Source organism: Megascapheus bottae, chromosome 1, assembly GCF_031878675.1.
Source record: "Megascapheus bottae isolate mThoBot1 chromosome 1, mThoBot2.hap1, whole genome shotgun sequence".
NCBI lineage: Eukaryota > Metazoa > Chordata > Mammalia > Rodentia > Geomyidae > Megascapheus > Megascapheus bottae.
Genome location: NC_143509.1, coordinates 21,967,160 through 22,111,338, shown reverse-complemented (window position 1 = coordinate 22,111,338; position 144,179 = coordinate 21,967,160). Strand labels below are relative to the sequence as shown.

General features: G+C 40.3%; 1 protein-coding gene across 2 annotated transcripts; it reads left to right on the top strand.

The window, feature by feature from the left end:
* The first annotated feature begins 50,928 nt into the window (after nucleotides 1-50,928).
* Golim4 (golgi integral membrane protein 4) lies at nucleotides 50,929-127,516 on the top strand. 2 transcript variants are annotated; one of them, XM_090338601.1, is made up of 16 exons: nucleotides 50,929-51,622; nucleotides 94,767-94,841; nucleotides 96,094-96,143; nucleotides 98,040-98,093; nucleotides 99,484-99,634; nucleotides 103,298-103,380; nucleotides 103,724-103,807; nucleotides 108,769-108,936; nucleotides 112,843-113,148; nucleotides 113,802-114,058; nucleotides 114,869-114,948; nucleotides 116,608-116,717; nucleotides 118,867-119,034; nucleotides 120,173-120,241; nucleotides 125,309-125,389; nucleotides 125,902-127,516. In XM_090338601.1, exons 1-16 carry the CDS (start codon nucleotides 51,436-51,438, stop codon nucleotides 126,049-126,051), a joined length of 2,073 nt encoding a protein of 690 aa, XP_090194727.1. In that variant the 5' UTR covers nucleotides 50,929-51,435; the 3' UTR covers nucleotides 126,052-127,516. The 2 variants fall into 2 exon arrangements, with proteins under 2 accessions (XP_090194727.1, XP_090194728.1); XM_090338602.1 differs by lacking the exon at nucleotides 103,724-103,807.
* Nucleotides 127,517-144,179: the final 16,663 nt, after the last annotated feature.

The following is a 144,179-nucleotide window of genomic DNA, read 5'->3' as shown; positions in this document are numbered from 1 at the left end:
GGGAGAAAATGAGGGATGGGGCAACAGTGTATAAAAACAAATGTGTTCATTACCTTATGTAGGTAAACTGTAACCCCTGCTGCTCATCACCTTTTCAATAAATACATAAATAAAAACCACTGAATTTTGTGAGGAAAAAATGTTGTCATAGGGTATTTTTTATTTTAAGTCCTTTAAAATACTACCAGCAAATAGTATACACAAAAGAACTCATTTTCCCATTACTCAGGATAAAAATGAACAAGGAGAAGAATCAGAAGAGATCAGTAGAGTTGTGAAATCTTTGAGTATTTAATAAAAAAGACTTCCAGGAAGAGTCGGCTACCATGAAATACTTCCATATTTTGTCATTTACTTAGCCTTTCGCACCATATAAACTGAGAACTATGCCTAGAGGAGCACAAAATCTGCTTCCTAATTAACTATGTTTACTTGAATGTTATTAACCTTAGTTAAAAATGAATAAGCTTCATGATTTGACACAAGCCATATGATCGAATTAAAAAAAATAAATAGTGGAGGGTATGGGTACAAGGGAAACACAACAGGAATATGAGAAGGCTGAGGATTTGGCACAAGTGGTAGAGCGCCTGCCTCATAAGCAGAAGGCCCTGGGTTCAAACTCTAGTACGGCCAAAAATTTTAAAAAAGGAGAAACTTCACATGAATGTGGGCATATCAAGCCAAAATAAATAGAGACCCAGGATTAGTTATAACAGGAATCAACAAATTAAGGCTCTTGGGCCAAATCACCATGTGTCTCATGATTCTGTAAAGTTCATGGCTGCCATCTGTGTTCGTTTGTTGTTCTATTATCCATGCCTGGACTTCGGTGTGGAAGGGAAGTCGCTGCCACCGAGGCTGTGCCATCTGTAAAGCTGCAACTATCCACTCATCTTTGCCTCTCAATGGTATTACCCTTGCCTACCAGTGTCCTGGCTTCGATCTCTGGTACTGACAAAACAAATACAAAAGAGAATATGATGCCCCAAAGTTGTTAACTTCTAAGCTATATTAAAGCAACGGAGGGGGCCGGGAGTTTGGCCTAGTCGTTAAAGTGCTTGCCTAGCATGCACGAAGACCTGGGGTTCGAGTCCTTGGTACCACATATATAGAAAAAGTCGGAAGTGGTGCTGAGGCTCAAGTGGTAGAGTTCTAGCCTTGAGAAAGTCCAAGGACAGTGCTCAGGCCCTGAGCTCAAGCCCAGGACTGGCCAAAAAAAATAAATAAAATGAAAATAAAAAAATAAAGTAACAGAGGTTTGCTAAAAATAAATAAATACATAGATATCCTGATTCAGGAGAAACATTTTTGAAAGCCATCAATATTGGTTTAAATGTTTATAAATATTGATATATTTTTCATTTAACATGTATGGTCATATTTCCATATTAATGGGGCTGACAGAGGTAGGTTAGGCTCTAAGTTTAAGTTTTCCTGTGCTCATTTCTTATATAAAATTACTGTAGGTGCAATACCATCTTAAAGTATTAGGAGAAAAAGGAATTGCCTCAGCAGAACAGGAGAAAAGAAAATCTCATGACCCTGAAGCTTTCCCCTTGCAAGATTTTTTTAAACACAGTCCTTTGCTTTTAAAGTTGCATGGCATTAATCATTAATTTAAGCATACTTCCTCCTGCTTAGTCTTCATTAAAGATGCTCAGCAACTGTCTCATCTGTACGCTGTGCGGCAAGCAGGAAGAATGTCGATACAGTTCCTTTCTAAACCTTCCTGGCTCCTGGAGCTTTCGAGAAGTCCCAGAGGAAAGTGCAAGCTGCCAATGCTTTGCATGGAACCCAGGAGACCCCACTAGGGCTGGTACCAGTCCTGCCTTTGATCTCAGAATCCACCTGATGACTGGCTGGGAAAGGCAATGGGAAGAGAGAGGAGGCTGGTACCCAGGACAGAGTGCCTCACGCTCTGTGAGAAGCTGGTGGATATGCCTGGCCTGCCTTTCCATCTTTCAGTCCTGCCACATTCTCCTTATTTCCCCAGTTTCTACTTTCTGTTCGATGCACGAACTTGAACTACTTGATTCAGACGTGGCCTGTGTTAGGTCTTGCATCCTCCCCACCTTTCTCTTCCTCATACGAAATGGGTCTTTGTGGGGCTCTCCTTGGTGACAGTGAATCACAGAGGAAAGTCTGGTAAACCTTTTGCCAGTCCTGGGGATTGAACTTGGGGCCCATGTCCCTCCAGTTAGGTTTCAGGCCCTGGATCACACTTGTTCCTCCATCAACATCCAATCATGAATCTCTTCCCTCTGCCTCCTAAGTGTGTGGGGTTATAGATGTGTGACGGTGCTTTCCCTCACCTGGCTCTCCAGCTCTGCTTATCATTTCCTTCTCTGAATCATCCATGCGATCGACTCATTGTTTGAAAGCTCAGTGAAGCCAGTTATGACACTCTTTCTGTGTCACTAAGAGCCATAAAACATTTTTCTTGTGTTACATTGTTTCATTTCTTCCCCACAATACTCTAAAAACTGTGGTGATCTGTCCCCAGCTTCGCCTTCTCCATGCTCACACCCCCACCAGCAAAACACAAAGCCTTTTTATTGACGTTATTTCTATTGGAGAATGGATAGTAATCTTGGTATAGCAAAGAGTACAAAAATATTTTAAAAGGAAAATGACAATAGTTCAAAAAATGTGTTTATGCTCACACTTGGTTGAAGCAGATTTGAAAGAAGACATGGGACTATCGCCATCAAAAAGAGACTTTAAGTGACTTAGCCAAAGGAGCACAATCAACAAGTGCTGAAGCTGGCTTGTAAAGCATGATGATGCCAAGCCTCTGAGAGGAGAAGGCCTCAGTGTCTGTGAAATTCAACCGAACCACTGCTTCTCAGTCTTCTTACCATGAAGTCCTCTACACAGCATGTCTATATTTCATTTATATCATTGATTCACTAAAAGGCAATCTGAAGAGAAAACAGCCCAATGCCAAGATGCTACAATCCTTTATATTATTTTTATTTATGTCTTTATTGTAGCAAGGAATTGAACCCAGGTCATCAGTCATGCTAGGCAACCACTCTACCACTAAGCCACATTCCCAGTCTAGAAATCTTTTTAAACTCACTGTCTTTGTAATAAACCAGCACCTTTGTCTATACTACATTCACTTTGTCGAGTTACTATGGCCTTCGCTTTGCTCAAACTTTTCCTTAAGGATAAAATAAGTCTTGACCAGATGCTAATGTACATCCCGACTCTTACTTATGCCTACGTTTTCCCTTGATAAAGCAACGAAAATGGCCTGTCTGAAAAGCGTGCAGCCTTTCTAGAAAGCCGTTCACAGCCTGATTCTCAGGCAAAGCACATGGTGACATCTCCATGAGCGAAAGCCGGGACACAGCGCTACTTCCTGTGCACATCCGTTTACTGCAGGCCTATCTATACTTCTCTTGCTTCTCTAGGGCATACATCTTAAAGGACATGCACACTTCCTGTGTAATGAATGCATAAGTCAAAAAGTAAAGGCAGTGAAAACTCAGCTCCAAGCCCGCGTTATGACTATAGACTGCACATTGACAAGGGCAAAACGCCCACCTGAATTACATGGAAAACGCAGAGGCCAGGGCTCTTGGTCCTCGATCTGCATTTAGCTTCAGACACCACCCCCAAGGGACTAGGGTTGCTCCCTGAAAGGCTTACAAGATCCCAAGAGGACCAAAGGCCCAAAGTGCAAGGAACTGTGATCTCCCCTGAAATGATTCTTTCCTTTCCACTTTTTATGTTTATGGTTCTGCAGAGTTTGAACTCAGGTTCCTGCGTTAGTCAGGAGTTATACCGTGTATACACACTCCCACCTCTTCCATCTTATTTTTCAGATAGGAGTCTAACTTTTTTGGGGGGAGCGGGGTAGGGGAGGTCTAGTGTCAAAACATCCTCCCATCCATGGCCTCCTACAACAGTTAGGACTACAGCCACAGCACCAGGCCCTGCTTTGGGATTGGAATGAGGTGTGTCTCATTAATGTTTAGGTCAGGTTGACCTTGAACTGAGACCCTTCTGATCTCTGACTTCGGAGTAGTGAATTACAGGTCTGCACTCTTCAGTTTTCTAGATGAAATGTACAACAAAATGATGTGTACTGAAATTATAGAGAATCTTGAGGCTGGTGCCAGGGCACACCTTGTAATCTTGGTTTTGAGGAGACTGAGATTGAGAGGCTCAAGCCAGCAAGGGCAGGAAAATCTGTGACGCCATTCTCGCTGAGTGAAGCAGACATGGTGGCATACCTTTAGGGTCCCAACCAGAAGGAGAAACCTAAAGTAGTCAGTGCATATCTCAGGCGCACAGTCTGAGCTGAAGCCAGATTCTGTCCTCAAAATGACCAGTGGAAAACAAGGCTGGAAGCGTGGTTCAGCAGTATTGCACCAGCCCACAAGCATGAGGCCCTGAGCTCAAGCCACCGGAAGGTCACATATATGTGTGTATGTATGTATATATATATATATATATATATATATTTCCATAATTATTGAGTGCATCTGGTTGAAATGCTTATTCTGGTCTCCTAGAGGGTAGTGAATTTGGTTAAGAAAAAAAGAGAAAAAGAAAAGAAAAAATATAAACATTTAAAGTATTGACACCTGGGAATGCAAGACTAAAAGAAGAAACCTTTCCTAAAAAGAAAAGAGAAAAACATATTACTATGAAATATAAGTTATATAGTTCATAAGCAAATACTGATAAATCATTAACTAAAAGTCCATGTCTGATGTTTTCTTTAGTTTTTACTTGATATCATTTCCTTATTCAGGAACTACATCCTGGACTCATTATGTTCACTGTTCCCCCTCTTCTCCCCCCCTCCAGCCCTGCTTCTCTCTTGACTCTTTTTTGCATTTTCAGACTTTTCCAAGGAGAAAAGGACTGGGAGAAAATTTTAACAAAGAGTCAGCTTTTCTCTTGAGGATCTTTTTAAGAGATGCCCTTTATTTTAGAGGCATGCTGTAGAGAAAGCCATAGGTAAGCAGAGACTTCTCACTCTCCTTAAGCATGTTCTTGAAAACAGCTCATGGCAAGAAAAGAGTGCATGGAAATCTATCCTCAGACATGATTCTAAGGCAAGAATGGAATCCTTTGTCTTAGTCCTTTCTTTACAGTCGGGGTCACCACACTGGTCCCCAGATTGTTAATTGTACAAGACACTTGGCTAAGTTGGTACTAAATGCAGCCAAAATTTTGCCTCCACTGATTTCCTCCTCCTCTACGAAGTGCTTCAGTGTAATTTGCAGGGAGATGAAATGTGGGATAATGAGTGCAAGTCATTATTCTACAGTTATTTCTTCATTTATAATTCTTCTCCAATACCCAGTTTATATCATCGTCTTAATTACCTAAACCACTGCTGCTATAGCACAGCAATAACATCTTTACTGCATAGTTCAGAGTTCGAGCATAACATATAAAAACCTTGTACTTTCATCTTTTCTCTTTCCTTTTGCTTTTAGATTTTAAAAAATTGTCTTTGTATATCTAACTTCACATAGGAGAGCAAAAACCTCCATGCTTTTGCTGTCTGGTCTCCACTTACATATTTGGCTTTATCTACCTGTGTTATTCAAAATGAACCTGCCATTGAGCTGGGTAGAATGCTTAGAGACTGACTTGTGCCACTGGAAGAGGACCAAAAGAAGGCCAGAGAGATCTGGATAATCTGAGGCCAAAAGAAACTGATATTGAGTTCCTCAGTGAAATTGGGGAAAGTATGCAGACAACTCTGACTAAGAGAAGCAGAATGTCTGAGGCCACAGAAACATGGGAGGGAAAGAGAAACTGTGCTTGAAAATAAGAGCTGGGCTCATGGATTCAACTAAAATAACAATCCTAAATAATATTCCTAAAATAACACCCTGTACTTATTCCTGTACCTGACATACCACCCGTTCTCACTAGATACTTACTGAAAGAGTAAATCAAGCTCCCGATAATTATTTCAAATCATCTCGTATTTCTGAAATCATTTCAGCCGGTTTCTTTTAGAATTGTCTCTGAATACTCACACGTAACCACCAGGGGGACGAGCTCCTTCTAGTTCTTTTCTTCCTGGCTACAGATTTTTCTCTGCAGTTAGTTGGAGTTCATTGGCAGAAGTTGTCCGGGAAATTTCTCTAGACTCTTTCTGTCTCTTTTATATGTAAAACTATGGGGTTGTGAGGGTTTTTTTTATTTCCCCTTAATCTCTCCCAGGGTCTCTGTGTAACTGGTAATGAAAACAACTCGAGGCATCTTTTCATCGCTTATTTCCTTATCACAGGAGCAAACAGAAAAAAAAATGTGAAAGCAAGTACAGTAAGCATGTAGCTCCTAAAAAAATCTTCTTTGCACATAGCTGTGGGATTTCCATCCTTTGTACACATATTTCTCAGATGTGTCTCAGCTTCATGCTCTCTTTCTCAGAATGGTCTCTATCGAACATATTAAGATTTAACTTAATGTATTTTTCACTTTTCTGTTTAGAATTGCCCAAGTTTTAGACAGGAGGATAGGAGAGTAACAAACTATAACTTCTAACCCACTAGAAACATTTCCTGATAAACTGGGCTTTTTTGAAATGTAATATTCAAAATTGGGGCATTACCAGGCACTGGTGCTTCCTGCTTTTCCATAATCCTAGCTACTCAGTAGGCTAAGATCTGAGAATGGTGGTTCAAATCCAGCCCAGGTAAGAACATTTATGAGACTCTTATCTCCAATTAACTACAAAAAAAGACAGAAACAGCTGTGGCTCAAATAGTAGAATGCTAACCTTGAGCACAAAAGCTGAGGGGCAGTGGACGGGCTCTGAGTTCAAGACCTAGGACCAGCAAGGAAGGAAGGGAGGAAGGAAGGAGTTTGAAGGCTTGTCACTCTCCTGGCCTGACATACAGATGCTCTCCCTGAGCCTAGCCATTCTCTGGGAACTGCTGTGGTTTAGTCTACTCCCCTCTACAAACTGGTCACCCCACAATACACTGTCACCATGGATTCCATTCCTGACTTATGTCTCTCAGCCTGAAAGCATCTACACAGAGGATTGTGGCGGGGAGGGGGGGGGAGGATCTGCTATTCTCCTGTGATCTGAGTGCTGTCTGTTGGGGAGCTCAGTAGGTCCAAAACTTGGTTCTTCTACTCCCCTCCTCCATCCTTTCTCTGGACAATGACACTGCCACCTACATAGAACCAAAACCTGGAACTTTTCACGCATCATCTTCCTGTCCCCATACCCAATCCACCATTATCCAACCTTCCAGTGGCAACGTACTGGTGTTGGCTGGAACCATCATCTCTTCTCATTGCAGTGTCAAGAGGCTTTTACTCATCTCTGCCTCACCAACTTGCCATTTTCCTGCCTGGCCAAGGGTTATTCTTTCCAAAACACAAAAGTGGTTGGACCACCGACAGCTCTGTTTAAAGTCTGTTCAAGCTCTAGAAGAGAATCCATGCTCCTGCAGCTCCTGGCCCTCCTCTCCTGACACCAACTCCATGGCTCTGAACCTGAATGCTGCCCTTCTAGCTCTCAAAAAGGTTTTCTGTGGCTGGATCTGGGTGGCCATGCGTCCAATTTCAGCATTTGAGAAGTGGAGGCAAAAAGGTGATGAATGAAAAGACAAGCTGTGGTTACAGTCAGTCCCAGGCCAGCCTGTGTCACCTATCCTGTGTCAAATAAACAAAATAAAACAAAAACAAAAACTTCTTAATCTCAGCAAGAATTCCTACTTTTTCATGTTCATATGCTTTTATGAACATTTATGTTACAGTCGTCCTCTAAATAGATTTTTTTTGTCTTCTTTCTCCTCTGAGTATCTCTCCTTTCTCTCCTTTCTTCTCCTACATACACCTAGAAAACATTTGATCATTCTTCAAGAGTCAGATTAAGGCCCACACTCAGCCCACTTGGGTCATTTCAGAGATCAATGTATTATGATGTCATTAGAATTTAGAGCCAATGCTCTGAGTTTTGGCTAGCAGGGACCGTAGTTGGTGTCTTCCTTATACATAAACACTCTCAGTGCCTCAAATGTCTTCAACCAGGAGAGAATGAAGAGCCATGGTATGAACAATCACAATTTACTGATTGCTTAACAAGACAAGTTCCACTCTAAAACCTTACAAACATCTCACTTAACTCTCTCACTAGCCAAATGAAGTAACTCAGGTGGATTTCCTAATCCTCTACTTGTATATTTCAAAAGTGAAGGAGTCACAGGGGCAGAATCAACAGATGGGTTCAAGAAGCTGAGGTTCTGTGCCTGCCTTGCCTGGCCACAATGCCAGTCTCTGAACTTCTGGTCGTTGTTGCTTCCCTAAAGACTCAATTTGTGGAACTACTACTCGATTTGAATCGCAAACTATTTTTTTAAAGGAGAAAAACTATAGATTGTAAAAGGACCATGAATTTGAATCTGATTTCGGGGTGGTGGGAGGAAGGGAAGAAAAATGTAAGAATGGGTGAGAAGCACGCCTGCTCTGTGAGCACTTAGGAAGGGGAGGTATTCCCCCAAGAGAAATCCAGTCCAGTTCTTTCTTCCCTTCCTCCCATTGCTTACCTCATTGCTCTCTGCAGAATTTGGACTGGTTATCTAGCAGCATGTAATGGGAATGAACACAGCCTGTACCTTCACCTTCTCCCTTGGAATCTCAGTATCATGGCGCTGTGTGTGCCCCACTCATGCCTGAATTCCCCAAGCTCACCCCCAAGGAGAAGCCTTGGGGCCTTTCTGCTGCCTGTCCCATGGAAGCCTTTGGTTCTGAGACTGGAGATGGGGGCAGCTGTGATGACAGCTATCACCGAGAGCCAGGAAAATAGATCCTTGAGCTTTCTGAGAGGTTGAAAGCCTTTCTTCTTCTCTTCCCATCCCTTCAGCATTTCACCAGACTAAATAAACATCTCCAGGAAACAAACTCATGCCTTGATCACTCTAAAATCTGTCTTTCCAACTGACCAACTGGGCCAGATGCGCCTGCAGCCCCCAGGCCTGACTCAAGAGGAGACTGTTCCAGGTGAAAACACAAGAGGCTACAAAGACAAAACCAAATTCCTGAATTTTTCACATTTGGATCTCCATTCCTTGGTCCCCCAAGTCGGTGGGAAAAACTTTCTTCCTGTCTTCTTCAAGTTACCACAATGAACACCTGTTCTCCTGTGCTTGCTTAGCCCTGCCAGAGTGTTTTCTTTGGAGAATTAGACACATTAACGTTTTTTTCTTAAACTTTTTATTAAAGTCACAGTGGTGGACCAGAGTGTGGCCTAGTGATAGAGTGCTTGCCTAGTATGCACGAAGTCATGGGCTTGATTCTTCAGTACCACATATATAGAAAACACTGGAAATGGTGCTGTGGCTCAAGTGGTACAGGACCAACCTTGAAAAAAACCCAAGAACCAGGCCCTAAGTTCAACCCTCAAGAATGGCAAAACAAAAAGAGAAGACACAGTGATACTCATTAGACACTATGTTGAAAATTATGCAATTTATGTATGGAGAGGGGGGAGTGAGAGAGGGGGTAACTGCTCAGAAAGAAATGTACTCATTACCTGACTCGTGTATCTGTGACACCTCTGCACATCACTCTTATAATAACAATGAAAATAATGTTTAAGAACTATAGAATGAGAAATTTGAAAGAAAATAAAACCATTTAAGCCAATAACATAACTAATAAAAATGTGCTCCAGAGAAAATCAATCTAATATGAATCCTTCTCTACAAATGACTGCTCATCTGTCTTTCTCCTCTTAGACGATAAATGAGATTGACTAAGCACCAACAAATATTTTGGTTTTTCCTTGCCTTTCCTCTCTCTCTACTTTCTTTGGGGGAAAAAAATAAGTCCACACTGGGTTAATTTAGTTATTGCCTTCTGTACTCAGTGTGGATCTAACATTATCAATCCATCTGTCATCTATCATCGGTTTATCAACCTATATCTGTCATCTACTATCTCTCACTTTCCCCCACACTCTCTCTTCATATACACTGAGGTGAGCAGAGGCAGAGAAAGCATGTATTTGTCATCCTCTTCCTTCCCTGCTGTAGTGGGGAGGAAGAATGGCAGAACACAGGGTCGGCTTCACAGAGCCTCGGAGGGACACTGTAGCGTAGTCCTGAGTCGGTCCCTGGGTCGGCCCTGTGCTCCTGTGGTAGGCAATGCTGACCCGTCCTCTCCCTCTTTAACTCAGACTCCTGGACCTCCACAGAAAAGACACCCCACTTCCAAACAGCAGCGGGTACACACAGACACCCCTTCAAGTCCAGGCTCACTGTTACAGCTTTGTGCCCCAAGGGTTTCCATATCTAAGCCCCCACCTTATGCGTTTGTGCCCAGCTTGCAACGTCCTCTCCTGTCCTGTCCTCTCCTCAGTCAAGGCCACAGGCCTTTCCCTCCCTCCCCACCCTCAACAGCTTCTCTGTCCACCAGGGCCTAGCTGGCTTTTGTTAGCATTCTTGGCTCTTCATTACCTGGGCTGTTTGCAGCAGGAATGGGCAGTTCTGATTCCCGTCTCCACAGAACTTTCCTTCCTGGATCCCATGAAATCACTGTCCTTGGCTCTTCTTCCTTCTTCTTGGGGCACTCCATCTCCTTATGGCCATTTCTTTAGCTCTTATGTGTTGGTATCCCTCAAGACTCCCATCCTGCTTCTGTTCTGCCTCTCCCCACATTGTCAGGTGGAAGCACTTTCCTCTGCGGCCCAGCCACAGCCTGGCCGGCCACCATACACGACTCTCCTTAATGCTCACCCTGCATTTCCATGCCAGATACCACTGTGGATCCAGGAAAAGACTTCAAAATGTGCCCGGTTCAAGTGAACCCCTGATCGGCCTTTGCTTCTTTCTTTTTTTTTTCATATATTTTTATTGTAATTAATAGAAGGGTTATATTATATTCACCAGATAGAAGATACATTACTTCACAAATATTGATACCCTTTCTCACGTCATGGTCCCCATTTCCCACCACCCTCCCCACGCTAATCTTGATTTCCTCCCTTCCCTATCCAATTTCAAATAACCAATTAAGCATATATAAAATATATCAGATAACAAGGTGAAATATTGTAACAATATGAGATAACCAAGGAACAGAAAAAGAGATGAGAGATAACAAAGTACATTAAGGACAACAATCACTCATTATATGATTTTTGTTTCTATATTCTGGAGGTCCTTACATTTAGTGTCATACTATATGGCCTTATGTATCTAGATTTTGTTTTATTGTAAATCTCTGCTAGGATTGCCCAAGGTTTCTACTGATTATGTCAAATGAGGGAAACCATTGAGCCTATGTTCCTTTGAGTCTGGCTTACTTCACTTAATATGATTTTTTCTAAGTCTTTCCATTTCCTTACAAATGGGGCGATGTCATTCTTTCGGACAGCAGCATAGAATTCCATTGTGTACAAATACCACATCTTGTTGATCCACTCATCAACTGAGAGGCATCTGGGTTGGTTCCATATCTTTGCTATGGTAAATAGTGCTGCAATAAACATCATTGTGCTAGTGGATTTAGTATGCCCTAGTTTCTGGATGATTGCCAAGTAGTGGAATTGCTGGGTCATAGGGGAGCTCTATGTTTAGTCTTTTGAGGAACTGCCATACAGCAGTATGGCTGATCAGCCTTTTCCACCCCAGTGCGCAGCTGCTTGCTAGAGGCAAGCATTCCAGCACTAGGCCACTCTCCCAGCCCAGGGCTATGAGTCTTATCTGTTCTTAAATCCCTTCCCAGTACTGTCCACTTCATGCTATCACTGCAAAGTGATTTACAGCTCTCCAACTGCACTGCCTTCAAAGAAACAACAAAATGTAGAAGGAAAGGGAAAGCCACAAAGGCTCCTGAATCAGAAGCAATGACAGGTTATTCCCCCAACATTTTCAATCTCAAGCATTTCGTTTGGTGCCTGTCCTATTAGATTTCTCAATAAATAAACAGAATAAGCAAAGAGATTCAATCAAGTTGAAAAGGAGAAACAGGAAAAGAAAAAAGAGCAAGGCACAGGGTAGCTCATCCTTGGATCCCAGCTGTGTGGAAGGAATAGGTAAGAAGATTATAGCCTAAGGCCTGCCCTCACTCAAGCAGTACAACTCCTTGCTTAACAAGCACAAGGTCCCAAGTTCAAAACCCAGTATTACCAAAGAAAAGTGGAAGGAAAGAAGGAAGGAAGGAAGGAAGGAAGGAAGGAAGGAAGGAAGGAAGGAAGGAAGGAAGGAAGGAAGGGAGGGAGGGAGAGAAGGAGGGAGGGAGGGAAGGAGGGAGGGAGGGAAGAAAGGAAGGAAGGAAGGAAGGAAGGAAGGAAGGAAGGAAGAAAGGAAGGAAGGAAAGAAGGAAGGAGAGAAGGAGGGAGGGAGGGAAAGAGGGAGGGAGGGAGGAAGGGAGGAAAGGAAGGAAAGGGAATGGAAGGGAAGGGAAGGGAAAGAAGGGAAGAAGAGAGGAAGGAAGGCTGGGAGGGAGGAAAAGAAAAAGAATGGAAGTCACTAATGGTATTAGTTTACAATGAGCTCCAAATAATATTCTGCTCTTGATTATCCCTTTCTTGCAAGCATGAAGCCCCTAAAGCTTACTATATAATTTTTTAATCAAGCAACTTAATAAAAGAATTTTTATTTGAGAGCTGGAAAGAATAGAGTGCTGCCCTAAAGCACCTAGGAATATTGTTGGAGTGCAAACATCTAAGCATCTGCAGACAGCTTGGGATTATTTTTGAAGGAAAAGAGAAATGTTCGGAATCGAACAGAAATATTAAATTGTGTTTCATTAATATTTAATGTTAGATATATCTTCTTGCAAGCAGAGGAGAGTATTATTAAAGTTTTCCTACATTCTAATTGACAATTCTAAGTAAGTATCCTAGACTTCCAGCCTATCCAAAAAAATCAGGACCTGGAGTAGAAACTCCTGCAAAAAAAATTGAAGAAGGGCAACAAAGGAGAAGAGAAATAACATAGTACATTAAGAACTTCAATCACACAAGATAAAGTTCTTGTTTCCATATCCTGGAGATCCTTTCATTTAGCCTCACCACATATGGCCTTATGTATCTAGGTTTTGCATTATTGTAATCCTCTACTGGGAGAGTCCTAGGTGTGTAATAATTATTACAAATGAGGGAAAAAATTGAGCCTATGTTCTTTTGGGTCTGGCTTGCTTTATTTAATATGATTTTTTTTCCAAGTCTTTCCATTTCCTTACAAGTGGGGCGATGTCATTTTTCTGATGACAGCATGGAATTCTATTGTGTAAAAACCACGTCTTGTTGATCCAATCATCTACTGAGGGACATTTGGGTTGGTTCCATATCTTCACTATGATAAATATTGCTGCATTAATCTCATAGTGTTACAGTATCTGACTTTGTATATACGTTTATTTGAAATAGGAAAGGGAAGTGGGGAAAACAAGATGATTGGGAAGGGGTGGAGGGAGGGAAATGGGAGAAAAAACATGAGAAGGGGTATCAATGTGTGAGAAGTAATGCACCTATTGCCTGGTGAATATAACTGTAACCCCTCTATACATTACAATATCAAAAAAGAAATTATGAGACAATGGGTGACCCAACTCAGCAGTGAAATCCACTAAACACTATTTGGAAATGAACTATACAATTCTGGGTTGATGGAGGTTGGGAGAAGGAAAACTGAGAGAGAATGAGGGAGGATCTAACACTATTGAAAAGGAAATGTACTCTTTACCTGACTCATATAATTGTAACTCCTCTGTATATCTCCTTACAATAAAATTTAAAAATTAAAAGAAAAAAAGAAATGAAGAAGGTCTGGGAGTTTGGCCTACTGGTAGAGTGCTTGCCTAGCATACAGGAAGACCCAGGTTTGATTCCTTGGTAGGATATACATAGAAAAAGCTGGAAGTGGTGCTGTGGTTCAAGTGGTGGAGCTCTAGCATTGAGAAAGCCCAAGGAGAGTGTTCAGGCCCTGAGTTCAAGCCCCAGGACTGGCAAAAAATTAAAAAAAACAATGAAGAAAAGTGAGAGCACATCCTTCCTTCATTCTGGGTCTGTGTGATCTTTTTCTTTGCTGTCATGTGTTTCACCATTTGCTCAGATGACCTATGGAAGAGAGGTTCCTGGACTATGTTCTGATCAGGAAAAGGTTAAACATGGAAGATGGATTTGAGTTCAAAGTCTCCAGGGAATCTCTCTAGAGTTTAAAAGAGATTTAAAAAAATACTGTCCTAAAATGCCCCCCATCAACAAGCTAGAAAGATGAACCCAGCACAATTCCACACAGGTGAGTGAGAAGCACTGGATGAGAAGAATGGCCTCTCTCTATTTCTTATTCTGTCTCTCTGCCTCTGCCTCTTTCTGTGTCTCTCTGTCTCTGTGTGTGTGTGTGTGTGTGTGTGTGTGTGTGTGTGTATGTGTCTGTCTGTCTGTCTGTCTGTCTGTCTGTCTGTCTGTCTGACTTTCTTCTTTATATAATTTTGGAGTCCCTGGTCTGTTGTTAGGAGGGAAAACACTATATATTTCTTAAATCATTAAATATCTTGCAAGAAATGTATACTTTTACTCCCTAGGTCCTGTGACTTGCACTCAGAGCCTGGGTGCTGTCCCTGAGCTTCTTTTGACCAAGACTAGTGCTCTACCACTTGAGCCACAACTCTACTTTCAGCTTTTTCTAAATAGTTTACTGGGGATAAGAGTTACATAGACTTCCTGCCCACACTGCCTTTGAATCTCCATCCTCACTTCTGAGTCTCTTGAGTAGCTAGGATAAGAGTTGTGAGCGCCCAGCAGAAAGGTACAGTCGTAAGAGATTTGACATGAAGTCATGGATAGCTCAAAGACGCAGGCATGGAGAGGCTGTGGATTTGGGGCTTGACCCTTTCAGGAAAGGAGAACATATTTGTGGAAAGATGGAAATTTAGAAAGGGGAGGGAAGAGAGAGAATGAAGACCAGCAGACCCACAGAGGAAGCCAAGAGAAATGAGGAGCAGTGACCGAAGACTTCACCTGTAGCTCACAGCCGCCAGCTGCCTGGGTTTGCCAGGTGCTCTCCAGCCTGAGCAGGAAAAGACATCTTCTGTACTCCAATAAATCTGAGCAATTGCATCAGAGCTTTCCAGCTGTGTTAGCCACTGGCGGAATCTAAGGAGCCCTTTAACATGAATAATTCCTGGGCTCTATGCCAGATTTACCCCTCGTTGCAGTTCTGTTGAAAATCACTTCTGGAAGACAAAATCCTATCCATAAATGAATGCTCTGGAGATTAAAGACACACACATTTCTTAACATTTTTAAGTGTCCAAATGGAAACATAAGCAATCTACTAACGTGCTCAAATAGTGAAAATGCACTTCTTATTTTATGTACGGTGTCCCACTGATGAATTATGACACATTTTCCTCTGGATGTAATTGACAGAACTAGTGAACAATAATGAAAGACAAAAATGATATAGATTAAGAAAAATATTTGAAGTAAAATAATATACTTATTCAATCTTAATGACTAGCCTTGGGTGATGGTGGGTCATGCTTATAATCCTGGCTTTTGAGGAATCTGAGATCTGAGGATCTCAGTTCAAAGCCAGCCTGGGAAGGAGAGTATTGAGATATTTTGCCTCCAACAATAACAAAAAGGATGGAAACAGAGCTGTGGCTCAAGTGGTAGAGTGCTAGCCTTGAACAAAAAGTTCAGGACAATGATCAGGCCCTGATCATTGGACTGACACGAGAAAGTAATTAATTAATTAATTAATTAACAATACCTTCAGAATTACATTTGATGAAGATTAAGCATTCTCCTTCTCTTCATCTTGGGTCCATCACCAGAGATTCTGAGTCTAGAAGATTCAAAAGAACCTCTAGATTTGTGCTTTCTCGAGTTTAAGACAAGTTTATAATCATACAATAGGTAACAAGCCAGGACGAATTGACATAGAAGTTAATACCATACACAGAAAATGCATCCCATCTTTTTTTTTAATTGAAAGAGTAAATCCTAGGGCCCAAACAAGTTTGTCAGGCTTCTTAGCCAGTGCTGCAGGCTATGTTCAGGTTTCTCTGGATCCCAGCCCAGGGAGCTGGCCTGTGCCTTACCCTTCAATTGCAGTAAGATGTGTTTGGAAAGTAATGTCTGATTGACTGTGCATGCAAAGACAAAGCCACACAGAAGTTGCCATGGCAGCTTTTTGTCTGGAAAACTTTGGTTGCTTGAGTTTTCAGAACTCTTTGGAGTAGTATAAGTTCTATTGGACCTCTGAACCCTAGTGAAATGATAAATGAGAACTCAGTGGGAAAATGAATGTATTGTTTTGAAAGCTAATTTCTTTAAACCCCACAGTTTCGTTGGTTTCATTCTACTACCTATAAACTTCTAACCAAAACAAAACATGAAACATGATCTACTGAATTCATTGATAGGTACCAGGGCTTGAACTCAGTCTCACGGTCTCATTCCACTTATCCTCACAGTGGGTACTCTACTACTTGAGCCATGCCTCTAGTCTAGAATTTTGCTGGGCAATAGATGTAGTCTCGAAGACTTTCCTGATGAACTGGGAGACTTCAGGGCTCAGTTTCTTGAGTAGCTAGAATTATAAGCATGAGCTATCAGTGCCTAGCACAATTAACATCTTATGATGCTACAAGATCGTTTTTACATTTTGACTTGTATGCATTCACTGATCACATTGCCTGGTTTTAGGATTTCTTTTTCTTTTTATGGTTAACCTAACATTTTCCCCTTAATTAGACTTCAAAAGAAAAACAAATCCTACACATTGGATATGTTTCCGGAGTCGATTCTTCACAGTTAGAAAAGTTCAATTATTTCTTATTGAATTATACATTCTTGTGTTAGAATGAACATCTTGAAATATACAACCACAAACAACATCAAATAACATGGAAATATTTAATCAGTGTGGACTTCCATGGACAGAAAGCTATCTAAATAGTACTTTTACCTTCAATTTTTTCTAAGTCATATAAAAAAGGGAAACTAAAAGTAGCATACTATTGCAATATGTCTTAATAATGTGCAGGAATAATCAATATGTTGTAAAGAAGATTTAAAACTGAAAAATAATTACAAGTTATTTCTGTGGAAGCTTAGAAGAGTATAAAATGAGCTGTTCCAATAAATAATTCTCATTCATAGAGTATACAGCCTAAATATTTTCAGAGTTAACATTTTCCTATACACTGGATTGAATTTGAAAATATAATTTGGTATTTCTCTGTTAAGTCAGAAGTTATTTAAAAATACTTTTTAAGGGTTTCACAATAAGAAAATGTAACTATTTTTTTTACTGATAATACCCAGACATCCTTATTAAGGAAAAGCCCAGGTGGACAGAGAGACCAATTGCCCCCATTTTGTGGAAACTAGCATATAACATTTTGGAAGATAAATTTTTCTTATGTGTATGATCGAATCATGTGAGTAATCCAAGTTACTCAAGCGACAAGAACTTGAGAGCAGAACTTCAAAGCCAGCCTGGGCATAAAAGTCTACAAGTCCCCTTCATGTCCACATACCCAGCAAAAAGCCACACTGGAGGCTTGGATCCCATGGTAGAAAGCTAGCCCTGGGGTGTAATTAAGCCCTGAATTTAAATCCCAGTATATCAATGAGAGATAACTCTTTTAGTGGTCATAACCTCCACATGCTATAGCTAATCAATGTGTAATTATATGTGTGATTTCTTGCTCTCTGATAACAATCACTACAAAGGTGGGTTTTGTCATGACAAACAAATTCCTCTCTCCAATCTCCAGAGGACAGTAAGAGCCAATCACATTCAAACACAAGGAAGCAAGTCTGAGATCATTTATATCTTCCTTTAAGTCAGCTCTCAATCTGTCTAAGCAAAGGAACCTTTCCATTCAACTTATAATTATTCTAAATTAATTTTCTACATAAACTAGAGACAAACACTGGACGTGGTTTTGACACCTTGCAAAGTCTTTATGGTTCTTGAAAGTAAAATCAGTTTTGCAGCAACACAAAATGAAGACGCTTCTTTATGTAGTAAGGAATGCTGATAAAGAAAAACGATTTTATAAATGGGCCTCACCCATGCAATTGATTGCATACACAAACAACAGTAAACAGCAGCAATAGCACTGGAAACAGACCAAATGGGAACATACTCAAAGCTGCCACATTCTCAACCTTTTTTAGTCATAAGGGAATTTCCTTTGTGATAAAGATAATTGGGTGGGAAACTAACAGGAATGCGGGGAATCATAACTTTCAGCCCATTCAATGCATCCCCAAACCGTAGCTTCTGAGCTGTGAGGCAGAGGTGAAAACATAGGAACACCCACAGAATGCCAGACATCCACGGGCAGACAGGCCTGGCTGTGTTATTTCTCAGTGAGCCCAGTGAGATCCACCATCTCCATTGTCTCCATAAACTTCAGACTCCTACCGTGATCCTCTAAAAGCTGTGTTAGCGTATGTCCTTATTAAATTATAGAAATGCAGCCCAGGGGCAATGGATGACTTCTGTTACCAGAGCTACTCAGGAAACAGATCTCAGGATCCGGGCCGAAGCCAGTCTAGGCAGGAAGGACTGATTGACTCTTATCTCCAATTAACCACATAAGAGCCAGAAATGGAGCTGTGGCTCTTGAATAGCAAGAAAAGAAAAATCTCAGGGTAGCTCTGAGTAGCTCTGAGTCAAGCTTCAGGACACACACACACACACACACACACACACACACACGTTTAAATTTTTTTTAAATCACCATAAAAGATGAAGGCAATGTAAGATATGTTTAAAATTTACTCTGCATAGATTAAGAGATTTTTTTGGACCAGGACAATTAAACAGCTTGCTTAAGATTATATATCCAATTAATGACACCTCTGAGAAAAGAGTCTAGTCTCTAGCTCCCCAATTTTGATGTCATTTCTCTGCCAAAATGATTTCTATTCCTGAACATCACTGTTTAATATCCTACCAAAAATGGTATATATTCAAGTTATGAGTTGAGGGAACCCCTGATCTTTGGGGTGTAAGTAAACAGATGGCATAATAATTAGATAAATTGAAGGCAGTACACTCAACAATATTTTTAACTAAAATTAGGATGTTTATAAGCTATCCTCAGAATTTCCCCTGGAGAGTCCACCTTCTCTATGAAGTGGGCAAACTGTAAATTGAGGGCCACACCCAAAAAAACTGACTGCAGATACACTTGTCTTCCTCAGCTGACCCTTTCTGAAATTATCTTTCCATTTCCTTTTATTTTTCTATTTGGCTCCCTACCTCTCTGCTAATGTAGAGATAGCCCTTAGAAGTCCCTCTGTTGCAATGCCCACCTTCCTGAGATCCATCATTTTTCCTGAATTATTATCAATATATGCTTCCTAAATTTCCAGAATTTCCTTCTGGTGATAGTTCCATCTGCTCCCGAAGAATCTCTGTTTGAACATCCTGAGCCCGTACATCCAATTCAACCTGCCCAATAATGACTTTTTCTCCACTTAAACAAATACTCCTCTCTTGGATTGCATGTTTTTGATGCTTTCCCACATTTTTATTAGTACATGTAACTTGAAAAATGTGATGGATTTCATTATTATAAATTCATAGGTGCCAATAATGCAGCTTTGTTCTATTTGCCCCAGCTCTTTCTCCATCTGACCCCCTTTTTACATGTTTCTTGAATTTTTATGGGTTTTAGTATGACTTCATATGTGCATGAATGAATTCAATATTACTGTTCCCATTTCTCTTTCATTTTTCTTTTCCAACTTCCTGTTGATCCTACCCCCTCCAAAATAGTGTACCACTTAGGTTCTTGCCAATTTATTTTTCTTTAGCTCCCTTTCTCTCATATGCAAGAAAGCACAGGTATTTGTGTTTGTGAGTCTGGCCATATTACCTCATATTATTATGATCTGTAGTTCCATCTAGGTTTTTGCTACTTGTATGATTTTGTTCTGCTCTATGGCTGAATTCATATTCTTCTAATAAATTCAAATCTAATTTTTCTTGTCCAACTGGATCCTTTATGTCTGTGTTCTTACATATGTCTCCTCCCAGACTTGTAAAGTATTCATGCAACTTACTCCATACCTTCCTTTTTTCTTCTCTTTCTTCCATACTCTCTAATTCAGGTGGTTACATAAAGCCCTGGAAGTCTCTGTCTGTTGGCCTCCATCCTCCACCTTTCCCCACAGTGAACAGATTCACGCAAATTGCTTCAGAATGCATACCCTGTTTCTCACCAGAAACCCTGCCAATCACCTTACCCCTTACTTAATCTTTTATGTTATGATAAACCTTGGTTTTGCTTCCAACTACCTTATGATCATATCATTGAAGTTGTGTTAAGGGTGTTTCTCCTCAATTTTATCCTCCCAATGAATCGATAAAAGCACACACACACACACACACACACACACACACACACACACACACACACACACACATACACACGAGTGGCTTTACAGTTTTCTGTGTTTGGAAATAGATTTTAAAGATAACCCTGAATTATAATTTACCCTGGCTTAAGAATTCAAGGGTAGAGTTTAACTCATTGCTATGTCTTATTATGTTGACTTTACAAGACCTGAGACTACACAGTATGCCGATAAAATGTGAGAACCGTTTAATATTTCTAAGTTGGCATTATCCAACTACAACCCTAAAAGGCCTCTCTATAAGTAAAATAAAGCATTCCAGATACAATAATACATTGGGATTGTGGAGATAAAAATACGAGGTCGACTTTGAAAGAGGTCTGTAGTCAAGGCTAATGCTATACTACCTCAGCCGTAGTTTCACTGTTTGCTTTTTTTTTAACTATTTAATTGCAGATAAGTGTCTCATGGATTTTCCTGCCTGTGCTGACTTCAAACCCTGATCCCATTTTTGTAAAAAAGACAAAGACCAGCACAAGCATAGAAAGATGTTAAGTTGGGAGCTGGTGATTCATGCCCATAATCTTAGCTTCTGAGAAGGCTGAGGATTTCAGCTCAAAGCCAAGTCTATAAAGGAAGGTCCATAATACTCTTATTTCTAATTAAAAACCCTAAATCTAGAAGTGGAGCAAATGAGCTCAGAGATAGCAACTCAGTATTAAGTTCAAACCGTAGGACCTGCATGAAAAAAAGAAAGAATAGAAAGAAAGAAAGCAAAAGAAAAATGAAGATATTAAGCAATACTATTCATCAGAGTAACATACATCAAAATGACAATGAACAATCACCTCACACCTGTTTAAATGAATATCTTAAAAATGACAACACGTAAGGATTAGTGAGGGAATATAGAAAAAAAGAATCTTTACACACTGCCATTGAGACTGTATATTAGCACCACTGTTATGAAAATCAGCTGGGCTATTTCTCAAAAATAAAAATAGAATTATCATATGATCCAGAGGTTCCTCTGCTGGGCACATATCCAAGGAAGTGAACTCAATAACTTCTGGAGATCATCTTCACTTCCATGTTTATTCCCAGTGGCCAAATTATGGATATAACCCAAGTGTTGATTGAGGAATAAGTGGTCCAGAGAACCAGTGGGTTGGAGGAGGAGGAACAGAGAGAGTGGAAGGGAAACATGATCAAAGTACATTATACACACAGTTGAAAATACCATATTGAAGTTCCTTACTTTGCAAAAGTAATATGCGCTAATTTAAACGAACGACCATTTCTGAGTCAGGGGGAGGAGACAGCCTCAAAAAGAGGACATAATTCTATTTGCAACCTATGGATCTGGAGGTTAATATGTTCCTTAAAGTAAGCCATACACAGAAATAAAACATATCACATGGCATCCTTTACAGCAGGAATCCAAAAATAAGTGAAGTAGATAGAAGCAGAGAGTCGAATGGAAGTTGCCAGAAGTGGGAAGCAGAAGGAAGTGGGAAGACCTGAGTCAAAAGGCCACAAAACAGCAGTTACACAAAACGAGTAGGTACAGAGATCTAATGGGCAGCTGGCGGGGAGAGGTCTGGATACTTTGCATTGAAAGCTTAATGAGAGAGTGGATTACAGGTGTTTGTAACCACTCTTACACATATGCAAGTAAAGGTGACGGTGGGAGATGATGGATAGGCTCACTAACTTACTGCCGCATCTACTGCATTTATACAGATTGATAATGCATCCAATGCATATGATACAATGTTATACAACATATACACATATGTGTCTGTGGGTGTATGAATATGTGCATGTGTGTATGTGTGTTTATGTCTACACGGGAGTACATACATATGTGTGGGTACACCTGCACATACACACACACAGGGCATGGAAAATGTGTTGGTGTCTACCTAGGGCCTGGTGCAGCCATGCCACAAATTCACAAATTGCAGAATTTAAGGACACAATTTTAACAAAGTACCTGGGTCCTATCTTTTCATGCCTTTTCTCAGGTTTATACACTTCGCAATTCCAAAAAGTTAGGGGCTATGATAAAACTGAAAATGTCTTTATTCTTCTCTCCTAATCGCTCATGTAAGCCACCATCAGAGGATGAGTGAAGTCAACTCCAGAAAATTCACGGCTAAGGAGTTAGGCATGCTGGCATACCTTGCTGAACCATGAGAAGCTCATCAAGCAATTATTCTAATAACAAGACTTCCAAAATAACTAAAGAACAGCTAGTCCTCTGTCACAGTGAGATTGCTGAGACACTAAATATGAACCAGAGTGTAAGAATAGAAAAGAAAGGTAAACAAAGCAGGTTTGTCAAAGCCCTAAGCTTTCCAAACTAAAGCTTCTAGTTAATTAAACATGACAGAAAGAAAGGTAATAATGATGACATTGTCACCACAAGTATTTGTTTTAAATTTATACTTCCGACTCCCAAAATCACTGGAAAAACTAAATCTGCTAGCTTTCCTAGAGTGATCACAGCTAAAAGCATTTTCAATTTTTAAGTTCTTGCTTCCTATTATTTCAATACACTTTAGAATTTTTTTCTCCACAGTGTGTGTATGTGTTGATGTCTGTCCAGCTTCTTAGCAAACATGGCATGGTGGTTTTAATTGAGCATGTCTGAATAGGAGAAGGATACCAAGATTGTAAAGCAAATACCACATCATCATTGCCTAAGGCTTGATAGCTGTTTTTCTGGCTGATTTAAGATCTCCATATTGCTTTAAAAAAAAACTTTATTCATTAAAGAACCAAAGTTGTCATTAAAATACACTTTATCAAGAAGACTTAATATAGTTTTTCCAATGTAATGAATTGGTGGGATCGTTTAAGACAGTTATATATTAATGGCTTGTTTAGTTGTACTGTGTTTATTCTGTGATTGCATAATCACTCACTTAGCCTATTATCCCAGGTCCAAAACTCCTGGGACATTCTCCAGCACATTCCTCTCCCAATCAAGATAGTTTGTTACTAAGCATTACATAACCTAGAAGTCTAAGTGATTATCCAAACATGGTTGTCCCTCCATAGATCTAAAATGTAAAAGTCTTGAATTTTCAAAAAAGATAAATTCCCTACCAAGACAATAAGCCAGGACTAGTCATAACACAAATACAGCTAAGAATAATAAACACTGACAAATAAATGTATGTTGAACACTACTGGAGATACTGCTACACAAAAATCTTTTCCATTATTTTTTTCCAAACAGGATCTCACATTGTTTTTTATGATGAATCGAAAAATGACACATCTTCTGAAAACTCTTTGGTGACTGAGAATAACTAGGTGTTGTAGGAAATAAATAGGCAGAAAGTCTTGGTGAGGCTATCAGGAAAGCTTGTTTGCCTGAAGTTTAGAAGAGAGAGCAGGAAACAAAAAAGAATTGAGAGAAAGGAAAGATCCGTACTTGAAGCTCAGAAGTGATGATGGTTATTAAGAAGCAGCCATTCTGCAGCATTGAGGTAAAACTCCCTGCCCAGGGGATGAATCTGTGTGCTTGCTAATTCCTTCTGAGAAGCTGGACACCAGTTTAGGGCTGTCACGTCCCAGATGTCTTGTTATCTAAAGAGAAAGAATCTCTTTGCAGGCTAGAAAGAATAGTCAGAATTCATGATAGGTGCCTCAAAGAAACCAACTTACACAAAACCTGCTGCATGTGTCGAGTACGTGGGGATCACAAATTCCTGGAGACATGGCGAGGTGCAGTCTCTACAGTCAAGTGATATTGTAGCTTCCCCAACACTGTGCAGGTTCTCAAAGTCCCAACAATCCTGAAATCTCCCTCTCCAATGCTCACAACCTAAATGAGGAGCCAAGTGCATGAACAGGAATATACTTTGGCTTAATAAGGGCTAGGAGGCCTTATTTAGGAGGTGAACTATCACCCCAATATATCTCGTAATGTTCAAAGGAGCATTTTTTTCTATAAAACTTTTTATTTTCCAGAAATTTGCATCAGAACACAGCTATCAGAAAAAGATGGAAGCCAGATGCCATTGCCTCATGCCTATATTCCTAGCTGTTCAGAAGGCTGAGACCTGAGGATCATGGTTTGAAGCAGAAAAGTCCCCATGAGACTCTTTTTTTAAAGTATTTTTATTGTAATTAATGGAAGGGTTACATAATATTCACCAGATAGAAGGTGCATTACTTCACAAATATTGATACCTTTCTCATGTCATGGTCCCCATTTCTCTCCCCCACATCCCCCAGCTCATGTTGATTTCCCCCTTCCCTATCCTATTTCAAATAACCAATTAAGCATATATAAAATATATCAGATAACAAGGTGAAATATTGTAACAATATGAGATAACCAAGGAACAGAAAAAGAGATGAGAGATAACACAGTGCATTAAGGACAACAAACACTCATCATATGGCTTTTGTTTCTATATCCTGGAGGTCCTTACATTTAGCATCGTACTATATGGCCTTATGTATCTAGATTTTGTTTTATTGTAAATCTCTGTTAGGAGATCCCAAGGTTTCTACTGATTATATCAAATGAGGGAAACCATTGAGCCTATGTTCCTTTGAGTTTGGCTTACTTCACTTAATATGATTTTTTTCTAAGTCTTTCCAATTCCTTACAAATGGGGCAATGTCGTTCTTTCTGAAAGCAGCATAGAATTCCATTGTGTATAAATACCACATCTTGTTGATCCACTCATCAACTGAGAGGCATCTGGGTTGGTTCCATATCTTTGCTATGGTAAATAGCATTGCAATGAACATTGTTGGGATAGTGGACTTAGTATGTCTTTGTTTCTGGATAGTTGGGTAAATGCCAAGGAGTGGAATTGCTGGGTCATAGGGGAGCTCTACGCTTAGTCTTTTGAGGAATTGCCATACTAATTTCCATAGTGGTTGAATGAGTTTGCACTCCACCAACAGTGTAGTAGTGATCCCTCCTGGCCACATCCCCTCCAGCATGTGTTTTGTTATTAGATTTCTTGACCTTGGCCATTCTAACTGGAGTGAGGTGGAATCTTAGTGTTGTATTGATTTGCATTTCTTTTATGGCCAGATATGTGGAGCATTTCTTCATGTGTCTATGGGCTGTTTTTATTTCTTCTTCACAGAAGACTCTCTTTAAGTCTTTGGCCCATCTTTTAATGGGATGGTTGTTTCTTTGGAGATTAGTTTTGGAGTAATTCAATTTTTGGAGCTGTTGATATATTTTAGATATGAGGCCTTTGTCCGTTGCATGGTTAGTGAAGATCTCCTCCCACTCTGTAGGCTTTCTAGTTAATTTGCTAGCTATGCCCTTTGCCATTCAGAAGCTCTGCAGTTCAATGCAGTCCCACTTATCCAGACTTTCTCTGTTTTCTTGTGTTTCTTGGTCCTTACTAAGAAAGTTTTGACTTGTGCCAAGGAGACCTAGTGTATCTCCTATTCCTTCTCATAAAGTTTTCAGTATATCTGCTTTTACCTCAAGGTCTTTGATCCATTTGGAGTTAATTCTAGTGCAGAGTGACAAAGAAGGATCCAACTTTAGTTTTCTGCAGGTGCTTAACCAGTTCTGCCAGCACCACTTGTGGAAGAGGCTGTCTTTCTTCCATTCTATTGTTTTTGCTCCCTTATCAAAGATTAGGTGACCATAGGTCTGTGGGTTATTATCTGGGTCCTCAGTTCTATTCCACTGGTCTTCAGGCCTGTTCTTGTGCCAATACCAAGCTGTTTTGATCACTATAGCTCTGTAATAGAATCTAAAGTTTGGTATTGAAATTCCTCCTGCACTGTTCTTTCTGCTAAGAAGTGTTTTTGCTATGTGGGGTCTTTTATTATTGTATATGAAATTTTGGTTTGCCTCTTCTATTTTTTTAAAGAATGACATTGGGATATTGATGGGTATTGTGTTGAATTTGTAGATAGCTCTTGGCAAGATTGCCATTTTCACGATGTTGGTGCTTTCAATCCAGGAGCATGGGAGGTTTTTCCATTTCCTTAGTTCTGCTTTACTTTACTTTTTTAGGGTTTTCAAGTTTTCATCAAAAAGGTCCTTTACATTTTAGTTAATTAATTCCTAGGTTCTTTATTTTCTTTGAGGCTCTTGCAAAAGGAGTTGCTTTCCTGATTGTTGCCTCATTCCTCTCACTGTTGGCATATAGGAAGGTGGTTGGTTTTTCAGGGTTCATTTTATACCCTGCTACCTTGCCAAAGTTTTGAATCAGCTCAAGGAGCTTGGGAGTAGAGCCTATAGGATTCTTTAAATACAGAATCATGTCATCTGCAAAGAGGGATAGTTTCACTTCCTCTTTCCCTATTTGGATCCCCTTTATGCTTGCTTCTTGCCTTATTGCTCTGGCTAGGAATTCTAATACTATGTTAAAGAGGAGTAGAGAGAGTGGGCATCCTTGTTTTGTTCCTGATTTTAGAGGAAATGGCTTTAGCTTTTTTTTTCATTAAGTATAATCGTAGCTGTGGGTTTGTTATACACAGACTTTATTATACTGAGGCATGTTGCATGGATATCTAGTTGCTCTAGAGCTTTTAGCATGAAGGGGTGTTGGATCTTGTCAAATGCCTTTTCTGCATCTATTGAGACTATCATGTGATTTTTTTGTCTTTGCTCCAAGGAGCATTGTTGTAATGAGGTTTGTCAAAGGAAATGGGTTCTGAGGTTTGAACTCAGGGCCTTGTACTTGCTAGGCAGAGATTCTATGACTCAACCAAACCTCTAAGTCAGAGAAGCATTTTTGAAGAAGCATTGCACAATTTAATAACATTATAACCTTAAGTCTATGGTGAGTATAGAACATTCCAAATCATATTTCAATTATTCTCTCTTGAAGATTGTTTTGTAAAATTGTCTGGTGTGAGTTGAATCCTGTCACTCTAAAAGACATGTTGCAGTCTTTACCCTGATATCTGTCTACAGGACCTAATCTGAAAGCATGATCTTTTCAGCTATTATTTCAAAATAAGCTAAGAATTGTGGTGGCTTTACATCAAATCATTGTTTTTCTTTAATAAAAAATCAGTGGTGTCATTGTTAGGCCACAAGATACACAGACACACCAAGCAGAAGACCATAGGCAGACAGAGACTAGGGTCGAAGATGGGTGACAGAGCACTTGCCTCGCATGCATGCTTTGTCTTTCAGAACTTGGTTAGGAAGAAACTCTGGGTACCAGTTCACTCACAGTGTTGCATTACTGCTCATCTCTTAAGTAAAGACTGCATTGGAGTCTAAAGAGTCAGCAAAGAAAAGCCCAGAAGCATGTACTGGGTGGCTACATCTACTTGCACAACTTTTGGACAGGGTAGATTCACCTGCTGATCTTCCCCAAAGGGTTAATGATTTCTTCCCAGACTCACACAATGGGGTGGCAGTGGAAACTTCAAAAGGTCTAGTCATTGGGGTGTGTCTGTGAAAAGAAAGAACAGTAGGAAACTTGTTTCTTCTCCAGTCTCTCCCTCTCCCTCTCCCTCTCTCTCCCTCCTCTCTCTCTCTCTCTCTCTCTCTCTCTCTCTCTCTCTCTCTCTCTCTCTCTCTCTCTCTCTCTCTCTCTCTCTCTCTCTCTCTGGTTAGAATCTATACATATGTGTGTATACATATATGTGTATGCATACATATGAATAGCACGTGGTTCTAACTACAGTGCTTCTCAGGGAGTGAATGGGGAGCAGGAGAGAAGGAAGAAGAATCTGGTGTTGAATAATGTCAAAATACATTGCCACTCTGTATGAAAAGAGCACAATGAACCTCAATAGAAGCTAAGAGGGGTACCAGGGAAAGAGAAAACAGAAAACAGCAGAGGGCTCCTCTGAGAAGAACTCACTACATGCACACCTGGAACACCATGATGAATCCCTTGATACAGTTAATGCACATGTGATAAAATGAAACGAGGGGTCTGAGACCTGGCTCAGTTAGTGGAACACTCGTCAGTGGGTGAAAGTATCAGGTATTGAGTTTGAGTCCTGGTCCCAGATCAAAAACAAACAAATATAAAAAAAAAAACAATAAATGAGAGGAAAGTAAAACCACCTGAGCAGTTTAGGAACCCGTGGACATGGTGTGGGCTAGCAAGAATGTAATTGAGGATGATTATTATCAAAGTAGTTTGTATGAGATGAGAAAAATGAGACCTGCTGAGCTAGTTTTGAAAAGTGGAATTGAGCGCCATAAAGCAGGGAGTGTGCTAAGACTGATTGGGATACCAGCAAACATATGTGCAAATATAACAACAAATCTCCTTATGTGACTAAGTGCATATTAATAAAAGTGTTATCCTACTATTTTAACACTTACTATTTTAGAGTTTTACCATCACGACTAGTATTTTTCATGATATTAAATTGTTTAGAAACCTTGGAGAATTTCAATCCATTCAAGATAGAAAGAATGATTGTAGCTCCAAACCTTGTCGGCATTCATTCAAAATAAACTACCTACTCAGTAAGGGAAAATTTGTATTATTCATGCAGATGGAATTTATGCAAACAAGGCTTTATGTGTTTAATCCACATCAGCAAATCAGGATTATGTATGATGGTGCATAATGGCATTTGAGTTTTATCTCCTCTGAGCCAACACACAGTTCTATTCATAAATCATCCTAAATTTATATCTCTGATGCTGCCATGTCATTGTGTCCTGAGCTTCCTATCTTCCTCTTCCACAATGCTGTACTGAGATGACTCAAATAAGGGAAAGATAAGATCAGCTATTCAAAGATAATTGGAGAGCAGAATATTCTACTCAAAGGATGACAAAGGGAAGTAAGCTAGAATACAAATGTTCACAAAAGATCTTAAAAGAACTAGAGAAGACATGTATACACATGCTTGCACACACAATACACACACACCACCAGCTTAGTGGGCAAGTAAATACAATATCCAATTACCCTTCCTCATTTGAAGGAATTGTGTACCTTTTCCTTCTCATCGTCCAGATGAGTAAACAGGGCAAGGAAGGAGAGATGGTTCTACATTGCTGGACCCAGCGCAGGGCCGGACGGAGTTACCTGTGGAGAGGGATCCTGGAGGAAAGTGGGCTCAGGAACTGATGCTGAGCTAGAATGCTTTTTCTAAACTAGAAACCACCACGTCAATTACTAGTGAACTTTGTCGAACTCTCACTTAACTTTGTACATTCACCAAACACATCCTCACTCTTTTTACTTACAGGATTTAATTGCTTCATGAAAAAAAAAAAAGTCCAGGGCTTTCCTTACACTTACATTAGCTTTTTTCCCCATTTCCGCACTTGAAATTCTGCACTGTTCAAGACACACTGCAATTGAAAAATCCATATAAAGCAATCTGAAATATTGCTTAAATATAGTACCCAGTATTAACATGTACATACGTGTGTGTGTGTGTGTGTGTGTGTTTTCCCTATCTATTGCCAATAGCTGTTTTCAAAAAGAGTGATTTTTATTTTCAAAAACTCAGCATCCTCGCCGAAATAAGATAGTGACATGGGCAAATACATGCTATGTTTTGAGTCCCCTCCATTTGAGAAGTGCCTTGTCTTACCTTTTCTTCCAAAGCTTGGGCTTTGAAGAGAACAAAGTCATTCTGGGATTTCTCTCTCTTCCCCGGAGTCATTATTATCTGAAGAGCAAAGAAAGCAAAGCAGGATGTGGTTTCTGAAGAGCTCTGTACCACCTTTCATCTTGTGGTCCCTGTGGCTGTGTTTCCAGGCTATCGGGAAAGCTGGCTGTGTGTGTGGAGTGTTGAGCAAAGAGTCATTTATTAATGCCAACACACACAGCACACACAGCACCTAGAAACCCAGAGACAAATAAAAAAACAGGCCTTTAAGGTTTGCTTACAATCCTAAAGCCCTCAGGAAACTTCCTTCTCTCCCCATCCCTGTGTTCCTAACTTTACATACCCTAACTTGTTTACGTTTTTTTCCTGCATTTTTCCTAGTCATTCCAATCGAAGATTAAGAGTGACAAGTATGTAAGATCACGTACTCACCAAACTCACGTGTTAGATCAAATTAGAGATGATCAGCTTTTGAAACAGGTTGAAGCTTTCTCAAGCTTGGGATAGAAATTCGATGTTCAAATGTCTAACTGCTGATTTTCATTTGGTCACTCACCCAGGAATGAAAATTCAAAATAGCTTCTTTTTTTTTTTAATCACAGAAAAGAGAAGAGGGCTCTATTTTTCACACAATACCTTTTCTGTTGCTGTGGTTGTTTGTGTATCTCAACACACTTTAAGTGGAAATCATTCTAAACTATTTCTTTCAACTGTCCCCATAGGGCATATAAAGGGTAACTCAACCCTGTATTCAATTTGGAATTATTAAAGCAAGTTCTAATATTCTAGATGAAGAAATCTGTCCCTCAATGATTGAGCAATGTGACCTCTCCCAAGTAAACAGAGACGAGGGAGGCTGAGCTGCCAGGGCCTCCTCTGAAGTCCCTGACAAAGTAGTGCTCAGATTCCTCACAACATGGCAGTCCAGTGGTCCCTGCTTTGGTTGTTCTTGGAAGCTCTGGGAAAGAGTTCTGTTTATGTCTTCCAGAATGAAGACTTGGCATGAGGCTACCACCACACCCAGAATTACAGAGGGGCTGTCTCATGATTCTGTGATGTTTACATCTGTTTTTAAAAAAAGATTTTAATTAGCATTTATTACTTGTACAAGGAGTTTCAAAAGTGATATCCATGTGTGTAGATGTGTATATGTGTATGTATGTATGTTAACCCCTGAACCGAGATCATAACTTTAATAATAGAAAGGGTCAAAGGGTGATATGGGTGTGGAGGAGGTGAGAACCATTTTTTATCAACAAAGAATGGCTTGTTCTCGAGTTGTTACAAGAGGCTAGGAAGGCAGGACACAATGGTCTAGAATTAGTTACTCTGTTTTTTAGACACATAATTATAGTCTTCTATTTAAAGGAGAATTCATGCTGAGAATAAGGGTGGATGGGTATAGTGCTGATGGCTTAAAGAAGGCTTTGAACACTGGGTGTGGGAGTTTGAAGCTGACCTAGGCACTAGAACTGCACTGTGTACCTGGCTGAAGATGAGCAGGAAACACACCATGGCTCCAGTTTGCCATAGAAGACAAGAACAGAAGTTAATGTTTCCATTTGGAATGTAAGCCACACTGCCAGGAAAGCTGCTGTCCTCACAACAGGCCCATGTGAGCACTGCAAGACACAAGAAGCACAGGAATTTGGTGAGGCAGGAAGATAAGGAGAGAGGTGTTAAAGAGAAATCAGGGAGACATTTGTAGAGAATAAAGAGAATTGCTATGGCAGTCCTTGGGAAAGCTAGGAAGCAGAATTCACCCTTCATCTCACGCAGCAGAAAGGCTGGCAAGGCCTGTGGAAGGATTTTAAATAGAATAGTGAAAATGAAATCAGCATGTTGGGAAAATTAAATTTAGGCAACTGTGTTTAGGAGAGATTTGAGTAAGTTGGCAAAGGAAACTATCATTAGATGATTAGTATAGTAAGAATAGTGAAGGAGAAAAATGGACCAAAGAACAGAAAGAAAAGATTTAAGAACTATTATTAAATGCAAGAAACAAGTACGTAAAGCAATGAAAGAGATTTTGAGACTTTGGTACAAAAGAAAATGCATACCTGGAGACCAATTATTATTACTTAGGGAATAAAGGATGAAATCGTATTTTTTGTTAAAATGATTAGGAATCACCTATAATAGAATGTAACTCATTTGTTTATTTATTGGAAGTGCTGGGGATTTTGCTCTTGCTTGGCTTTTTCCTCTTAAGGACAGCGCTCTACCACTTGTTGCACCTCCACTTCTGTTGACTAATAATAGTCTAAAGGATTTGTGTGTCCATGCTCATTTAGAACTTTGATTCTCATATCTCAGCTTTCTGAGTGGCCAGGATTATAGGTGTGAGCCACTGGTGCCTGGCTGCAATTTCATATTATAGTGACAAATTTGTGTAGGGGTATCTGGATCACAAAATAATGAATGGACCATATTCCCAGAAAATACATAACCTTTCCTTGGCTTCTAGTTTCTTTCTTTATTGTTGTTTTTATTAATTTATCATCCAGGACCCAGTTTCCTGACTCCCCTCTTATTACTCATTTTCCATCTACCTTTCAGTAATTATCAGAACATTATTTTTCCTTACTTCATTCTGTTATCTGACTTCCCATCCATCCCAACAACTAACAAGAGCATGTGACTGTCAATGGACTCATTGACTCATGTCTATGACTTTGTGACTTTGTTTTGTTTCCACATTATTTATTTATTTATTTATTTATTTATTTATTTTTGTTTATTTATTTGTGCTGGCTCTGGGGCTTGAACTAAGGGCTGGGTTTTTACTTGGCTATCTTGCTCAGAGCTGGAGCTCTACCACTTGAACCATACCACCAGGCTTGTTAGTTGAAGACTGAGTTTCAGACTGGCTTCAAGCTTCACTCTCCCAGTCCTCAGCTGCCTGCATTACTAGCAAAACAGGTATGAGTTGTCGCAGCTTTCCATGGTTATCTCTATCTTCTGCAGCAAGTTCTCTATTACTCAATCTCACCTCTGTACTTGCCCTCATGAAAACATAAACTTCCTGTCTATTGACCCTTTTCAATATGTGTCATATTTAACTTTCCCTTAGTGACTGTTACAATTTACCTTTCTTACTTTTTTTCAAGCTCAAATTGTTGTTCAAATTCAAGCCCTAGGGCTTGATCTCAGGGCCTGGGTCTTGTCCCTGAGCTTCTTTTGCTCAAGGCTAGTGCTCTACCACTTGAGCCACAGCACTATTTCCAGCTCTTTTTAAAAAAAAAATTGTTTCTGTGTTTCATAATTCAGTAGAGATAAGAGTCTGACAGATTTTCCTGACCCGAGATGGCTTTGAACCACGATCCTCAAATCTCAGCCTTCTGAGTAGCTGGGATTGTAGGTGTGAGCCACTAGAATCCAGTTTACCTTTCTTTTCTCCTTGAAACACTTGCTTTCATTTTGCTTTGCCTTTCTTTCCTTAATGTTCTCTCAACCTCTCATGTTAAGAATTCTCCTTTATTTTCTCCCTCTTTTTACACAAAGTATCTGTTCAATTCATTCACTTCCTCTTCTGTATCTCTAGAGAGAACTAGACATCTCATAAACATGTCATAAAATATCCCAAGCAGGGGCCGGGAGTTTGGCCTAGTGGTTAAAGTGCTTGCCTAGCATGCATGAAGACCTGGGTTCGATTCCTTGGTACCACATACATAGAAAAAAGCCAGAAGTGGTGCTGAGGCTCAAGGGGTAGAGCTCTAGCCTTGAGAAAGTCCAAGGACAGTGCTCAGGCCCTGAGCTCAAGCCCAGGACTGGCAAAAAAAAAATCCCAAGTAATGAATCTTTTTTATATATTTTTATTGTAATTAATAAAAGGGTTACATGATATTTGCCAGATAGGAGGTGCATTAATTCACATACATTGATACCCTTTCACATGTCTTGGTACCCATTACCCTCCCCTCACCCCCACCCGTCTTGGTTTTCCCCCCTTCCCTATCAAATTTCAAATAACCTAATAAAAATAAAATCAATATATCAGATAACAAAGTGAGATACTATAACAATATGAGATACCCAAGGGACAGCAAAGGAGATGAGAGATAACATAGTACATTAAGGACAACAGTCATTCGTTATATGGCTTTTGTTTCAATATCCTGGAGGTCCTTTCAATTAGCTTCATACTATATGGCCTTATATATCAAGGTTTTGCTCTATTGCAGATCTCTGCTAGGAGAGCCCAAGGTTTCTACTGATTATGACGAATGAGGGAAACCATTGAGCCTAAGTTCCTTTGAGTCTGGCTTATTTCACTTAATATGATTTTTTCTAAGTCTTTCCATTTCCTAACAAATGCGGCGATGTTTTTTCTGACAGCAGCATAGAATTCCATCGTGTACAAATACCACAACTTGTTGATCCACTCATCAACTGAGGGACATCTAGGTTGGTTCCCTATCTTTGCTATGGTGAATACTGCTGCAATGAACATTGTTGTGCTAGTGGATTTAATATGCCCTAGATTCTGGATGGTTGGGTAAATGCCAAGTAGTGGAATTGCTGGGTCATAAGGGAGCTCTATGTTTAGCCTTTTGAGACACTGCCACACTGCTTTCCATAGTGGTTGAACGAGTTTGCACTCCCACCAACAGTGTAGTAATGATCCCTCCTGGCCACATCCCCTCCAGCATCTGTTGTTATTTGTTTTCCTGATCCTGGCCATTCTACCTGGAGTGAGGTGGAATCTTAGAGTTGTTTTGATTTGCATTTCTTTTATGACCAGAGATGTTGAGCATTTCTTCATGTGTCTATAGGCCATTTTTGTTTCTTCTTCAGAGAAGATTCTCTTTAAGTCTTTGGCCCATTTTTTAATGGGATGGTTGTTACTTTTAGTTTTGGAGTGATTCAATTTTTTGAGTTGTTGATATATTTTAGATATGAGGCCTTTGTCCGTTGTTTGGTTGGTGAAGATCTTCTCCCACTCTGTAGGCTTTCTAGTTAATTTACTAGCTATGTCCTTTGCCATACAAAAGCTCTGCAGTTTAATGCAGTCCCACTTATCCAGCCTTTCTCTGATTCCAAGCAATGAATCTTTATCCCCATCCCAAATCCTTCTTTCTCTGCCTATTATCTTCCAAGTTATGGGAGGTAATTTGAATTTGAATACAGATAGATCTAAGGTAGCAAACAGGAAGTTGTACTTTGCATAGATAGCTGATTTTTGTGCCATTTTGATTGAGCACAAAATTCCCACATGTTTGATTATATTCAAAATCTCTGAGTGTGTTTTAAGATGAGATTAGCATTTGCATCTGTAGATGAAGTCAGCAGGTTGCAGTATATTCAGGCCTCAGCCAATCCCAGGAGGACTTGAATAGAAGAAATGCTTAAGTTGCAGCCCATTGTCTTCAAACTGATGAATCTGTCTTTTGCTTTCAGTCCAGCTAATTTGGATATCAGTACGGAGTTCCAAAAAAACATGGAAAATAGATACCATACGAACTCATGGACATATACTCAAAGGAATGTAAGACAGTATACCCTAGAGATATCTGCATATGTATGTTCACTGAGGCATAACTCACAGTATCCAATTATGGAATCCGTTCAGAAGCTAATTCTATGATAATTATTACCAGATGTCAAATGTCTGAAATCATTGTATCATATGTTTCTTATACTTGTCTAGTTATTTCAGGCGATAGTGTAATCTTGGTCCTCTTATACGGTATTTTGAGTAATTTTGGTTTGTTGCACTCTCATTTCATGGTACAGTATCATCGATTATTCTTTGCAAATACTGGTTTAGCAGATGATGCAGGCATTCATGAGGGTAGGCAGTATCTGTCCAAGACTCTTCAGAGAGCCACCTTTGGGCTGTGGAGGTCACCTGCAGTTTGTATGAAGGACAGGGTGACACCTGGACTTTTGTCCTTCACCCTGGCTCTATTCCATTACTGTATGAAGCAGCTTCAGTTCTCTTAGTTCTGAGGTATAAGCTATGCGGTCTTTAGAGCTCTTGCGAGAGATGGAGCAAAAATTACTTTCTCTCATTCTGTTGGCCATCCTTTCCCACAATCACCTCTCTCCCTCCCATAATCATTCTTCCTAATGACTGTCCTTTACATGAATTCTTTCTCTGATGGTCATTTCTAGAACAGCCAAGCTCGAGGATGAATTAATATTCTTGTTCTTTGTGCAATGATACCTTAGTAGTTAAGCACTTGGATTCTTTACTTTTTCTACAATAATTGGCTGTATTATTTCATTTTTATTACTTTCACAAATAAAATACCTGAGGCTGTGTAACTTATAATAGAAAAACAAGATTGACTGAGCCTACAGTTTTGGAGGCAAAAGGTTAAATAATTTAGTACTAGCTCTAGTGAAGATGGCACTGGTTGCCTCTACTCAGGGTAGATTCAACTTTTGGCAGGAACAGGTCCAAGAGAAAGAAATCCCATGTTAAGAGAACCAGAAGAGTGAACAAAAGGGCCAGACTTGCTCTTCTTTCAATAACCTTTGTAATGGAACTAATTCAGGGCTTCATAAAAACTACCCTCATACCTTCCAGTGCATTGACTTGAAGCTAAAAGCAGTGGCTCATGCCTGTAATCCTAGCTTCTTACGAGGCTGAGATCTGAGGATCTTATTTCCAAACCAGCCCAGGCAGAAAAGTCCATGAGACTATTATTTTTTCTTTTTTTCTTTTTCTTTTTTTTTCCAGTCCTGGGCTTGAGCTCAGGGCCTGAGCACTGTCCTTGGACTTTCTCAAGGCTAGAGCTCTACCACCTGAACCTCAGCACCACTTCTGGCTTTTTTCTATGTATGTGGTACTGAGGAATTGAACCAGGGTCTTTGTTCATGCTAGGCAAGCACTCTACCATTAGGCAACACTCCCAGCCCCTCCATGAGACCAACCTTGCAGCTCTTAAACCTTTGAGGGGGAAAAACACCACCAAACCACAACATTAACTTCTAAATGATTAAGTTCACATGTAAAAATGATTTCCTAAGATAGCACAGTATGTATAGTTACATCTTACAGATAGATTCCTGGAAGAGAAATGACTAAAACGATATGAATATTTCATAGTGCTTGAGCTAGATTGCCAGCTTGCTTTCTAGAATGGATCATGTCTTAAAAACAAGTGGTTTTGACCACAATAAAGCCAATTTCTCAGTACTTAAGCCTTGTGCACACTAGGCAAGTTCTCCCCTTTGTTTATCAAACCTATACCAGGTATGACTTTTCCTTGAACTTAGTAGGCTCTTGCATTTGCCCAGCAGATTGTCAGGTCTTACGTATGGGAGTTACAGTGACTGGCTCACATCAAACCACTCTTAGTTTAAATTTTGAAATAATCTTTGCTGACTTTATTAGTAATAAAGATTATTAAGATCGTTTTGGTTTCTTCTATTCCTAATGACTTTGAATAATGTCTCACATATTTTTCTGTTGTTTCTCTTTTCTGTCTTCATGAACATTATCGATGAATTATCATACATGTTTTTTTAACAACATCTGTAGAATCATGTCATCTACAATGGCGAAAACATGTGTGATTTATACTTTATTTTTGTCTATGGAAATCCTTCAAGTCTTTTTCAAATTTTTATTAGTAGTGCTAAATGATATTATTTTAATCATCAAACTGGTCAATATTTTTGCTTCCTTTCTCATTTCTCCTAATGCTTTTTTGCTAACAAAGTTGGGCTAGACATAAACTCAAATCAATTTTATCTTAGATTTTTCTATAGAATTTTAATTTCTTTTTCTCTCTTTATTTAATATTTCTCTTGTGAATTCCTCTTTCATTTAATTCTGATATATGGCAGGGTAGAAAACAGATACACCTAACTCCAATATAGCCACTTAATATGTATTATTTAGTGTTTACTAAATATTCACCTTTCAAGGTAAGATTAATAGAGGCAAAAGTTCAGAAAGATCATTAAGACACATTTTAGGTTAGTGGAGAAGAGGAAAACAAGAGGAAAGCATGTGGAAAGAGATACCCAATACAAGGGATTTTACCCAATTTCTATGATGGTTTGATATTAATGCCCTCTTTATAGAAAAAAATCTTATACTGAGTTTATTTAGCAATTAAAAACTATTACCCTGAAAAAGAAAAAAAATCAAGGGTTACTGATCATATCTATCAGTTTTTCTTCATTGAATTGTGTGAAAACTCTGATGTATAAGAAAATGTTTTTCTGTGACATTTTATAGTTTGTTGTTGATACAATTTTATGTTCTACTTTTCTCCTTCAACATTGTGAAACATTTACACCTTTCAAAAATTATTTAGTAAGCATTATATTTAGTAGTTACATACAGTTTTTAAATACACAAATAATCTTTTCAAAGCAGAGTTAGTTCCTGCTCTCAGTAGGAATTGCAATATCATCAAGAAATCATACCCGCTAAGGGTGGTGGCTCACATCTGTTATCCTAGCTAGTCAGGAGACTGACATCTGAGGATCAAGGTTCAAAGCCAGCCTGGGCACAAAAGGACTTGAGACTCTCATCTCCAATTAACCTCTGGGAAATGGGAAGTGAGGCTCAGATCAAGGGGTAGGGCCGTAGCCTTGAGCTGGAGGGCTCAGAGACAGTGCTCAGGCCCAGAATTCAAGCCCTGTGACCCACAAAAAAAAATCCTACTCATCTTCTGAGGGTATATTGTTAATCAAAATGACTAACTACAAGCATACAAAACCTGAGGCTGTCAAATAAATTCCTTGCTGAATTTACCGGGCAATCTTTTCAACTTCCTTTCTTAGCTCTCTATAAATAATCTATTCAATAATTTACTGAGCCTTTAACATGGAAAATGAGCTATTGGGTACTGTCATGAGAAATAATGGACCATACATTCTAATGACTGCTTCTTAGGGTCTGTACTTAAATGGAACACTTAACATCTTTAATCTTTCTCTCTGCGGACTCCATTCCAAAAAGTACACTCTATTTTTAAAGAACAGAAAAACAATAACAAAACTAAACTAAAAATGAAACCCTTTCTCTTAACTTAGTTTCTTATTGAAACTCCACTAAATTTGATTCCCACTTCTCAAGAAACTATACCAAAAGCTGATTCCACTCTATCTATTCCTCTGCACTTAGTTTCCACTCACCTTCTTATCTCCCAACCACATATCAACTGTTTTCTTTCCTGCTAGACTTGGCTGAATTTTACAAATCTTTGCAGTATGAGCAGTCACAATTCCTTGTCTCGGATCAGTCTCTTCTCAGTTCTTTGATTTCCTACTTCGTCTCTTCCCTTTTCTTGATCAACAGTCCCTCCTTTTACATCACCAGTCAGTCTCTGATCATAAAGGGGAGCTTTTAGCTCCATTCAGTCAGCTCCCTGTTTGAATCCTCCTCTCGCTCTCTTTCATACTTCGAAGACTCTGGTACAGAAAACTAATTTCAACTAGGTCTCTACATAACTACTGAGATGGATTCTTTGAAGAAGCAAGTTAAGATCCAAGAACTATGCATGCACTTTATATTTTAAATCATTTAATTACGTGTGATATGCAGAAACGTGAGGAATTGTTTCTTTAACAATACAAGTGAGTGCTTTGCACGAGTGTCTCAATAGATGCAGAAAAGGCATTTGACAAGATCCAACACCCCTTCAGGCTAAAAGTTCTGGAGCAACTAGGTATCCATGCAACATTCCTCAGTATAATAAAGGCTGTGTATGACAAACCCACAGCTAGGATTATACTTGAAGAAAAAAAAGCTAAAGCATTACCTCTAAAATCAGGAATAAAACAAGCATGCCAACTCTCTCCACTTCTCCTTAACATAGTATTAGAATTCCTACCCAGAGCAATAAGGCAAGAAGCAAGCATAAAGGGGATCCAAATAGGGAAAGAGGAAGTGAAACATTCCCTCTTTGCAGATGACATGATTCTGTATATAAAGAATCTTATAGACACCACTCCCAAGCTCCTTGAGCTGATTCAAAACTTTGGCAATGTAGCAGGGTATAAAATGAACCCTGAAAAACCAACCACCTTCCTACATGCCAACAGTGAGAGGAATGAGGCAACAATCAGGAAAGCAACTCCTTTTGCAAGAGCCTCAAAGAAAATAAAGAACCTAGGAATTAATTAACTAAAATGTAAAGGACCTTTTTGATGAAAACTTGAAAATCCTAAAAAAGGAAATTAAAGCAGAACTGAGGAAATGGAAAAACCTCCCATGCCCCTGGATTGAAAGCACCAACATCCTGAAAATGGCAAACTTGCCAAGAGCTATCTACAAATTCAACACAATACCCATCAATATCCCAATGTCATTCTTTAAAGAAATAGAAGAGGCAAGCCAAAATTTCATATACAATAATAAAAGACCCTGTATAGCAAAACATTTCTTAGCAGAAAGAACAGTGCAGGAGGAATTTCAATACCAAACTTTAGATTCTATTACAGAGCTATAATGACCAAAACAGCTTGGTACTGGCACAAGAACAGGCCTGAAGACCAGTGGAGTAGAACTGAGGACCCACATAATAACTCACAGACCTATGGCCACCTAATCTTTGATAAGGGAGCAAAAACAATAGAATGGAAGAAAGACAGCCTCTTCCACAAGTGGTGCTGGCAGAACTGGTTAAGCACCTGCAGAAAACTAAAGTTGGATCCTTCTTTGTCACTCTGCACTAGGATTAACTCCAAATGGATCAAAGACCTTGAGGTAAAAGCAGATATCCTGAAAACTTTATGAGAAGGAATAGGAGATACACTAGGTCTCCTTGGCACAAGCCAAAACTTTCTTAGTAAGGACCAAGAAACACAAGAAAACAGAGAAAGTCTGGATAAGTGGTACTGCACTGAACTGCAGAGCTTCTGAATGGCAAAGGGCATAGCTAGCAAATTAACTAGAAAGCCTACAGAGTAGGAGGAGATCTTCACTAACCATGCAACGGACAAAGGCCTCATATCTAAAATATATCAACAGCTCCAAAAATTGAATCACTTCAAAACTAATCTCCAAAGAAACAACCATCCCATTAAAAGATGGGCCAAAGACTTAAAGATAGTCTTCTGTGAAGAAGAAATAAAAACAGCCCATAGACACATGAAGAAATGCTCCACATATCTGGCCATAAAAGAAATGCAAATCAATACAACACTAAGATTCCACCTCACTCCAGTTAGAATGGCCAAGGTCAAGAAATCTAATAACAAAACACATGCTGGAGGGGATGTGGCCAGGAGGGATCACTACTACACTGTTGGTGGGAGGGCAAACTGATTCAACCACTATGGAAAGCAGTATGGCAGTTCCTCAAAAGACTAAACATAGAGCTCCCCTATGACCCAGCAATTCCACTCCTTGGCATTTACCCAACTGTCCAGAGACAAAGACATACTAAGTCCACCACCCCAACAATGTTCATTGCAGCACTATTTACCATAGCAAAGATATGGAACCAACCCAGATGTCCCTCAGTTGATGAGTGGATCAACAAGATGTGGTATTTATACACAATGGAATTCTATGCTGCTGTCAGAAAGAATGACATCGCCCCATTTGTAAGGAATTGGAAAGACTTAGAAAAGATCATATTAAATGAAGTAAGTCAGACTCAAAGGAACATAGGCTCAATGGTTTCCCTCATTTGGCATAATCGTAGGAACCTTGGGCTCTCCTAGCAGAGATTTACAATAGAACAAAACCCAGATACATAAGGCCATATAGTATGATGTTAAATGAAAGGACATCCAGGATATAGAAAAAAAAAAGCCATATAATGAGTGATTGTTTTCCTTGATGTACTCTGTTATTTCTCATTTCTTTTGCTGTCCCTTGGTTATCTCATATTGTTACAGTATTTCACATTATTATCTGATATAATTTATATGTACATATTTGGTTATTTGAAATTTGATAGGGAAGGGGGAAAACAAGATGAGGGGCTGGCGTGGGAGGGTGAGGGAAATGGGGACCAAGGAATGAGAAAGGGTATCAATGTATGTGAAATAATGCATCTTCTATCTGGTTAATATAATGTAACTCTTCTATCCATTACAATAAAAATATATGGGAAAAATTTAAAAAATTAATGAGTTCTTTCGAAAAGTTTCAAAGAAGCTTGTAGTTTAAAGAAAAAATGCAATCAAATTAGGTGAACAACAAAACCAAGTGAGAAATTAAAAACCCATGAAATCTAGCTGTGTCTCAATAGTGATTGCTTCATCATGTCCTGTGAAGTTCCCAGTGGAATCTGTCTATGTTGTTCTAAGTCTTAAAATCATTAAATGCTGAGCTTTTACCCAACCACAGGTTCATATAAAGCAATATTTTGATCCCAAATGATTAGAAATTTCAAGGAAATATGTGTCTTAAGGTATCTATATATCATTTCTTTCTTTTTTCCTTTTTAATCATCAGGGTAATATATAGAGCAGTTACAGTTACATTAGCCTGATAGTAGGTGCATTACTTCTCACACATTGATACCCCTTCTCATATTTTTGGCCTCATTTCCCTTCCCCCACCTCCTCTCATTCATCTTGTTTTCCCCCTTTTCTTTCCCTATTTCAAATAAACAAATAAATGTAAATACAATATTTAAGATGACAAAGTCAGATACAGTAATAATATGAGATTAACTTAGGGGCACAAAAGAGAAGAGAAATAACATAGTATATTAAGAATAACAATCACACAAGATAAAGGTCTTATTTCCATATCCTAGAGATCCTTTTATTTAGTCTCATCCTATATGACCTTATGTACCTAGGTTTTGAGATATTATAGTCCTCTTCTAGGAGAGCCCTAGATGTGTACTAATTATTACAGATGAAGGAAATCATTGAGCCTATGCTCCTTTGGGTTTGGCTTAGTTCACTTAATATAATTTTTTCCAAGTCTTTCCATTTCCTTACAAATGGGGCAATGTCATTCTTTCTGATGGCTTCAAAAAATTTCATTGTGTATAAATATCACATCTTGTTGATCCACTCATCAACTGAGGGGCATCTGGGTGATTCCATATCTTTGCTATGGTAAATAGTGCTGCAATGAACCTCGTTGGGCTAGTGGATTTAGTGTGTTCTTGTTTCTGGACAATTGGGTAAATGCCAAGGAGTGGAATTGCTGGGTCATAGGGGAGCTCTATGTTTAATCTTTTGAGGAATTGCCATCCTGTTTTCCATACTGACTGAATGAGTTTGCACTCCTACCAACAGTGTAGTAGTGATCCCTCCTGACCACATCCCCTCCAACATCTGTTGTTATTAGATTTCTTGATCCTGGCCATTCTAACTAGAGTGAGGTGGAATCTTAGAGTTGTTTTGATTTGCATTTCTTTTATGGCCAGATATGTAGAGCATTTCTTCATGTGTCTATAGGCCATTCTTATTCAGAGAAGTCTCTCTTTAAGTCTTTGGCCCATCTTTTAATGGGATAGTTGCTTCTTTGAAGATTTGTTTTGCACAGATTAAATTATTTCAGCTGTAGAAATATTTTAGGTATGAGGCCTTTGTCTGTTGGATGGCTAATGGAGATCTTCTCCCACTCTGTGGGCTTTCTATTTGGCTTGCTAGCTATGTCCTTTGCATACAGAAGCTCTGCAGTTAAATACAGTCCCATTTGTCTAAAATTTCTTTAATTTTTTGTGTTTCTGGGTCTTTATTAAGAAAGCTTTGAGCTGTGCTGAGGAGACCTAGTGTATCTCCTATTGCTTCTTGGAAAGTTTTCAGGATATCTGCTTTTACCTCAAGGCCTTTGATCCATTTGGAATTAATAGATGGATCCAACTCCAGTTTTCTGCAGGTGCTTAACCAATTCTGCCAGCAACCTTTGTTGAAGAGGTTGTCTTTCTTGCATCCATTTTTTTTTGCTCCCTTATCAAAATTAGGTGTCCATAGGTCTGTGGGTTGATTTCTGGGTCTTCAGTTCTATTCCATTGGTCCTCAGGCCTGTTCTTGTGCCAGTACCAAGCTATTTTGGTCATTATAGCTCTGTAATAGTGCCTAAAGTTTGGTATTGACATTCTTCCAACACTGTTCTTTCTGCAAAGGATTGTTTTTGTTATACAGGGTCTTTTATTATTCCATGTGAAATTTTGGATTGCTTCTTCTATTTCCTTAAAGAATGACATTGGGATATTGATGGGTTTTACATTGAATTTGTAGATAGCCTTTGTCAGGATTGCCATTTTCACGATGTTAATTCTTCCAAACCAAGAGCATAGAACTTTTTTTTTTTTTACACTTCCTCAGTTGTGCTTTAATTTCCTTTTTTAGGGTTTTAAAATTTTCATCATGAACGTTCTTTATATTTTTAGTTAATTTCTAACTACTTTATTTTCTTTGAGGCTCTTGCAAAAGGAGTTGCTTTCCTGATTTCTGCCTCACTCCTGTCGTTGTTGGCATAGAGGAAAAAGTTGATTTTTGAGGGTTAATTTCACACCCTGCCACCTTGCCAAAGTTTTGAATCAGCTCAAACAACTTGGGAGTGGAGTCTATAGAGTTCTTTAAAAAAAGAATCATGTCATCTGCAAAGAGGGAAAGTTTCACTTCCTCTTTCCCTATTTGGATCCCCTTTATGCTTGCTTCTTGTATTATTGATGTGGCTAGAAATTCTAATACTATATTAAAGAGGAGTGGAGAGAGTGGGCATGCTGATTTTAGAGGAAATGGCTTTAGCTTTTTTTTCTTTAAGTATAATGCTAGCTGTGGGTTTGTCATACACAGACTTTATTTTATTGAGGAATGTTCCAGGGATTCCTAGTTTCTCCAGAGCTTTCAGCATAAAGGGTTGCTGGATCTTGTCAAATGCCTTTTCTGCATCTATTAAGATAATCATCTGATTTTGTCCTTATTCCTGTTGATATGAATTGCATGTATTGAAGCAGCTTTGCATCCTTGTGATGAATTCTGTTTGATCATAGTGTATAATTTTTTTTGATGAGTTGCTGAAAACAGCTGGCCAGTATTTTGTTGAGAAGTTTTACATCAATATTCATCAAAGAAATGGGTCTATAATTCTCTTTGTTTGATGAGTGTCTGTCTAGTTTGGGGATAAGGGTTATGCTGGCTTCATGATCCTTGGCTTTAACTGACTGTAACTGACCCACTACCTGCCTTAATGGCCATTTTTGTTTGTCGGTTCTGGAGCTTGAATTCAGGTAGACACTGTCCTTGAGCTTTCTCAAGGCTAGTGCTCTGCCAATTAAGGTACAGTTCTTTTTCTGGCTTTTTCTGTATATGTGGTACCAAGGAATCGAACACAGGGCTTTATGCATGGCAAGCAAACACTCTACCATTAGGCCACGCTCTCAACCCAAGAATCCACTTTTTAAAAGACATTTGATGACATCATACTGCCTCTTTCCTACTGTGTTCTCTACTTGAGCAATTTTGTTTCCAAACACAGTTTCCATATAGCTTTTCAACAAATAGGTGCCAATCTGCCAGCTTTTGACAGCAATGATGTAAGGTTCATTGTCTCTGCATCCTCCTTCAGTCCTGCATCTTGCCTTGGACAAATGCAAACAACTACCTTTAAAAAGCTGATATTTAAAGTGCCTTGGAAAGACCAATTTTAAGTTATAACCCAAGAATTAGAAGTCAGACTTAAATGAATCTGTCAGATGAAAATGCTTTGTTTTGAAGTCATAATTTACTCCTCAACAATGAAAGGAAAGAAGTTCAGTTAAAAATTACCATATTAATTAAGCTGAAGGTGAGCTTTAATATGTAGATTAGTACATTTTATTTGATATAAAGCTTTGGGTTTTATCTAAATTCTGAAGTTTTCCTTCTCCCCTGAGCCTGATGGTTTGGTTTTCTGTGATTCACAGCAGTCTACATTGCCTCGTCCTTTCCTCTTACAGATGAGAAAATGAACTGATGCAATAGTTACTGGCTCCTTCTGCAATGTACAGGAAGTTTATGGCTTCAGTGGGATTTGAACCTACCACGATGCATTATAAATTACCATTTAAAAGCTCCCAAGCCCCTGTGTCACAGTGCAAGGGTGTCATCTGGGGAACCAAGTGGTGAAAAGTCAAGTTCTGATCCATGATCCATGCTCATCTCTCCCTACAGATAACGTGTGTCCAGAACCATGTCAATAGTGTGAAGGCCTGTGATTCACCACAACTCCTCACAAAGTTTTTAGTAGGAATAATAGACTAACTATTCACCTTTAAATGTCCTCCCAATGTGAATATATTTAGTCTGCTTTTCTTTGAAAACTTCTTTGAAGAATGGGAAATGACAACCATCAGAGCCTTACTGAAATGCTATTTATTTATTGTTATCTTTAAATAATTGTATGTGAGGTTGTCATTTAACATGTGAATTTATACATACTATGTATTTTGATCTGTTACTCCTTCCATTATTCTCTCCCCCATTATTTCAACCCCACATTTCCCCTCAAGTTTTCCAGCTCCACTTTCACACATGGACATTAAGTATTAGGACAATATTAGCCTACTTTGTCTCTAAGACAAAGATGTACATGTGTGCATCTGTGGGTGGGTGGCAGGTTGGAGACTGTAGAAAGGAAAGGCAGAAGCACAGGAGATGGAGGCCAGGAGGGATGAAGCAAAAGTATTAATTAGGTGACAGCAACAATTAATTATGTGACAAAAGGCTAAGTTCTTGTAAAAGATATAAAGAAGAGGGGGATGTCAGTGACATTATGTTAGCTCATATCTGTGATATTAAAAGGTTTATAGATACTGGAAAGCCATTTATTTATTTACTAACTTATTTATGTAATGGTAAAATAGTCGATTTGCAGTGCTTGGAACTCAAAGCCCTGGATATGTACTCTCAGTTATATCCAGAGCCGTACCACTTTAAGTTTTAGTATTCATTGCTCTTTTTTTTTTTCAGCTTTTGACTTCTTTTGCCAATGAAAAAGATTGAATTTCCTTTGTATAAAGAGATTCAGGTAAAGAAATAAGGGCAATAGAAATTATTTACTCTAGGATAAACTTTTGATTTAGAATCTATTTGACAAATTATACATCAGAGCTCTCTCCCTCCTTCTCCCTTGCTCTGCTTTGTTTCTTTAGCTCCTCTATCTTGAAAATGAATATATTTGATTAAAATGACACATTCACTTAAGCAGAAAAGAATGTCAAAGTTGTCAAATGTTATCTTAACCCAAAGGCAATGTTATGTAAATTCAATTTCAGGGCCTGATTCTTTCCCCTTGCTGTCTGCTCAAAAGTGCTCCATTAATACCTTCAGGAGACTTGACGACATACTTTGCCTAGGAAACAGAATGCTACAAAGACATGACCGCCATTACTGTTTGGCTGTGGTTCTACATCGCCTTTTCAAATGTGAAATCATGGATAAATAATTTTCCCCTTTCAAATTTTATGACTCAAACATTGAGTTGTACTTTTCTGGCCTACAATTTCTAATATTCCATACTGGCCAACAGCTTTAGGTAACAAATACAGTTGCAGTGCCGAATAGGATGCGAAGGAATTAGAAATGCAAAATGAAGAATCACATATTTCAGAAGCATAAGATCTTTCCAAAGGTTCTGAAAAACAACGAAACACTGTATTCTTGATGGACTACAAGCAATACATTTTCATCCCTCTGCGAGCTTCTATAACTTCCTTTGTGGCTAGGATAATTTTCTATTCAAGTATAGCCAAGATTATTATGGTAAATTTCATTTCCCTCTGAGCACTTTAGAGAGCATTTCCACAGGAAGCACTTGTATAGTAAATTTCACATAGACAACAGTGAGGAATGTGTAGCTATGAGGATTTGGAAAAATCTCAATAAATATCCAGTCTCCTATTTTTTTTAAACTTTTCCTTTCTCTGATTTCCTTTTCATGTCAGGAGAATTGGAATGGAGGGCCTGCGCGCTGTCTCTTTGTTTTTTCACTCAAATTCTCTTTTCTACCACAAAGCATATCTCCATTTCCAGCATTTTGCACATTGATTGGAGACAAGAATCTCTCAGAGCCTGGCACTAGTGCCTCTCACCTGTAATCCTAGCTACTTGGAAGGCTGAGATATGAGGATCATCACAGTTTAAAGCCAGTCCATGCATAAAAGTTCACGAGACTCTTATCTCCAATTAACTACCAGAAAACTAGGAGTGGAAATGTGGCTCAAGCAGTAGAGTGAAAACCTTGAGCAAAAGAGCTCAAGGGATAATGCCCCAGCCCTGAGTTCAATGCACAACAGACAAATCAAAAATCTCTTGGATTTGTCTGTATGGGCTTATGAGGTAGGATTTCAGGTATCAGCCACTTGTGCCAATTTCAGCCTGCCCCCCCCCCCTCTCTCTCTCTCTCTCTCTCTCTCTCTCTCTCTCTCTCTCTCTCTCTCTCTCTCTCTCTCCCTCTCTACTATTTCTTTTCCTTTGTTATGTGTTGTTATCTATTTTATTGTTTATTATTTCTGTTTTATTTTCTTTTTTGTTTTTGGTTGACCATGAGGCTTGAACTGAGGGCACTGTCCTGAAGTCTCTTTCTGTTGCTGAAAGCTGGTACTCTACCATTTGAGCCCTGGGGCTACTTCCTGTTTTCTGGTGTTTAAATGCAGATACAAGTATCTGGAGACTTTTCTGCCCTGACTGACTTTGAATGATCTTCTGATCTCAGTCTCTGGCAGAGCGAGGATAATAAGTGTGACTGGGCTTAGCCCACCAACACTAGGCTTCAGTTTCAATTTCTATGAGTAAAATTCACAGAGGGAAATGTAAACAATAGCAAATTCAATAACATCAAGATTATTGAAATTTTTTTTTTTTTTTTTTTTTGCCAGTCCTGGGCTTGGGCTCAGGGCCTGAGCACTGTCCTTGGACTTTCTCAAGGCTAGCACTCTACCACTTGAGCTTCAGCACCACTTCTGGCTTTTTTTCTATGTATGTGGTACCGAGGAATCGAACCCAGGTCTTCGTGCATGCTAGGCAAGCACTCTACCACTAGGCCAAACTCCCCGCCCCGATTATTGAAATTTTTTTGTTGGTCATGAGACTTGAACTCTTGGACCTGGGTACTGTCCCTGAGCTCTTCATGGTTATAGAATATCTACAAACTAGAATGAAACTCGAAAACTTTCAAGCTAAAGTCCTCATTTTAATGCAATAGACACAATCTTTAACATGCTTTGTTTAAACAGAATGAGGAAAGAGAACAATACTGTTTTTGTCTAGAGTTTCCTCTTGCCAAGTAATTAACTTTTGGTGAAACCTAAGATAACCTAATGCCATCACAGTCACTTTGATGTCACTTTGATTTCTTGACCACAAACATGAAAATCCAATTGGATGGTGGTAATTAGGATAGTGTATTTGTACATGGAAACATTTTGTACCATATCATGTAAACTATTTTAAAAAAATTTTTTTTGCCAGTCCTGGGGCTTGACTCAGGGCCTGGGCATTGTCCTTGGACACTTTTTGCTCAAGGCTAGCACTCTACCACTTGAGCCACAGCACCACTTCCAGTTTATTCTGTGTATGTGATTCTGGGGAATCCAACCCAGGGCTTCCTGCATGCTAGGCAAGCATTCTAACACCAGGCTACACACCCTGCCCTAGTTTTTTGTTTGGTTTTTGAATTAAAGACAAGCGCTTTACCTTTTTACAGTAGTATAAATGTTGCAGGTTACTTTTGTGGCTTTTGTCAAATGATTAACTTCAGAATCTACCTAAAAAGTACCCAGTTTGAGGAAGGTCTTTAGGTTTCTTTAACCAAACAAACATACATTCTACTGAAGTACTTGAGAAATAGTTACTTCCTTTCAAATTCACCTCAAGAGCAGTAACAAAATGATCCTTTATACAGAGCTTCAGTTTTCCCTTTCAGGTAAGCCAGAGGAGGTTTGGTGTTCTGATGTTTGTTTTACTTATTTACATTGATGTTAAATTAAAAAAAATCACACAGGAAACCTGTTATGTTTTAAAATGCAATTTAGAAATGTAACTGATGTTATTTTCTTGCCACCGGTAAAACGAACACAAGACACAACGAATGCATAGTTATTTAAGCCTGTAAGATTGATTTTTATGTTATTCTCTTTGCAGTCAGAGGAAATACATGAGCTCATTTCTTTCCTTTCTGCCAAGAGCAAAGTGATTTCCCAGCCCACGTGGAGAGTGCAGCGGTGAAGTCTAGCTTGCTTCTGTGTCTGGGTTCTCATCCTGCCATCTGTGAGATGCCTGCATCCAGACTGGCACCCGGGTGGGGACAAGGCAGTCCTGGGGTTTCTCCCCCGCGGGGCCACCGTGGGGGTGGGACTGGCTGTCCGGAACATCAGGCCACGGAGCGAACCGGGAGAAATTACAGGGCTGGCTGTGGAGGGCGCGGTGGCTGAGACTCGGCCCTCTGGGCTTCTCTGCCACACTCCTCCCTTCCCAAGTGCGGGATCTCTCGATCCCCCTCACATACCTTTCTCTTTCACTCTCTTCCCTGCTCCCCCCTCCTTTCCACCCTTTCCCCCGTCCAGTCCCTCTTCAGTCTATCCACGTCTTTCTGTTCGGTCTCTATGTGTCTGTGTCTCTGTCGCTCTCCTCTTCTGTCAGTGTTTGTCTCTTTCCTTGTCTCTGCCAGACTGTCTCTGGGTCTAGGTCGCGCGTACACACACGTACACGTACACACACACACACACACACACACACACACACGCTCACACGCTCACACGTGCGCACCCCTCCTCGCCCAACACACACACACACACACACACACACACACACGCTCACACGTGCGCACCCCTCCTCGCCCAGCTGCAGGCCTGGACACGTCGCCCCCCCCAACTCCTTCAGGCACCCCAAGTTCCCGCCCCTCTCCACCGCCTCCCCCACCCGCCGGGCTCCACGTGGGCACTCGGGGCGCCAGGCGGCCGCGGGGCCCCGCCGATCGCGGTCCGCCGGGGCGCCGGGAGGGCAGGCGCGGCCCCGGGGCGGGACGGACAAAGCGGGCGTCCAATGGAGCCCAGCCCTGCGCCCCGAAAGGAGGGCGCGGCTCCTCGGCCCTGCCCAATAGGCGCGGGACGCGAGTGGGACTTCCTCCCGGAATCCCGTTGGCCGGGCCGCGGGGCCGCGGGTGACACGTAAGTTGGGTGGGAGGTGGCGGCGGCCGAGGCTGGAGCCGCCGGGTCAGTGACATCCAGGGCAGCGGGTCCCGCAGGCTCAGCCTCCAGTGAGGGCCGTGCGCGCGGGGCGGGAGTCGTCCCCTTTGTGGGGCGCGCGTCGCCTTTCTGCGGCGGACCCCAAAGTCTTGGAGAGAGGACCTTGCGCTAGCGGCGGGCGCGGAGCCGCGGGGGCGAGCCGGGCCACAAAAAGTGGGCTGCAGGCGCCCAGGCAGGCGGCGCCCCGAAGCATGCGCACGGCCCCCCGGCGGGCTCGGGCACCGGCGGAGAGAGAGCCCCCCTCGCGGAAGTTCCGCCGGAGCCGCCCCGCGGCCGCCGCCTCTCCGCGGGCCCCGCTTTTGTGTCTCCGCGTCCCGCGGTGGCCGCCGCTGGGGCGCACGGGCGCTCGATCCGCCGCGCGGGGGTGCGCAAGCCCAGGGGCGCGGCCGGAGCCGGAGCGGCGGGGCGGCGGCCCTGGGGCGCGGGCCACGCGGGACCATGGGCAACGGGATGTGTTCGCGGAAACAGAAGCGGATCCTGCAGACGCTGCTGCTGCTCGGCCTGGCGGTCGGTGTCCTGTATGGCGCGGCGCTCTACCACGAGCTGCAGGGCCAGCTGCGCAAAGCCGAGGCGCTGGCGCTCAAGTACCAGCAACACCAGGAGTCCCTCTCCGCCCAGCTGCAAGGTACGGGGCCCGACGGCGCCCAGGGGCGCAGGGACACAGACGGGACGCGCACCGCCTTGACCCAGCTCTGCCTCGCGCCTCCACCCGGGCTGGAAAGTCGCCTGGGGGAGCCGTGGGCGCCGGGCGAGCCTGTCTCTGATCTTGGGCGGCGGGGGGGGGGGGGGGGGGGCTGGGAGCTTAGGCTCACCTCAGAGGTTTGCTCACCTCTGACCCTCGGGATTTGGGGGAACCCTGGTTCTGGACGCGCGCTGACTTTCAGGGACAGCAGAAGGAGACAGCGATCCATCCATCCCCGAGAACCCCAGTCTCCCGGTTTCTAGACAGTCTGCTTTTCTAATTCATTTTGTCTGTCACCTAAGAAATGAGACGAAGTTAGGCAGGCATGTATCAAATGGTTTGTCTGGGGGAAATGAAGCTATGACCTGCCAGCTCTAAGAATGAGCTCTGGCCAGTGCAACTCCGACTGGCGGCTTGTTCAGTATTCTGGCAGTTTAAGGTGACTTTGAAGATGTTGGTGCTTTGGAAAAGTTTGGGCAGCTAGAATGTTTTACCTTCCTGCAGGTTGGGTTCCTGGTGTGTGTGTGTGTGTGTGTGTGTGTGTGTGTGTGTGTGTGTGTGTGTGTGTGTGTGTGTGTGTGTGTGTGTGTGTGTGTGTGTGTGTGTGTGTGTGTGTGTGTGTGTGTGTGTGTGTGTGTGTGGTCCTGGGGCTGGAACGCAGGGCCTGGGCACAGTTCTTGAGCTCTTTCCATTCAAGGCTAGCACTCTCACTTAAACGACAGCTCTACTTTAGCATTTTGGTCATTAATTGGAGATAAGCCTCTCATGGATTTTTTCTTCCTCTGGCTTGGAGTTAATAATCTCAGATCTTGAACTCCTGATTAGCTAGGATTCCAGATTTAAGCCACTGGGTCCAGATGCTTGTTACAGTCTCATTGAATGGAAATTTTGGAGACATAAAAGATGTGGGGTGACTGAAAGCATTACATGGTCCCAAGGTCAGAATCAGTATTCTATTTTTCTAATTCTATCTATCTATCTATCTATCTATCTATCTATCTATCTATCTTCTACCTGTATTCTAGTTTGTTTGCAACACTTACATAGCTGTCTCTCCAAAGAAATGACAAAGAAATACAAAATGCTAACTAGGGATTAGCTACCAACTGTTCACTAATAGTGTACAAAGTTAGTTTTTCGATTACGCGGCAGGGACCAGCTGGAGGAGTGCTTGTGTCTGTGGATGTGTATACAGACAAACACATGCTTTTCCCTTGCTTCAGCTTTTCTGGTGTTTTCTAGTAAAAACAAAATTGAAGATGAGGGAAATGATACATAGCTATTGCTTGGTTGTATTCATTCTTCCCAAGGATGGAAAGTATTTTTAGCTTACTGAAGCTACATATAGCCACAGGCAAGGAAAATATGTGGCTGGGCTTGGTTCAAAAGGAAAGCCTGTTTGGATACACAGGTTAAAAAAAATTTTTTTAGACATGTTGAAATTTATCCCTTAGTTACTGTTGGTAGAAGTGGTGGGAGGAGGGACATTTAATTAATTAAAAGGTCTCAGCAGATTCCCTGGAAGTAAAAGAGTAACAGAAATGTCTGATTTTTCACAAATGTGGTGATCGGGACCACGTACAGTGTGCTCTCTGAGGACTTAGGCTTTGGTTGCTTCATTTGGAGACCCAACCAGACACAGGTTTTAGTTTTTGCTAAGCAGTACCTAGTGCTTCTGCCTCCCAAAGAAAGACAGTATACATTTATTACAGACAACAAAGAAAGCTTGCTCTGAACCACTGTGAGAAAATTAATCCCAGGCACTTTAGTTGGCTTTCTTCTGAGCTTTTGATTCTGTGACTGTTGTTGTTTTCTTTTTATAAACAAAGTGTTATGTGCAACGAGTGTCTGTTCTTTGCTTGCGGGGGGAGGAGGGGACCTGGAACTTGGGGAGGGAGGCCCTGATTTCTGAATCATGACCTTGCTTTGTTATACTCTGCTTTGAAAGTCAATCTAGATGTCTTTCCTTCTTTTGGTTAGTAGTGATAGTGTAGTGATAAGAAAAGTGGTAAATAGCTCACACTGGTCATTAAATGCATACTTTGTGCTTCGTGTCAAGAACTGAAAATATTCCTATCTAGTTTGAATGGTTATCTCACAAACCGCTTCCTGGTCTTTGATCATTTCCTCTTGCATCCCAGTGTTAGAACTCTTTTGACATTGTTGGTAGGTGGAAATAATTATTTCACAAACCACCTGAAGTTTCTGCCTTTTAAATGACTTCTCTTTTGACTTCCGTGACATTTATTTTGGATTTCACATCTACAGTACACTTAAGGAACATTTTCTAGCGGCAGGCAACTATGGCTATCCTTTGCAAACAAGGCATGACAGGTTTGAGTCAGTGCTACTGGGTACAGCCTGCAGAGCTGGGATTGAGGATTTCCAATTCTTAAGAACTGCTCATATAGAAACCTGGCTTAGATTAAAATCAGTGAATTATGAGTGGCCTTTTTGGGGGAAGAAGGACTTAGGGGTTTGTACTCTTGCTTGACTTTCTCACACATGTGCCACTTTAGCCACACTTCTACTACTTACTTTTGCTAGTTAATTGGGCATGAGTCTCTTCTGTGAGTCTCCCTGGGCTGGCTATGAGCTTCGATCGTCAGATCTCAGCCTGCTGAGAAACTACAAATAAAGGCATGAGCCACTGGCCTCTGATGTGAGTGGCCTTCTTTTCAAACATGATTCTTCCCAGGGTTTAAATAGTTTGGTCTTACAGTCTATGATGTATGGTTGTCAAGAGAGCATGTTCATGTTATCACCAGCTAAGGAATAGAATAGTTATACTCTAAATAGTTCATCAACAGTAGGTTACTTATTAACAGTAGGTTACTCCCAGCATATGTTAATGTAGAACAGTCCCCTAGACAGCTGCTAGTAATCACAGGGTGAACGTTTAGAGGCCAGGCAACACTCTCCACTAAAACCCATGTCCACGTCTGTTGTTGTTTGTATCTATAATCTATATCTGTGTTTGTGCAATCTATGTATGTATCAATGTATGTCTCTATGTATGTATGCATGTATGCATGTATCTATCTATCATCTATCTATCTATCTATCTATCTATCTATCTATCTATCTATCTATCTATCTACCTATCTACCTGTACTATGTATCTATCTATCTCTGTCATCTATCACTGGCATCTATAGATATTGTCTATCTCTACTATCAGTCTATCTCTATATATCTGTCTGTCTCTGTGAATCTATCATTGGTGTGTCTAGCTCTCACACTGGCATCTTCATTGTACTGAAGAGTAGGGCAGAGGTCAGTGCTAGTGGTAGTTACAACCTTTGCCCAACACAGTGTTTTACCCAACACTGAATTTTCTTTTCTCTGCGTTCCAGTGAAGCATACCCCATTTTCTGTTCTGTAAGCAGAATTTCTCTGTGTGGTCATTTAGCAGATGATCCTAACTACTGGTGAACTGGCGCCCAAGCCACATAATGGTGAAGGCTCTGGAGATCATTCCAGTGTGACCCCAAAGTTGAGAACTTTAGCACTCCATTCTTAGCACTGAGCTGTTTCTCCCATTTACCTTCCTTGTTGTCCGTGGAGATATGTGTAGCCCTTATCCTGAGCAGGTGATTCAAAGCAGATTGGTTTCTGGGCAATGATTCAAATTTCACTTCCGCAATGGTTAAGTATGAACCTGGGCTTTGTTTTTCTTATTTATAAAATGGAGATTAGAATTATTCATTTGGTAGAACTTTATGAGACTTAAGCAAAAAAACAAAAAACAAAAAACAAAAAAACCCCCAAAACCAAAACTGAACAAACATACAAACAGAAAACAGTGCCCCCAAAACTCTCTTTAATGTGTCCCTTGCACTTGGTAGGAACAATTTGTTACAGATTAGCTCTTATTAGCATCACTTCCTATTTGAATTAAAAGAGTTCCTCCCTTTTTCTCTTCCCATGTTTATCCTTCATAAAATTTTGAAACAGGAAAATTTGTTTTTATAGCCAGTCATCTACTTTTATGGCTGCTAAGTGTATGTCAAGGAAAAGTAGATCAAGTGTCTGAAAAAGGGACTCACTCACTGCTGTGACATTTTAGATAAAAAACCAGATTGTGGTTATTGGGTAATTCTTGCCCAGATCTTATCAGATTAAAAGATAGGCTGGACGTCTAAGACAGTAAACATGTGTAGTGACATTTGGGAGAAAGATGTGACTATTTAACATGTTTAAGGGCATTTTATGTTCAGAGAAAAGACACCCCCCTCAGCTCCAAGGTATCACATTATCTACATTAGTATATCATAGCATTTTTTTCCTTGTGATAACCAAAAATCACTGGGGGGAATTTACATAATGTTTTCCATGTTCCTATTTCAGATTACAAATATGATGAACATGTAAGTATAAAATTTCCAGCTCCTAAGTGTAATAGTTACCATTTAAGTGTTTGGTCTTTTGTGATGGATTGCCACAAACATGGGCTGGCCCGTGGATTAGGTGTGAGGCCATCACATGGTAATTGTTACCTCTTTCCCCCCACATTCCCTACATCTGCTTTCAAAACAGAAAGTATATAGGGTACCCATAGCTAACACCTGTCATCCTAGCTACCCAGGAGGCTGAGATCCAACGATCACGGTTCAAAGCCAGCTTGTGCACAAAAATGCATGAGACTCTTATCTCCAGTTAACCACCAGAAAACCAGAAATGGCACTGTGGCTCCAGTGGCAGAGCACTAGCCTTGAGCTGAAGAGTTTGAGGAGTTCAAGCCCCATGACCAACCCCAACACCAACAAAAAAGTGTTTTCCAGTTCAGGCCCAGGCTTTTATCACGCCATCCTCTGTAGCATATTGTAGTTCAATGAACAGGACATCAGCGTTTTCCCTCTGTGGTGGAGGTATATACCTATGTTGGGTAGGTTAGCGTGGGTAGATATGAGCAGAAGAGTAAAAGTGTTTGAATATTTCCTTTTTTATCTCTTTCTTTTTGTTAGCTATGTGCTTTGGAACACATTAATTAACTTTTCTGTAATTTAGTTTTCCTATAAAGAATAACCAGGATAATCATGCTTCTTATAACTTGCCGTGAGGACTGGGAGGGCTAAGAGGCAGAAGCTTGCACTTGGACTGATATAGACCCTCATGCATAACAGATTGTCAGGATTGGAAATGTGTGGTCTTCTTGTGTAGTCATTCTTATAAACCAAATGACAACCTAGAAACTTCCATTTGACCTTATCTAGGAAATAGACAACCCCATTTACATACAGCTTCAGTTTAAAAGGAGACAATGTCAGGATCTTGTATAGAAAAAGAAATACTCTTAAAACTCAGGTTTTTTTTTTAAACATGTACATTCATTCCTTGGTCAAAAGAAGTTTTTTGCTACAAGTTGAAATGCTGTCTTAGTACATGACTTGCCCGAGAATCTACAACTCATTCCAACTTTATGCTTGCTGTAAAGGGGACCTTGATGGCTCTATAAAGAGTCAATGTTACAATGATTTTTTTTTAATAATGCTTCATTGTTGATTGACCTTGTAAGAGAAGTGTGCATTCTGTGGCAACCTTTAGTTCGTTTCTGTGTAGGCCAGAGACCTTCCCTTTGCTTTTACTTTGTGGGTGTTTTTACTCACAGTTTCTTTTTTTTTTTTTTTTTTGCCAGTCCTGGGCTTGAGCTCAGGGCTTGAGCACTGTCCTTGGACTTTCTCAAGGCTAGCACTCTACCACTTGAGCCTCAGCACCACTTCTGGCTTTTTGCTATGTATGTGGGGTACGGAGGAATTGAACCTAGGTCTTTGTGCATGCGAGGCAAGCACTCTACCACTAGGCCAAACTCCCAGCCCCAATTTACTCACAGTTTCTTCTAGGGCTGGCATACAAGACTGGAGGAAGGAATTGGGGTTGGAGAAATAAGGAAGACTGATGTAGACCTCTAAGATTGGAGCTAAAAGTAGAATTAGGGAGGGAACCCAAAATGTAATCAGCTGATGACTTTTCCAGCATCAAGGTTCACAACTTAATAGCCTACAAAGAAAGTGATAGGAAATTGTGAAGGGATGTGAGTTTGGGCACCAGTTGTGGCTTGCATGCTACCCTGGTGTTTCCTGTTATGGTGACCCTCAGGAAGGCAGAGACAGCTCTCACTTTGGTGGTGGAGCGGGGCTGTCTGCACATTTGTATGGATTGGGGATGACATCCTGAAGTGGCCGCTGTGAGTCTTGGAGCTCTTAGCGAGTGACTAGGGCCGAAGGTACTGGAGTAATACTGGATTACATCGTGTTGTTTCTATTCTTGCCTGTATGAGGTAGATCCTGTTTAGTTCTCGCTTCAATGTGAGGGTCTCAGAACACTGTGTCTAGCGTGGCTGAAACTTCAAGACACCCACACTCTCTTTTCTACCCCTTGAGCCCTACCTAGGGGTAGAAAAACCCCTGAAAATTGGTTTCTGTGCTAAAAACCTCAGAGTTGCTGTTTTTTATAGCAGTACCCCAGTATTGGGTTTGATCGTGAAGGACAAAATGTACTTGTGACTTTTGCCATGAGGTGGTTTGTGGTTTTGGTAATTATGTGAATATGACTTCTTGTAAAAGAAGAAAAATGAACTAGGCGCTGGTGGCTCACACCTGTAAATCCAAGCTACTTAGGAGGCTGAGTGGTGAGGATATCGTTTTCAACAGCAGCTCCGGCATGAAATTCTGTGAGTCTCATATATCCAATTAATCACCAGGAAACCAGAAGTGGTGCTGTGGCTCAACGTGGTGGAGCCCAAAGAGCCTACTCTGCCTACCTTCTGCCATGAGTTAGTTTTTGAGCTAGAGTTTTGTTTTATGTCCTAGGTGGCCTAGACTGTGATCCTATTTGTTCTGTCCTGCATACACCCCCTTAGCCAGTTGTTGACTGAAAAGGAATTGTGTAAACTTCTTGCTTTAGCTGGACTTGCACTGAGATCCTTCCCTCTCCACCTCCTAAACAACTATGATAGGTTCGAGCCATCACTGGGCCAAAGAGCAGATTCTTTTTACTAATACCCACTGAATGCCCACCAGAGTCATATAGTATACTCAGAAACACACTGCCTGTACTCATCAGTGGTGAGTGACACTGGCACTTTAGTGAACGAGCTACCTGAGGCTTAGAGGGGCTGAACAGCTGCCAGCACTGCCATGTCATGAAGCAACAGGGAGGGCAGAGTCCTGGGGTGACTTCCAGGCTGACCCTGTGCCACACCACTGACCTCAAAAGAGTTGCCTGGTCTTCTTGTGATAGTGCTGATTGTTCTGAGGAAGTAGGTAAGCAGCTCACCTGAGGGTTTAGGGTAAAACCTAGAATAGGAAGGAAGAGGTGTGCTCCATGGCTGTGGTCTTTCAGGCAGGGCGTGGCCCAGAGCTGCTGCCAAGGGCAGGTGGCATTGATTGGCACTAGGTCTGATTTTAGGTGATGGAGACTCTACTCAAAATAACATCGAATCTCATCGTAAAACTACGAATTTCTTTTCAATAGTTTTTGTGTGTGTGACAAATCTGCGAGAAATTCTTCATTTGGTTCTCACTAGACTCTGTTCCCTAAATGCAGTTGCTCCAAAGCTAAAGAAAGCAGATTTCAGGGAACCACCAGCCTGGTAGCTAGAACTGATTATTTTGTGATATATAATTTTCAAATGAAACATTTCCATAATTGCTATCCATTTATGCAATGTGCATGTGGATTTTCCATTTATCACAGGGGTGTGATGTTTGCTTTACAATAAGTCTACTCTAAGGAAAATATAACTTTGGCAACTCATAATACCTAATAGGGTTTGTGTGGGTGTGGTGAGGGGTACACACTGACTAAATCTGCTTGAAACACAGAATTTAAAGCTGATACCCTGGATTCTGCAAGGGTTAAGTCTCCTGCTCTGGGTCTCAGGCGAAAGAGTCTGACTTCGAGATCAGGAAAGCAGTCTTCCTCGCCAGCCATGCTCTGCTCCTGAGGAGAAGCAAACAGCATCATCCGTGCTGGAAAGGAAGTGGGTGCAGCTATTTGGAACATGGCTGTGTCCTTTTGAATGACCTATCGGTGTGTTTCATTTTGATTGGTCCACAAGTGCTTATACTGAAGCTATACCTGCCAGCCACAGACTTTACTAATAGGCCCATAACCTAGAGGGACATAGCTATGAAATAAATTGCTTCTGTAATAGACTGACATTTGAAAAACACTGCTTTAACTATTTTTGATGTACAAAATGTCACACTAGGATAGATAGTGCATAGAAAAATAAAACATGGGCTGTCACACAGAGGGATGGGTAATATAGAACTTTTGTTTTCCTTTGAGACTAAGTGAATTTAAAAATTACAATCATTGTAGGGGAGTACCGTGTTCCATTTTTGAGATCATATTTTATTCCTGTTGCCTGCATTTCATTGGACTTTTTGGTGCAATAACAAAAAAGATTTGCCAATCAAGATAGGTAAGCCTGAGGCAGTGATTTATGCTCATAGTTTTACTTACTTGGGAGGCTGAGCTTTCAAGGATCAAAGTTTAAGGCCAGCCAAGGCAAGAAGAGTTCACAATACTCACACGTCAACCAATCCAAAGGCAGGCATGGTAGCCCACCTCTTGCATCCTAAATATCCAGGAGGGTAAATAGGAGCATCACCTCCCTAGCATGTGCAAAGCTCTGAATTCCAATCTCTGCACTGCCCAGATATATATTTTTATTTTTAAGATTTTATTAACACGATTTTTACATCATATTTCAAATGTCATGTTTAACAAACAAGTATTCAAGAAGGGAATCTCTATATACAATCACTGGCACTTAGATTTTAGAACATAATTAAAATTAAGCTGAGGATTTGTATGTCATAGATACAAATTAGTCTATGTAATAAAACATTATGTCTATAGAGAATATATTCCATCATAGATTTTTATGTCTATGTAGTTATGTTTATATCTCCAAGAGCATGTCCATAACCTTGGGTGGCCAAATATTGAGTCATCGCTCTTGTACTGTTTGTATCTAATATTGACATATCAAGGAGACCATGTGCCTTTTGTTCCTTTGGTCTTGACTTGTCTCACTCAACATGATTCACTCTTGCTTCATCCACTACCCAGTGAATGCCATTATTTTATCTTGTCTGTTGGCTATGTAGAATTCCATTGTATATATATACCACATTTTTGTATCCATTCATCTGTAGTAGGTCATCTGGATTGTTTCCATAGCTTGGCTATTGTGGATAGTGCAGAGATGAACCTGGCTGAGCAGGTATCCTTATCATATCCTGGGTTATGATATTCAAGATAGATGCCAGGAATGGTATGGCGGGATCTTAGGGAAGGTCTATTTTCAGTTTTTTAAGAAACCTCCAAATTGCCTTCCAGAGTGGCTGTACTAGTTTATATTCCCACCAGCTGAACTGCCCAGATATTTAAGAGAGCTTTAACATGATTTATGAGCTATGTTGACAATGGCTACCATACTTAAAGCAAATGCTATAAATACATTAAGGTCAGACAGCTGACAGCTACTTTGACATAAGTGTCTAATTTTATATTAATGAGATTTGAAGTTATAAATCTTCACAATTCTGTCCTATTGTGTCCTATGTTTTAATAAAAATGGAGGGGTTTTTGAAAGGTCTCACCATTCTGTTTGGAGATTTGGATCAATATTACAAAGTAAAGAATATTAATATCAAGCCTCATTTTCATTAGAACATGAACAATAAATTCTCTTTACTGTATAGACGGTAGTATCTGCTCCAAATTCAGAAATCTTCCACTGTGCATGTAGTGTCAGGCTTCTTAAGTAAAGTTCATTAAGTATAATTCTTCAAGCTGAGAGTTTGGCCTAGTGGTAGAGTGCTTGCCTAGCATACAGGAAGACCTGGGTTCAATTCCTCGGTACCACATACATAGAAAAACAGAGAAGTGGAGCTGTGGCTCAAGTGGTAGAACTCTAGCCTTGAGGAAGCCCAAGGGACTGTGCTCAGGCTCTGAGCTCAAGACTGGGATTGGGGAAAAAATCCAAAACAAAGCAAAAAACAAGCAACTTGGGTCGGGAATATAGCCTAGTGGTAGAGTGCTTGCTTAGCATGTGCGAAGCCCTGGGTTTGATTCCTTGGTACCACATACAGAGAAAAAAGCTAGAAGTGGCTCAAGTGGCAGAGCACTAGCCTTGAGCAAAAAGTGTTCAAGGACAGTACCCAGGCCCTGAGTTCAAGCCTAAGGAGGGGCAAAAAAAAAAAGTATAATTCTTCAAGTTGTGTTCCTCTTTTTCCGTGGAATTATCCTCTGTCAGCAGCATCCGTGTCCACTGCTGCATATTAGGACATGTAGGAAATATACCTAGATATTCTGGGTCAAGGACAGAAAATGTGTACCAGTTCTGAGTCACTGGTATATAACACATCTAAAATCCACACTGGTGAAAGGTTCAGGCCTGGAAATACTTCTTTCTGTCTCTTGACTCCGTGGTCTCAGCTCTTGGTTTTATGCTTTGAGTCTTTTTTTTTTTTCTTTAAGTGATCAGTAATGGAGTTTGAATGCTGGGTCTTACATTTTCCATCAGTAGTTCTAACACATGAGTCATGCCCTCTACCCTACTTGCTTTCATTATTTTTCACATTGGATATTGATTGTTGCCCTGACCAGTCTGGACTGTGACCTTCCTAGTTAGACTTCCCATGATGCCATCTTCATGTATAGCTATGGGACATCTAGGCACATGCCACTGCACTCAACTTTTGATTGGATAGGATGGAGATTCGAGAGCTATTTTTCCCCTACAGCTCGCCTCAAACCTTGATCCTCCTGATTTCTGCCTTATGGGTAGCTGGGAATGTAGGCATGTGCCTCTGTAGCTGACATCCTTTTTACCAAAGGTGCTGTGTTTGCTGTTAAGTAGTTTCCTTAGCCTGATTCCTGATAGAATTTTGGGAATAGTGGTTTGTTCATTTTGTTGTTGTAATGATGGTATGATTAAACCTTGATATGATTTAAAAATCTGGTTTTCAGTAAGTGTGTGTGTGTGTGTGTGTGTACACCAGGCCCAGTGCCTCATACTTCTTTTCCCTGGTTCACAGCGGATGCTTTACCATTTAACAATACCTCTAGTCCAGCATTTTGCCAGTTAATTGGAGATGGAGTCTCATGGACTTTGCTGCACAGGCTGCCTTTGAACCTCGATCCTCTATGTTTCAGCTTTCTGAGTAGCTAAGATTACTGGCATGAGCCACTAGCTCTCAGTTTTCTTAACGATCAAAACTTCTGTGTTCAGTATGTCCCCAGTTCCTTGCCCCTATTCTACTTCCTTCTGCTTTTTATAGCAGCATTGCACTTCCCAAATATTCATAAGTTATTTTACTGCAAAACAAATTTTCCCCAAACTGAACAGAACTAGCTTAGAATAACAAACATGATCTCATAACTTCTGAGGGGAAGGAATCTGGGCTTCACTGGGTGAGTCCGTGCCTCTCAGGACCGGCCTGGAATGGAAGGAGCTAGATTTCAGAATCCACTCATGTGATTCTTGGCAGGTCCGAGAGATTCAACATCTGTCTAGCTCCTTTACAGAGCTACCTTGCATGTGAGGGCTGGACCTGCTAGGTCCAGGCATGCTAGAGAGTGATAGAAGGGGCCAACACCCCAGAGAAAGGGAGGTATCACCGAATAACTGGTTTTGGAAGAGATTTCACATCACTCTTGTCATAACTTATTCATTAAAAATGAGCCATTAGGTTCAGCCGGAATTCAAAAGACAGAGATTTTTTTTTGTAAATAATTTTTTATTGTGATTAATAGAAGGGTTACATTATATTCACCAGATAGAAGGTGCATAGCTTCACAAACATTGATACCTTTTCTCATGACATGGTCCCCATTTCCCTCCCACCCTCCCCCCGTTTATCTTGATTCCCCCCCTTCCCTATCCTATTTCAAATAACCAATTAAGCACACATAAAATATATCAGATAACAAGGTGAAAATTTGTAACAATATAAGATAACCCAGGGATGGCAAATGAGATGAGCGATAACATAGTACATTAAGGACAACAGTCAATCATTATATGGCTTTTGTTTCTTTATCCTGGAGGTCCTTACATTTAGTGTCGTACTGTTTGGCCTAATGTCTCTAGATTTTGTTCTATAAGGAACATAGGCCCAATAGTCTCCCTCATTTATCATAATCAGAAGACAGAGATTTTGAGTATGTAAGCAGCAGAAGGTTGACCCCATTAGGGACTTGAGGAGGTTACTTCGTTGACAAGTATAAGTGTTATGATTGGCAAAAACCATCATTGTTGAAGTCATTATAAGGTATCATAAATTGGACACTTCTTATATACCAGACTGTGTTCTAAACCATTTTTCTTGGATTCTATGATTTTCTTGGATTCTAGTTTTGCCAAAATGAGCTGGGAGTATGGCCTAGTGGTAGAGTACTTGCTGAGCATGCATGAAAACCTGGGTTTGATTCCTCGGTACCACATATATAGAAAAAGCTGGAAATGGTGCTGTGGCTCAAGTGGCAGAGCTCTAGTCTAGAGAAAGCCAATGACAGTGCTTGGGCCCTGAGTACAAACCCCTGGACTGGCAATAAATAAATAAATAAAGACCGAAACAAAACAAAACAAAAAGTCTTAGTATATACTAAAAATATAATATACTATTACATTGAAGTATCTTAGCAAGGTGTAACATTTTAAACTGTGGGAAAATATCTGGTGGTTCAGATATTGATATTTGTACAAAAATTGATATTTTTGTACAGCCACTGGGCTTGAACTCAGGGCCAGAGTGCTGTCCTTGAGCTTTTTCAATCAAGGCTAGCACTCTACCACAGCTCTACTTCTGGCTTTTTAGGTGGTTAACTGGAAATAACAGTCTCTCTGACTTTTCTACCCAGCTGGCTTTGAACCACAGTCCTCACATCCTAACCTCCTAAATAGCTAGTATTATAGACATGAGCCACTGGTGCTCATTTTCTTGATTATATTTGAAAAATTAGAAATATTAGAGTATTTCTGTTTTTCCCTTTGATTTCCACTACACTTTCCAAAGTACACTTCATTGTTTCCTAACCTTTTAACTGGGACCAGGATAGTGTTTGATCTTATCAGCTTATTATCGGACTCACCCTTCAGAGGAAATGCAGTTCTCAAATTCAATGCATATTCTACAAAATTAAAGGGAAGGGGTGGAGTGAGGAGAAAGAATGATGAATAGGGTGATGCATTGTACTCAAAAACAGATGCATTGAGCTAAAGCTTTTTCCTTCAACTGCTTTAAGATAAAACGTAAAATAATAAAAGTGGGGATGGGGTGGGGGGAGGAAAATGGGGACAAAACATAAGAAGGTGTATCAATGTGTGAGAAGTACTAAACCTAATATCTGGTGAATCTAATTGTAACCCCTCTATACATTACCTCAATAATAAAAAATAAAATGAAAAATAATAATAATAAAAGTATGTTATATATGTAATAAAGCAAAACATCTCTGACAGAACAGATTAAGAAATTAATAGAGAATATTTTGTCAAAATTGGTTGGAAGCCATACTCCATTCAAGATGCCACTAAAATTGTATTCTTGGGCCAGGAGTTTAGCCTAGTGGTAGAGTGCTTGCCTAGCATGCACGAAGACCCGGGTTCAATTCCTTGGCATCACATGCATAGCAAAAAGCCAGGAATGATGCTGTGGATCTACTGGTAAAAAAAAAAAAAAAGAATGTATTCTTGTTCAGTGGATGTGTTGGTAAAACCTCTGTACCTTCAGAAATCTATAAACGCAGCCATTGCTCTTGGCAGTGGGGCTGTGGTAGATTGTTGAAATCCCACTGGGCCTCTGTTATCAATACATTATGCTCTGTAATGTATCGATAATACACAATCCCCCCACCCCCTACACACACCAAGGAGACTTGCGCATTGTATTTTTCTTATACTTTCCCTTCAGCTGTCTGAGTTAGGCTCTGGTCATCTGGTCTGAGGTAGAGAAGGGTGTCTTTTGTCCATCCTTCTAAGAAGCAGTAGCTACGTGTCAGCTAGCATGATGACATGCTAAAGGGCCTGTGGAATCTTCCATGGAGATTGAGGGAAAAGAAACCCAAGGCTTCCAGGTAGTGAACCTTTCAGTGTGAGCTGAGTCTTTAGGAAGAAAGCCTGCTTTGTTCTCCTCCTTGGCCCCTAGCTTTACTCAACACTGCCTTCTCTTTAGAATACAGCTGCTTACCTAAAACCATAGTGACGTCTGTCTTGTCTATGAGTCAGTGTCTTCCTTGGAGGTACAAGGTGGGATGGGAGCTCTCTGTGTAGCTCCTGCAGGTATGTCTGTCCTCCCTGTGTGCCTTCAAGTACCATGGCAGCCATGGTTTTCATGAAATATTTAAAGCATGAGTGAGTAGTATAGATGTTTAAAGCAGCTGCTTTCAGACACATTTCTCTTTCTGAGGTCCTTCATGGAAGTTGACCTTCCCTGCTCTCCGTTCTATGGATGAGGCGGGCATTCATGCCTGAGTATCTATTGGGCAGTCACTGTGGATAATTACTTCCCACAAAGCCCTGCCTATTTGATCACTATTCCCTGCCTTCAAATAAAGAAGAATCCTCGCATGACATCAGTGGCTCACACCCATAATGCTACTTACTACTCAGGAAGCTGTGATCCAAGGATCAAGGTTCGAAACCAACCCAGGCAGGAATGTCCATGAGACTCTGATCTCCATTAATGAGCTAATGCTGGAAGTAGAGATGTGGCTCAAGTGGTAAAGTACCAGCCCAGCCTTGACCTCAAAAGTTAAGAGAGAGCATCAGGCCCTGAGTTCAAGGCTTAATACTAATCCATATGTAAATCCTAGATACAACCCTGGCATTTAATAAACAGTTTTTAGAATCAACCAGGGAATGCTATGGAAATGATCAATACAGAATTGCTTCAGAAAATTTTGCTTTTTAAGCCTTCTTGGTAATGATGCCATTGGATCAGAAAAGCAACCTGTGCAAAGCACAATACTATACTATTAGTACTGTAAATATTGGACAACAGAAATCACACGGCAGGACGTTGGCAACTGCGGGGATTAATGTTCACATGGCTCAGTTCCTAAATTGGGGCTTTTTATTATTATTATTAAAAGTCTTTCAATTCTAAGTCTCCCTGAGCTTTGAATCAAAAATGAAGATTTAGTACCTTTGGCAAAGTGGAATTTGTAGGATACTTTAACTCCCATTTCTTGCACAGGGAGCAGGAAGTTTCTCTCTTCTTTCTCTTTCTCTCTCCTTTAATCCTGTTATATGAAAATAAAGCATTGTTAAAATTAAAAATAATAAAATAAGAATTTTCTTTTCTTTTTTTCTTTTCTTTTCTTTTTTTTTGTCTGCCTTGGGCCTGAACTCAGGGCCTGGGCACTGTTGTTGGACACTTTTTGCTCAAGGCTAGTGCTCTGCCTCTTGAGCCACAACACCACTTCTGGCTTTTTCTGTGTTCGTGGTACTGAGGAATTGAACCTAGGGTTTCATGCATGCTAGGTGAGTAGTCTACCACAAGGCCATACTCCCGGTCCCAAAAAGGACATTTTTAGCTTGGAGGGCTTACCACCCTTTACAAATCTGCCAGTAAGAATATTTACCTTCCCACGTCACCATGCAACTCAGCAGGACTTAAAGAGGTGATCTCCCTGGAGTCCACCTGCCAGCTCCACCCCTCCATCTTTGTTCACTCTGCCCATGGCTACCAGAGCTGGACAAGGTTGATAATGTTGGTTCTTGGCCCTCATGTACCCTGGAGGAACTAAGTGAGCTCCCTAGGAATGTGTGTGTGTGTGTGTGTGTGTGTGTGTGTGTGTGTGTGTGTGTGTGTGTGTGTAGGGGCGGTTCACTCTGTGGAACTAGGCTTTTCCATCATTTTCTCTGGTCAAAACTAGCGATTTGCCACTTGAGTCCCAGTTCCACATCCCATTCTTTGGTGGTTATTTGGACAGAAAAGTCTCATGGACTTTTCTGCCCAGGCTGGCTTTAAACCACCATCCTCAGATTTCAGCCTTCTGAGTAGCTAGTATGACATGCGTGAGCCAGTGGCTGCCTGCACGACACATTTGTCTTGATCTAGAAGTAGATCCTCAGTCTCTCCCTTATCTCTGTAGGATCCCTTTGTAAAATCCTCTGCATCCTGGTGTTAGATGGGGCATAGGCCCAATGGGGTGCTGCTAGCATTCCCCCCCCCCCCCGCACAAGCTGTCCAATGTCCATACATTCACCTTGAGATGGGGCTTTGAAGCTCCCTACTTCATGAATTTTCCAGCTGTGTGCTTTGGTTGCCAGATGTGAAATTCTTACTTCTCCCTCAAATAAATCACATTGGTAGAATTGGAAAGGACATTGGCAAGGCCAGGTTGCAAGTAACCACCGTGCATCTAAGTGGAAAAACTTCATTCTAGTAACTGTGGATCAAAAAAAGATGCTTCACATGAACATCTGGATTTTCCACTTTTATTGTCAATGTGCTAAGGTTCCACAGCACCAGGTCTGCATTCTTGCGTGCTGGTTGAGCAGCAGCCCACATGCAACAGCTTTATGAAGGGTTTCCTTAGCCAAAATTCCTGTTGCTACTGCTCTGGCCATTTGTTTGAACTTGGCCTCTTTTAAGGCCTGCATTTGTAATTCTGTGTCTGGAATAATGTCTTCAGCTCATCAAGGAAGAAAGTGAATCTCAGTGACAGAATGACTTGACAATCATGTTACTTCATAAAAGTCGCCACTGGTCACCATGTAACAGTAGCTCTAGCAATGTAGCTAGATTCACACAAGGACTGAACTCAGACATTTTATATGTAAGCCTGATGTGAGCTTCAATATTCATCAGTGAGAATATGTTTCTGTTGGGCATTAGTTTGTATTTATGGTATTAGTTTGTCACGTGGCATGTGCCACACTCACCATGGGTTTACCTGTGGCTGTTAGTAATTATACAGTTAAAGCTCTTGCAGAGAGTATTTCCTATGCCTGGTGTTTACTTGCCTGAAGCCACAGAGTTTGTGGGTGGCAAGTCTGGAATTCATTAGCAGAATTCTGCCATGCCATATTTGCTCCATGATTAATGTGTTTCCTAACTTATCTTCTAATTCTCAAAATCTTTTCATTGTACCATAATGTCACAGACTCCTGTTCTTCCTTCTTTGTTAAATGGAGTATAAAATATAAAAGTAAACTGGGTACTGGTGGTTCATGCCCGTAATCTTAGCTACTAAGAAGGCTTAGAACTGAAGATCCCAGTTTTAGGCCAGCCCAGGCGAGAAAGTCAGTGAGACTGTTATATACAATAAACTACCCAGAAAAAGCTGGAAGTGGTGCTGTGACTCAGTAGCAAAGCAGTATCCTTGAACACAAAGAGGCTCAAAGACAGCATCCAGGGCCTGAGTTCAAGCCCTGGCACTGGCTATCTATCTATCTATCTATCTATCTATCTATCTATCTATCTATCTATCTATCCGTGATTTAATCACCCAGGATGGTGGTAAATACCTATAATCTCACTTGGGAGGTTTAAACAAGAGGACCAAAAGTACAAATGATTGAATCTGGTCTGGCAGTGCACAGTAATTCCAGCTACTCAGGAAATGAGGCAGAAAGATTGTGAGTTTCAGTTCAACAAAGTTAGCATGATTCTGTCTTTAAAAAAAAAGAATGCAAAGCAAAAGGGGAGAAGTGTGACCAAAAAGCAGAGCACAAAGGAGTGCCAGACTCTAGGTTCAATACCCTATGCTAACAAAAATACAAAGAAATACAAGATAAGGAGAGAAAATATAACATGTTCTATTATTACCAGTAAGTTAATTTCAATTTTAAAATTAATCTCATGATCTACCAGAACCTTTTATTTTAAGAGATAGACCATATAGTTTTCATTGACCCATTTACGTAACAAAACAAATTTTTAACATATGCAAAATGACACTGCATTTGATTTTGGTGCAACTATTTAAAAGTATAAAAATACTGCAGAAGTATTTTCATAGCTACTTACAGTAGCTGTAAGTTTAGCTTCTTATTAGATCTATTATGTTGTTTGCTTTTCCATTTTTCTAAATGAAACACTACAGATAAAATATTGGTAACAGCAGCAGCCCAATTAAAGCAAACATGTTTTTAAAGTCAATCCCTTGTGACATTTTATGTGTCAAACTTGACATTGGCATTTAGATGCCTAAAAGTAATGTTTTTGTGCAGTCTTCCTGCTGTTATGTGCATCTGTTTAACCAGCAGGTAGAGTAACATGCAAAACAAAACCAGCATACTTGCAGCTAGCTCCTTATCAATTCCTTTCATTCTACTGCCCCTAAAGAGAATGAACATGGAGCCCTACCTGCTTTTATACTGTAAATAAACAACATCAAACCATATCTACTCTTGTGTCTGGTTTATTTTAAGGGCCTCGGTGAGATTGATCCAAAACATTACAAATCGCCAGTGACGGTTGGTTCACTGGCTCATTGGTCTGCCATTGTGTAAGTCTGTCACAATTTACCCTGCTTTACTGATGGCCATTTAGATATCACTTACTGACTCCAGTCCTTCCATTCTTTTGGCTGTGGTGGCTGGTGCTGAATTTCTTCTTCCTTCTCCTCTTCCTCCTCCTTCTCCTCGTCCTCATCCTCCTCTCTCCTTCTTCTTCTTCATCTTCTTCTCACTACCAGCTCAAGGATGTGCCTAGGAACTATTGCTTAAAGTCTTTCCATTTAAAAACTATATTGAATTCTTTTTTAACGTGAAATAATCACTTGGCTCATCTGTTGATACGTTTTAATCTCCTCCCATGTCCTGCCTATAAGTACTGCTTTTTCATTCGTATATATTTTATAACTATCATATGATTAAAAATATAATGGTCACCAAAATTTAAATGCACAAACATTTGTGGTGGTTTTTAGCAAGGGATAAATTGTGTAAGTGACTGCCAGGTTTTGAACTGTTTTTATCGGTTTTCTGCTATCTTAGATCTCACTTGAGACACAGTTTTTTTCCATCTGGAAAGGGTAAAAGGATTGTAGGAAAATGTTGTGAGCTTAAAAATAGAATTATATAATTCTATTTTTTATGGCCAAAACATTTGGTTTTTACTAAATTAATTTCCTTTTCCACGAAGATTCAGATCCTACCGAGTCTTTAAGACAAACGTCTATGAGGTAACAGAAAGATTTCACTGGCCCTGTGATTGTTTCTGCGCTAACATTTTGTGCTTTTCAAACTCTGATGGTCTAGCTTAAGTTGACAGTGATTAAAATGAGCACAGTGACCTGTGTTCAGCAATTTATCACACATGAGAAACTGTGCAGGTCTACTTGATCATACATAAAAGGCAAACAGTCATGGTCTTGTTAGAATGGATCCCTAAAGATCTCATACGTTTTACTTTTGTAGCTTGTGATGATTTGAGTTATTTTAGACTACTATGGTAAGATGAACAAAAGCAGCTGCCCTCCTGTCTTCTCCAAAGAATGCTGTCCCATATTACAAATGCACATCAGAAGGGACAGTTTCCTTAGACTCAAAGAAATGATCACATGACTTCTATCAGCCAAAGCAGAACTTGTGAAAGTATTGGTACTCAAAAGTAATGATTTCTACTTTAATGGTACCTTCAAAGGCAGGTTTTACCACTTTCCACTGCCCCATTTCCCAATAATAGTTACACTGGTCATGTCTGGAGGGGAGTTACTCAAGCACTGCTGAAGGTGCTTACTGGAGTCCATCAGATATTTTGAAAGATGTGATACGTTCTATCACTTTAAGTATAATTTAGTGAGATTATTGTCATTTATATTCAGAAATTAGACGAGTTACGTAATGAATGTCTTCGATTTGTCTGCCTGGCACTGGCTTCACGTGTGATTACAAGTGTGAGCCATCCGCACCTGGCTATAGAAAATATGGTTTTAGAGTTAGCTTCATTCTAGTTTTAAAGTATAGGCATAGTTTGCATCTTACTAAGCTGTATTGTTTTTAAAATTCTATTTAGACAGCTCTAGTCTTGGTTAATATAGAACTAGATAGAAAAGAATTGTGGTTGGAGTAGCAAAGTGGCTTTTACTTCAAACTTATCCCCAAGCATGATAGCTCTGTGGTTCTGAAGATCATTTTCCACAAAGATACATTAATGTTAACTTTTTATCTCTCTGTGAAGGAAATTTTAGCTCTTATTACTTGATTGGATTTTATTAAGGTGATTCTGGCTTGCTGGGTCTTTTCACTGATACAAGAACATCCCAAATTCACACCCTTCTTGGCATCCTCAGACTTAATATTGTAGAATATTCCTCCCTGTAACTTGTTCATCTCTAGGTTTTTTGTTTCATTTTAATTTAGCCTTCTATTGAGATTTCAGTCTTGTGAAAAGGCTTCATCCAGAAAAGTTAAATTATTGCTACATAAGAAATTACATCTAGGGCCGGGAGTTTGGCCTAGTGGTTAAAGTGCTTGCCTAACATGCATGAAGACCTGGGTTCGATTCCTCGGTACCACATACATAGAAAAAAGCCGGAAGTGGTGCTGAGGCTCAAGTGGTAGAGCTCTAGCCTTGAGAAAGTCCAAGGACAGTGCTCAAGCCCTGAGCTCAAGCCCAGGACTGGCAAAAAAAAAAAAAAAAAAAAAGAAATTACATCTAAACAAAGCCCTTTTAGGCAACACTAACATGAAGGTTTGCTACTTCTTGCAGTTCCCTTAGTTTCCTGGATCCATAAGCAACGGGCTGGAGGTCTTTAATCTTGGGGTTGTGAGGGGGGTGGGGTTCTTTCAGTGAAGAAAGGCAAGATGATAGTGTAGATCTTGAGAGAATGAGTAAAATGGGGAGTGAAAAATGACAAGACTGGAAGATATATATGAGTTGCAGGCAACTACATAAGAAAATCCCCTCCTGATGATACTTTTAAGACTTGTACTGTGATAATTTTGTTCCATGAAATTATTGTTGGGCTTAACCTCAGAATGTAAGAGGAAAATAAACCATGTATTTGAATCACCTCCCTTCCCTCCCCGCCGAAAAAAATAAAAACAGGAAATCTGGCCTACAAGTGTAGGAACAGTAAATTCTTTGGCTATATATTTTCAAAACTTGCCTTTCTGACCAAAAATTAATGCGAGTGTGTTTCATTATATATGCTCAGTGCAGGAAGTTATTTGTCATGCATTAAGTACTCGAAGAATTACTTCTCTGAATTACTGAATTTAGAATTTAGAATACTGAATTTAGAATTACTCCTCTGAATAGTGATTACTTTTATACACCATTGGTGCTTTGGTCAGCTTCTTACTGCTGTCATTCTGTCTTTGAAAGTGTTTCATCTAATCTTGTGGTGGATTGAAAGTGAAATCATCACCTTAATAGTGTCTGAGGGTCATGCCTGTAATCCTGGCTACTCAGAAGGCTGAGATCTGAAGATCATGGTTTGAAGCCAGGTTGGTCAGGAAAATCCAAGTCTTAGCTATAATACATTACTCAAAAAAAAAGTCAGAAGTGTCACATTGTTGTACAAGTGGCAGAGTGTTTGCCTTGAGCTTGAGCAAAAGAAGCTCAGAGAGATAGCACCCAGGCTGAGCTTAAGTCTTAGAAAAGAAAGACACAAGAATTATAAAAGAAAAATAAGACTTTGCTAGAGGTTATTCTCCTCCCAAATAATTTTAAGGGAAATTTTGTTTATTTTTTTATTACGGAATTTATTAACATTGATTTTTACATCATATCTCAAATGACATGTTTAACAAACTAATTTTCAAGAAGGGAATCTCTATATATAATCACTGGCACTTAGTTTTTAGAACATAATGAAAATTAGGCTAAGGGTTTATATATCATAGATCCATATTAATTTATGAAATAAAATGTCTATAGAGTCATAGGTTTTTATGTCTATGTAGTTATGTTTATAGGGAAATTTTATTTTTTTCTTGGCTATTTGTGGCATTTGATATGTCTGGTACTCATCAAATAAAAAAATCTTGTAATATAATTAAATTATGCTAAGGGTTTTACTTAACTTTTTTTGGTATCTGATTCTCTATCATGAAGGACTTTGGAACAAGGCTGCTTGGTTTGATTCTGTGTTCGCAAGTAAGTGTTGAATCTTTGATCTTCATTTTAGAAGAAGTTACATCTTCTTTCCATCCCATGCCATGTACTCCTCACCCAGTGACTCACGCCTTGGTGAACCACGTCCATGCTGCATTCCACCTGGATGCTCTGCTTCCTTTCCTGTATGGAGGCATAGGACAGGAAGACTTAACTTACAGATACCTTTCTTGTCAGAGATGCTGAGGTCATGGTAGCCATGCCAGTTGAAGTTCAGCTCAGTGCAGGACCTATGGATTTGTTCCTTATGGAAACTCCAGCGTCCAGCACTAGCCTTGACGTTGCTTTCTGTGGAGATGAATAACTGTACTAAATTTCAGTCCTTCCCTGGGGTTTATATGAGATGAATAAAGCCATGGGTGTTTCCAAGAGGATGTCCCGGGAAGTTAACAAAAACATTCAGAGCATGGGATTTCTTAATGAGAGTTCTAAACCATCCATTAATGACCTACATCTTTCCACTCCTTCACATATTTTCTTGGGTTTCCCGCCCTTGTGACACATTCAGGAGGCAAAATTTTAGCAGTCAGCAATTCCGTTTAGACACCTGACAAAGCTGGGTTGTTTGCCTGGTTTTATCGGATTTCAGAGAAGGAGGGGAGGTACTGGGGTTTGAACTTGGGGCCCTGTGCTTGCTGGGGAGGGATTTGAGCCTCATCCTCAGTCTTGTTTGTGTTCGTTACGTTTCAAATAGAATGTCATACTTTGTTTGCCGGGGCCAACCGGCAGCAAACCAGGGTTCGCAGATTGGGATTCCTGAAATAGGGGGCAAGGACTAGGAAAAAATAGAAGAGAGACAAACAGATGGGGTTCAGGAGGGCTACAGACCAAATCAGGAGCCACAGCTTAAGAAGCCTGTAGCCCAAGACCGTAGCCCCGTTTATTTCCAGTTCTCAATCTTAAATACACTTCTTTAAACTAGGGAACTGCCAGGGGCTACATTCGTACAAACAGTATCAAGTCTGAAATAGGTTGAATGAGAAGCTATCAAGTCCCAAACAGGTTAAATGAGAAGCTATTGACACAGCCCAAAATCATGATAAGAGCTTACTTCCTTGTGTACTCAATTGTGCGGGTCCAAGGTCACTGACCCCACAGTCACGGTCACTGACCCCACAGTCAGTCCCCAACATTTGTCCTTGAGCTGGCTGGCACCACAGCGCTCCTATATGTCCGCTCAACAGCTGGTATAGCAGGCATATACTGCCATGCCCAGCTTACTCCTTAATTGGTTCAAATGGGGTCTTGCTAATGTTCTGCCCTGCAGGAGTTCAAACTGATGCTCCTGGATCTCTGCTTCCAAAGTAGCAGGCCTTACAGGCATGAGTTGTGGCACCTGTCTGGGTTTTCTGTATTATCTGTCTGTCCCTAAAGCATCTCCTGTCAGCGTACACCTCGTCTAGCTGCCATGTTGCTTTGCTTCTCTGGAGGACCAGTTTTTACCAGCTTTCAGGAACGTGCCACTCTGGCGGGGTTTCCTCGGAGACGTTTCTGCTATTTCACATTGATGGACCAGTACTGAGATTCTGTTATTTTCATATTTTAAATGTGTATTTTTATGTGCCATCTACTAAAGCAGCGCTTACATTTAACATTATGTATAAAAAGAATGAGACTTATAAAGGCTGGGTGTCCAAAATGACAAAGGCACATGCCGTCAGGTGTAATTTTGCACAATTTTAATCTTAGAACCCAGGAGGCTGAGCTGGAATGCATCATCAGCACCAGCTTGGGATATGTAGTCAGATCCTATGTGAAGAAAAAAAAGGGAAAAATATAATAAGATTGAAGGAGCAGGAGAAAGAAGAGGAGGAGGAGGAGGAGGAGGAGGAAGAGGAGGAAGACAAGGGAGTGAGTTAAATGTTAATAATATTCTGTTGACAGAAGATGCAGTTCTTTTCCCCCCAATGAAGCAGAACCTCCTTTTGTCCAGTTATGCCTGAAGGCTGGGAATCACGTATGACATGAGCTGGGATCCTTTGTTAGGTCAAGCGTGAGTCTGCTATGCTGCCAGCCTGCCTCTCCTGGCTCAGGTGGCTTCCTAAGCCACAGTACTTTCTCTGCCTACTTTGTGTAATGGTGGCCCAGATGGCAGTATGGGGAAAAAGCTGTCAGTGGCACTGCTGAAAGCTGACTTACAAGTACAAGGCTGGGCAGATTTAGTACCTTACAATTGAAAACCACCACTGGGGAGAGGGAACTTTCTTAAATGTGTGAAGTTGTTTTCCCTCCCCACTCCTGCCTTCAGTTTTTAAAAATATGATTTTTAACCATTGAATAAATGAGCTTTCCTTTGCAAATGATGAAGACATATGCACCTTCCAGAGGGGTCACAGAAATGAATGTTTTTAAATAACTAATATGAGTAACATTAGCAATAACTAATGTTAGAGAATTTAACATGGTTTTTATAGGTTGAAGAAATTGGCAATGATTTATTTATTAGTTGTGTTACTTGCTATAAAATGGTGTAAAAATAGGAGCCAGGTGCCAATGGCTCATGCCTGGAATCCTAGCTACTGAGAAGGCTGATTTCTGAAGACCGTGGATTTCTGAAGAGCTACATGGAGCAGGAAAGTATGTGTCTTATCTCCAGTGAAGCACCAGAAAGCCAGAAGTAGAGCTGTGGCTCAAGTGGTAGGGCACCAGTCTTGAACACAGAAGCTCAGAAACTAGGAGGCCCTAAATTCAAGCATCAGGAATGTCACAAAAAGGAAACAAAGAAAAGAATTCCTTTTGGGTTTCCCCAGTTTATTTTTATGTTCTGTTTGAGTCTATGTTTGGGGAGGTAGATGGTTATTACTTCAAAGACTTTATTGACTCCACAATGTGAATACCTAGCTCAAGATAGAGAAGCTACATACTTGGCCCAACTAGAAATAGGTGTGGACCTGAGTTCAAATTTGAACTCTAATTAAATTCTGGGATGACCTTAGATGAGGCAGGCTGGCACATAGCCTATGACATCATTGCCGATTAAAAAATAATATTGTATTTGTTTTCTGGAGTCCTGAGCATCTCGAAAATGTCTGTACTGTCTCTACTACACGGTAGATTTTATGAAATAATCAGATGGACCAACCATTGACATTTGACAAACTACAGCTCCAAGAAAAAAAAATGGAAAAACAAGGCTTCATAGTTGAAAATTCACCATGGTAGATGGGAGGTTTTAAGTGACTCTTAGAAAATAAAAGTCTAGATGACATAAAGCTCTAACAACCTCCTTTTATAGTCTCCATTAAGCAAAGTAGGCCTAGCATATTATAAGTCATGATATTTTTGGCAGTCATTTTCTTTCATTCATACCATATATTCTAGGATGATCCTTGAAAGGCCACTGATTCCATTATTAATTTTATTGAGCAACGATGAACATAAAAACAGCAAAACTCTATACATAAAAACAATTATACTTTGGACTACTATGGAAATGGAATATTCTGGGAAATTTATTTGTGCTAAATTAAAAAAATGTATTAGCTTCTCTCTGAATAGGCTCTGTCTCTCTTTTTGAAGTATTACATTGCATTTGAGTTTGTATTGAAAACTCTCGTGTGTGTGTGTGTGTGTGTGTGTGTGTGTGTAATATTTACTTAACAGTTCTGACATCTATATTATATTTTTGTTTTTTTAATTATATATTTTATTGTAATGTATAGAGGGGTTACAATTATATTTTCCAGATCGTAGGTGCATTACTATCACACATTGATACCCCTTCTTATGTTTTTGTCCCCATTATGTCATAAAATTTCCTGAGATAAAGAAGAGAAGTAAGGAAAATCCTTTCTGGCTCAAATTATATTATTCAAAAACAATCCAATTTTATTAATTACTTTGCCTCATTGGTAAAAATAGCCATCCCTGGAAACATTGCCTCTCATCTTTTATTGGTAAAATTGATATTTATCAGAAGATTCAGCTAAATAGTATTTTTAATGAACTGGTGTCTCGAATAGATTTTGATCTTTCCTTTTTATTGTAGAAAGAAAATGAAAATCAAAAACACTGAGTTACAGCAAAATGAAAATAATATGAATTAACTGATAAACAATTAAGACTAGTTTATGGTTGTGTAGAAATTTTAAGTGTGAGAAAACCCTGTCATCATCATAACTTCCACATTTATAAAAATTTGCCCTTTAGTCTTTGTTTACAAAGTCAAAGTGAGTGATATGAGATCTTTTCTAGCTTAAGTTGCAGTTTTCATGTATTTTTATTTCCATTTGAAATTTTAGAAAAATTATAGGAATAAATAAATGAAAATAATTACTAATGGGGCTTCCCTCCATAGTTTAAAAATCTTGACATTACAATGTTGTAATATACAAGGACTAGAACTCATTTTAATTGATGAAATTTTAAAATTATCTTCAAGTAGTTGTACAAAGGGGTTTCAATGTAACAGTGTCATCTTTTCATCATTATCCTCCATCTTTCCCAACCCTACTGTCCCTTCAAGCTACCTGGTTCCATGTTCACGTCAGGTTATTTTCAATACTTTATTGTGCAAAACGTTGATGTAAAAATACCTATTTTAGAATATATTAAAATAGTACCATAAAGAGGCTAAATATTAACAGAATTCTGTTTGCTTTATTTTCTTTCAGTGTCAAATGAGCAGTTTTTAAGTCATAATATTTGTGGGCTCCTTTCTTTCCCCTCCCTCCTTCCCCCTCCTTTCCCTTCCTTCCCTTTTCCTCTCTTCTCCTTTCCTCTCAGTCAACACAAGGAAAGTAAAAAGAACAAAATAGATATATGAATTGTCAAAAGAGTGTCAATAGATTAATTAAATTACATGGAGATTGTAAGAAAAATATGAAAGTTATTCTAATTCTGTAGTACAGTGTTATCAGATATATATTTTACCAAGCAGTAATATTTTATTATAAATTCCAATTAAGAATGAGAAGTTAAACTCAGAGCATTTTTTCATTTCTTAGCTCTGAACTTCAAAGAAGAGTAAAATTATTTTTGTATATGCACAGTGAAATGGCAGGCTAGAAAACTTTTAATATGTTTGAGTTTGATTATTCCCATATTCTTTTCAGAGTCGTGAAACATCCAAAAATGTCACATATGTATTTTCATAGCAATAGTGTGGAATTGTCCTTTCTGCCTTATACAAACTTTAATGAGTCCTAGCCTTATTTTTTATTTCTCAGATGTCCATGTTATATCCTCTGATGCATTTAATACAGGTCTGGTTTACTGATTTCTATTGGCATTTTGGTGCCTCCTTTTAGATCAGAGAATATCTTCCTCAGTTTTGTGCTAGTACAGCAAAATATCTGAAAGACATAAGTTTCAGGGGCTGCATGTAGTATGGAAATTCTTGCTACAGTGAGAGAAAGGTAAGAGGCTAGTTTGCTCCTGTGCAGAGAAAGGAGGAGGGAGGGACAAAAAAAGAAAGGAGCAAGGGAGAGAAAATGAGGAAAGGAGATCGTGAACTTGGAGTCACAAGCACTTTTAATAATCATCATTAATTTTTATGGTGTAATCAAATGATCCAATTCTTAATACTGTTGAATTGATGGCTAGGTATCCAATAAATCTTTTCTGGGGAGGGGTAATGTACATTAAAATCATAACATTTGGTCCTCTAAACTCATTTCCTTGTTATATGAACAAAACATTCCCTCTATCTCAGGAGCTTAAAAAACTCATGTCATTCCAGCACCACTGAAGAAGACAAAGTCAAGAGTCTCATGTAAATCACAGATGAATGAGACCCACTGCAGAATTTATCCTGAGGAAAATCTCCTCCAGCTGTGAGTCATGAGACTATTTGCTTCAAAAAAGTGGTGGGAACACATTCCCATTTCAAAAGAGAAAAATAATAACCCCTCCCTCCCAAAAAAAAAGAAAGAAGAGAAGAAGCAGTGGATGCTAAGTAAGTCTAGAACTCAGCAAGGAAGACATTAACTTTTCATACTAGATCATGTATTCCTTTGGCATCAGACCCAATTTCCTGGCAAGGATTTGACCCCTGTGGCCTCAGGCAGAGCCTGGACTCTGCCTGGATAGCAGTTCTGTCCTTGCCTGGCTGCTTTCCTGAGGTGAAGTCTAGTGTATGCGGCCTTCCCAGGTTATAGATCCCGATTCTCCGAAGCTGTTCCTATCCCATGACTTTCCTGGACATTTTCCCAGTGGGGGCTCCAGCATTTTTGCAATAGAAGTCCCTAGCTGAGCCTCCTGCCTGTCTCATGTGTCCTTGGATGCATTTGTGGAGGCTTCCATGGACCCATAGTTCTTTCCTGCAGAATTGGTACCATGTGGACCCTGCCAAAGAGTATGGCCTGTATATTTTGTGGCTGGCGCATGGCTGTATTGGGTTCAGTCACGTCAACACTTCACATGCCAGCAGTACTGGGCCAGAACCCTGTAGGCTGAGTTGCTGGTGGTCCAGGGTAGATGCCACCCTGGAAACTTTGTCATTCAGTACCTAGCCCCTGTGACTATCACATTTCAATGCTTTCCCCCACATTGAAATCATTATAAAGAGTTTTTGATACTTTATTTTCATATGGTGTGTGTATATATGTGTGTGCCTCTGAAGAAAAGCTGATGAGTTTTCCAATAGTTTTTAACTTACATAATGTGGATTCCATTACAAAAATCTACATTTTACTGCTTCGATCAAGGATATAAATCTTAGTTTATAGATGTGTGGATCTAATGGATTACTTGTAAATGATATGGTTTTATTGCATCAACCAGTAAGTAATAAAAGAGTCCCAGAATTATCGTCATAAAGTAAGCACTTAAAAATGTAAGTCCTGGGGCCGGGAGTTTGGCCTAGTAGTTAAAGTGCTTGCCTAGCATGCATAAAGACCTGGGTTTGATTCCTCGGTACCACATACATAGAAAAAAAGCTGGAAATGGTGCTGAGGCTCAAGTGGTAGAGCTCTAGCCTTGAGAAAGTCCAAGGACAGTGCTCAGGCCCTGAGCTCAAGCCCAGGACTGGCAAAAAAAAAAAAAAAAGTAAGTCCTGATGGACCCTGGTTCCAGGGGTAGAGCACAGGACCCTGCGTTCAAATCCTACCACTTCTACATTTAAATAATATATCACAAAAATTTGGCTAGTTTTAAGTCAACAGTGCCTTGGGCCTGTAATCTTAGCTACTTGGGGTACTGAGATCTGAGAATTATGGTTCAAAGCCAGCATGGGCAGGAAAGTTCATGAGATTTTTTTTTTTGTCAGTTTTGGGGCTTGAACTCGGCCTGTGCACTGTCCCTGAGTTCTTCAGCTCAATTATAGTGCTCTACCCCTTGAGCCACAGCGCCACTTCCAGTTTTTTAGTCCGTAATTGGAGATAAGAGCCCCATGGACTTTAGTGCCTGGGCTGACTTTGAACTGTGATCCTCCAATCTCAGCCTCCTGAGTAGGTAGAATTATAGGTGAGAGCTACCATGCCTAGCCAAGTTCATGAGACTCTTATCACCAAAAAGAAAAAAAAACCAGAAGTGGAGCTCTTGCTCAGGTGGTAAAGCACCAGCTTTGAGCAGAACTCAGGTAGCACCTAAGCTCTGAGTTTAAGCTCCAGGATTGCTGGCATACACACACATGCACACACTCCCACAAGTAAGTCCTTTACACTATTAAACAACCAAAACTGACCATGATCTCAAGATTCTGCAGAAGAAGAAGGAAAAGGAGGAGGAGGAGGAGGAGGAGGAGGAGGAGGAGGAGGAGGAGAAGAAGAAGAAGAAGAAGAAGAAGAAGAAGAAGAAGAAGAAGAAGAAGAAGAAGGAGGAACCCAATCTGAAGTGTTAAGTAAATGTTGTCTTAATAGATGTATGAACACAGCTTTATGGAGTGAAAGATATAGATGTATAAGCTGTAGAAACAACTTAGAGTTAAAATTTGAAGATAATTGGCTCCTTTCTCAGTGCCTTGAATGACACAGAATTCCACTGTTGTTAGTTTTTCCTTATAAAGTAACTCTTTAGAAATTCTGAACCACAGCAGAAGTCCACACTAGATCACCAAATGATACAATGCTTTTGCTCTAAATGCATTTTAAGTACTCTACACAGAAGATGAGCTAATGGCCGAAGGAGGATCCTAACTCTTGTAATGAAGAGGTGGAAGTACTCACTCATTAGTACCTTGCTTGTTCACCTCCGATTATCTATGAATTGGATCTAAAAGTTTCTTGTATATAAACTGCCCAAGTCCAGAAATGTATGATTTATTATAATTGCTACTGTGGTGTGTTTTGAAGGACTTTCTCTGAATGTGTGACAATTCATCTGCAGATACACTTAACCTCTAAATGATGGTTTATTGACCAGGTGATAAAGAATAGTACTGATCTTTTGAGAGATGATTGCTCTCCATGAGAAACTCTCATTTACATTTTGTCAGTGAAAAAGGTAGCATAAAATAAAGGTGAAATGTCTAGTGTGCTAATGGGCCTTGATATAAGGGCTATGGTAATTAGTTTTACTCTAGTGCTTAGAAATGAGTGTATGGTATAATAATGTCAGCTACTTTTGTCCAAATTTAAATGAATATTGACTTGATAGCATTTGGTGCTAGTCTGATTATTCTGTGCATGGAGTTCCTGTTTTCATCAATTTCCCAATTACTTACAACTGTCAAAATAACTTTTAATCATTTTCAGAGACATTGCCTAAGGTAAAGTACCGTTAGCCCTCTAGCTCACTTAGAGCGCTTCAAGCTCTTCAGTCAAAAAGATCTCTTTCCTCCTGGTTTGACTTCCTGTATATCCTTGCTAGATTGTTGCTTTGAGTCCTACTAGTGTTGTTTTTGAAGATCACAATTAGGCCCTATGTTCTTAAGCAACCAAATCAATTCATAATGCTTGTATCTGTACCTTTCCTGTTAAGCCGGGTCAGAAAACCAGAGAATGTTATAGCAGGTTACAAGACTTTGGAAGTCACTTGATAAGGCCTTTTTATTTTACAATGATGAAACTGGAGGCATACTTTTTTTTTTGGCCAGGGCTGGGACTTGAACTCAGGGCCTGGGCACTGTCGTTGGGCTTTCTCAAAGCAAGCACTGTACCAGTTGAGCAACAGCACCGCTTCTGGCTTTTTCTGTGTATGTGGCACCAAGGAATCAAACCCAGGGCTTCATGTATGCTAGCCAAGCATTCTACCTTTAGGCCACACTTCTGGCCCTCATTTCGTACTTTTCGGATTAAAAAATTAAAACACAACCAGCAAAAATCCAGAAATGGAAGCATGGCTCAAGTGGTATAGTACCAGCCTTGAGTAAAATGTTGAGTGAAAGTGTGAGGCCTAGATTTCAAGCCCCAGAATTCCCTTTTGTGAAAGATATAACATCTATATTTATGTTCATTTTGACCCATGTGGATTCACAGTTGTTCCCGTCTTAATTGTTGAAAAGACTATATTTTATTGTCTTTGCTTCGTTTTCAGAAAAAAAAAAAAAAAGCAAGTCTCTGGACCTGTAGTGTTTGTCCCATAGTCTGCTGTGACTCATCGTCTACACTTACATACAGTTAGATGTATGCAGCACCCTGCTTTTTCCATGGAGAGACACCTAACATTCTCCTACTCGCATACCCAGCCTGTGCACCATATTAATATGCTTGTTCCGCACTATATAAAGGAGGTTTTATGGGAAGCATAAGTGGAAATACATGTAAGATAGGGAAAATCCAAGCAAAGCACACACATTAGACCCAGTAGCAGTGATTAGACTATTTGTATTTATATGTATCTACTGTGTTTATAATTCCTTCAGGGTCAGGAAAACCCCGAAGATAACGGTTTGCATTTCCCCTTGTCTGACATATAGAAAAGCAAAGTCTATTATAATGGTGGTACCTTGGGCATATGCTGTGTCTTCATTTATATGTGATCATTTTCAAAACCATATTATAACCATCAGAGACGTTCCCAGGGTTCTGTGAAGGGGAATCTTTCTTTTCTTGTTTAAATATATAGCACTAAGTATTCAAAGCCAATTTGAGTCAGTTCATAGGTGGTCAGTTCATAATAGGCTTACATTTTGAACACGACAAGTTAAAAATATATTTAATAGCTGTGAGCAGTGGCTCACGCCTGTAATCCTAGCTACTCAGGAGGCCAAGATCCGAAGATCTCAGTTCAAAGCCAGCCCAGGCCCTAAAAAGTCCATGAAACTCTTATCTCCAGTTAACCACCAGAAAACCGGAAGTGGTGCTGTGGCTCAAGAGGTAGGGTGGCAGCCTTGAGCTGAAAAGCTCAGGGACAGCACCCAGGTCCAGAGTTCAAGTCCCACGATTGATAAATAATATGTATTTTTAATATACTTATCTCACCCCACACCAGAGCTTGGCAGTGCAAGCTTGTGTAGAGCATCTATTGTTTACCCGTAAGACCCTGTGTCTGATTGGGAGCTTCAGCATGTCTTACGGCAAGCATCTTGCGTGCCTGCAAAAGAGCAAAATTCACTATCCAAGTACAATTTCTACTGAGTGTGTCTCAAACGTTCACAAGTCACAAAATGGAAGGGAGAGAAATGATAGATCCACTGTAATTGGAGGGCTGTCTATGCATATTTCCTTTATTAAAAATATGCATTTTTGAAATTAGAATTTTGGTCTAGGAAATATGTCCATGTTTGAGCTCTCCAACCCTTCATTTTATTGATGAGGAAACATTTTGAGGGGTGAGATTTTTCTTTTTCCTTTCCTTTCTTTCCCTTTTTTTTCCGGTTAGTGTCAGCTCGTTAGGAATGAGGAATCCTGGCTCTAGAGACCGGTGTTATTTTCCCCAAATGCTTGAAAATCTCATGAAGTCATCTCTTGGCACCATCTTCTGTCTATTTTTCAGTCTGTTTCTTATTTCCTCCTTTTCCCCCTCTCCCATGTGAATCAGTCTCTTTATTTTCAATAGATTTTGTCTGAATTCTAATTATAGAATGGGGTTGGAATGACAAATCTCAAGTCTTCATTAGAAAGCTGGTAGCATCCAAGGTCCTTCTTTCTTTTTTTCATTTCTTTTTTTTTTCTGCCAGTCCTGGGGCTTGAACTCAGGTCCTGAGCACTGTCCTTGGCCTTTTTCTTCAAGGCTAGCACTCTGCCATTTGAGCCACAGACCACTTCTGGCTTTTTTCCCATGTATGTGGTACCGTGGAATTGAACCCGGGTCTCGGTGCATGCTAGGCAAGCACTCTACCACTACACCAAACTCCCGGCCCCTCTTCTTTTCTTTTAGCATCAAGTCATGCACCTTTGCATGGATCCTGACTGGTTATTGAATATACTATACTTAAAACCCAGTGTACCTAGGTGTCCTGTGGTCTGTGCCTCTCATCCCAGCAGTAATCTTCTGGGAAGTTCTAGAATCCTGGGAATTCCTCAGGTTGTTCTTTATACTTCTATGCCAAGGTGGCCTCCCAAGCACGACTTAAGCACATATAAAATGGAGTGCATGTGTACCTCTTCTCGGTTCTCCTTGGTTCTCCCACTTCACCAAGGAGTTGGCCTGGAATATTGTCACCACCTTTCTTCCTGGTTTCTGTTTTTCATGGTGCACTTGAGTCTGGCACTCAGATCCTGTGATTCCTTCTCCTGCATTTATGTTGCTGTTGTGATGTCCTCTCACATGATCTGTGATGATATTACACGCATGTGTGAGAAGAGATTCCCTCCTCCTAGCAAAATTACCCCTCAGGAAAGGGGGAGTTGGTATAAGATTCTGTACCATTCTTCAATCTTGCTGTGTGCTTTTCCACTTTATCCCACCTATCAGCCCCAGATGACCTCATTTAATGAAGTAGGATATTTATGGAGGGCACCTGACAAAAAGTCTCTTTTTGGAAGGCTGAAGTAACATTTAAAATAGTGTTGGTATTTATACACAGCTATGTGTCCTTGTTATTGAGGATATAAAATACCCTTGCTATGAAGGCTTTTCACACACACAAAAATGAACAAGCAAGACGAATACATTCAGGAGTCGGAGATATAGAAAAGTGTGAACAAATGAGCTGGGCGCTGATGGCTCACACCTGCAGTCCCATCTGCTCAGGAGATTGAGATCTGAAGAATCATGATGTAAAGCCAACCCCAGTAGGAAAATCTGTGAGACTTTTTATCTCCAATTAACTGGAGATGCAGCTGTGGCTCAAGGGGTACAGATCTAGCTTTGATCACAAAAGCTCAGGAACAGTACCCAGGCCCTGAGTTCAAGCCCCAGAACCCGCACTAATAATAATAATAATAATAATAATAATAATAATAATAATAATAATAATAGATGAAAATGGCAGTCATCTTAATTTTTGTTTGTTTTGTTTTGGTACTGGGAATAGAACCCAGGATGTTGACCTTGTTAGGCAAGTGCTTTTGGCACTTAGCTACATTTTTAGTTTTACCAGATCATCTCAGGACAAACATTTTAGAAATGTATCAAACAATAATCTCCCAAGTGAGATACAAAGGACACATTTTCTCTCAATTACAATACAGTTCCTAAAAAAAAACACCGAAGCCATATACATATATGCACAATCAAATGGACTAAAATAGGGCATCATCTCTGGTAGATTTCCATTGTGTAACTCCCTTGAAAAATTAAGACAGTTTGACAAAGAGAATACTAGGGAGCTGAAAGATATCTTATGTTATGGGAGCAGGATGGACACATGGTGGGTAAAAACAGCCTGAACACTCAATGTGCATACGTGACAGTGGAACCAGGTAACTGGAGGGGATAGGTGGGGCTGGGAGAGAGGAGAGAGAGCAGTGGAAGGAGGGGCCTTAATCAAGATGCATGTACTCGTAAGTTGACATATTACATTAAAGCCTCTTGTCCAGCTATTTAAAGATTATTTTATTTTTTATAGCAGTCCAGAGTCCTGAACCCAGAGTCTGGGTGATATCCCTGAGTTTTTATTATTTCTGGCTTTTTGGTAGTTAATTGGATATAAGGAGTATCAGGGGTTTTCTTGTCCAAACTGGCTTTGAACTATGATACTCAGATCTCAGCCTTCTGAGAAGATAGGATTATGGGTGTGAGCTACCAAGGTTCTGCTTAAAGATATTGTAAAAATAAATTCATATTTAGAAAATTCCCCACAGGCCTTATCTCAAGTGAAGAAAACTATACTCTTGAAAATGATCAGAGAACTAAAAATATGTCTTAAATTGACACAAACACAGCTGTCAGCCAAGCATCTGAAGGGGGTGAAATTTGAGTCAGGCAGGAAATTACCAAGCAGTCCAAATGTGTGATGTACTGTAGTTAACTTATTTAGTTAACTGTTAACATATTTACTCTCCATAACAAAGACAATAATTTTTATATACATGGGTTGTTGATTCCTTACATTTATAGTTTTGATAATCAAATTATACATTCCAAGAAGTGCATGAGGATACCCCGCAATGAATTTTTTTTTGCCAGTTCTGGACTTGAGCTCAGGCTCTGAGCTCTGTCCTTGGGCTTTCTCAAGGCTAGATAGAGCTCTACCACTTGAGCCTCAGCACCACTTCCAGCTTTTTTTCTATGTCCGTAGTACCGAGGAATCAAACCCGGGTCTTTGTGCATGCTAGGCAAGCACTCTTACCACTAGGCCAAGCTCCCAGCCCTCCTCAATGAATTTTTAAGCACATAGCTATGCCAACATTCAGACAATGAAATAAAAATAGCCACCACCCAAAAGTGTTTCTGCTGGCTGACTTCCAGACATTGCCTGACCTTGTGTCCTGTGCGCATGGTGTTAGCAGTCTCCCATCCTCTGTCACCATAGATGAGGTTTGCTTGGGTTTTAAGCTTTTTATAAATAGAATCACTCCATAAGTATACCATTTTTCTGTCTGGCTTCTTTCATTAGTATTCCATTTACAAAATTCATCCACGCTCTTCTATTGTGTTGGTTCACATTGCTGAATGTTATTTTATGTTTTGAACATCCTCCATGTATCTGTTTTGCCATAATAGACACAGTGGTGGCTCCAATCTGAGAATATAATAAACAATGCTGTTTTTACATCTCCCCTAGGTGACTTTCAGGAAATAAATGGGTGTTTGATTGACTACATGCATATACATGCTATGTTATTTTTCTTAATACCTGGGTTTGAACTGTAGGCCTTGTGCTTGCTCAGCTGACACTCTGCCACTTGAGCCCCATCTCCAGCCTGGGCTTTTAAAAAGCTGATTATTTTGAAAACAGTCTCAGAGATTTCTCACAGACTTCTTCTGGGGCTGCCCTTGAATTGCAATCCTCTGGACCTCAGCCTCTGTGGAGCTAGGGTGTCTAGCCTAGGAGCAATGTATTTAAGTCAAGGTAGTCTCCATTCACCCGGATAGACACAGCCAACAATGTGGTGTAATAGTGATTAGAAATGTGCACATCCGTCAATGCAGAGAGGAGACTGGGGGCCCCAGGCAAATTGCATGAGATATTGCAGTCAGTGTATGAGGTGGGGTCAGAAGCAGGACGGACGGTAACGGAAAGCCTTGTAAGACTTTTGTTTGATGTGAAGCATGGGGTTGCAGTCACATCTGAAACTCCTTAGGCAGTTGGTTCAAGTAAACATTGCCCTCCCTTGGCTTACCATACTAAGACATCTTTTCAATGAAATGGGACGGGGTGACAAAAGAAATGTACTCTTTACCTGTCTTATTCTTATGTAACTGTGACTTCCCTTTATACCCTCCTTAAAATAACAATTAATTATGAAAAGGATATGAACTCATCTTACCAAAATGAACTTTAAAAATTAAATGTTTAAATTAAAGCTTTAAATAGTTTTCCTCAAAATTTTGGAAAGTTACCTTCTAAATTCATGATTGGAGCTGGTTGCTCAGAATTGGCACAGATGTGTGTTTTATCCAGAATGAACGTATTCCATTTATTTCTTTTGTGACTTTCAGGCAGAAGTCAGAGTTGGAATGGAATATTGTTTTAGGAAACTGAAATGTTTTTTGAATTAAACTCTCGTGCGTATTTTTTAAAAGAGGAACTAAAAACTCTTTCCATTATTCATTGAATGGAAAATACCCTACTGGACAAGCAGACAGGAGATGAGTAATGTGGATTTTCATGTTTTCATCATGAGTTTTTTCATATCTGGTTCTTATTGCAGTCTTTCATCGTTAGGCTCTCTGCATTGAAGAATGTGAATGGAGAGTTTGAACTATTTTTTTTAAAGGTTTGTCCTTAGACTTATTTGGTGCTTTACGGTTATTTACTATTAGCCGGGTGCTGGTGTCTTACACCAATAATCCCAGCTACTTAGAGGCTGAGATCCTGAGGGTTATGGCTCAGCGTCAGCCTGGGCACTGAAGTCCATGAGACTCTCCAGAAAACTAGAAGCAGCACTGTGGCTCAAGTGGTAGAACATTAGTGTTGAGCTAAAGTGCTCACGGATAGCACCCAGGCCCTGAGTTCAAACCCCATGACAGACAAAACAATTACTCTATACCATTTTGCAGCAGAGATTCTAACCTCTTTACTTCATCTTGACTCGTGCCCTTGACGGCAGAGTATAAATAGGTAAGTGACAAAGGATTGATTAGCAGTCCTCCTTGTAGAAACAGTAATGCCTGGCAAAAGAATTCGTTTTAAGGAGGGAGAATTTAATTGTGAAATTCGCTTGAACTGTAAGGGTATCAATATTCTATCTTCGTAGGAAAAAAAGGTTTATCATGTGTAGTGGCACATGGGATGTTTATTTGCTTTCTTTGTGTGCCGTGTGTGTGCCGTGTGTGTGTGTGTGTGTGTGTGTGTGTGTGTGTGTGTGTGTACGCACATGCACGTGCATGAAGGCATGAGCTGGTCCTGGATCTTGGACTCAAGGCCTGGGTGCTGTCCTAATCTTTGATGCTCAAGGCCAGCATTCCTAGCACTCTACCACTTGAATCAAAGCTCCTCTTCTGGCTTTTTTGGTTTTTAATTGGAGCTAAGAGTCTCATAGACTTTCTTACTTGGACTGGCTTCAGACCTCCTTAGTAGCTAGAATTACAGTCATGACCTACCAGCACCTGAAGGCTTTCTTTGTTTTTAAGAGGTTTTTTAAGCAAAAAGAAGCAGTATTATTGTGTGAGTGTATATATATATATATATATGTACATATACATGTGAACATTATCATTGCTAGTATATTTGTATTGTTAGATTCAAGTATCAAGTTGGAAGGATTTATGAGAGATCTCCTGATTCCGTCTCTAGCAATTTTAAGCCGTCTTAGGTTGTAGAAAACATTTGTTAGAGCTGGCTGCAGTGGCTCACCTCTATAATCCTAGTTACACAGGAGTCTGAGATCTGAAGATTGAGGTTCAAAACCAGCCAGGGCACTAAAGTCCATGAGACTCATATCTCCAATTAACCACTAGAAAACTGGAAGTGGCACTGTGGCTCAACAGGTAGGGTGGTAGCCTTGAGCTGAAGAGCTCAGGGACAGAGCCCAGGACCAGAGTTCAAGACCCATGCCAAAAAATAAAAGCTCTTCACCATGCTTACTCTGTTCTCTATATGTTCTAAACACTCTATATACAAGTGCTCTTTCATGCACAATGGAGTTATGTCTAGATAAACCCATAGTATGTTGAAAATATCTTAAATTGAGAATGCATTTATTATACTCAACTCACAAAATATAGGACATTACTGGCACAATTCAGTATCGAGTCTAGTTCTGGACCCCTAGGTCCTGGGGGTGACTGAGTCAGCTACTGGGTCCTGCAGGGACCAGCATCACAAGAGACTGTCATTTATCACCCATACATCACCAGGGCTGGATGAAATTCAAGTCACAGCACTATTTCCACTAGAAGCCTATTGCTTTTGTGCCATTGTAAAGTTGACAAATGAGAAGTCAGGGATGAACTGAGTGTTGACTCCTTTAACTCTCTCTCTCTCTCTCTCTCTCTCTCTCTCTCTCTCTCTCTCTCTCTCTCTCTCTCTCTCTCTCTCTCTCTCACACACACACACACACACACACACACACACACACGCTCAAAGAAAACCAATAACCGTCTTATAGACTGCTAACTTCCCCATAGAGGAAGGCCCGGTCAATATCACCACATACTACATAAGGAAACTGAGGCACAAAGAAGCTCAGCAACTCACTATAAGAATGAACATTTGGGAACTGCTGCTCTGGCTCAAGGGGTAGGGTGTTACTTTGATCCGAAGAGCTCAGGGACAGTGTCCAGGCCCAGAGTTCAAGCCCCACAACTGACAAAAAACAAAAAGAATGTTTGAATCCATGTACCAAGTCTGTGCTTATTTTGTTTGCCTTGACCTTGCCTCTTTCCCTGTTGTTGTTGGTCATTTTTACTTTATTCTTTTGGTTCGTTGTGGGGCTTGAACTCAGGAGTTGGGCACTGTTCCTGAATTCTTTTGTTGTAGGGTAATGCTCCTAGCACTTTGAGCCGCAGCTGCACTTCTGGTTTTCTGTTGATTAATTGGAGACTTTCCTGCAAGGGTTGGCATTGAACCACAATCCCCAGATCTCAGCCTCCTGAGTAGCTAGGATTACAGACATGAGCCTGGCACGTCTCTGTTTTGAATCTTCAGTGTTGGTGTTCACACTCTCTACCAGATGTTAGTTCCTTAGTTTTGAGTTTCCCATTCCCTTGTTGCTTTGTTCTTTGTTTCCCTGAGCCTGATGAACTTCATCAGAAATGCTTCACCCACTGCTCCCTGCTTTCCTGTCCCGCCCCTGCCCCCCCGCAGCTGACCACCTCCAACCCTCCAGCTATTTCAGAATTCTTCCATTATATCACCCAGGAGTAGAATTGTAACAATGACACTGGCAGTTCTGAGTAAGATACAAATAATGGTACAGTTGCCTTTTGACTTGTGAATATGTTTTTTATGCCTGTTTATGACATATTTTTTAAAATATTGTACTTGCAAAAAATGAAAAAAAAAGAAAGAAAAGAAACTACCTGCATCTGGCTTTACAGCTTATAATAAGTGGTTCTCTTCTGTGTGTTTCTGAATAACATCACAGATCACCCAGGATCTTTGAATACTGGCCATACTGTGTGAGCATTCTTGCAGATGTGTAGGCATTGAATAGACTTTATTCAGGTTATTTATGAAAGCTTATCTTAGGATCTTCTGGTGCTCCAGATAAACTGCTGTCCATCTGTTGAATGTGTAAACTCCCACTGAGGGTAAAATTATTAAAGATAGCTGTTTGATTTAACAGTTGACACTTTTCTTCTCCTCCTTCTCTTCCTTCTCCTCCCTCCTCCTCCCTACTCCTCTTCCTCCCCCCTCTTCCCTCCTCCTCCTCCTCCCCCCTCGTCCCTCCTCCTTCCCCTCCCCCCTCCCCCCTCTCCCTTCTCCCTCCTCCCTCCTCCCTCCTCTTCTTCCTCTTCTTCCTACTCCTTCTCCTTCTTTTTGCCAGTCCTGGGGCTTGAACTCAGGCCCTGGGTGCCGTCCTTTTTGTGCTCGAGGCTAGAGCTCTACCACTTGAGCCACAGCCCCATTTCTGGCTTTTTCTGAGTAAGTTATTGGAGATAAGGGTCACATGGACTTTCCTGCCCGGGCTGGCTTTGAATCATGATCCTCAGACCTCAGCCTCAAGGGTAGCTAGGATGACAGGTGTAAGCCATGGCTACTCAGCTGACACATTGTCTTCTTGACCAGTCAAGGGGCAGAGAATAGAATGGAAAAACCTCTTTCCTTCCCAACCCAGACCACACGCCTTATACCTCCCCTCTTTTTGTTTAGTCCAGTGGATTTCCCCTTTGATTGAAGATGAAATCTTTCTGGTGCTAGATCTGTGTCCTTAGCAAAACGCCACCTCAGCCTGAGCTCCTGTACCCGAACCAATGTGCCTGCAACAGTGCAATTCCAGTGGCTGCTACTCGGGTTCATTGTATAAAGAATCTCACAGGCCCTCGGCCTGTAAATTCTGTTGTCCCGTTTATCTAGTACCTTCCCAGATAATGTGTAATATTTAGAGGTGATGGGTAGTGAACAAGCCTTCATGTATCCCTTCTTGACTGTGCTGCTGCTTTGTCATTCTGTCATAATTGTCGTCATCATCTTCACCACCCTCATCACCTATAGTGTTGCCCCCCTGAATTTACTTTCCCCTCATGGTCCTGACCTCCATTCAGGATCCACAGAGGGAAAGGACCCTGTCATTTCCATCGCAGCCTGGTTTCAGCAAGGTCACATCCACTGTGCCTGTTTCCTCACTTGGCGTGATGGGCCTGCTTGTTGAAGTCCAGGCTGCTGGAAGTTCCATTAGTGCACAGGTGTACTGATACTGCAGAAACTCTTTGTTTGGTTCATAAGGAGAGGACTGGGGGAGGAGATGGTTCTTCCCAGTGCAGGGATTACATCATGACCATACTCTGATCTCTTCATGTAGGTGAAAGTCTCAGTAAGCACTCATTTCAGGGCTGAGTCGTGTGCATTCTACAGTGCTGACTTTTTTCCTGTCATTCAGGCTGAGGGCTTGTAATAAGAACTCCAAAAGTTTTCTTGGGTTTCATAGGCTTTCAGAAATTGACCAAGGGGCTTATTTTCCATACGCGCAAGTGGTTGAAAATGTAATTTACCAACAAGGGACTTATTTCTGAGCTTTTGTAGAACACAACTACCAAATAGTCCAGTTTCACACCTCTATCCAAGTCAAGTAAAAATCCACGAAGGTGGAGGTGTAGCGAATTCCCTTCTTAGAATAATAGGATCATCTTATAAGTAGCACACACTTCTTGTAATGGGGTGGAGTAATGGCCTGGCCAGGGGAGATGGGAAAGAGATGTTTGGTGTGGGCAGGCCACCAGGTTCCACCCTTTGCCGGGCCAGTGGTTACGGGTGCTTCAAAGGTTATGCTCAGAAATATAAGCAGGGCTATGCGGAGAGGGATCATCTGGAAGCCTGGGGAGAGGAGGTGCTTACTGGATGACAAATGCTGGATGCAGTGTAGGAAATCATAGAGGATCCAGGAGAAGACTGTGTGGGAAGGAAGCAGCAGGAACTGGCCACAGGCAGCTGTGACCATGGTGGGAAGGACAAGAGAGGCAGAGAACCCCCTCAGCAGCCAAGGGAGGGATTGCATGGGGGTGGGAGGTGGGTTCTGGGGCCAGAACAACTTTGGAGTGTATATGGGGGGTGTTTGTATTATACACAGGCAGCTAATGACTCATGAGATTGGTGTAGCCATGGGAAGCCTGGGTCTGCAGAAAGAATGGAACAACACTCGGGGTTGCCTTAGCTCGCCAGGGAATGAGATCATAGTTGACCTAATGCTGAGCCAACAGATTGAAAGGGAACATCCACAATTTAATTTATCCTCTGCTCCCTTACCTTCTGCTGCCTATTCAAACTGAGCGCAAAAGGAGAGTGGGAATGGGAGTCTGACTTCTCTCAGACTTGAAAACTTTCAGTAGCTTATCCCCATTAATGCAGTGTCATTTCAGCAATGGTGACATCTCATCCAGTCCAGTGTAATAAAACATCTATGCATTGAAAAGCAAGGCTTCTTCTCCCTCACACAGGCCTGGGCACTGTCTTTAAGCTGTTTGCTTTTTCTTCCCTGTTCATATTCGTTCTTCCTCCCCTGTTTTCCACTTGCTTTGGTTTTAGCATTGGTGCCTTCACAGGGAGACTAACAGGCAAGAAGCAAGAACTGACACCCACGCTTTGGCTCCTTCTGCCCATGGCAGTTTGACTTCCAGCCCACCTCATTTATTTATTTAATTATTATTTATTTTTGCTTGACTGGATTCTTCATTTTTTTTCATGGTGCTCTACCACTTGAACCATGTCTCCATCGTGCCTTTGGCTGGTTAACTGAAGATGGAATCTCATGTGTTCCCTGCGTCCTTCCCAGGAAGAATCTGAACCATGATCCTCTGAGTAGCTAGAACTGCAGGCATGAGCCTCTAGTAGCTGGCTATTGTAGAAGAGCCCTGAACTTCCTTCCTCCTACTTTGAAAATGGATATTAATTGTACTTTAGAGTATTTTTAGAGTATTTTTTTATTCTTTGAAGATAAATTTTAACTCTCTTTCCTCCTCAGTTGTATATGAACACAGATCAAGATTAGAAAAGTCCTTACAAAAGGAAAGACTTGAGCACAAGAAAGCAAAGGAAGGTGAGTAATGTCATTTGTTCTCTGTGGTTTTCTCATACTTTTTGTTTTTGAAATTTTATGGACCTGCTTTATGACTGTTTTTTGCCAAGATATTTCTCTAAGCTCTCTGAAGCTGATATTACAGGTGAACAGTGAACAAGATTTTAAGAAATATACTAGGAACTTTGCAACCATAATTTCTGATTCAGATTGGCCTTGAAGTCCTTCGTGTTGTTTGTGCTGGCTTGATAGAATTCTCCTGTGCATATTATTTTAGAAATAAAAACTGGCTTTCCATCTGACTATTACATAGGACCTTCAATAATACCTGGAACATACCTGCACAGGTGCAGTGGAGAAGTCGATCCATGTTCACAACATGGCACTTTTTATACCTACACCAATGCACATTTGAAGAGCTGGCCACACTATATCTTTTGAATTAGTCACTGTTTTTGTTTTTGTTTTTAATCGCCTGGAAGCTTTCATTTGTTACAGCTATTCAGTTTGAAAGCAACATTCAGCATGGGTATTAAAGTCATAATGAATCTTGTTATGTACTAGGATTTTCCTGGAAAGCACAGGGTCTTTTCCAGATTGTGATTGAAAATTATCTGCATTCTGATTTCCACTTATTCACGTGCTTTCGAGTTTCAGCTAGGGCTTCTGTCTGAATCCTTTGGTGGAAGAAGGGACAGGTGAGCAGGAGCTGGGCAGGTCTGTTGAGGGTGCTTGCTAGATGGAGCCTTGGTGAAGGTGATCCTTCAAAGGACTTGAGGATTGAATTTCCCTTGCCTCAAATGCAGAGTGATTTTACAGCTCCATCTAGTGGATTATAAAGTTTTCAGAGCCATGAAGATGCCTCTTTCTCTATAAAGGTCCAGAAGGATTTTAGTGTGCCATCTAGTGGGTAACCAACCATAGATCACATTACTTTGGAAGTATTTCTGTTTTTCCTCTTTAATTCTGGAGAGTTAATCCTACTGATATTCTAAGTCCATTTTTAATCAGTGGGTTGAAACATGAATTTGATTGATAGAGTATTTAAAGCTAAAAACTAAGGAAGAAGATTGTATCAAGTGTTTTGTTTCGCAGTGCTTTGTTAACCAGTGAGATAAAGCATTGAGATAAAGTAGATTCCCCACCAGTTTGATGGGTTTAAACCTAAAAAGAGCTTTGCAAGTCTGAATAAAGCTAACCCGTGTTCTCTTAGGCATTTAAGCATTGAGATAAGTTAATTTGCATTCTATTTTCTTCATTTGATCTCCCCTAGATTTCCTTGTATATAAATTAGAAGCACAAGAAACACTAAATAAAGGAAGGGTAAGTGTTTTTGCTGTTGCTATTTTCTTTTCTCCTCTTAATTTGTTTTCCTCAAACTTGAAAGGAAACAAAAATATTTGTCAATTCTTTTACTCTGTTGATCACTGTAGGAGACAGTGTATGTAGTAGATAATGTGTGTGGTGGCATGCTTGTCTATTGTTAATAAAAATTCTAGTAGGAAGGTGCCACCAAAGTAACTTTTGTTCTTTTGAAAGCTAACTTAATTGATGATAATGGTACATTGGGAATAGCTATAGTGATTAACAGTAGGGAGAAGATTGCTTTTAATTCAAATGTTTGTTTTCTCCCCTTTGTATAGCATATACTACTGTGTTTATCTTTTCAATGGTTATGTCTGACCTAATATACAGGCATTTGAGCAGTGAGTTCAGGAAGAAAAGAATGATGTTGACATTGGCAAACATTTTTAAAGTCCAAATGAACTAAAGAAATCATGTCTTTCTTTTTCTGTAAAGAGAGCAAGAGGGTAGGGGAAGGAAGGAAGGAAGAAAGGGAGGGAAAGAAGGAAGGGGAAGATATATAAGCATTAGCTAAAAAATTATTCATAGGTACATTAAAACTGAACAATGTCAATTATTTGAATTATTAGGAGGTCTTTACTTGCTTTCAAAACCTCAACCTAAACTGTATGTACTGTTATTATACCCGTTCTAATATAATTTCTATGTAAATTAAAGTATAAATCAATAAAAACAACTTGATAAAACAAAAAATAGAAATAAACAACCCAATTCATTGTGGTAGTTGTAAAACAAAACAACAACAACAACAAAATCCAACCCGTACTTTTGGGGTTATAATTGTGTTAGTGATGAAAAAAGAATCAGAGTTAACTGGATAATGACCAGTGAGCAAAGTAAGGGAGCAAGGCCATTGCAAGTCTCTTCTATGCACTGCTGGGCCCAGGCCTGGGGTCCTGGTGAGACTCGGATGCTGTGGAGGTGAACTGCAGACTCCTCAAGGATCTCAGCCAGTGGTGCAGGTTCACAGTCAGGCTCCAGCTCTGTTATTCAATGAAACTCTTTTGCATGGCAGATCCTTTATCTTTTCCTAATTCCATTCTGTAAAGCAGTCCCACTGGCTTTTTACCTATTAGGGTTGAAGGAAAGAAAGTACCTTGTCTCTTCCCTCCCTTAAGCCACGCTATGCTTATGAGGTCTGACCACGGTGGCTGTCCCTCTGCTTCTTGTCTTGAGTGCCTGACTACGTCTCAGATATTGCTCCTTGTGTCTGAGCCTCCATTTCTCCAAAACAAAAGTATTTATAAGAGTCATGTCAGTTTATCATTTGATGGCACCGCATCATGTGTTTTCTTTTTTTTTTTCTTTTTTATTATAATTATTAAAAGGGTTACATGATAGTTGCCAGATAGAAGGTGCATTAATTCACATATATTGATATCCTTTCACATGTCTTGGTCCCCATTACCCTCCCCTCCACCCCCCCCCCGTTTTGGTTTTCCCCCCTTCCCTATCCAATTTCAAATAACTAAATACAAATAAATCCAATATATTAGATAACAAAGTGAGATACTATAACAATATGAGATAACCAAGGGACAGCAAAAGAGATGAGAGATAATCTAGTACATTAAGGACAACAATCATTCATTATATGGCTTTTGTTTCAATATCCTGGAGGTCTTTCTGCATCATGTGTTTTCATTGCTAAAACTTATCCAAACTGTGAGGATATGTCCGGTTCCTTTCTTTAGTTGTATAAAGAGATGGCCACAAAGTCATCCAGTTTCAAGCACAGAATTCATTTTCGCTTACACAACATGAGAAATAAACATCTTGTATTAACTGCGTTAAGTTAGTAAAGGAACCAGGTGAGTTATCTTTCAGTGACTGCTTTTTTTTTTTAATTTACAGCAAGATTCCAATAGTAGATATAGTGCACTGAATGTCCAACATCAGATGTTGAAAGTAAGTAATTTAAAATTGTTCTCCATGAGTGAAAGGGTTGGGTAATATGAGAACTGAATAATGGCCTGTAAAATAATTAAATTAGGCTTTTAGAAGGTATTTGGCCAAAAATAATATATGGTTATATTTCACTTACCTATCAACTAACTACCTGTTTATTGAGGATGCATTTAATATACCCAATTTTTTATGTATTGAACTGTTTAGTTACCTAATTTTTTAGTTCCATTCTTTAAAAAACTGTGTTGCCTTGACTTCGGACAGTGGTTTTCAGCAGGCATTTTCTTTTTTTTCTTAAACAGACTGCAGACTATAACATTCATAAAGTGCTTCCTTTATTTTACTCATATTTAGTAAATGTACATTTAACCCCCATAGAAATGCAATTTACTGTTTAAAGAGTTTACTTCCTTGGACCTTGGGTAAAACTTACTATGGTGCGTCAGGAAGGCAGAGGAAAGGAAAAAAGGGAGGAGGAAGACAGGCAGGAAGGAGAGGGGATTACTTCTGACAGCTGGGAGGAAGAGTAACTTATGCTGTACACAGCAAGTATTTCTAAACTATTTGGTATTTGTTTAAATTCCTTTACACTTCAGAAATCCTCAGGGAAAGCCAGGAGTTTGGCCTCGTGGTAGAGTGCTTGCCTAACATGCACGAAGACCTGGGTTCCTCACTACCACATACATAGAGAAAAGCTAGAAGCAGTGCTGTGGCTCAAATGGTAGAGCTCTAGCCTTGAGAAAGCCCCAAGGACAGTGCTCTGGTCATGAGTTCAAGGCAAAAAAAAAATAAAATCCTCAAAGAGAAAATAAAATGACATCTGCATGGAAAGTGTGTAAACTTTGTCTTGTCACCATTTTCCCTAAGGAGCAGTGATAAGAGAAAGAATTTACGTTATAATAGGTGTCATAAGCAAGCCTGAAAATTGAAGTATAGAGGAAGATTTGCATATGGCACATGCAGCCCTCAGAGTTATAATTCTCTTTGGATTTGGGCAGCTGAGATGTGTCCTAGCAGCCACCCCGTTTGAACACCTGGGTAGTCCAGAGCTCCTGGGAAGGTTTCATGAGTGGAGGAGGAGCTCTTCCATGTCTGTGGGTAGAAATCATGCCACTCGAGTTTCCTCCTCTACATAGTGACTGCACCCATGGGGATTTCTTCAGATTCATCTCATGATGACTTGTAGTTGTCCCCACTGCTGTGACAAAGTGAAGGAACATGACTTGGGGTCTCACTCCCAAACTGTTCATACGAATTGACACCTCAAAAGAGTGAAGCACATTGCTTCATTCCTCCCTACCCTCCAGCAAAAGAGAGGCCACCCTAAGGCATGAAGGCGGTGGGATTCTGAACCCTCAGAGCAAGCCCTGCTCAAGATTTCTTCTTGCAGAGTCAACACGAGGAGCTGAAGAAACAGCACAGCGACTTAGAAGAGGAGCATCGGAGACAAGGGGAAGACTTCAGCAGGACCTTCAATGACCACAAGCAGAAATACTTGCAGCTTCAGCAAGAAAAGGAGCAAGAACTGTCGAAGTTCAAAGGTATCTGGAAATCAAATTAGTTGGTTTTGATGTACAGAATCCCATCCATGTTTCCCTAAAAGAGTAACCTTTTCATTTTCCTATGTACATCTGGAGATTGGTTTACATTTGGTCTGTAATCCTTTCAGGACCTGTTTGCTTCTTAATAATAGTTCATGTTTATCTGTTTGGTTTGCTGAGAAGAGCAGAGCAGAGAAGTTACTGTATCTGATTCTGTCACAGTGGGACCTAGTCCACAAGAACTATTCTGTATGTTGGGAGACACTTAGCATTTCTTAATTCCCCATTTACTGAATGCCCTCGCTATTCTTCTGTTCCTTCCATGATCCCCCAAACAGTTTGACACATTTCTAACAATCCCTGAACAGGTGGAGAGACTTTCTGTTGATTGCTCATAGATACGAAGTAAATCCTAGACCCCCTTTTACAGACTGCTGTGAATATTGGCTTCTTCAGTTACTAGCGAGGTGACAGTGGAGAAGTTGTACTGTCGTTCAGGCCCAGCTGCCAGAATAGTTCCCGGATGGTTAATATCAACGTCAGCATCAGGCATCTCATAGTGAAGTGGAGCAAAGTTCTTCTGCATTGGATATATCTGCATTCTGAGAAAAGAAATGAGTGCATTCCACAATCCAAAGACGTGATACATAGGCTGAATGTGTGAGAACTGGTTTTAGAAGATACATGGTGCATGCAAACAAAACAAAACAGTGAAGTGCAAATAAGGTCTGTGGCCGAGTGACTCTGCCTGTCAACACAAGCATATATTACACATAAACATACATATATATATATATTTATACATTGATGTATATATATGTTATGTATTATATAGATTGTGTGAGTGGTGTGTGCTCTGTGACTCTGGGCTCTCCTGGAGGAGAGCTGGGCGCTAGGTTGGGAAGGGCTGTCTGTCCTATTTTTGTGCCATGTTTTATCTGTGCATATTTCAAAGAAAAATCTTAGTAAGAAGGCATATCGGAGTTAAGCAGTCTTTGGGAGGCAATTCTATCAAGGGTTCAGATGTTCTCAGTAGAGCTAGACCAGGTGTCAGCAAGTGAGCCCATGACAGATGGACACAGAGGGTCATGGCATGACACTGATGAACAAGGGAGAGGTTTCTGGAAGAAGCACTGCATACCGGAGATTCTTCCCAAGATGATATAAAGCGAGAGAACCAAGGATCCCGGAGTCCCAAGAAGCTTCAACTTACGAGGTGTGAGAAGAGATCTTGGTTCGTGGCTATACTGTGTAGCGTTTGAGCGAATGCAGTGAATGAACACACATAAGCCAGGTACTGCAGGCTCACTCCTGTAATCCCGGTCACTCAGGAAGCTGAGATCTGAGGATCACATTTTGAAGCCAGCTTAGGCAAGAAAGGCTGTGCGACTCTTATTTCCAGTTAACTATCAAAAAGCCAAGTGGAGCTGTGGCTCAAGTGTGAGAACAAAAAAGCTTGAGTAAAAAAGCTCAGGGACATCTTCTGGGTCCTGAGTTGAAACTTCACAACCAGAAACAACAACAAAGCATTAATTAATTCCATAGAAAGTAGATTAATTGATGAATGAAAAATACAACTGCTGGCATACTTTAAGAACATTTTATAATTTGGAAAGTTTAACGTTAGCATTAGCACAAAGGCAGGCTTTCTTGTTTCCATTTACTCTTCATTAAAAAAAAAAATACGGATCAGCCTGGAGTGTGGACTCCTGGTAGAGTGCTCACATAGCGTGCATAAAACCCTGAGTTCGATTCCTCAGAACCACATACACAAAAGCTAGAAGTGGTGCTGTGGCTCAAGTGGTAGAGTTCTAGCCTTGAGCAAGCTCAAAGACAGTATCCAGGCCCTGAGTTCAAGCCCCAGGACTGGGACAAATATAGGGAATATGTCCAGTAGAGATTTAACTCCATATACACAGAACCATGGAAAAGAGGAGGATATGTATGTGCATTCAACTACTAAGAACACTCGGACACACGGGACAAAAAGGAGAGAATGTCAGGGGACCCAGAGATTGGCAGGGAGGGGGAACCATGTTTGGGAAGCTGTCTCAGAGACAGACTTGAAGCGACCATGCTTAACACTTTCAAAAAACAATTTCACATCGATATTTTCTTTTGATGGTGCCTGAAGCTGGGGAGAGTCAGGGAAAACATTTTGTAGACAATTCAGGCTGGTAACAACTGACTATCATGTACAGTCTAAGAAATTATTGATGGTTTAATGCTATAAAAAGAAGGCATTTGGAGCTACTGGAGGGGTGATCTACCGATGTGTCAAAATAGTGACTGACATCCACAGGTATCTTCCTATTGTGTGCCAGGACCGCGTGGATGATGGCTTAGTTCCCCTAACAGCCTGTGAGGTAGGCGTGGTGTTTAACCTCATTCAAAACTGGAAGGAGAGACCTGCTACAGTCAGGCACCTAATATGAAGAATTCAGCAACAGCAGAGGAGCCACTGTGGCCCAGTTTACAATCTGAAATTCTTTTAAACGCATGGCTATTTCAGGGATGAGTGTGTTGGCAGAAGTGTTCAGTGCTGAAAATACCCCAGTGCGCTGTCTCTCTCTATGGTGTACAACTGTCATTTAGGAACAATTTGTCCAACATAGTCCAGGTTTACACCTGCTGCCTCAGCTGAATTATTAATAACACTCTCTTCATTCTCAGAAAGGTTATAGAGTCACCCTGCCAACTCTCAAATTCTGTGGAGCATTGTAGAACAAGAATTGAGATAATGTTGCCAGACCTTATTTCAAGGTTCTGTTTATTTTTAAATCGTGATGAGTATCCAAATATAAAAAAAATACTATTTAGACAACACTGCAGAGACCAAATACATATAATATCTATACATATTATATACCTATATTTATATATTATGTAATCTGTTATATATAATAATATATTAGTGTGGTATATATTATACACAAATATGTGAGTATGTGTATATATATATATGTTTATATATATAGTCAGGACTCAGTGAATTATGTCCAAATACAGGGAATAATAGAAGATAGGAGATAAGGAGATAAGAGAGGTGGGCCTAGAAAAGTGGGAAGCTGGATAGCAGAGCACCAGATGAAAGACTTTACTCTAAATTCCAGTTTCACCTTGGTAGTTCTGGAAAGAGCTACCCTGTAGCGGTTGCATGTTGAATTTGAGATAATCAACATCTCAATAAAAGTAAAATAGGAGAAATAATTAGACGCATCTAGGCAGTTGGGGAGGATTGGGGAGAGTCCTGCTGTGAGAAATAGGATCTGTACGTGGAGATAAGTTTACATTTAACAAAAGAGAATTGTGTATTAGACAATCCTTGCCTATAACATTTTATTCCTAAGGGCTATTTTTATTATTAAAAGAAATATTCCATTTTCAACTCAGTAGATAAAAGCCCTTGGCTTCCTTCTGTAAGTGTAACTCATTTCAAGTGCTCTCTCTATAGCATGCGCTCATACTCAGGTCAGGTGGGCTTGCCAAATCCATCTGCACCAGGGCCCACCAAGAGGGCTTTGTTGATGAAAAGCATCATTGTGTCAGCATCCAGAAAAAGCTCAGAAATAAGTCGTACAAAGCTTCAGATAGGAAGAATAATAGAGCCAAAAGCTTGGAACTTTTGAGCATTGATGTGCAATTTTTCTTTCTCCGCCACAGAAACGGTGTATAATTTGAGAGAAGAGAATAGGCAACTAAGAAAAGCTCACCAAGACATTCATACACAGCTTCAGGATGTCAAGGTAAAATGGAGCCAGGGGCCTTGGCTTGCTTTACTCTGCAGAATGGGCTGGGAAGTCATTAATATCAGCCACATTATTCTTTTATTGGATGGTGGCATTTTAAGATTTTCATTTATGAGCATTTATAAATAAATGCTTCATTTATTTATAAGAATGCTCCATTCTTATGGTTTACATTTTGGTTTTCAATGATTCTTTTGGGGTATCACTTTTAACATGCTACAGAAATCATAGCCTTGCTCTAAGCATACGTGGACAAACAAACAAGTAATGCTTTATGCTGAAGAAGAGTCTGTCTCCTCCCGCGGCGTTCAATGTGTAAAATTCTTTTTTCTGTGTGTAGCAACAGCATAAGAATTTACTCTCGGAGCACGAACAACTTGTAGTGACTTTGGAAGACCACAAGAGTGCACTGGCTGCTGCGCAGGTCAGAAAAGCAGCAGCCTCTGGGGTCTTTGCAGTCGGCTTCCTATTTCTGAATTCCTCTGTGCACGCATGCCTCCGCACCTTACTTCAGACTTGGCTATCCTAAGCCTGAGGACAATGCATGCTTTAAAACTTTCGACTGCAGATTAATTTGTGATTATCTTCTGCGCTGATTGTTAGATGCTTATGGCCTCTTCTTCCTTCACTAGGCCTGGCCTGCAGGTATCTGTCACTTAGCAAAATGACAGAAATTGTAATCCCATGCATCCCATCTTTTGGCAGCAATTTGGTCTCTGTCCATTCTTCTAAGGAGCTATCGGGCTTTATGAGGCAAGCTAGGTAAATAAATCATTGTCAGACTGTCTCCTCTCACGCCCTGGTGCTCAGCCTTACAGCCACGGTACTCCTTCCTAATGGGTTTTGTAGTGTGTGTCAAATGACAGAAAAACAGAGAAGGATCAATGGAGGAGGAAAAACAACAGGTCATGATCTCTATTTTTCTTTTCCAGAGCGCTGGTACAAGGTACCACCTCAGAATGTATGTACTGAATGAGCACATGAACCAACGCAGGTGTGGGGAGCTTATTAAAGAAATCCCATGCTGAGTGTTTTCCTGCTTTCTTGTAGAAGCAAAGAAACTCAAGGGGCTGACTTAATCACTATGTTAATCCAGGTCCTCACTTTTCTTCTTGATATAGGAGTTATAAGAAGAGGACACTGGGAAACTAGCTATTTGTGTTCATTGGGAGATTGGGTATAATTTTTGTAACATTATTTGAAGGCATGATATCAATACTGAAGCCCTATTCATCTCAGAAACCCTAGTACATTGTATTTGGAGAACCCTTTTTAATTGGGTGTCTTTCCAACTAAGCTCAAGTTATGTATGGTAATTTTTACAGGAGTATGAGTTAAATTTACTTTATGAGTGTACTTCAGTCTAAACCTTCTTTACAAAATTTGGTCAATTATTTATTACTTTCTTTAGGGAGGCTCTTCATCTTATTAAATACAGTGAGCAGATTTGAACAATGTGCCTCTAAAGGCTATAATTTTCAGACAGAGCAATAATCTGAAAATTCCATAGAAATCTAAACAAAATGGCTCAGTAGTCAATACAAACTTGTGTAATAACTGTAATAGCAGTGTGGGGAACTTTAATAATTAAAAACATACTTTTCTATAGACTTTATCTTTGAGGGCACAAATGATCCACATTTCTGCTGCTCTTTTTCAAACAATATTTGTACCATATCAAAGGGCAGTCCTTCATTAGACCCTTACTTTACTCAGTAGAAGCTACTCTAAGAAAACATCAGTGATGGGGTGGATTAGAAACAACAGAAATGTATATGTCTAAATCTGGAGGCTTCAGTGGGGTGCGTCATGGTTGATTTTTCGAGGTTCTCTTCCTAATTTCAGACACCTGCCTCCTTTTTACCTCCTCATATGGTAGAAAGATACAGAGAGAGCTCAGTGTAGCGCTTTTTTAAAAGGGGTACTAATTCCATTTCTAAGGTCCCCACCCTCATATCCTGATCATTTCTTTTTTTTTAATTGTATTATATTGTTGGGATAATGTATAGAGGGGTTACAGTTACATTCGTCAGGTAGTGGGTACCTTACTTCTCGAACATTGATACCCCTTCTCATGTTTTCCCTGTTTCCTCCCCCTCTTCTCAGTCATCTTGTTTTTTACCTTCCCTTCCCTATTTTAAATAAACATATATACAATATACCAGGTAACAAAGCAGATACAACACGAGATAAACCATAAGGGGGAATACATAACTTCACATAGTACATTAAGAATGACAACCACAAAAATAAACCTCTTGTTTCCATATCTAGAGTTCATTTCCCTTAGCATCATCCTATATGACCATATGTACATAGCTTTTGAGCTATTGTGATCCTCTCCTAGGAGAATCCTAGATGAGTACTAATGATTACAAATGAGGGAAACCATGGAGCCTATAATCCTTTGGGCCTGGCTTACTTTACTTAATATGATTTTTTTCCAAGTCTTTCTATTTCCTTATGAATGGGGCAATGTCATTCTTTCTGATGGTAGCATAGAATTTCATTGTGTATGAATACCACATGTTCTTATTTCATTCATCTACTGAGGGGCATCTGGGTTGGTTCCATATCTTAGCTATGGTAAATAATGCTGCCACGAACATCATTGTGCTAGTGTCTTTAATATGTCCTTGTTTCTGGACATTTGGGTAAATGCCAGGAAGTGGAATGCTGGGTCATAGGGGAGCTCTATGCTTAGCCTTTTGAGAAATCGCCATACTGCTTTCTAGAGTGGTTGAATGAGCATATAGCCTGATGATTTCTATGGCCTTATCTTCTGATACTGTCACACTGGATATTAGAATCCTGTATATGAATTTTGAAGAGACACATTTCTTTCATAACACCTTAGCAAAATTTTCCCCAAATTCCCATAGGGAAAAATACTGTTCTCTGCATCCATATACCTCAGGTAAGCAATTTTATGAGATTCTGTGTAGACAAACTAAATTTTAAATACAGTTGAGAATTTTAGTTAAAATAACTGAAAGGATCTATATAACATTGTCCTCTTTTATAACTAAATAACTCAGTAACTAACTAAATAAGTAAATAAGTAAACTGAGGCCATGAGAGATATTAAGATGACTAACTAAAATCAAGCTTGAAGCCCAGATCTTCCTGGCCTTGAGTCATGCTGTTAGGTGTGTTTCTGAGACTTTCCCCCAACATCATGGGTGCATGCACCTGGATTCAGATTTTTTTGTATCATAATTTCTTAAGTGGGTGCGTCAAGTTTATGTCCTAATGGGTTTCCATCATCAGTGCAAAGTTCATATTGAAATCACAGCATCACTTCCTTGACGGTTGTATATCCGGAGAAAGAGAAAGAAGAAAGGGGAGACGAGTTCTGTGGATGTCCCTCTAAGTAGAATAGTATTAAAAGTGTCATTAAGATAGCAAGATGTTTACAAATTGAAAGTATCATTCTGTGGGTATCATTCCTGCTTTTCCTTTGACCTCAAAGTATTTGGATACATTGCTGTGATAAGGTCTACTGTAATGAGGTTTTTCTGATATGATCCATGCTTTGTAGATTCTGTTTAAAGGCATTCCTGTGACACAGATGTAGCAGGCAGACTTCTTTCCTTCTCTGAATATTAGGAAGGCAAATTGGTGCCTCTTCCTTGGCATGGAGAAGCTGTGAGCCGCGGGCAGGGTGTGAGGAGGATGTGTAGTAGCAGGACAGTTTGGTCAGTCTCCATGGCCAGCTCCTTTGTCCAGCAAATGGAGGGAGACATCCCTGCAGAAAGAGCTTGTGCTAAAATGTTTCCGTGTGCTATATATGGGTGTTCATTAGTGTGTGTTTATGTATTTGACCTTTCTGCTTTAGAATAAAAATGGTAATATACATGAGGAGCTGGGTAGACACAAAAGATAGTGTATTCTTAGAAACAGCACATGCATATAGGCACAGAAATACCTATATGAGTGTATTGTAATCCTGAGCCTGCATTACTGACTTGTTCACTTTAAAAGAAAAAAACGTGGCTGAGCACTAAGAGCTGGAGATTTGAGAATCACAGATCAAAGGCAGCCTGGGCAGGAAAGTCAATGAGACTCTTATCTCCAATTAAGCACCGGAAAACTGTAAATGGAGCTTTGGCTCAAATGGTAGGACCTAGCCATGACAAGAAAAAGTCAAATGAAAACTGAGACTCTGCATTTAAGTTCCAGTATCAGAAGAGGAAAGGAAGAGAGGAAGGGAGGGAGAAGGAAGGAAAAAGTAGAAAGAAAAGAAAGAAAGAGAGAGAAAGAAAGAAAGAAAGAAAGAAAGAAAGAAAGAAAGAAAGAAAGAAAGAAAGAGAAGGAAAGAAGAGAAAAAAGAAAAGAGGGGCCGGGAGTTTGGTCTAGTGGTATGGTCTAGTGGCTTGCCTAGCATGCATGAAGACCCGGGTTTGAATCCTCGGTACTACATACATAGAAAAAAGCTGGAAGTGGTGCCATGGCTTAAGTGGTAGAGCTCTAGCCTTGAGAAAAGTCCAAGGACAGTGCTCAGGCCCTGAATTCAAGTCCCTCAACTGGCAAAAAAGAAAGAGAGAGAGAGAGAGAGAGAGAGAGAGAGAGAGAGAGAGAGAGAGAGAGAGAGAGAGAGAAAGAAAGAAAGAAAGAAAGAAAGAAAGAAAGGGAAGGAAAGAAGAGAAAAAAGAAAAGAGGGGCCGGGAGTTTGGTCTAGTGGTATGGTCTAGTGGCTTGCCTAGCATGCATGAAGACCCGGGTTTGAATCCTTGGTACTACATACATAGAAAAAAGCTGGAAGTGGTGCCATGGCTTAAGTGGTAGAGCTCTAGCCTTGAGAAAAGTCCAAGGACAGTGCTCAGGCCCTGAATTCAAGTCCCTCAACTGGCAAAAAAGAAAGAAAGAAAGAAAGAAAGAAAGAAAGAAAGAAAGAAAGAAAGAAAGAAAGAAAGAGAAAGGAAAGGAAGGAAGGGATTTAGGGAGGGAGAGAAGGAAGGAAGTATTGTTCAGAAGATATTGAGAAAGATTTCTGTACAGGCATAGCTGTGTATTTAAGTAGATTATTTAAGTGGATTTTAATGTTGTAAGTCATCAAGTATCTTTCTTTTATTGATGGTATTTATAATATTACAAAGTTATTTATCAAGCTCTTCCTTTGTTTCACATAGCATGGGAAACTAACAGCTGTCTTAGACATAATTTTTCTGTTTTCTTCACTCTTACTCTAATTTGCATGTGCTGGGAAATGGTTGAGCATGGCTGAGGAAGAAAAGCTCTTGTGTGAAAAAAATCTGCATATTTTCCTAAGCTATATTCAGGTCTAATCTTTTTTTTCTACTGATGCACTGAACTAAAATGCCCACATATGAATGTTATCTTTTTTCCCCCTCCTCTTCCTCCACTGGTGCAATTTATATGCAGACTCAAGTTGCAGAATATAAACAACTGAAAGATACTCTGAACAGGATTCCAAGCTTTCGGAAATCTGATTCTGCAGAGCTGCACAACGATACCTTCTCCCAGGTGGCAGGTCCTCCACAAGGAGACCATGCAGCAGCCAGGGAGAAGCCAGGCGGAGAGCTGCAGGAGGTAAGGGATGCAGAGCGCACGTGGCCACCTCCCTGTCCCCATCACTGTCCCGTGATTCTCCCACACTGCCTGCATAGCCTAGCATTCAGGTTCCAGTATATGTGCAAATCCTCCCGGGCTTGTTAAAACACATCCAGGCCCAGTTTCAGATTCAGTTCATTAGGGGGTGAGGCCTGAGGAGGTACAATTCTGACAGAGTTCACTGGTCCAGAGAGGGGATGTTGAGAATTACTGCCGAAGTGCTTGTTGGGAAAGGCATTTCTGTCTTGCTTCCTCTTTACTCCTGTGGAGTTTTTTTCCCCCAGTCTTCAAGGAGCTATAGTATCTGAGTAGCTGGAGTTGGGATGGTTTCTCCTTCTCATCTTTGGAGCAGAATAAGGAAGGTTAATATATGACAGCCCTATCAAGCCCCATAAAGCACCACAGTTAACATATCTGAATACATTTGAATGTAGTTGAATAAGGTCTATGGAGAATATGTCAAAATTATTAAATTTTCCATTTAACTGTGCCTGAGTGCCAGGTACCAGTGGCTCATACCTATTATCCAGGCTACTTAGGCTGAGATCTGAGGATTGTGGTTCAAAGCTATCCCAGGCAGGGAAAGTCCTTGAGACTCTTATATCCAGTTAACGATCAGAAAACCAGAAGTGGCACTGTGGCTCCAAGTGGTAGAGTGCTAGCCTTGAGCAAAAAAGCTCAGGGACAGTGTCTAGGACCTGAGATCAAGCCCTACAACTGACCAAAATTTAAAAAATTACAGTGTCTGGGACCTTAGTGCTAATCTCAACATACAGGAATTTCTTGTTCTTCGTGAAAATTAAGCCTTGCCTAAGTATACATAAGAAAGTGGGACAAAGCTAGAAGCCAAAGTTTGGATTGGCCCCCCCAAATTTTGTAGCTTATGCCTATAATCTTAGAAAGGCAGAAATTAAAGATAGTTACACTTAGGCCAACCCCAGCTAAAAATTAGTGACAACCTACCACTACCAATAATAAGACACAGCGGTATGTGCCTGCCATCTCTGCTACATAGGAGGCCATACACAGAAAGATTGCAGTCTGAGGCTGGCTCCAGGCAAAAGAACACAAGATTCTATCCCAAACATAATTAAAACCAAAAGGGCCAGGGTCATGATTCAAATGGTAGAGTATCTCCCTAATAAGGGTGAAGCCCTGAGTTCAAACTCCAGTACTATCAGAGTTCTTTCTACAATCAAGGGTGGGGGTGGGGTGGGGAGGAGTTTGGCCTAGTGGTAGAGTGCTTGCCTAGTATGCATGAAGACATGGGTTCAATTCCTTATTACCACATAATTAGAAAAGCCGCAAGTGGTGCTGTTGCTTAAGTGGTGGAGAGTTAGGCTTGAAGAAAAAAGCCCAAGGACAGTGCTCAGGCCCTGAGTTCAAGCCCCAGGATGAGAGAGACAGAGAGAGGGGGGTGGGGAGGGAAGGAGAGAATGATTCTTTCCCCCCAACAGTCTTAAAAAAATAAAAGCTTAAGATGCTGTACCCATATGACAATCTTACGAGACTAATTACCATGTGAGAATCTTATGACAGAAATGAAGTTGAAGTGAGCGATCTTTTCTTCCCAGCGTCTTCATGGTTCAGAGAATTCCTCACAGACATAGTCTACATCCTCTTCTCTCTCTGAACGTTAACATTAGCACTGGAACTTTCTTTAAAGAACGTGAAGGGACTGTTGGGTCACTTCTGTTCTGTTCTGGCTGATGACTGGTTTGCTGGATTAATGGTCTAATGACTCAGGGCTTTCATTTTCCCATCTGTGACTTGGAGATAGTAGTTATCTACTCTGTCTTTGCTGGGGCATTGTGAAGATAAATGGCAGGTGTTTGAAAAGCACTTAAGGGTCCTTTAGAAAACTATTTCCTGTAAAGCCCGGGCACTCATGTGTCAGACTATTTTACCAGATTGTTGAGGATGGAGGAGAAATGGAAACCGTACAATCTGGCCTCAAAGGGCTGAGAACAACTTTTCTCCCTAGTATACTAGGAATAAGCTCCAGTTTGGTAATTATATTCCTGTTACTTTTAAAATGGTATTTCACATTTCAATTTGCTTATGGATAGAACTTTAGCAATTCCATCTGTAGAAGAATATCTGCCTGAAGAGTTATTTTCCTGATAAAGAAGACCAAAGAGGGAGATGACATGCCAGTGTTTGCTGTCGATATTGCAGCATCCCTCCAACTCTCAGGCAATACAGACCAGAGAGAGATCTCTGAAACTCTATGAAAAACGGTCTTGAATCCATCAATTTTAAAAAAAGGAGTATTCTAAAATGTGGTGTGTGTTCATTTTTGTGTGTGTGCTTGTGCTGGAAGCTTTTGCCACTTAAGTCTAATGTTCTATTACTTGAGCCACATCCCCCCTTCCATCTTTTTGCTGATTAATTAGAGATAACAGTCTCTTAGTTTTGATGCCACACTGGCTCGAGTATGATCTTTAGATCTCAGCCTCCTGAGTAGATAGAATTATTGGCATAAGACTCTAGTGCCTGGCTATGTTTATTTTCTGTTATTATTCAATTTTCTCTATTGACAATATAAAATATTTATTAATAACACTCTAGTTCACCAAAAAGGAGATTTTAATACCTTAAGAATATTTTTTTGCCAGTTCTGGGCTTGAGCTCAGGGTCTGAGCACTGTCCTTGGACTTTCTCAAGGCTAGAGAGCTCTACCACTTGAGCCTCAACATCACTTGCAGCTTTTTTCTAAATATGTGGTACCGAGGAATCAAACCCAGGTCTTGGTGCATGCAAGGCCCATACCTTAAGAATATTTTAACCAGGCATCAACTACTCATGCTTGTAACTCTAGCTATTCAAGAGATTGAGATCTGAGTATTTTGGTTCAAAGGCAGCCTGGACAGGAAAGTCCATGAGACTCTTATCTCCCATGAATCACAAGAAGTTGGAAGTTGAGCTGTTGCTCAAGTGGTAGAGCACTAGTCTTAAGCAAAAAGCTAAGGAAGACAATGGCCAGGATCTGAGTTCAAGTCCCAGCACAAAAAAAAAAGACAGGGGCGGGGGGGGGGAGGAAGAATGTTTTATTGTATCGTGTTTACCATAGCTGATTTTAGATTAACAAGGATTTCTTGTAAAGTCATTAGAGAACCAATCCAATGGAAAGTAGATCCAAGATTTCCCAATTGTATAGTATCCTCTCTGTTCAGATAATTATTGAAAACAAAAGAGATATTGAAGAAACATTTCAGCACTTCAAGTCTGAGGGTTTCCCATTACATTCTATGGGAAAGCTGGAGCTAGGTTGCTTTTGAGGGAACTTCTTACTCCTTCTGTATGAGATTTTCCTTTCCAGATTATTGACTGCATGCTTTTGAAGATGAAGTTTTGCTTAGCTCATCTATTTCATAAGTGAGATTACCGAGTGGGAAGAATTAAGTGATTTCATTACCCACGTGTGTGTGTGTGTGTGTGTGTGTGTGTGTGTGTGTGTGTGTGTACACGCACATGTATGCAAGCACACGTGTGCCAGTCCTGGAGCTTGAACCCAGGGTTGGGGCCCTGTCTTTATGCTTTCACGCTCAAGGCTATTGCTCTACTACTTGAGCCACAGCCCCACTTCTGTCTTTTTTATTTTGAGGTTAATTGGCGATAAGAGTCAATCAAACTTTCCTGCTTGGGCTGCCTTCAAATCACAGCCCTCAGATCTCAGCCTCCTGAGTACTTAGGATTACAGGCATGAGCCACTTGCATTTGGCTTTCCCTTATTTTTTTTTTCTTTAAAGTTAAGCTTGTCGGTCTTTCCAGCCTCTGGCATTTAAATGCTTGTGTTGTAGCTCCTTTTAATGTGGTAGGGAAAGAAATTCTGCCTTTGAAACAACTGAGTATCCTCATCTCTTGTGCTGGGCCGGTCCCTAGGCGTTTCGAAATAATGAGGTGTGGCAGCAAAACGAAGCATTGTCTAGAAGAACAGAAGGGAGAATGGTCTCTCCCACCCAGAAAGAGGCAGAATTCCAGGACCCAGCAGAAGAGAACCCACGAAGAGTGGAGCCCCGAGAGCCGGAGAAGCATCAGGTGGAAGAGGAGCACCGAAAGGCTCTGGAAGAGGAGGAGATGGAGCAGGTGGGGCAGGCGGAACACCTGGAGGAGGAGCATGACCCCTCGCCTGAGGAGCTGGACCACCGGGAATGGAAGGAGCAACCACGCCCGAAGGAGGGCGCCCAGGTGGGTGTTCCCCAAGGCCACTGGGGAACACATGGCTTTAGTTGTAGATACTAAACAAGAAGGCCTTTCCCCCGATACCTTTGCACAATTGAATGAGTTCACTGAAGGCCGTTGCACATACTGAAACCTCGTTTTTGAAAATGCTAACTGCATGCATGGCGACTTAGAGGGAGAGGGAGGATGCAAGCACTGGTCAGTGAGTGAGTGTGTGTACCTCGCCTTAGTGGGGTGTGGAAGTCCTGCTTGGCTGCCTTCCTGTGCTCAAGTGGCTACTTGAGGATGAGGGAGGTTCAAATGGTCACGATCACCCCCATTCTCTGTTCTTTGATGGGTGCTAAGTTTGCTGGCTTGCCGGGCCATCTTTAGAGGAGAAGCCAAAAAGTTTTATTTTGTTTTTGTTGTTGTTTGTTGTTGTTGTTGTTTTCTTTGGGTGTTTGTTTTGGCTGATACTGGGGCTTGAACTCTAGGTTTGGGCACCGCCCCTGAGCTTTTTCACTCAAAGCCAGTGCTCTTCCCTGAGTTTGAGGATTCTAGATAGCCTCACCTGTCACCAAACAAGTAGGAGAGTAAAAAGCAAACTCCTTCCTGAGTTTCGGGTCATAAGGAACGAGATGGTTGACCCTCCTGCTCAGACTGGCCTGGTTCTGCCCTAGGCACCGACATACCTTTCAGCCAGGCCAGCTACCAAACCACGATCCCCTTATGAGGAGCAGCTGGAGCAGCAGAGACTGGCAGCACAACGGGACCAGGAGGCCCAACGGCTGCGGCAGCAACAGGAATATCTGCACCAGCAGAGGCTGCAAGGCCATTTACTAGGACAGCAGCAGCAGCAGCAGCAGCAGCAGCTTCTGGCCAGAGAGATAGCCCAGCAGAGGCATGTGGAGCTGGAGGACAACCAGCAGCAGCTAAGGTAACAGATGTCCCTGTTTCCAGGGGAGTGGGGGGAGGGCAGACTCACTCTCCTTCAATGTGAGGGGCTCACTATGGCTCATGTAGCTAGGGCAGAGAAAGTACTTGCATTAAATGAGCAAATGTATGTATGTATATGTATATATGTGTATATACGTACATATATATGAGCATATATGTATATACTCATATGTATGAGTATATATGTATATATATGTATATATATTTTTTTTCTGCTTCAGAGTTATTGTTTTGGTCTCAAAATAACCTAGTCAGCTTTGTGTTCATTTTAGTTTGGTTTGACCATTAGAAAAAGAATTTATCTTCTAATGATATCTTAAAAACAATCTTTCCTCCTGTATTTTTAGTAGCATTAATTAATTAGTCATATGGGCTATTATAACATGCTCATATACGCATGCAACATACCTTGATGAGACTCCCCCCCTCCATCGCTCTTCCTCATTCCTCCTTTCCTCCTCCCCAAAGCAATATCAGCAAGCTTCATTATTCCATGCTCACCTATACAGGACAAATAGATTGACCATCCATCAGCTCCCTGCTCTTCCTTCCCCATTTCACTTCCCGAGTACCTATTATTTTGCTTTTCTCTCATTCTTCCCTTTTTCTTAGTGCATATTAATTAATCTGGAATCTTTGTTGCATCTTGTCTTTTAGATAAGACTTTTTTCACTTAGGACATTTTTCTCCCAAAAATATTGAAAAAAGAAAATCATGTTTATCGCCACTTCGAAAAGGACCGTTGTCAGCGTGTATCCATTTGAACCTATGATGTTTATGTCTCTGGCAGGCAACAAGCTCATTATAATGCCATGGATAATGATGTTGTCCAAGGAGCTGAGGACCAAGGAATACAGGAAGAAGGTGGCGGTAAGGCTTCTCCAATGATGAAGGTTTTAATAAAATGACTTGACAGTAGAATCTGTAGGCTATGGGGATACCCCAGTGAGTAGACATTTGACCTGTAAACTAGTGTCCTTAACTAGTCTTATGTATACCAGGAAAGAATCCTCCTTGAGACAAGCTCTCTTTCCTTTTAACATGTTCCTCCTGGTATGAAGGTTTCTGTATAACAAATAATTATTTCTGACAGATTGTCCTGGGCTTATGAGATGGTGGGAAATTTCTCCATTTCCTCTTTACCTTGGAAGTCTTGGCCTCATGGCTTTGAAGGGTTGTCAAGTTCAATCCGCAGTAGCTCCCAGTCTAGTGTAGTCCATCTAGTCTCTGATCTCTCAACTGTTGCTTCCTGTGCTAATGGAGCTGATGTTAAGCTGTGGCCCAGGCACGGCTGATACTTCTATGCTCATTCTTTTCTTTTCTAGAAGGTCAAATGGAAGGCAGTGGCAACTCTGTGTCCGCAGCCTGTTGTGGTATTTTATAGCCCTAAGAGTCAGGAAATCGTTTTTTCCATGGCCCCCACGAGGCGAGTTAAGCTCTTTTGTTCTGTAATCAGTAAGACTAGAGAGCAGTCGGCTCATTTCTCTGTTTAATAAAGCCCTCAGCGCACTGGATACTTGATGGTAACTTGACACTGTATCTTGATGTCTGTGCACTAAGTGCTTTCTGTGTGCTAAAACTTTCCTACATCTCCCTTTTAAAAGCCACGTTGTCCTTGTCTGTGTGTTCTTGCAGTGATCTTTACTATTTTTCAAGAAGCAGCCATTAAATGTCAGAAGGAGCTCACGAATAAACATGACACGTAGTGTCATCTATAGCATGGCCTAGAGCATTTGATGAGCTGCATTTGCATTTGAGTTCTCCAGATGAGCTTGATCTTTTATTCCCTAATAAGCTTGCTTCTTTTTCCTTCTTTTTGTTCTTTTTCAAATTCTGGGGTTTGAACTCAGAGGTTCATGCTTGCTAAGCAGGAGCTTTACCACCTGAGCCACTCCACCAGCCTGTTTTGTGTTGGATATTATAGAGTTAAAATACTGTTTTATGCCTGGACCAGCTGGACTGTAATCCTTTTATTTTTGCCTCCTCTTGACGCTGAGATGACAAGTTCATAGGCAGCCTTATGAACTTCGGTTTCCATGGTGGCCTTGAACTAGGATCCCCTATATCTCTGCCCCTTGAGTAGCTAAGATTATAGTAGAAGCCACTGCACCCAGCTACAACATTACTTCTTTGAAATATCTGCTCTTTCCATGGGTATGAAGGAAAAGTTAGTTCTTTATTTCAGCAATGTCCAGTGTACTAGACTTTCTTTTGAAAAAGCTTTGATTCTTGTTCTTTTCTTGCCTTAACAAGAAAAAAAAAACATATCCCTCTTATTAGAAAAAAATTCTTTACAAGGTTAGACTAGCCTGACTTACCCTTACTACTTCACTGAATGCACAGGCTGCAAAATGAATCAAATTCTTTTCAGCAAGGTTGAAACCCAGTATTGTGTTGAATGAATAGAGATGGAAGAAAAATTAGGTTGTGTGGTCTCCAGAAAAGCCCACCGATGGCTTTTCTTTGAATTGAAAGGGACAAATCCTGTTTGACCCATTTGGAGCTAATTTTAATTGTTTACTTTGCCAGCCTTTGAACGAGATAACCAACGCCAAGATGAAGCTGAAGAAGACCCCAGGGAAGGACCTGAGCCTCAGGACCCTGAACGGCAGGAAGCTAATCCAGATTCTGAGGTGGATGTAAGTGTCTTTTCCCACTTCACCTGACAGTGAATCAGTCATGAGAAGAAAATGACATGCATACACAACACGGTATGTGACTCTCACTCTGACCTCAGATGTGTATTAGCTAACCAAAGCTGAGGAAGGTGGCTGCAAAATTACACATGAGCAATATTTTTCACTGCAAACAGTGGTATGCAAGTGAGATGAGATTGGATTAAAGGTACAGTCTATGGGGTGGGAATCAAAGGATTTTCCTTTTGATAACTTTCAGACGAACAACTTTCAAGCTAAAATGTAGACAAAACTGAGACTTCTTGATCTATGAGTTCACTCTGAAAGATGGAGAGGAAGGCCAGGTGACCAGAGGAGAGGAAATGAACCTTTCCTGAGCAAATGGGGCCATCTGCTACCGCTTCAGGTCTGTCTTGTGCCTCTGACCTCCCTAGCTATCCAGCAGCCAATTTAATAAATGCATGCAAGGTCCTATGGAGGCAGACATGAAGAGAGATGAGTTCACATAACAATATGGCATAAAAGATTTAGAAGATGAACAAATAGACACTTCATTGGCTGGTAATGTACTTTTGTCTCCCAAGAAAGGAAGGAGAGATCCCCCTCTCTCCCCTTTCACATGGATAGTCAAGGTCAAGACATGCCAGTGTTGAGTGAGCTGCTGCTTCTGCTGCTGCTGCTGCTGCTGCTGCTGCTGCTGCTGCTTCTGCTTCTTCTTCTTCCTCCTCCTCCTCCTCCTCCTCCTCTTCCTCCTCCTCCTCCTCCTCTTCCTCCTCCTCCTCCTCCTCTTCCTCCTCCTCCTCCTCCTCTTCCTCCTCCTCCTCCTCCTCCTCCTCCTCCTCCTCCTCCTCCTCCTCCTCCTCCTCTTCTTCTTCTTCTTCTTCTTCTTCTTCTTCTTCTTCTTCTTCTTCTTCTTCTTCTTCTTCTTCTTCTTCATGTGTAGATGATATTTGCAACTTCCTTTATCCTTTTACCATGTTTGAATGACAGCTCAACCCCCATGTGTGTAGCATTCCATCTATGCCATCCCCGGCTCTGTTTGTCCTGACACAGGAGATGGAGAGGAAGATCCTTGTTCTTTCTTGGTAATCAGCCAGTACATCTTCCTGCCCAGTGTCCAGAGCCACTTGATGGATGGACTTTGTCACTCAGCTTGCTCTGAGATGTACCTTTAGGAGAAGTATGGCAGGATCCTCCCTCGGAAATGTTTTCACATATGACAAGAGCTCACAAAAGCAGCTGAGGCAGTAAATGTCCTGTGAGAGTGAGAAACACCAGGCTGCAGGTGCTTAAGTGTGTATCAGATGGATAAAGGGGGTGGTAGATGGAGACACACTGCAGTCACTTAGTTTGGGAACTACTATAGGCTTTGATCATGATCTCTCCTGTCCTCTATCTTTTCTTTGGAACACCCTTGGAAGCACCGACCTTGTTATCATGCTGTCTTTTCCCTCTCTCCCTCCCTCCCTCCCTCCCTCCCTCCCTTTTTCTCCCTCCTTCCCTCTTTCCTTTCCTTTTCTGACCTTCCTTCTTCATTTTTTTTCCTTCCTTCTTTCCTTCCTTCCTCCTCCCTCTCTCCCCTTCCCCATGCAGCTTGAACTCAGGACCTGAGTGCTGTCCCCTTAGCTTTTCTTTTGTTTTCTTTTGGCTGGTCCTAGGTCTTGAAGTCAGAGCCTGAGTACTGTCCCTGCTAGAACTCTACCACTTGAGCCACAGCACCACTTCCAGCTGTTTATCTGTTCATGTGCTACCAAGGATTTGAACTCAGGACTTCATGCATGCTAGGCAAGGCCTCTACGACTAGGCCACATTCCCAGCTCTCTCCTAACTGTTTCACTCAAAGCTGACCCAGCCCTCATACCATCTTTCAACATCCATTCATTTTGGTTCCAGTTGCTTGTTAGTAGTCTTCAGGACTACATTGATATCATTGGCAGACAGGAAATACTACTGTAGCTCATTCTGATTCCTGAAACAGACAGAGAAAGCAGGGGTTTTATCTTTTGACAGGGAGATACCTGATACTTGGGTCTTGGCAAAGGTAGGTCTTCAGAATCCCACAATGTCATTTCCTGCCAGTGTGGTCTTTGAAATGAAATTAAATGTAATCCTCAGTCTTAAAGAGGTGGATGCTTCTTATTAAACCCGACAGAGGGCAGCAGTTGAGGATATCAACCCGGCAGAAGATCCCAATAACCAAGGTGAGGATGAATTTGAGGAAGCCGAACAAGCCAGAGAAGATAATTTGCCAGATGAAAATGAAGAACAGAAGCACAGTGAGAGAAGGCAAGAGAATACAGAGGTGGAGGAGCATCTGGTGGTAAGCAGATACCACTGATGTATTTAACCCAAGTGTTCTGGTAAATTCCTTTTATATATATATACATATATATGTATATATATATGTAATAGTAGAGATAGAAGGAGTTACAAATACCTAAGTATTGAGTACATTTTCTTTTGAACACTGACAATGTCCCTCCTCCCAAGTTGTATAGTACATTTCCAACATAATGTCTACTGAGTATCACTGTTGAATTTGTCATAGCTATTGAGCCTTTGTGATCCTCTCCTAACAATATTCTCCTTTGCTTTCACTGTGTGAATGTTTAGAGTCCTGTTTAATTTATATCCAGGTATAATTTTCTGTTTTTTACTATCCATTGGGTTTACTTGTAGATTTATAGGCACATTCTAGTTACAACAAATGAGGAAAAACATACAACCTATGTTTCTTTGGATCTGGATTACTTCACTTAATATAATTTTTTTCCAAGTCTTTCCATTTCCTTATGAATTGGTGCAATGTCATTCTTTCTGATGGAAATATAGAATTCTGTCATGTATGTATACCACATTTTCTTGATCCATTCTTCCACTGAGGGGCATCTGGGTTGATTGTGTATCCTACCTATAATAAACAGTGCTACAGGGAACATGGTTGTACTGGTGGCTTTAGTGTGGCTTGGTTTATGGTCACTTGGATAAATTTTCAGAAGTGAGATTGCTGGGTCGTAGGGAAGTTCAGTGTTCAATCTTTTGGGGCACCTCAATAATGCTTTCCAGGGAGGTTAAACAAGTTTCTCTTCTGATAAGCAGTGTAGTAGCATTCCCTTTTGGCCACCTCCCCTCCAGTGTCTAGTGTTGTTAATTTTCTTGTTAGTGGCCATTCTAACTGGGGTAAGTAAAAATCTCTATGTTGTTGTTTTGGTTTACATTTCCTTAATGGCCAAAGATGTTAGTTTATGGAAAAGGTTAGTTTTTGCCTACGTGGAAAGATTTGCTATGCTGTGGATTGGGGTACCTGAACCTGGATGCCTATGCTCTGTGTGAGAAATGCTTCCTTGTCATAATTTCTGGTGCATTTTTAAAGGTGGAGTGCTCATCTACTGTCCTAAATAACTGGATGAAAAGCATCCCAAACACAGTCACATGACCTTTCTCTTTCATTCCAACAGATGGCAGGAAATCCAGACCAGCAGGAAGATAATGTTGACGAACAGTACCAGGAAGAAGGAGAAGAGGAGGTAGGAAGCTTGAATGCAGAAAATGAATTCAAACTTGTGGTCATTCTGCCAACCTTGAAGAAACTCAGCTGGTAGACTCTGACATGCCTCCCAGAGAAGTGGTCAGAAAGACGTAAGCAGATGGGAGCAGGTAGCTTAAAGAGAAAACAGACCATGTCAGTGGAGACATTTGTTAGAAGGTAACAAGAATAGGGTAACAATATCCCTCTCTGGTTCTCACCAGAAAGTTCAAACCCAGAAGATATTGGACCTTCCAGGAGTTGGTTGGTGGATTTATATCCTTGATCTTTGTAACAGCATTCTCATGGACCAGGTGTGGTGGGTTGAACTTGTAATGCCAGCTATTTGGGAAGAAGAGATAAAAGGATCAACTTAGCTCCCCTCAAAGCAATAAGATCCTGTCTCAAAAACAATTCCAGTGCAGTGGGCATACCTGTAATACCAGTTAGGTTGGAGATAGAGGCATTAGGATCATGGTCTGAGACCAGCCAGAGGAAAACACAGAGGACTGAGAAACAACTCAAAAGCCAAAAGGTCTGGAGTATGTCTTATGTGATGGAATACCTGCTTAGCAATGACAAAGGAAACAGGTGTAGCTTAGTGGCAGAGCAGTACCCTGGCATGTTCAGGCTCTGAGTTCCCAGCGATACAAAGAAAAAGGAAAGAAGAAGAGAAAAAGGGGAGAGTGCTGCAGAAGCTCAGTTGAATAATATGCTAATATGCCTTCAGATGGCATTCCACAATAGTTTATTGTGATCTTTTTGCCAGTGCACAGTTGTGTCATGTTGTGGTTACTTGGGTTTCTCTGGAGACTGTGATCAGTCGGCTGGGGATTGTCTTTTGTATTGTAGCCTTGTTTGCTCTATCTGTGTGCACCCCTGGGGTTCTTGGGGAGTATGGTATGGATCTGGCCAACACCCCATGTTTAGCCTCTCTAGGAGTTCCACTTCTCAGCTATGTTTCTTTAAAAATAAAAAGTCCCATATAAGGCACTGGTGGCTCATGCCTGAAATCATAGATATTTGAGAGTCTGAGATCTGAGGATGGCAGTTCAAACCCAGCCCCATTAAACACCAAAAAAAGTCAGAAATAGAGCAATGGTAGAGCACCAGCCTTAAGATAAAAAGGTGAGAAACAGTTCCCAGGTCTTGAGTTCAATTCCCAGAACTAGCACGCATGCGCGCGTGTGCACACACACACACACACACACACACACACACACATACACACAGACACTCTCACTCACACACACACAGTCCCATAGTCCCTGAGGGGATGCAAGCAGATAGGTATGGACAGAAAAGGACTGGAAAGCCTCTTTCTGGCCTGGCATACTCAGCTCTCATCATGGCTGTCTCGTTCTTGGTGCTATTTTGGAGCTATTTGCACTTCTGTCTGGGAAGCAGAAGCGGGTGCTGCCAGTGTGTCCGAGGGAGCTCCGGGCCCTGGATCTTTGTGTCTTCTTTCTTCTCATCCTGCTGTCCAACTCCATCTAGACCTCGAGCCATCCTATCATGATACCAGGATGACGCCCTTAGAGACGGCAGTAGCCTGGAATGTTAAGACATCCGACAAGAAAAAACAGATACTCATCTGGGCTTCCCTTGTGACAGGATATCTAGACTAATTTTCCTTTGTGTCCCTATATCAGGTACTAAGGAATCTTTGATGGATGAAAGGAGAAAAGGTTCAACCTTGGCTTTGTTTTAAAAATTCAAGAGGGGCAACATGAAAGTTTAATCAGTGTTTACTGATTTCTTTTTACTTTTGTGTTACATTCAGTTAAGATGGGGGAGAGAAATCCTGAGATGGAATAGGGAAGGAAGATAAAAAGACAAAAAGGAGGCGAGGCAAGAGGGAAGGAGAGAGGGTGGAAAGCAGAGGATAGCTGCTCTGGCTCAGTGCAGCCTGAATTCAATACTACCTCCCACTTCCTGCTTTCCTACCCTGTCTACTCCTCCCTCTTCAAATCTGCTGACCTGACAGTGATTTCTTGCTGTAGCCAGCCCCAACTCCAGATCCGAATTCTCTTGTCCTTGCTAGCTCCCTACCCAGCAATCTTATAACTGTGTTTATGTCTCACTGTCTAACCAGCTCTTGCATAGAATAGTTTGTCAGCCCAACCTTCTGGGGGCAGCAGGGTGAGAGGGGGGGAGCCCAGAAAAACTTTTCATCTTCCACCAGTAACTTTTCTTCTTCTCCCCTGAATATCTACTGCTTATGCTATTGCTTTTTTCTGGTCTTTCCTAGGCTGATACGTTTTGACGTCTGAAAGACATACTATGGTATTTGTAAATGTGTGTGTGTGTAAGAGAGAGAGAGAGACAGACAGACAGACAGAGATAAAGAGAGAGCGCATTATGGCGACACTTGGAAAGCTATAAAATGGGGTGTAACTCCACCCACTTTGTCTCTTTGAACCACAAGTATCAAAAGAAAACTTTTTTTAAACTTATCTATTGTCTTTTTATATTAGCTATCATGAGCATCTTGTCATTATAGCCTTCCCATACTGCTTTTCTTTTAGATATTTTATCTACTTTTGAGCAAACCACACAGGCCATGAACAACCCCCACTAGAATGCTGCCCTAAGTGCAATGTAAATCATAAACAATATAAGCTGTTGACTAATATGTTATTCAGGTTGAAAAATCTGAACAATTTCTCCACCTGTCCCTCTCTCTTGCCCCTTCTCCTTCCTGTCATTCTATCCTTGGTCCCTTTGGGATCTCAGAATTTCTCTCCATCTTAACTCACTGAATCTGAACACCTGGGAGGCGCCACTGCAAGGATATGTGTTCACCTTCTGGGGCCAGTTAGGCAGACACGCCCACATCGCTTCATTGCGAGATTTTGATTGGCTGAAACCATCCTGTTAATCATAGCTCAGCAAGTGGAGGTGGCCATGTTGTAGTTAACACCACCAGCCACTGCCCTTGTGTGACCACTTTCATAACATCTTCCATGTGTAAAACAAGGACAGTACTAGTTACTATGTGCGCAGGTTAGCCATAGCCCATTTCATCCAGTGATCTGCCTTACATTGTTTTGGCCATTTAATAAACTCATCTCATCACATAGGCTCCATTTCTCAAAAATGCCTACAGTTTTTAGATTTCCGTGAAGAAAAGTGAGAAGGAAGAGTGTTGCAATATCTTTGGTGTCAACTTTGCAGGAGACTCTCAAAGGCTGCTACTGATGACGTGATTGGTGAGGCTACATCCAACATTTGGCTTTGGGATAATACTTTGAGCATATTTTAAAGATCAATTAGAAACACCATGTCATTTTGTTCTTTTTCTAAGACTGCTTTTAAGATGGCTTTGAATTACTTTAGCCCCAACTTTGAGGATATATTACTAATCTATCTGTGTGGTTGAAAAATTACCAAATATTCATATGTAGATTGACTCTAAATGAGCAAGTCATTTAAATCAGCGGTTGCCAACAAAGATGATAGTGGCAACTGGTAAACAAGACAAGTGCTTGATGACAGATTCCAGGGGTGGAGAAGAATTTTTGCAGCTGGGCCCTTCTCCTGGGAATCAGGTCCCCTTAACTCAGAATCTGTTATTACTCAAGGACATGGTCTCAACCTTGGCTAGACTAATCTCACCTTGAAGAGGTAATGAAAGGTACAAGTCCTTGGACTCTACCTTGGGACACATGTGTCGTAGAGTCTGGGAATCTGAGTTCTTCTTAAGCCCCTACTCCTCAGCCCCAGCCAATGGTGTGGTGTGCAGAAATAGGGTGCAAGATGACCTCTGGAAATTGCAAACCTCTCAAACCTGACATGCAGAAGGCTGCCTGTCAAGATTCTCCCATCAAAGACTTACACGGACCCACAACTCTCAAACCCCAACCACGCAGAGCACCCAAAGATCACTGCTGTTTATCCAATTCCCAAGTTAACTGAGGCCTAAGAAATTTGACCTCCCAAGAGATTAGGCTCTATGGTCAAGGTCATACATCTTTCTGTTTATTGTGAGTCATAATCAGAGATCACCTAGTTCATTAAAAAATTCTATTATTAAGTATACCAAATTTATGGCCATTAAGGGAGATTTCTTTAGAAATGAGGGTGTAAAATATGATCAAACTAGAAAGTTATTATTTTTGTGACTTTTCACTGGAATAATTAACCTTTCCTTGATTCAAGTGGCAGTGAGCTGTGGAAGATGTCTGCATTGAGCAGAGAACAGGGAGCTTTACCCTGGAGGACTCCACTCACCAGTCAGGCTCACTGAACAACCACAGCCAGAGAAACAGACACTGTGGGCCCCCGATGGAAGAACACCAAATATTACATCACCTCTGAAAATACCCTTGGCTTTTCAGTTGAACTGGAATTCTTTTAACTCCTATTTACAGAAAATGATGGAATTGATCCCAGAATGCCTAGCTCCCTACAGAGCAAGTTGCTAGCATGGGAGGAAAAAAAGGGGAAAGTGCAGGTGATTCATGGTGTTTGTTTAGACCAGGATTAGGACAAACTGGCATAAAACACATGTTCCTAAGACTTCCAAGTGTGGCCCGGAGATAATGTCTGAACACTTGTGATGGCTTTCAGACATGAGTCATTTTGTATTGGTGCAGTGGAGTACCAAGTGTGGTAGCACATACCTGTAATCCAGCTCTCACGAGGCAGAGGCAGGAGGAGCAAGATTTAAAGGCAACCGTAAGACCACATCGCCAAACAAATATACTAACAAGCAAATGACCATACTTCTTATATGGAGAGAAATATTGCCTCACAAAGGTTTTGGTTTTTTAAATTTTTTTTATTAACTTTATTTTTGTATTTAAAGTTCAATGGGGTCTTAGCATCTTGAGTGGTGTCACCTGTCTCCCTTGTGCAGCTCTCCCAATGCCAGTGTTTTCTCTAACGGGTTTATCAGCTGTGCCTTTATACTTAGTGGTCTAGCCAAACTGATGACGTCCATCCTCCTTTCACATGTCTTTTTAGTTCCATTCTGTTTGTGCTACACTGAATGAACTTACTGTGAATCCAAACATGTTGGTGTTTGAATGTCTGAGCATGACCCAGTGTCTGCGGTCTGTTTCAGGTTCAGGAAGATTTGACCGAAGAGAAGAAGCGGAAACTGGAGCACAATGCTGAGGAGACCTACGGTGAAAATGATGAAAACGTAGGCTGCATGTTTTCTTTGAGGGCTTGTGGGTGGGGAGGCAAACATGCTAGTCAGGAATTCAGTACACACCACACTGAGAAGGGATTAGAGGGCTTTCCCTGCTCCTTCAGGATGACCCTGAATTTAACCAACCCATCTAGAATCAGCAGAAGTGCCAACAACATTCAGAGTAGAAAGTTTATTGCTCTGTTATCTGTAGGAACATTTTTCTTAACTTAAACAGATAACTGCATCCTTTTTTAGAATTGTTTTATGTGGGTACTGAGGCTTGAACTCAGGTCCTAGGCTTAAGGCCAGCACTCTATTACTTGAGCCATGTACATATGGCTTTTTGCTAGTTTATTAGAGATAAGAGACTCATGTAATTTTCTGCCCTGGCTGATTTCGAATCTTGATCGTCAGTTCTCAGCCTCCTGAGTAGCTATGACAAAGGGTGAGCCACAGAAGGAATTATTCATCACTAACTACATATTCCAGCTCTTCATTTTTCTTTTTTATATAACTGTAAGGTTGATGAGAAACATAATGAAAGGGAAGAACAAGAAGTTCGAGCAGACAACCGCCTCAGAGGTGGAGAGGAGCACTATGAGGAAGAGGAAGAGGAGGAAGAAGATGGGGCCGCAGCTGCTGAGAAATCCCACCGCAGAGCTGAAATGTAGCAGAGCCCAGTTTCCAGACAAGGCTCAGCCAGTACATGTTTTCTCAAGCTGCTCTAAAAATCAATCTGCCTACTGAACTCTAGGATATTTAATTGCAAGGATAATTAAGGATTTAGACTTTTGTAACTTTTGTACTCATACATTTTTATGAATATATTTTGATAACTTAGATTAGGATGCCTTTTATACTCAAACCAAACATGAACAAGAAGCGCCAGAAAGCAAGTTTTGGACTCTGTATCTCATGTATCTTGGATTTAGCTTTCTTTCGCTAGTTAGTTGCCTTTGATAACATAAAGGATTTTAAAAGCAGGAGTAATTACAGCATCACATTCATACTAAGAATGGCTAACTCACTAACTGGTGCTCTTCCAATCTCCCAATGTTCTGTTCTGATAGGATTTTCACTGTCCCAAGAGTCTCTTGAATAAGACCTTGCCACTGGGAAGCCATTTTGGATTCAGGATAGAGATTGTTTTTTCAGATATCTTGTGTCAGTAAGAAACACGTTCAGGTTACTTTAAGAAAAAAAAAATGCCATTGTTCTTCTTGAGAGAAATCAAATTTAGAAGTGGGTTGATACCTTTATCCACAACCTAATCTGGCATTGCACTGTTTTCAAAATGTATGACACATCAGTATATTCAACTTTCTGAAGGACTGAAGACATGCTTAAAAACTGATTTCCTGTGTGAATGGGATTTTCTGTGAGCACCCCACCCCAGTACATTTGTCATTTTCAGAAATCACTTGTCCACATCTGGTTCCCCACACTAATGGATGTTTCTCCTTTCATCCCTCTGTCTCTGAATATAATACTGTTGATCATAATTATGAAAATGAAGTCATAACTAAACTGCACAATTTAATGATTATTTTACACAGCTACATAGCAAACTATGTAAATGATGATATGACAAGCCTTTTTGGCTTTTCTGTTGTGTGCCCTTTGCTTATGTATGTGGCATTTTTAATGACTATGTCTTAAAAACAAGAAAACCAATATAGCCAAAAATTTCCTCTGAAAGAGACATATTTAGATTGCAAGCATAAATATTTTTAAATATATAGAACTAGGTTATATAATGCATAAATGTATGGTTTTTAAATAGTATTTTCAAAATAATAAAAAAAATTCATTTTCTACCATTATTGTATGACTGTAATTTTATTTTTTAATAACCACACTCATGTATGGTTTTGATTAACCCAGTTGAGCTATTATGTATGTATGCCTAGAAATGGTATGTTCAAATGTATTTTGGATTTCTAATAATCATAAATCAAATCTTACTTTTATGTATAAAAACCCCTGTATAATGTAAGATGTATAATATTGTACATAATACTCAGAATACAATTATTTTGGTAAATTAGTTTGTATTTTTAATGTCTCAGTTGTAGTATTTAATTTTTTGGAGCATATTGAAACTTGGATAATAGTCAATAAAGCTATAATGAAAAACCCAAATAGTAACTCTCATAAATTTCACAATCTGTTATTAGTTTCTGATATAAACATTACATAGTCCTCTGTGTCAAGGTACTTGATGAAACTAGAGTCCAATAGTAGAGAACAAATTTACTTCATAAAAAGAAGCAAAAGGCCAGAGGAGAGATGAGAGCTGTGGTGCTTTCTCTTCTTCTGATATCTCACCATATCTGTTGCCAGCAAAGTCTAGTCATAGGTTGGCTAATGATTTGACCTTTTGATTTGACCTAGATGGAAATAAATTTCTGCCATTTGATACCTGAAGATTCATGAGTAACACCCAGATAATGCTTAATCCTTTTAAATCACCACAGGCAGTGTGGTGAGTTGACATCACCTTTCTCAGGAACATTGCTCACCTGTAGTGAGCTTGCCTCTCCCTTGTCTAGGTTCTCACCTTGGGTCCCTGATGGTGGCAGCTCCTCTAGCAAGGGTCTCCTCCTCCAGGCCACACTTAGGTCTGAGATGCTACTTCATCCTGTAACATCCATAAAAGTCATTGTACACCGCAAGGTATGGAAGCAGCCTGCAGACTTGTTGTCTATACCCTCCTTGGTGCTCAGGGCTGGGCACTGTCCCTGAGTTTCTTTTGCTCATGGCTAACACTCCATCACTTGAACCACAGAGCCACTTCTAGCTTTCTTTTTTTTTTTATGTGACACTGAGGAATCCAACTCAGGGCTTCATATATGCTAGATAAATACCCTCTATTACTAAGCCACATTCCCATTTTTTAAACTTCTCCTCTTGGATCTGCCTTTGAGACCCAGAGAATCAGTAGTAAAACGTTAGGCATCATTGTAGTGAAGTCATGAATTCTTGCCTAACCCCATTCATTATTCTACTCCAAAGATTGGCAAACTTTTTTCTACAGTGGCCATTCAGTATATTGTGCAGTATTTCAAGACCTGGGGGGCTCTTTTGAACTTACTCAGTCTTGGGCTGTAGAAAAAGCTGCCAGATTATAGCACCTAAAGAAAAGAACACAGCTACATTGTAATAACAGATTTCCATAACAAAGAGCAGGCTACAGTGTGGCCATAGACTGTAGTCACTTGATGCCTACAGTCCAAAGCTTGTAATTGAGAATAAATATTTCCATAGAAAATACAAGAGTATGAGGTCATCAGGTATTCAGGCAAGCTTTCTATTCCTTTGTTACAATTCCTTTCATTTTTAGCTGGCAAGCACTGGACTTCACCTTACCTGTTGTATCCGTACACCACTTTTAAATAATTGGAAATGAGATATTTTTGTCCTTTACCATCTTGGCTGACCTTGTGCTCTCTATTCCCTGTAGGCTACTAATGGAGCTTGAAATTAAATGTCATTTCTGCTTAGCTGTTAACACATTTCTGTTTATCTATTAACACATACCCAGCATTTCCAGAAAGAATATGTCTTCTACAGAACAGGTTTATTAGGCAATATGAGCTAGAACACGAGGTGATGGCATCTTTTGATCTGGTGTGCCTTTGCTGCTTCTCATGATTTTGACAATTAAAGGGATACCTATTAATACATTACAGTCAAATTTATTCTCAACTTATGATTTTTAATTTTAATTAATCTTTATTTTGTCAGTCCTGGGACTTGAACTCAGGACCTTGGCACTGACCCTGAGCTTCTTTTGCTCAAGGCAAGTGCTCTAGCACTAGTAGTGGCACTAGCATCACTTCTGGCTTATTCTAAATAGTTTATTGGAGATAAGAGTCTCCACCTTTTGTGCCTGGGCTGGCTTTACAAACTATGATCCTCAGAACTAAGTTTCTAGGATTACAGGCCAGGCATGAGCTACTATCTCCTGGCTAAAAAGTTTTTGATTTTTGATTTTTTTTTATTTTTTTTGTTTGGTTGTTTTTAGGTGCCTTATTTCTGTTACGTTTATGCATCCTCGTGGACTGAGATTTTTAAAAACTAAAAGCAATCAAAGCACTGTATCTACTCACTTACCTTGCCTTAATTTTTATGAAAACTAGTTTACAATATCTTTGTTTTCCCTTCAAGAGATGAAATCTAGATTGCTCTCCTTGCTTTGTATGTATATATATACAAATCAATTAAACTCATGCATTGACTTTGAAACAAAATTTAATCAAGTAACCATGTGGGATTCAGATGACAAAGTATGAGAAATAATTGAACTTCCTTCATGCTGTCTTTCTTGGATCACCTACTCAGCAATTCAGGTACTATGTCACAACACTCTCTGAACAGCCTGATAATGAAACTTCCATCCTCTCAGGAAGGAATCGAAGCCTATGGTGAGCAACCAAATCAAAACTTGAAGCCTCTAACCAACAGACATATGAGGCGTGAGCATGGCGAGGATACTCCAAGCCCCAGTCAAGCAATGTGACTGCAACCTCCTGAATACCCCCAACCAGAACGCTACAGGGCATTCATCCTAAATTATCCCTGGCCCACACAAAGCATGAGACAATACACGTTTCCTCCTGTAGGCTCTGGAGTCACAGCGATTGATGACTCACTGATGACAGCTTCTGAGCAGGCGTGAACCCCAAAGGGGAGTGGACAGTGGTGAACCTGGATGTCTAGCCAGCTGCTCTCCCACAAGCCAGGGCCTGATGTGGTTAGTGAGGGATGATGGATGCAACTCAGTTGAATGGACAGAAGTCAATGGATTTGGTCCACATTATTACATTAGTTTTGGCAGATATTAGTAACATCTCAACTTTGGTCATCTATCCGATGAGTTTTTAAAACAGGGATGTGTGGATTCCACTCTTGAAAATGAATCCACTGGTTGAAGCCAAATAGTAGATCTTCTCCTTAGGCCTCACTTTGTGACAGATGGGCTGCATTCCACTGGACCTGTCCAGCTACCACCTCTCTGCAAATCATGTTTATCCAAGGCACTCCTTTCTCACACAGGCTGCATATTTGCTTTGTATTGGTTGGTTCTGTGGCTAATGAGTGATTTAAGAATAGATGGTCTTTGGACAGGTGCCAGTGCTTCATGCCTATAATCCTAGCTGTTCATGAGATCTAGATCTGAAGATCAAGGTTTGAAGTCAGCCAGGTCCGAAAAATATGTGAGACTCTTTTCTCTGTTAACCATGAAAAATCTAGATGTGGAGGACTGGTAAAGTACCAACCTTGAACAATAAAAGCAAGCAAGAGCCCTAGAACTCAAGCTGCAGTACTGACACAAAAACTAACATGCAAAAAAATTTTTTAAAAAAGTGAGTTACCATTCCTGCCCCAAAAGGTCTGCACAGGATAGCAAGCTAAGCGAAGGCCAATAACTCCTCAGTGAAAATCATGTCTGATAATTAGAAATGGACATCTATAGTCTTCTGAAGGTTCAGGGTTGTCATAGCACCTGCATTCTAGAAGGGCATGAGCCATGAAGGATTTACTCTAGTACTCTCAGGATAGAGTTTTTGCAAAGCCTCTACTCCAATGCAATGATTGCATCTTCCCTTCACAGGCTTTGTCTGGGAACCAGAGGATGCTGGGATTTCCAGGTCCTTCTACCTCCTGCTGAGAGGGTAGAGATGCCATACAACACTTCTTCCAAGGTTCCCCTTATGATCAGGAAAGCTGGAGGCACTGTTGGTAGCAGCCTTTACAGTGTAGGCTCTGATGAAATCCCCATTTCCTGCCCTGCTTGTGTAGTAGAGGTATTTATTTGGTCTGGGGTAATCCTACATCACAGGCTTGGCCCTTGGGAAATGAAGGACTTTTAAGAAATCAGGAGAAAGGGTTTTCCTTGAAAGAGATGCTGGGATCTCAGCTGCTTCTGTCTCTCGTGGCTTCCTGTTCATCACCAGATCTACAGATTTGCTTTTGCCACAACGTTTGTGCCATGTGGCTACAGACCCAAAGAAGTGAGGCCTAGGGACCATGGATTGAAGCAACTCTAAACAGAAATAAGCCCTCACTGTTTGTAAGTTGACCACCTCAGGTTTTTAGGCAGAGATAGGGAAAGCTAATTAGCATGTTGAGAAGACTTTGTCAAAAGGTCACAGGCTCAGGTCCAGTCTAACTGAAGCAGAAGTTCCAGGAGACTGGGTACTGTATTTCAAAAAGGTTGTGAATCAAAACAATCACAATTGCCTTGAATAAGGGTTATGAGAACACTGTGGTAGAATATACAGAAAGAGTTTTGGAGTGCTAAGTCTGATTCTGAGGTGTACAGATTTATATCGATTTCTCAAAATTCATAAAACAGGCCAGCATAATAAAAGACAAGTAATATTATATGATGATTTCAAAAATAGCATTATTAACTTTGTTTTAAAAGTCCTCAGATGATACTAAACTCTACCTAGGGTTAAATCACATCCCAGAGATACTTTCAAAAGTGGATCAGCTAGCCAGGTCAGTGGCTCCCTCCTGTAATTCTAGCTACTCAGTAGGCTGATATCTGAGGATCACAGTTTGAAATCAGCCAGAGCAGGCAAGTTCAGGGGACTCTTATCTCCATTTAACCACTATAAAGCTGAAAGTGGAGCAGTGACCTAAGTGATAGAGTGCTAGCCTTGAACAAGGACAGAACTCAGATCCTGAGTTCAAGGCCCTGGACCTACACCAAAAAACAAAATTTGGTTTTGGTCAGCTATATCTCTATGTCCATTTATTAAGATAACATAGTTGGGGCCGGGAGTTTGGCCTAGTGGTAGAGTGCTTGCCTAGCATGCACGAACACCTGGGTTCAATTCCTCGGTTCCCCACATACATAGCAAAAAGCCAGAAATGGTGCTGAGGCTCAAGTGGTAGAGTGCTAACCTTGAGAAAGTCCAAGGACAGTGCTCAAGCCCTGAGCTCAAGCCCAGGACTGGCAAAAAAAAAAAAAGATAACATAGTGTTAATTTACTAAGTTTCCATCTGTCCACACATACTCACCACTCACTTTTATATGAGGACATCAGTTAGTTTTTTTTAATCCACAGATGTTAATTGTACAAGATGAGTGCCATTGTGACATTTCCATATATATATATATATACACCATATATGCCAATATATATATACCATATATATATGTGGTATATTTTTATCAATTCCATTTTCTCTATCACTCTCCCTCTCCCCTTCCTCTTCCTAAAACAATTTCAGCAGCTTCCATTATTCAAAATTACAAATTCTGAAAGAAAGACACACTTGTCTTACCCAGGTTCCTTTCAGAATACTAAAGTTGGGAATGGTATGAGTCGATAGCTGTAGTAACCTCTGTTCTTAGAGACAGAAGCTCATAAAACAATTAATTGCTTTGCCTCAAAACAATCTTTCTCAAGCCTGCAAACTGACCTTTATAGAGTCACACAAAATCCCCAAAGAGCGCATGTGGTCTGTTTAATTAGCTCCATTGCTGAGTAGAAGAAGTAAACATGCCATGACACTGTAGGAATATGAGGACACACAAAAAGGAAAGAGGACACCCATGGCTCATATCTGTAATTCTAGCAGCTCAGGAGGCTGAGATCTGGAGAATCATAGTTTGATGCCCAGCCCAGGTTAAAAAAAAAAACTTTGCTACACTTCATCTCTAAAATAACCAGCAAAAATCAAGGGTGGAGGCATGATTCAAGTGATAGGTGCACCAGCCTAGCAAGTATGAGGTCTTGAAATCAGACTCTACTGGTACAAAATAATGAAACTGAAAATGAAGATATGGTTGAATATGAGCAAATACAGATCCAGCAGCTTCTTCATTCAATTTGTTGTTCCCATTATTTTTGTGATTGCCAGGAAAGGGGCACTGCCTCATAGCAGCCATTCTTATGATTGATTTACTATATGGGCAATAACCCAAGCTCACAAGTGTGGCCTTGAGCCAAGTGTCTGCTTAATCCATGACTCAAACACTTCTTATCCACCTAGAGGAAAAATACTGTGCTCATCATACTTGTAAGGTCAGTGGTTAAATTTGAACAGTTTCATAATGGACAACTCAGTGATAATGCCCATGTTACGAAAGGTAGTGGCGAAGCTGCTATTTTCAGGTAAATGAAAGGAGCAATAGCTGGTGAACGAGACGGAAACTGGGCGAGGACATGCAGGTAGAAGAGGGAGGAACGTGAGTGTTTCACTTCAGAACAGTAAATTGAATTCACTGGGGCACAAGGGAAGTGGCTGCAAAATGAAATATTGGCTTCTCACTTAGGATATTTGTATTATACACACACACACACACACACACACACACACACACACACACACACACACACTGAAATTTTCCTTTTACACAATACTAGTTAGTTGTAACATAAGACAACCAAGGCTAGGGCCTTGGTATTTACATTCACCCTGAGAAGATATTTCTGGCTCTGCGGCTAACATCACATAGAATTGCAACAAATCTCAATGTACTTTCGTAGCATGTACTTTCTTGTTATTTTTGTATTTTCTTTTTCTTGCTGAACTTACTAATATTTGAAGTGTCTTAACTAAATACAAAGACTTGATGCCTTGGGGCTCTCCAGGGATCTGAATGCCTTGGTCTTCTTCACTTTCTGGGCAGGTTGGGTTAGCCATCTCTAAACAGACACCAAATGCATAACACTGAGACCTTGTGAATTAGGCCTTAGGCACCACTGACATAAAGAGCTGTAAGATACTGGCTGCTTCAAGAGGGGAAAGAAAAAGGAGAGCCATTGATCACCAGGTATGTCTACTTCATTTACCTTTAGCTGGAAGTAAAGTAACCAAAATATTTTACATTGAAGTTCAATGGTGATATTCTTACAAACTGTTAATTACCCAGGGAGAAGAGAATCCATATCACCTGTACCGGTTAGAGCCCCACAGTGATTTCATCTTAATTTGATAAATATTTGATTACATTGAATCCACATGTCTACTTAGGAATGGCTGATAACTGTCCCTGGGGCCTCTTCTGTCCTCCCTATTTAGAGTCCTGTGGTTTCCATTTCTTTGCTCCTGTAAGAGATCACCCTGGCACAGGCAAAGCTAATGAAGGAGAAACCATAAGGCCAATTATTTTCCTCTGTATTTCCCTCCTGCAAAACCATGTCTATAAATGTCTCTTGTTTGTTTTGAGGACAGGAGAGCTGAATTAATATTTCTGTCTATATAGAGAACAAAGCAGCTGAATTAATATTTCTGTCTATATACAGAACAAAGCAGCCTTTTTTTCTTGGTTCTTGAAGAACTATTTGCTCCTTGCTTATAGGAATTCTTGGCTTTCGCCACCCTATCACTCGTTCTCTTTACACTGTCAGACTAGCGTACCAAGTTTGGTTCATGTTGCTATGAGCCAAATTTCCATGAAAATGACCAGTGGGCCACTGGTCAGCATTATTCCACAGTTTCTTGGCTTTATCTCATTTGTATCATAATGGTGTGACAATTCAAACAGTTTTCACCAAGCCAGATATAAACTGACTTGTCTTTCTGTTTTTTCAGGTACCTTAGAAAAGCTTGAGGTCACAACTAATTTTTATGTAATATAATATGGATGTGATGAAGACATTCTTCATTTAATAACAAATATCCAAAAAATTGACATAGATATTCTTAGAACTATACAACATTGTATTTTCTTAGCACCTGAAATCAACTCATGATCCAGAGACAGTCATGGCCTGGAGACTGAATATTTACTGGTAATAATCCCCAGCTATCGAAGAGATGTCATTTGAGTATTATATTGTCTCTCTATGTCTTTTCTTCTGCTGAGAGAGTCAGATCTTTCTCTTACATTTAAAAAATTAAACAGCTGTCATTTTCATGGCTAGAATAAATAACTAGTCAGAAACTTCATCCCATCTACCGCTCCTATCTCTGTGTTATTTACCCAGAGATATCCAGGGTATCTTTCATTCAATAGGTTATACCAACAGCATGAAAACTCATCCAGTGAGTTCAGAATATTTAAGTTCCTGGTGCAAAAATCTGAAAACAAGTTCACACTCTAAATATCACTATTGTGCCAAGTTAAAGAAACATATTTCTACTTGTTGCTTTGAAAAACACTTAACCTCCTAATTGATATTTCTCAGAAAGCCAGGATATTAGTAAAACAAAAGAAAAAGAAAACCATATCCACACTACATACCAATTAATATTGCCATTATTTTTAAGTGCCATTGCATTACATTTTCAGAATTTCATTTGATTAACAAGTAATATCAAAAGCAAAATATAAATATGTCATTTTTTTGTCTTTATTTCAATCCGATGAGTCTGAGAATACAAAGGAGGGAACTTTTATCAACCAATAAAACAAATGGTAGCAATGTTTTCCTATCATTACATAATGACCTCATATAATCAGATCTGACCTTAGCAATTTCTTTCTTTTGACTTCCTCATAAAGTAATTACCACAGTTAGTACTCAATAATTCCATATTTAATTAATGAGTACATAAAATGAAGCTTTGGAAATTATTTCCCAAATTATTTATTAATAACTGAAAAGTCAAGGTCATTGTTTTTGGAAGACAGTGAAGCTAAGTCTCTTTTTCTCTCCTTCAAGGGCCCTAATAAAATTAATTTTACAATGAGAAGCCTAAAGCATTATCTGTCAGGCAGGTATGAAATAATTCATTATTCATGATAATGGAGACAATATTTTATTAGCTTCATATCACTGTCTAATGACAACTAACTAAAGATTGTTTATTCAAAGTTTAAGTTTACTTAAATAGGGCTTTGAAGAGGGCTCATGTTATGTAAATTAAAGAACATATATGTCTAAAATACAAATGGTGCTATTCATAAAAATATTTTCCTGTTAATATCTAAATAATGAGATATTAATGTATTAGAGAATGTCTCACAATGAATAAGTATTAAAATTTAGTATTAATAGGTACATCAATTTCCTAGGCCTACCCTAATTAAGGATGAGCATGAAGCAATATAGAAATTTATTTTATCATAGCTTTGGAAAAGTGTTGGAAAAGTTTATTCTTCCAGAAGTCTGAGATGGAAAATTGGCTCCCTACCTTTCTCCTTGGTGGTTGATGGCCAGGCTCACTCTGTGTTAGTGTGTTAGCTTGCAGTTCCTCTCATCCAGTCTCCACACTGACTTCCTCCCTGTGCATCTCGGCATCTCTGTGTTGACATACAATCTTCTTATAAGGACACCATTCCTATGACCTAATAGACTCTAGTTCAGCTCCACCTTGGTATATCCATTTATTTTTCATCTGCAAAGACCTGATCTATTTCCAGATGCCTGAGTGGATATAAATTTGAAATCATAAGAGGACTATTTAAGTTTTGTAATGAAAAAAATTAACATTTTATCAATGCTGCTCAAAACACATAATTAATATTCATGTATTTGAATTGGTAGTGAAACAATTGTATTTCTGAATTGTATTGTTTATTTTGTTATTGAATTTTACAGGCTAAAAAATTAAATTCACTGCTTAACCACTTTTAGGGAATGTTGACAAAGTATTTGCATACTCTAGCAGAAAGAATCCTGAAATAGTTATTGAGGCTTTCCTCTGCCTGATGCACATTTTTATAAGAATATTGGCAGTTCATTTATGTGAAATGATTATTGTGAATTAACATATTTATCATGTTTATTGTTTCCTCTTGTAGTTCCTAAAGAAAGACATGGGATGCTAGAAACAGGTATATAAAACAAACAGCATTTCTGCAGTCTCCCAAATGAAAACATAATGTATTATATATAGACAGAGGCATTTCTTACTAGGTAGGACATTATCTAGACAAACTAGTAAGTATTCCATCTCAGTTTCCTCAGATATAAATAGGGGAAGTAATATTAGTTTCTATCTCAGACGATTGTCCAGAAAACTAAATGAATAGTGCATGGAATGTGTTTAGAATGGTACCTGCTATCCCCATAAGAGAAATTAGTGCATACCATTCATCAGCCTGGTCTACAACAATACTGAAAAATTTGTGGAAAAATGGAGTCTAGAAAATGGCTTCTAGAGAACTCTGGGTAAGGTGATAGTCATAAATAACTCTTCTAAAATTGCAATTCATTTCTTTAGTTTGCAATCTTTTTGCTATGCTTTAATAGCTATACACTGGGTTTCAGTCAACTTGTCAGCCTATGAATACGGTGCATCTCAGTTGCGCCACCTCTTCTATCCTTTTACCTCCCTTCCATCCCAATTTCCTACTTCCATTTTGGTGTCTGTATGCTGAGCATTATAACTGTGTTCTCATATCTGTTTCTTTTTGTCTACCCTCTTTCCTTCAACTCTACTCCTTTAGACAAGACATGTTTCAGTTTCCTGGTATTCTTTTTGTTAAACTGTTACTTGTTCTAAGGAACTATACCATGGAACTCTACCCCTGTGTATACTATACTTTAGTCTGATTGATTATTAATGCATACAGCATGTAGCTGTGTGTTTTCATGTACTTTTTTATACTTTGAATCTAATGTCCACATAGAGTGAAACACAGGCCCTCTGTGTCCCTCTGAGCCTGAGTGACGTGCATATTTTACTATAATGATTGATTGTGTAAGCACATCCTCAAGATGAGTTTGTTGGTAAAATTTAAGGAGACTTGGGAGGCCGGGAGTTTGGCCTAGTGGTTAAAGTGCTTGCCTAGCATGCATTAAGACCCGGGTTCGATTCCTCGGTACCACATACATAGAAAAAAGCCGGGAGTGGTGCTAAGGCTCAAGTGGTAGAGCTCTAGCCTTGAGAAAACCCAAGGACAGTGCTCAGGCCCTGAGCTCAAGCCCAGGACTGGCAAAAAAAAAAAAATTAAGGAGACTCGGGAGACTGAGCTGAAAGTTTTCATGAGCTTTAGGCCAACCTGGGATGTGTGCTAAAACTCTGTAGCAATAAAACCAAACAACAACTACAACAGAAGAATCGTGCTTGTGAATGTCTGAACAATGTTGATGATGTTGATATGGTTTGAGTGGTTGATGTGTGTTTGAATAATTCTCTGTGAAGCTCTGAACCCCTTCTTTTGTATCCCACAGACAGTGACACTGGATCAAGCAAAAGGAACAATCTCTGAACATATCTGACTACTTTGTGTCTGTCTCTAAAAAGAATTTTTTGTTACCATTGACCTCTCAGACCAGCTACACTTTCTTAGATGTCTGCTACCACAGGCAAAAATGTGTTCTGTAGAGAAACTGAACTTCTCAGACTTTGATGATTTCTTTCGCTAATTTGGCAATGCTATGAATTGAATTGAAGCTTATAATGAGCCCATGAGTGTGACTCTCCCCTGGTTTATTAGGAATTAAGAGTTTTGTTTTGCTTAGTGACATTGAGGAAGAATGACAGGTAATAGGTGGTAGGAGAAAATGGATTTATGGATTATGGTAAGGACATGCAAAACCTGTTGCTACAGATTGTAGATGTAATCCACCCTGTATGCTTACTCTGAAATAGCTGATCAAACTCTGCTCCCTTGATGGAGGTAGACCAGATGTTTCATAGCTACAATTAACTGTATTCTCAACCTGGGATAGACAAGATTCATACTGTTGCTCTTTTCCTACATGCCTCAATGTGTCTTTCTTTTTTTTTCTTTTTATCCTACATCTGTTCTTACAAATGAATTTTATGTTACTTTTAAGAAAAGGACCTTCTATCTGGCAAATATCATGTAACCCTTCTATTAATTACAATAAAAAATACTTGAAACAAAAGAAAAAAAGAAAAGGACAAGAATAAATTCTCATAAAATTAAATGATTGGAGGGTTTTATCCTAAGTATTAATTAGGAAAAGCTGTAGAACAGCATTTACCAGGGAGGGTGATAAATGCTATAAGATAGATAGGTTCTATGGTAAAGTAAGGCCGGGAAACATTAGGTTAAATGATGTTCAGCTAAAAGGAGAGTAATAGGGGAATCATATAATTTATTGTTCCAAGTAGGATAGTTGAGAGTCAGGGCACGCTGCTGATAATGAACCCAGATATGAATGACAAATCAGGATTTCCCCATGCAAATACACACACACACACACACACACACACACACACACAATATCATCTAATTTATTGTATGTCTTATTAGAATCTTGTTGGAGACCATTGTTTTCAGCCTCCTGAGGAAGTAAGATTATAAGCTGGCACCTGGCAGCTTGCTAATGAGTCAGTACTGGTTGACCAGGAAGTTTCTTTGCATTCGTTGATTTGTTTTTTCCGTGCTTGTGAATAGAGTGGATTGCTAGATTTCTTCCAGATTTGTTTGCTGCTTTGCAGATGACCTTTACTGTGATTGGCTGCTTAAGGATATAAATAGTGAGGAGTTTTCTGGGAGGAAAAAGAGAGAGGACAGAAGAAGAGAGAGAGGACAGAGAGAAGACAGAGAAGAGAGAGAAGACGAAGAAGGGAGAAAAGACGGAGAAGGAAGAGGAGACAGGAGAGAGGAGAAAGAAGAGAGAAATAAACAACCTCTGCTTCCAGTGATTTGAGTCTGTGATCATTCCCAATACTACTCCGAAGTGACGTGTCGTTGCCGCGGGCAGCGACAAGTGGTGGCCCATACGGGGATCGTTTTTTCAGCACGGCGGACAGCGACAGAATCTCTAAGTTGATAATAAATGTTTGTATAGGAAAGAAATTGTATATGGCATCCCCCCCCCCAAAACAAAATATGTTGGAAGATGCAAAGGGTCTGGATTGAATAATGTAAATTACTGGTTTTAGATGTATAATTAGAAGGTGTAATTCTGCAAGGACATCTTTATTTCAGATTTGAAAGGAAATCATGGCCGGGAGTTTGGCCTAGTGGTTAAAGTGCTTGCCTAGCATGCATGAAGACCCGGGTTCGATTCCTCGGTACCGCATACATAGAAAAAAGCCAGAAGTGGTGCTGAGGCTCAAGTGGTAGAGCTCTAGCCTTGAGAAAGTCCAAGGACAGTGCTCAGGCCCTGAGCTCAAGCCCAGGACTGGCAAAAAAAAAATGTTGAAAGGAAATCACATAGAAAACAAAAGAAGTTCTTATCACATTTTTATTAATTTAAATGCCTATGGATGCTTTTAAATTCCTTAATAACTTTAATTGTGTAATAGAAATCTTTGGAATTAAAGGCTTCTAAGGATGGTGGATATCCCATTCACTTTTTAATAATATCATAATTACCCAGAAGGAAATTAAGTCTGTTTCTAAGGATCATTAGAACAGTGTGCCTATTTTGTCCACATTTTTATCACTGATGACTTTTGACTATAAGCTCCTTTATCGGTTGCCTATCCATTTATGGATGTTAGATTGTTCAAGTGAGATGCAACCTGTTGCTGCAACTATCCCTCTCATAATTCTAGCAAATGTTTCCAACTTTATAAAATGGGAGTTTAATGGCTCTCTTCACCCTCAGGGGAAAAATGGTTTCTAGTACATTAGAGATATAGATGTGGATTTCTGGGAGAAGATGAGGAAGAAAATTGACCTCTGTCCTCAAGCTTTAATCACCCAGTAGTTAATGGTGTATGATTGCTGCACATGTTTCAATCTGATTCCAAGAATCAGATTAAAATTTAGCAGAAATAAATATAAGCAGAGTCCTAGGAGTTCTAAGACTCAACTCCACATGCCAATTCCAGCTGATCAGTCCAATAGACCAAATAAAGAGATGAGCCAATGTGAAGGGATGCGAAAGCAGTTTTTGGTGGCATAGGCATACCATGCGATGGGGTGAGATAAGCATCCCAGCCCATCTCTGAAATACAGAATTAAGCTTTAGGTTTTATCCAAGTTAGGAAAAGAGGCAGAGGAAAGAGAATTACACATCATCGAGCTGTTCCAGACAACCTGTGATAATTATCTCAGTTCTCGCTCTCAGGAGGGTTTAGAAGTTGTTAACCCTGACATCCCTCAAAGAGAGTATTCTGGTTCCCATGAGATGAGTCTTTCTGCTCTGGATGTGGCATCTTTATTTTGAGTAATAATTCTTCTGTGGGAGGTCAGCTGTCCTTGAAGGTGTTTTCTTTCCCTCAGGTAGTTTTAGCCTCTCAGAAAGATGTCCTTCGAGTACAAGATGGTTGCAGGATGACTTCTCAGGATAAAGACAGATGTGAAATGGGGACCAGGAGATCTACTTCTTTTTCCCCCCTAGTCATTTGTAGGGCTTGAAACTCGGGGCCTGAATACTATCCCCGAATTCTTTTGCTCAAGGCTGGTGCTTTGCCACTTTAAGCCACAGCACCACTTCTGGTTTTCTGGTGGTTAATTGGAGATGAGTCTCATGGACTTTCCTGCTGGGCTGTGTTTAAACTGTGATACTTGGATCTCAACCTCTTGAGTAGTTAGAATTACAGGTATGAGCCACAGTGCTGGGCTCAAGTTCTTTTTAAGTTGCTTCCAGTTAATTTGTGGGTCCAAGAAAGAAGATGATGCTCTTTTGACAGAGCCATTTATGAGTGTCTGTTAGAGAAGGAAAGAGGCATTATTTGAAGTGTGAAGTAAATAGGACACAGGACTTGTAAAGGAAAATAAGTCTTTCTAATAAGGGACACTATAAATAGACCTGTACTGTTTCTGGTGCCTGTAGCACTGAGTTGGGCTGATGAAGGAAGGCCAATAAGCCATGAACCAGAAAAGAAACAGTAATTTTCGAAAAATAAATGTTGCAGGAGAAGCTCAACTTGTTTTAGAGAAGTAGCTTGAGCACTGTAGGGACGCAAGAGATCTTATTTAGTGGATATTTCCTAAAAGAATAGCTGCCCACTCCCAGTATTCATATTTCCCTGTGTTTTTCTAACACTAACATATTAATAAGGAAACACTATCTGAGCCACAATGATAAACCGAAACTGGTTTTCTGCTCATTTGAATTCATACAACAGAGAAAAAAAAATATTTGAATAGCCTTTCCTTTCCCTGGAGGAAATCATTAAGATTGAGCTTCTTTCTAATTTCAGATGGTAATATTTTCCTTACCTTCCTCACTTGTCTATTTGAAAAATAAATGATATTATATATGTGGAGGTATTATGGGGGGCATAGGGAATTATTCCTCCTTTGGGGATCTCTATGGTTGGAAAACTGTTTCTCACAGAGTAAATGATCAAATATCTACATCTATGGAAGGAAAGCTGCAATGCAATGATTGCTTCCTGCATGTTCAGAGGCTGTTGATCAAGGAGCATGGATCAGTGACTCTGACCTTCTCAATGTAGTTCAATTCACCTGGGCAGCTTTAATGACACATCTGTGCCCAGCAGTTGCTTAGAGAAATTCTGATTTCCTTAGACTGAATAGAGCCGAAGTATTGGTATGGTTAAAGTTTTCCAGAGGATTCTATGAGGAGAAAGAAAATACAGCCTATAACAGTTTCTAGTGTGAATTCAGCCAGTATTTACTAAATACCTACTTTGTGCCAGGTACTGGTCTAGGTACTGGACATATATTCATAATTAACAAAGATAAAGTATGTTTACATTCTAATGAGAAGTACATTCATAAGAAATGATTTTTTCTTTCAGTTTGTTAAGGTTCCATTAACAAATAAAAAATATATATATGGAGCAGGGCATGGTGGCTCACACCTGTAATCCTAGCTACTCAGGAGATTGAGATCTGAGGATCATGGTTCAATGCCAGCTTGGACACTAAATCCATGAGATTCATATCTAATTATTACTAGAAAACCAGAAGTGGCACTGTGGCTCAAGGGATAGGGTGGTAGCCTTGAGGTGAAGAGCTCAGAGACAGCGCCCAGGCCCAGAGTTCAAGCCCCACTACTGACAAAAAATACATATATGGCACATCATATGTTATTTTAATATATGTGAATCTTGTTTAATGATTCATGAATTAAGAGACTCATGATCTCACATACATATGTTTTTGCACAAAAAATTGCAATCATTTAATTCGTTTTTCTTTACACCAGAAATATTTGGCATTTTTTCTGTGTTTGTGTGTGGTAAGAACGCATATTTCTCAATATAAAACTGAAATGGTATTAAAGATAGTGAGAAACAATGGGAGACAACTTCTCGCAAGAATGATTGTTTTGCCTATTTTTCAGAAATTAACCAAACCCAGAACACCCCACTTAATATGGGAGAGGTTTCGGTCCCAGGAGAGAGGAAAAACCACATCAAAGGCCATGACTCCCACATCCTGCCACAAAGGGCTTTAAAGACCAATAGGATGGAACCCAAATGGTGTGAGCTGCATTCCATCAGAAACACCCATGCTTTTCCACATTGAGTAAGCTTTGTAGCAGATCCTGTAGCAGAAACCAGTGGTACAAGGTGTTCTGTTGCTTGAGATTCATGGCCTAAGGTTCTCTTTGGTATTAGGAGTATCAGCTAATACCATGAGTTTCTAGAATGTTCTTTAAGGAAACATTTATTTTAAAAAAATGAAGAAAGAAGACAGAGGCTCTTGCTTTTAAGATGTTTCTCATAGTACTATCTCATTTGTAAAAAAAAATACTTGAAAACAGACCAAATGCCAGGTAAAAGAAGGGTTAAGCCAGTTCCTCTATAGTCACATTTCAGAATATTACTATCAGCTAACCATGTTGTTCAGGAAAATGCTTGTGTGGGGGGTATATATTTGACACTGCATATACAATAATCATCAGCAGTATCAATCATTCATGTACAGTAAATCCACAAGACATCATCACCATTAGCTTATTTACAGTAGCAGGAATATCAATTATTTTCTTTACTAGGAACATAGTGATAAGACACTGTAAATATCATATTCAAGACA

Coding starts and splice junctions, on each gene's coding strand:
- Golim4 (XM_090338601.1), top strand. CDS start 51,436: ATGGGCAACGGGATGTGTTCGCGGAAACAGAAGCGGATCCTGCAGACG. Junction 94,842..96,093: donor GCACAAGAAAGCAAAGGAAG/GTGAGTAATGTC, acceptor GATCTCCCCTAG/ATTTCCTTGTATATAAATTA. Junction 103,808..108,768: donor GTGCACTGGCTGCTGCGCAG/GTCAGAAAAGCA, acceptor ATTTATATGCAG/ACTCAAGTTGCAGAATATAA.